The following is a 144179-nucleotide window of genomic DNA, read 5'->3' as shown; positions in this document are numbered from 1 at the left end:
CTGCCGAAAAATCAATATATGCGACATATACCAACAGCCCACGACTATTCCACGAATACTCAATAGCTGTCACAAGAATAGAAATATTATGTATCGTCCCAGAACATACTCTAAATCCAGATTGAATCTTGGGTAGGATCTGATTGAAATAGATTTATTGATTCAGTTCTTCGAACAATAGTTTAGCAGGTATATCCAGCATAGCCAGCATTCTGTAGTTTGCTAGATCATTTCAAACTCCTTTTTTATACACCGGGAGAATAATGCTATTTCCCCAGGATTCAGTTATCTCTCCATTTACTCCTATCCATTTATATAAGATATCCAATACTGCTGCCCATTTTTCAGATGAAAGTCGCAGCAGCGCATTACACGTACTGTCAGGACCTCCTGCCCGTGACATAGGAAGTGTTCTAATCTGATTTATTAGAGATTCTAATGTGTAGGATCACTGTCAGACTGTAATTTCTAAAGGTTCACTGGACTCCATATGAACCTCCGCTCCTAATGTATTTTTTACATGCGCTATCCAATCTCCTTCTGCTACACTATTAATCGGCAGCGTTTTCTTTTTGCTATTATTAATAGTGATCCACAGTTCTTGATTCTTCTTCTTTTTAGCCTGATGTGCTAATTTGTTCCAAATCTCTTCTCTTTTCTTCTTTAAGTAATACCTTAGCCAATGTCTATATCATTTTTCTACAGTGGCTATATTGTTTTTTGGAACTATATTTTTTACATATTGCTTTTCCTTTATAGTTGCTCTAAGCATTTGTTTTGCAGTATGTATAGTTATATCATACCTATTTGCTTTCCCATGAGTTAAATTCCACTGCTCACTATTTGATCAGAATTTACGTTTGATTGTCATAGCAGATTTGATTGCTTTAAGAACCTGGTCAAACTTGCTAATCATAGTACTGTGATGCTCAATATAATCTGTTTGACAATCAAAAAGAAATTTAGTAAGTTGTCTCTCTGCTATAATGTTTCCTTTTACTAATTTAGATGGATTTCATACTATTCTATTACCTGCATTATTAGTGCCAATATCACCATTTTGCTGACATCTATCTGTTTTTCTTATAGTGTACGTATCCAGCAGCAGGAAGAGAGGTAGATGGTCACTTTCCTCTCTGCTGCCAATGGACATATCTAATACTAGAGAGTGGGCACTACCATGTAGTCTAAAGTACTCAGGCTATTTCCGCATACACGTGTCATGCTATTATCACTATCACCACAAGTGTTCCCATTTAACACTTGCAGTTGATGTTCATCAGACATCTTCATCCATGCCTTCCCAACCTTGTTGGATGCTTCATGGGTTATGGGTTATTTCTTTTTTTCCAATTCTTGTTCATCAATGTGGTTTTCAGCTATGTTACTATCACCTTCAAGTTCACTTACTATTTCAATTATGGTATTAGTACTGGTATCTTTGTACTTTTTCCTTTTATTCGTACTGATTTCATATATTAAGAGTGAATGTATTGCTAACTTATCATCAATAGCCTCAAATTTTTCTACTAGTGTTACCAACACATTTTCTAAGGCTTGAAATAATTCTTCAGTATAAAACTAGAAATATCGGGTACTTCTACACTGCTACCGCATCCACAATTATCCATTGTACATTTCGTTTTTATGTCAGCAGGAATGTTACCTATTGCTAATCTCATTTGCCTCACTATAATCTGTCCCGTTACCGGGTCTATTTCAAATCGCTCCCCACATTTCAATGGTCCATGATTTTCCTTCACTTGATGTCTTTGACTATCTGAGACATTCTCTATTCAAGCTATCCTGTTTTTGAATGTTTATACTACCTATCTTTGCATTTAGGTCACCTACTGTCACTATAGGTATATCTATATTGATGGTTCTAAGTATTTCATCTACTGTTTTTATGCTGACTTTATTGTATACTCCATTCGGAGGATTATATACATTAATTATTACCATGGAGGAGAATTTCTTAATTTTACCTTCAACCTTGACTGCTAATATCATACTAGAAGATTGTTCCAATTTAATGCCTATCCATGGATGTTTGATAGAGATCAAGAGGCCGCCTTTTGGACGGCCTCTAGCTCCTTGTACCATTTTATATATAAATGTGGTTCTGCCATCAATATCACAGTCACTGGTTAGCCATATTTCCTGAAGTGCCGCTACACTAAACTTACCAATATTGGCCAACAGCCCACTATCACTAGTGTAGTGGGAATTCCCACGGGTGTTCCACGATATAATAACATCACGTTCATCAGGAGCAACTTTCAAAATGTGGTTTAAATACTATTGGCAACCATTGCCAGTACCCATCTGGGTTTTTGGAGTTCTTTCTCGCCTCCGGAGCCCTCGATCTTTGTGCTGTAGGGGGATGAGTTGTCTCCACATTCTTAACTCTGCATTCATTATTGGATACTTTTCCTTCGTGGCTCATATTCTGGGGTTCTACTTGTTTTAGTTTACTGACTACATATTTGTTTAGACTCATCGTAGTTTCACTACAATAGTAGCCAATTTTCTTAAACATTTTCCCATGACTAAGTAAATAATCATGTATAGCTTTATCTGTAAACCATATTTTGGAGATGATTTTAGTGTTAGAGACCATCTGGTCCACTATCTTAAAATCACCAGATGTTATCATTCGCAAAGGTACTATGGATGCACATAAATTAAGTATTTTTTGCCTATTTAGAACAATTACATTCCCAGGATCAATTTATTCTATTTATATTGCACGTATCTCCTGCGCTGACTGACTCTTTTTGCTCTCATTAGATTGTTCTTGGTTCTTACTGTCTTTAATAGTCTCAGATGACAACTTATTCTCGACATTTCGGGGGCTATCAAACAAAATATGCATGTCAGACAATATTTCATCACTCCTTAACATATCTTTCTTTTCTTTCTTTTTGCATTTATTTATTTTCTTGCCTGTATCTTGCCAAGATTCGCTGATTTTCATTGGGGCTGCAGCAGTAACACCCATTAAGAAGGGTCTGATGTAATTCGACTTAAGTTAATTCAATTGTTTCACTTTTATATCAGCAGCTTTCTTACAATCATATTTTGCATGGATCAAAGCATTACGGGCTCCTTTATAATTAGGTTCTTTATACATAGATATCGCTTTACACTCCACAATATTATCACTAGGTGGTATCTCAAATTATGTGGGCATGATCTGGTTGATCATGTGAATCTTATTTAAATCAACAATGCAGCCATTTGGTTTTCTGGCTAGAGTTTTCACTTTTGCTGTTTTGCCTTTCATTTTTCCCAACATTCTTTGTCTTAGCTGTTGTTTCCTTTTTGAATTTACTTTTATCTCTTTTTTACACTTTTGCGTATTCACTACATTTTCTGTGATTGTACAATCCATATTTCTTTTTTTCCAATTCTTGTTCATCAATGTGGTTTTCAGCTATGTTACTATCACCTTCAAGTTCACTTACTATTTCAATTATGGTATTAGTACTGGTATCTTTGTACTTTTTCCTTTTATTCGTACTGATTTCATACATTAAGAGTGAATGTATTGCTAACTTATCATCAATAGCCTTAAATTTTTTCTACTAGTGTTACCAACACATTTTCTAAGGCTTGAAATAATTCTTCAGTATAAAACTAGAATTATCGGGTACTTCTACACTGCTACCGCATCCACAATTATCCATTGTACATTTCGTTTTTATGTCAGCAGGAATGTTACCTATTGCTAATCTCATTTGCCTCACTATAATCTGTCCCGTTACCGGGTCTATTTCAAATCGCTCCCCACATTTCAATGGTCCATGATTTTCCTTCACTTGATGTCTTTGACTATCTGAGACATTCTCTATTCTAGACTCATCCATTATGCTAGTTAACACATCATCGTCCAGTATAGTTAGCTCAAGGTTACTACATTCCTTGACCAAGTCTGCTTCTATCACATGCCCTTCTAAGCCTTTTTCTATAGGCATGTCTTTAATACTAACATCCTTGGTCTCAGGACAACAAAACGTTTGGGAGATAGGTTTACCACCTATACAGGGAAAAGCTATTGCTAATTCCTCCATAATTTCAACGGCACTCTCCTCTGCCTCACGGACAGTTTACCAGTTGTAGATTCGCCCAATTTCTCACTCTTTGATTCAACTTTATTAAAAAAATGTTGTCATCTTGGTTAGTTTGCAATCTGACAATAAACCAGACCCACCTATTACCTTGCGCTTACACACACAATTTATTTTGCCTGGAATATAGCATCTTTTCTCATTTTGTTCCACAATACAATCTCTAACTTAGCTCAAATTTGTCATGTTGCCAGTTTCTTTGCTTATGTGACCGTAGATCCATATATAGACTAACGTGGTGATCTATTGCTCAAAATGTTTTTAAGTGAACTTTCTGTTATCAGGCAGGATTGCCACCTTATATCATACACTGTGCAACATAAACTTCAAATTAATCTAAATCAACAGATTAAAACCAAGTTCTCATATGAGAAAATTACTCTTTTACTCCGTGAGATCTTACCTTTGCCAATGATTGTTCTCACACATACAGACTTACTTAAACACTGCATTAAAAAGAAACACCAAACAGCAAACAGACAACAGACACTTAAAACACTTACATGTGCGTGCACAGGTGCGCGTGCACCCGTGTCCAATAGGAGTTCTGAGAAGCAAAGGGGGCGGGGTGTACCAGATGTCACACACCGACTGAAGAGAACTACAATAAGATGAAAAAGAAAAAGAAGTTGCGTAAGTGGCGTCGCCACAATGCTAAATAGTCTGTTACAAAGTCACTATCAGAGCACTAGTAGCACTAGTAATGAGCATGTGAATTGTTCTTTAAAAACGGGCATAATTACTTGCTGCAGTGTTCCAAACAGCTCCAACGTTTGCCGCGTGTGCTCACAAAAGTCCTTCTCCTTGCCGACTTGTGTTCAATAATGTTCCTTTTTGCCTTGCAGCTCTGTGTTACATTACAATGGGTCTGTTCAGCCTCCTGTGCAGACAACAGACAATTACAACACTTACAGGTGCACCATGTCCTTGATGAATATGGGGTACCCGTAAGTGCAGCTGTGCGTAGGATACAGGAAAAAGACTATTTGATCCAATCGTTGGTGGAAAGAAACTCCACGCATCTGATCCCTTAAGAACCGAGGATTAGACAGTATGCGGCAAAGCCCTCGTAGGACAAGGCTGCAGTGTTGTGCAATGCAGGGGTCAGAACGCATAGTGCGAGCATGCAGCACAGCCATCAACCAACAGCAACTGCAAAGTAAAAGTGGTGAACTGCCCTACCTCGCGCTTACTTCCATTTCAATGCGATTCTCATCCTGCACGATCTATACGCAACCATTAGGCTGTCCCTCTCCCGAGTAGTTGTACTAGTTTTCTGTGTCTCTGCAACTTTTTGTCTACATTTCTCTTGCATCTCCTGCATTTCTCCCTTCTAGGTGAATGTAATGGCCTCTATCACTTTCTCTAAATTCCCGTAAATGTTCTGCATTTTTTTTCCAGCTATGTGAATGGATTGGCCGCTCTCATTTTTCTCTGCATTTCTCCCGCATTCTTCGCATTTCTCCTCTAGGAGACTGTTCCTCGGTGACCTTGCACACAGCTTGCTGTGTCCACTAGGCCTTTCTCCTGTTCTCTAGGTTCCCACTTAACCTGTGATCACTACTGTTGCACATTCCTTGCTGTGTCAACTAGGCCTTTCTCCTCTTCTCTAGGTTCCCGCTTACTCTGTGATCACTACTGATGCACATTCCTTGCTGTATCCACTAGGCCTTTCTCTTCTTCTCTAGGTTCCCACTTCTCTGTGATCACTACTGTTGCACTCCAGGCCTTTTCCTGTTAGTTCAAGCTGAGCCTGGTCGGCTCCCACCGATGTTCAAAACACTGCCTGTGCTGCCCTTGTGTACTTGTCTCCATCTGCGCTCTGTTGTTGCCCTTTGTTGCCCGTTGTTCCCTCTGTTTACCACACTTTTATCCCAATCCCCTCCTTGTGCACCCTTTGGAGGGCAGCTCTGTGCAATGTTTCTGACTCTTCTCCTCCCGCGCCTGCCCTTTCTCTTTTCTCTATTACACCCACAATGGTGCTCTCTATTTCCCCCATCTTCTTTAACTGATTTCTATCCACTATCCTACTCTTCTCACTAAAACTGGAAGGAAGAAACTCAAGCAGAACACCCTGGTCTTCAATTCAGGTCTTCCCATCACTCACACCTATGTCAGTACCTCCCCCAGCAGACTCTCACTGACATCCTCTTTGTCGTTCCTACTCCCGACCTATGGACCCCTCATATGGTTACACTTCTCTCGCCTTCCTCCTCTTCTCCCATTAATGGTGGCACCAGGTGGGAGGTCCTCTTGACCTACTTCCAGTCCTCCAGAGTCATTATTAATGTTTACCTAAATGGCGCAATCATGGTCCAGGGCTCTCAGCCCAATCTCCTACTATTTGATATGCACCTACCTCGCCTCATCAACTTCCTTCCTTCTCCTGCTATTCTTTCTACCACGTCTCTGACTCCTCTGCCACCTCCTTCTTCTACTGCTCAGGCTCCTATGCCATATACTGCCTCCCTGTCCCCCCAGTCACCTCCATCCTTCACCTCTCAGGCTTCCTTGACATGTACCTCCCCTCTGGCTCCCTTGCCAGCTATCTTTCCCCTGTCTCCCTTGCCACTTCCCCACGCCACCTCTCTGGAGCCCTTGCCCTCCACTACATCTCTTGCGCCTCTGCCGCCTCCTACTTCCACCTCTCTGGCTCGTCTGTCAATTCTGATGGGTACTCCTCTCCCCTGTACACCTCCCTGGAAGTCTTTCAAATGTGGCAATCTGCTCCATGTGGCTACTCTCAACTCTCGCTCTGCGGTCAAACACTCCACTGACATCTGCTACGTCCTTGAACTCCTGGGCCTAGATGTTCTGCTCTTACCGAGACATGGTTCAAGACCAGCTCTGTCACAAGTTTTGACCCTGAGGCCTACAAGATCCTCTCTGAGCCCAGGCCCATAGGCCAGGAGGGGGAGTGGCCCTGATCTTTCCTGAGTGGATGCCTGCTTTCATAATCCCCACTCAGACCTATTCCTCCTTTGAATGCCTGGTCTGCAGGCTTTCTATCTCTCCTGGCCTCTTTCTGACCTTGGCCACCATCTAATAAATAACTGAATAACTGAATGTGTAAGGGTGCGATCATCCTCTGTCTTTGCTGTCAAACTCTTGGCTACCAAAAAACATTCACTCGATTTCAGGTCACTTGTCATTGGGAAGGCATTAAATAGCTGATTCCCCCCCCCCCAAACATGTATAAGTGCTCCTGTTTGTGCGACGGGAGACCAGCATAGCATGCTCTCCACCCACAATACCCAGAATTCTCATAAATACTACTAACATAACTTAACATACAACTTTTTAAGAGCTGGTGGGGTACTGAATTCAGCACCAGCCATTCACAACTCATAAAAGGAATTTATGAGGCAAACAGCCAAACTGCCAAACATGAAATCTGTTATTCTCTTCTGCCACAGAAGGTCTGTACTCTGCATCCGGCAAACAAGGTGAGCATCTGTGAACTTACTGCACCAAAAGGAGGGCGCCTGATGAGCCCTTTGCCAAAGTTAAATTCTGATGACCAGTCTGTAGCCGTGAACAAAAACTGGGAGAAACCACTCAGTAAACCAGACACTCACAAAATGCTCTTATGAAGAGCTGCTGTGCTTGGTAGAAATATATTTTCTTTGCTGCTATGCTTATCAACATTTTCTTCCTGAATTAATCATGAATTAATCAATGTTTGAAGAATTATCCTCCATGCTTCTGGGAAAATACCAAAACTTTTTTAAATAGAAAGGCAAAAAGCATTCTCAATGAATTCCACCTTCAGGGCTGAGCTCTTAGCTGGCGGATCTTGGTATCTGAGGATGCGTAGTGCGCGGTGCGGAGTTGCTGCGAGGATAATTCTTCAAGCACAGCAGCTTCTTCATGAGAGCATTTTGTGAGCGTCTGGTTTACTGACTAGTTTCATCCAGTTTTTGTTTATTTGTATTTGGATCCCTGTGTCACAGGATCCTCTATAGCAGGCAGCTCCTTCGTTTACTCCAGTTATATTCATTGGAATATATAGTAACCCATTGAATCTATATTAATTTCTGGTTGTGCCCTCCTTCCCCAGACATTCTGTACCTGTGCTCACAACGTTCAGAATAAATACCTCTAACCAGTCATACAGTATAAGATAGCGACTGTCACAAGGACACACGTATGTATAACAGGTGCTGTGTGAGCTCCCAGGCTGGTGGTGCTTTGACAGCAACGTCAGACCTGTGAGGTCATGAGCACCAGCATCGACAGCCAACATTTCTTAGCGTGCTGGTTATTGTTATTGATGTTATTTTTCAAGGGCTGATAACGCCCTGGAAACCGTTGTACTTCATGCATGGGTTAATTAAGGAAAGGCTCCACATTTGATGTACAGTACAGACAGCTGCACTGCTGTGAAATACAGCAAAATATACACAGCCATTGTGCTCCCCTCCCCCACTGATAACATGCCATTGTGATGTAAACAGAATGGTTGATGTCCACCATCTTTGAGATGGGAGTGAGTCATTTCCAGCGGACGGAGGCTCCATCTTGAGATTGGTCTTTGCAAACTCACATGCGCAGTTCCATTTTTATCTACGTGCGTGATGATGTTTCTTTTTTTGAGTCTAGGAGACTGACAATATGCAAACAAATACACAGGTGGTGGGCATGTCTCACAGTGTATTGTATGGGGGATAGCAAAAAGCCTCTTGGCAAAGATTACTAAATGATGATGAAAATGTATCAACTGCACAGTTAGTTGCTTTACGTTTCTAAATCTGGAAATGACCATGCAGATTTGACACCCCATTAATTCCAATGCTGGAGAGGAGACGCTGCACGCTATAATATACTAACTCTTCAGAATCCACAATTTGGGTTGTCATGGTGATTAGCTCTACCATAGAAAATGATCTGGCCATACAGCCCACAGTGAAGACTGCACTTTATCTATAAGCAATACTGCTGGAAATGTATAATGCCATCATATTCTTAGCTTTGTTGTATTCTAGTGTGCAAGCAGATACCAGTGGCCAATGCATTTTTGATCAAAGGGTCATTCTTCAGGGCGAAATCTACATCATAAAGTACAGAAAAAGGAAATGTATGTTTGCAACAAAATCACAGAAAACAACAGGAGATTGTACTCATGCGATGTTGGAAAAATATCTACACTTTACCTAGCCTGCAAAACACAAAAAACAACAGATAAAAACAATGCGAGACCTGTAGTAAACGAAAATGAGAGTAAAAAACAGTGTTAACATTTCAACATAAATCTAAAAAGCAAGATATTGTACGGTATAGTTCTCCCATTACCTTATCGATCTCAAACTATTGCATGCAATCAGCAAAGTCCTAAACAATCCACTCTTCCTATAGTGCGGCTCTATGGGAAGCATTCACATGAATAAAGCTTGTCATGAAGTAATACGCCAATCAAAATATAACTGGCTGTGATAACCAACTTCTCGGGTGCCAGTGGTCCAAGGGTGAATATCGGTTTCTAAACCATCAATTGATGAACCCCCAACATCTCTAATACACCAGAAGGGATCCAAACAAATTAGAATAACAAGCAAATTATAAACCTCCTTGTCAATTTTGGTAAGGTGGTGGACAGAACCGCAAGCTTATCTCCGAAAGGTTGAGGATCGTTGATTAGTTGCAACAACGCGAACATATAACTATTAACCAATGATAAAAGGGACTGTCCATTCAGGGTTGTATAAACAATATCTACTTTATTTATATCACAACAGACAGTCTAACAACACTACGAAATATAACCCACCCTTTAAGGGAATGCAGAGGGCAAACAGTTTCAAAGAAGGAAAAGGGGTGCACTGTGGATATTGGCAGGAGTTTGGTCGGTATGGTTAATCCCACAACAGTTTAAGGTTCCTTGGCTTCAGCACAAAGGGAACAATGAGTCTTAATATTTATCTAGGGGCTTTTTGGGAAGGTCCAGGGGGGCAGTACCACAATGTACCAGTGCTGTAGGTGTTCTCGGTACTCAACAGGGTAGAGTCGGCTTCAGGGCATTTAGCAGGCTTATGTGACATTTTGAGATGGCAGTCAGCTGCGGTTAAACCAGGTGGCAAGACGGTTCAGTGAGCAAAGCTGGATGATGTAAGAGGATTCAATTCAACACTACAGCTAAGTCAACACCTAGTCTAGAATACTGAATGAAAACCCTTTTTGATATATCTTTATGTCCAGTTCATGCGTTCTGGATGACTACCCCTATATAACACCCCTCTCTTTGAATCCCCCTGACCCCACTGAGCCAAGAAGTAGTTCTGTTTTGCAAGTTAAAAGGTTTATTTGATAATTTAAACAATAGATATATATATCACACTTTATAATAATTTAATAATTGAATATCACACTGAATCTGAGCAGTAATCAATAATGGATAGTCTGGCACTAGCGCACTTGTGAATAGGAACAGAAGAATAAGGTGGTAGAGAATGCTTTATATAAGTTCAGATGGATGTAATGTTGAATGAAAATGCAATACAGAAAATACTCAATATGATTTCAACAAAACAATGTAATCACTTTTCTCTGGCAATCCCCTCCCCCCTTTATGCAATGCAAGGAAATGGAAGGAAAGCACACAGTTCTCAGAAATGCAATCAAATGTAATTCAGTTCACCCCAGCAAGCTTAGACTACAGAAGTTTGAAACACAGGCCCCAAAATGCTTTTATATGTGATAGCAATATACTGGAAAATGTGCTAAAATGATTTTAATTCCCTCTGGAGTTTCAGGGTGAGTGGTATATAGTTAATATTAGTCCAGGCTCACTCTAGCAATGATTCAGGGATGGTTCTTAAGAGGCAAACGAATTTTTAGCAAGGAAAGCAAGGAATCTGCTGTTTTCACACGTGGAGAAATTTGCAAATCGCGGCAAATTCGCGAGTGCGTTTTTCGCGATTGCGGCAAAGGTACAGAGGAAAGTTACTGCAAGTCTCTAAGACAAACGGTCACGAAGATATGAGCGATATGGTAAAGGTCGTTTTTCAGATTTGAAATTTTAAAGTTCAAAGTGACAAGTGACAGCTAGCAGCTAGAAATGACAGGTGACAGTTAGGAGGCAGTTCTACTCAGATTAAAATAGATTGAATTATATTATTTTAACTAAGAGATTGGTTCTGCACAGTTCTGCTAGGTACTCACAATATATTTAGAAATAGAATGGGCCTCGCCACGGATCTGGTCAGGTTTTCTTCACTCGCCACGGACGGTCTCTGCGCACAGCGTCTGGGTCAGCTCTCTAGTTCTGCGAACAGCGGTCTGGGTCTCTGGTTCTGATCAGGTCTGTGGGTCCGGATACAGCGGTCTCCGGTTCAGCTGGTCTCTCTCTGGATACAACACTGCTCTCTGGCAAATGGCAAGAGTTCTTGCAAAGAATTCAAACAGCTCGCATGGCTGTGATAATGGCAATGATTTGAGGCCTGCTAAAGAGGGATTTAGCTTGTAGTTGACCTCTCTGCTACAAATTCTGAAGTAAAGTCTTGGTCTCTGAAGGTGGATAGATTGAAGTGTCTATGTTGGCTCTCTGGAGGTTGATGGAGGTAAAGTATGGATTTTCCCGGCAGAGCGTCCGGCAGCAGATGGAATTGACTGTCCCTATCTGTCCTGACTGTCTACTTTTATATGTTTTGAAAATGGGTGGAAAGGCTAGCTTCCTAGGCCCTACCCCTCTCCACTTGTCATTGGCCACTTCATCCTCTTCCCCCTGATTGGGGGAATGAAATGAAGTGTCATCATGATGAGGTCTGTTTATGGTACAGAGAACCCACCCCTGTCAAATTACACACAATCTATATTTTGACCCAAAAGACATATTTGCACAGGTACACATTTGTTTAAAATTACATGCACCCATCACATATCACAGGAGGTATACCCTGTCCAAATCTGCTCTTCCTGAGAGCTTGCATTGGGAAATGGCAACATATTTCACTTTTTGGTCAGGTTACCAATATCAGATTCTTACTCAAATTTACCCAAATGTGTGCAAGGCATGCAGGCATTAATTGATGAAGTATCAGACTTTTCACATGCAGACATTTTAAGTAATACCCTCTTAACTGCTAGTTTGCCCCCAGAACATCACACAAATTGGAGTTTGGGCTTGAATTGAAGGTACATTTTTTAAATGAAGGCTCTCAAAGTTACACATTTCTGTCATTTGATTACAAAGAGTTATCAGTGTTTCTGTAGAATATATATTTTGCTTTCAATTCAGTTCTCAGAGTGTTGGAGTACGCCTCCAAGACTTGGGTGGGTCAGTCACATGTGTCTTCTGGCAGGCAGGCCTTTGTTGACAGGAAACAGTCAAAATCAACATATCCTATTCAATTGCAAGAGCCTATTGTGTGGTCTCCAGGAGGCTCCCAGCCAGTCTGCCTTCTATCAATCAAGAGGTCATGTGAGATTCTAACTCCTGGTGTGAATCTCTGGAGGTGAGAGGGTTTCCCAGGCTGCAGGCCTCTGGGAACAGCAGGTGGCTAATTTTTAATTAAAATGCAGCCTTTGAAGTCAGCTGAGTCAAATCCCTTTGTCAGCAACTGCACTCAGTTCTCCTGTCAGAGTTTAGACCGCTAGCGCCGCCTTGAGGATTTTGTTGGTACTGCATGCAATTTTGGGATCTTTCTTGGATTAATGCATTCTAAACGGGAATGGTTCTTACATGGTAGTAAATCCTTGCTTAACATTGTTTTGATGGGGCTCCTTACATTAAGATGGTTATGTGGAACCCCACAAAAGGGTTGAATCTTTAAAGTGGTCCAATGAGTCACGATTTCAGCAACTTTTTGACATCAGTAACAGTGGATTTTGTTAACAAAGATCTTTCTTTACTCTGGTGGGTGGCAAGTTAGGTAACCATTTTGGTGTGCGCACAAACTGCGTGGTTCTCCTGGATTCTGGCGCACTTGTGGGCTTTTTGGCCATCTTGGATTTTCTAAGCCCACAGCACCAAATGTTGCAGCATGATAGCTCAAACGTGGGTCAGGACACCCAACAATGATCGGCTGCAAGCTGGCCTAGAGGGTGGCTCTGGGTCAGAAATCGTTGTCTCAGTGCTGATCTGGAGTTCGGAAGCAGTGGTCTAGGCATCTCAGCTGTCTCTAAGCAACGGTGGCTCCAATGCTGTCCTTTAAGGCAGACGACCCACAACTGTGGAGTGTGTGGAGCTTCCTAGCTGCTTTGCCCTTGGTTGTCGGTTCAGAGACCTTCTGGCACTTACTCTCCAGGAAGATTTCTGCAGAGCCTAGCAGGGCACGCTGTGTGCTCACCGGGTACCGATTCTGGGGTGGCTGGAGGGTCCTCTGATTTCTGTATCTCCCTCTGTTCCCTGGGAGATGTTAAGGGGAGAGATCTTGCTTCCCTCTTTGGATATCCATGCTTTCCTTCATGGGCAGAAGATGTAAAGCAGAGTGTACCTTCAACCAGGGTCCAAGGATGAGGTCTTCTTTCTTACTTCTTGTGAAGTCTTCAGATGATCTCCTTAAAGAGGGACTCCAGCCCTTTTTCAAAGCCAAATGGGCCATAATGATGGGTGATGGATAAGCCTACCTTAGTGAACCAATCCTGGGGTCCCTACCAACAATTTTCTATATGCGTGAGGTCATAACCAGAGTGCTTTGCAACAGGAAAAGGTAAAGGGGTTAAAACAGGAAAGGATGTCCCAGAATCAATATGGTGGAAACCTCCTCTCAACAGGAAGAGCTTTGCACACACTCCCTTGTGATACTAAGTCCCACCCATCTTCCTGTCTGTTGTTGAGCAAAGAGTCTCTCTGGTTCATTTATCAGTCTGTGGTTCCTGATTAAAGTGGCACGTCGCCCTTGAAGCTGTGTCGAGACCAAACTCTCGGGCTCCTGCAAACCACATTCTCGTACCTTATGAATTGGGTCCAGACATGACAGTTCACTGTCATTGATAGTGAGGGTGGAAGCTGGCTTAAGGTTGACACAGTTACACATGAAAAGTTGTTGGGTTTCCTCTCTCCTTTGTTAACCTCTTTAGCCAGGCCTCAGGAGGGCCTGTTTGAAATACCCTCTATTGTTATGTCAATCGCTGCCACCAACTGCAGAGCCGAACAAAAGAGCAGAGCAGTTCCATGGAGCCTTTTACCATTAATCAGGCTGACCATGGCATGGGGAAGGTTGTGCCTCCCCCTTCTTGGAGATGACATTGTGTACTCCTGGCTGTCAGATTCCAACTAAATATGTCATGGGTAGACGGTGCCTGCAGGTGGTGTCCAGCCCGGAGTACATGGGTCTATGCTTTTGTCATGGTGTGAGCGTAGGAAAATGTGTGTGGATTAGCCTTACACATTTTCGTGAGGTTGGTCTAGCATCATTCAATGTAATTTCAAAAAGCCCAGGCGAGTGCACGTCCACCATGCAGATGGTCGAATTCCTCACACTGGTAAAACTAAAAAAACAGTAAGCCTGGTGACTTTCCCATACCGCGTAGTAAACAGGATACAATGGATAATCACAGGCGCACCACGCTCACCCGTGTATGCATGGTCATTATGTCGAGATAACTAACAACTTTAATACACTGTAGATGCGATAAATGTCACCTAGTCATGGTGTCACAATGTCACATTCTAGACATACACTGCAAATACAATAAACGGTGCCTCATTCTGACATCACAATCTCACAACACACTGTTTATGCTTAGTGTGTCACATAGCCTGTATGTTCAGAGAACAGAGCGTATAGTACAGGAGTAATGGGGGAGAAAAAGAGCTGAAGGGGATCAAATAATACATGTCATTCGTTTGATCAAAAACAAATGCATTCTGAAAAGGGAAAACTGAAATCAGACATCCTTATAACCAATTGAAACATTGTGAATACTGTGTAACATATGTAAAAACAAATCCTGATGTAACCGAATGCTTACAGGAGATAAGGAATAGTCTCCTCAAGAATTCAGTCATCTAAGAAAACATCTCTGCCCACTGATAAACAGGCACACATTATGACCAATGGTAACTAGAGAGTAACATAGATGTTCACATAATCCCATGAACCCATCTGTCCAAGGGTGCTGCCAAAAGATTAGAATTAGAACATTATTGACATAAGCTATGAAAAGCAGTGTCTGTTCTCCACTTTACAGAAAAGCCTCGCTTTCCACAAATAAGATCACATTTATCATTGTCGATACCGAGATGTCCCAAATGTTATCAGTTCTTACCCGTAAAACATTCCACTCACTCTCACAGTCTGGTAAGAATCCCACTGGTGATCTGTGTCACATTACTTACCCAGAATTCATATCAGAAGAAGCAGTGCAAATTCAGCTCTTCGTCCATTCATTCAGGCGCAAGAGTGAACCCAGAAGGCTTCCCTCTGTTCCAAACATCTGTTGACTTTTCTTCGGAATTCTTTATTGCTGATAACTTCTAAAACTAGGAATCTCATTTGCACCATAGAATACCCACCTTCCTTGTAGTGTTGTGTCACTGAAGAATTCATATTACCAGTCCATATACAAGATCTATGTTCATTCCACTGGACACTTACTTTTCTTGCCCTCTGAGCAACATAATAAAACCCTCATGGACACCGGTAAACAATACATCACGTTTTCAGACTCACATGTTGCATAGCGCCTTAAAGAAATCTTTCCACCAGTCCTTGTGTGAAACGTGACATGCCCTTTGACTATGATATGGCATTTCCCACAGTTAAGACAAGGGTACATCCCTACACCTGTTTGGGCATGTGTTATTCTAGTATAGCTGTCAGTGCCGACAAGCACATCTTGTATATTTTGATTCCGTTTGTAAGCAAATACAGGAGGACAGGTTAATAACTTCTTTGCCCTCTCATTGGTAGTGAGTATGCCCCAATGTTTAAGGTTACTACTTCTGATCTTCTGCCCTTGTGGTTTGTGTATGTAACAATGACGTCATCGTGTTATGCATTGTTTTACCCATAGCTGCTACCTATAAAAGCTCATGTTCAAGGTAACCTCTGTACTTAAACTTATCAAAAATGTTAACAAACTCTTCTCGACATTGTTGAGTAACACTAACAATTCTCTTTATCCTTAACCACATCCAATATGGGAGTCTTCTTAATGTGTGTGTGTGGGGGGAATGCAAATTCATCCGATGGAGAAGGCTATTCCTACCAGTTTCCTTGGTGTACAATGTGGTGACTACACTGCCTTCCTGTACTAGAATCTTGACACCCAAAAAATGCCACGAGGAGTGCCAATGTCCGCACTGAATTGAATCCGTGGCTCGATAGCATTGATGTAATGTAGGAATTCCTGTAGAGCACCTAATGTGCCATGCCACATTGCAAACATGTATCTGCCCCAGAATGTGTACAATACCAGATGATTGAGTATGTGTCGACTTTAAAATCTATACATAAAATAGTTAGCATAAACTTGGGCCATTTGCGCTGTGTTTTAAGAGGGCTTGCACCCTGAAATGTTTTGAATTTTAATATATTTTGAAGCAAGTTGAGTATTAGCCTGTATTACAAAGTAATCCTACCATGCCATTGTTACAAGACTGTAGAAGACATGAAGACAGTAGGTTGGCCATAAACCCTGTGTTAAGGTGGAGAAACATTGGTATACGCGCCGGGGCGCATGCTGAAATACGGTTGAAGCAGCAGATCTGAATTAAGGTGGAACCTTTAGAAATGAGATTCTCTGGTTGAACACCAGTGTGTTGCTAATCCCTCAGCTACAGAACAAAATCTCGATTATTTTCCTGGTTTCCATCAGTGAGATCATTATGAGTCGGGCTGGGGGGATGCGAAAAATGGGCTGTATTTCAAATACCGCCTGCATGATGATGGCCTCTAAGTTATTTGCCTTAACCGAGATTCAGCAAAATATTGCATGCAATGACTAGGAGTTGGAAATCTGCATGCAATTTCCAAAAATGTTTATCTCTGCTCAAAACGTAAGAAACCACCTCCACCAGCATGTCAAATACATATTGCTGCTTAGGCAAATGGATGCACCAGTACTTTCCCTTCACTTGCGGAACAAAAGTATGCGGGGCCGGACCCTCCAAAAGGGGTGAAAGACTGGGCATCTCGGATGACAACCTTCTCACAATCTTAGCTGATTAATGCATTGAAGGGTCTCCAATGACCCTTCTGTGCATTGTTTCACATGGGACAGAAGCAATATGTTCTGCACCTACACCATGTCTATTCCGAGCAACCAAAGATACATTAAAATTATTTTCCCAGAGTGCCAAACCATGACTAGAAGATCTTCAAAAATCCTGGACAAGACTATTTCCAAAAATCTACATGTTATTAAGTCGGTTAGGACCTAATTGTGTGAAGACCCTAATTATTTCCTGAATGCTCTAACAGTACTTACTGCATGCAGAGATCTCCTGGATGAACTCAGCGGGCATCATAATGAGGTCCTCTGGAGGCTGGTAATCTAGTATGAACTGGAACGAAATGGTAAAAAAAATGACTTGCAACTAGACAGTTTAAAGTTTAAATGCAACAAGAATAGCTCTGGTCATCCTAGAAGGAACCACTGAACTACCACTGAACCACCCGAAATACAGCCAGTCGTAAATGGTGCAAATCCTCCAGAACCAACAGCACCCAAGTCTGCTCGGTCACTTATACATATTTGATTTTATGGTAACACACCAAAATAAAGAATTCTTGACTTGAAGAGCAAGAAGAACAGGCATGAAAGGGAAGAAGGAGGATGAATTATATATGGGATAAAGTACCCCCTACCGTATGTTGTAAGGATGTTGCAAGTCACAGAGGAGTTTCATTACCAAATAGAGGAATGAGGCTGAAGGCCAAGTTCCTTTTTAAGGTCATGGAACTCCATGGTAACTTGATATATGCACTGTAAGGGGTATTTTATTCCACCTGATACATGGCCACACACTGCCATTCCCTTTAATAACTCCTCTCTTGCATAGTGTCATGTAGGAATTTGCTGATCCTTATAATCAATACAGAATCTTTTTGAATTTTAAAACATAAAAAATGTAGCTCCTAATGTGTTGCAGAAAAATAGTTCAAGCATTTTAATAAAATGAATCCTTTTTTTTCATGTTGTGCTTTACAATAATTAATATTATGCAGCTTCTTGCTCACATGTATTAAACTCCAGCAGTGCACGAATTAAACATTCTACCATAAACAGTTCCTTGTCAATGAATGGTTGTAAAGTGACACATAAACTTTACTGCAAACAAAGAACTTGAAAAGCCTTTCACGGCTCTAATTAAGTGCTGCAGTGACAGCTGGAATTGTCTGCTGGCCCAAGCAGCAGGAATTGTAATTGTTAGACGCAATCTGAATGGCTCTTGCCCGGGGTCCATACACCACGCAGAATCCCTCGAATCTTCATCCCCGGCAGGGGGGGGGGTGTGCCAGCCCCTCAGCCAATGAGGAGGCTCGAAATGGGGCAATCCCTGCTCCGAGCCTCCACACGGCTGGAGGCTGCAATCCACCCCCGCCGGGGATTCAGGTAAGTGTTTTCATTCTTCCTCCCCCCTCCCCTGCAAACAATCCCCTCCACGCCCTCCCAATCCGACTTACCTTTTTTCTCCTTTTTTCGGTAGAGAACGCGCTGGGAACACTTCTGTCCCCAGCGCATCCGCTCCCAATGGCTGCCATGGAAAGGGAAAACGGACTCTGTTTTACCTTTTCCGGCAGCCATTTTCTTTGAAAATGACTTTCTTTTTCTTTTCCGAAACACTGTAGCGTTTCAGAATAGAAAAAGAATGCTAGTAGTACCCAGGTCTTCCGGGCCAGGGTACTAACATCAATAAACCCCTCGCTGCGTGGGCATTACCGATTCAGGTAATGCCCTGGGGCCTTCGTTAAGGCACTTGCTTCGCTGGGGCCTGTAACTATGGGCCTATTAAGACAATTAATTCTCATTTAAACATATTATTTTTACTTAGTCCAATAAAAGGTATCAAAAATTGATTTTTACAAATGTGATGTGCTGCACTAACATGGTGTCACGCCTTTTTTGTGTTTAAACTACCATAACTTAACAGACTTTTTGCAAAATCAAAACTTGCCTGAAGATAGAGCAGCTGGGATTTTGACCAAACTGCTTTGCTGGTGATACTGATGCCTTTAAAACAAGTACAGTAGAGCGACAGAAGCAGCTCTAGTGTTTGAGGAAAAATAGAAGAGGGTGTCGTAGAAAAAGTCCCAGTGACTCGAAGGTTGCCATCAAAGGCCTGTACGCAATTGCAGCCACTTGCCTGCGGGCCAATCACGTGGGAAGTGTTGACATCAAGCCTCCTTCATGTGCCCATTCTCTGCTGCCAGTTATAGTAAAGAAAGAAGCCATAACTTTGAGCCTGGCAAGCAAAGAGATCAAATGTCCGCAAAAGCATGGTTCTGTCACGCTGAGGGCTGCAGGCAGCTGAATGCAGACACAATGCTTGCAGCCTCGGCGTGCACTTTGTAGAAACGCTGTCATTTGGATGCACGCCTGTCCTCGTCTGCTGAGGGACGATAGGGAAGCAGGAGACGCTGCTAGCAAAGACCATTTAATTTGCGATAACAGCGTGAGACAGCAAAGTAAGAAAGTATCTGAAATTAAGTTGTGTAAACTCCAGAACATTGGGTCTTCCGGTTTTGTTAACGCCAGAACATTGCCTCTTCCGGTTTCGCTTCCATCATTTCTATAGATTCACACAGCTAAGTTACACCGCCCTCCTCCCGTTCTAGCAGTCAGCTTGATACAATGGTGGGACCCTGAGGTAAGGACGCCCTAGAAGTGGGGCATTCACAGACACACCAGAGGCAAAGGACCTCTCATTACCGGAACGACTGCACACGCAGAAAGACTGTGCGTGCACAGGGCCTTGGGATGTAGGGGTTTGTTTGTAAGAGCCGCGTACACCTGGGCGCTGAATATCTAATAATGTAGATTATCGAATCAAGTTGATTATGGTTTATAGTGAAAGGTCGAATTTGAAAAGGTCGAATGACAAAATCTCGAACAAAAAAAATCTCGAAAGAAAGTCGCATTTTTTTTAATACGTTTTTTATTCGAAATGGGGGGGTTCCCCCCAACCTCCCTTTTTTTTTTTTTTTACCCTTTTTTTTTTATCCCCGGACCGCAAAATAAATATATAATTTTAAAAAAAGGAATTCGACTTTTTTTTTTCGACCTTATTTTTTCGAGATTTTTGTCTTTCGAACTTTTGTATTCGAGATTTTGACTGACCACCGTTGAGAATATCAAGCAAAGAAGTGAGAGGTCTTATCACTTCGGTTTCATGTAGTGCTGGCTCATTAACACACAAAAGTTGCCACTGTTTCAATGGTTTACCTGCACGTTTTTAAATGACAATGCATATTACAAGCTTTAAATTACAAAGGAGAAACCCTGATCAAATATGTTAAAGTCACACCAATTAGAATGCTGGCACTTACATACATACTTGTCGTGATGTCGGAGAGAATGAAGCTAGACGCGTTCCCATTTTGCATAAAAGGCTTCTAAAACATTTATTTTTCAGCACACAGATGCTGTGCATCACTGACCAGTACTTCATTCATGTTTGTATCCAGAATCCCAGCTCAACCCTTGACTCCATGGTCTTGAGGAATAGCTGCAAAGGAAAGGAAATAAAGATAGGCCACTCCACAACTTGCTGTCTTTTTTTAAACTAACCATCTACTTCATCCTTTTCAGGCTGGTTTTCGCCCTGGTATGGGCACTGAGTCTGTTCTGGTGTCCCCCCCCCTTGATGATATTGCTTTGCTTCAGGGCAGCGGAGTGATCGTTGTTCTTATTCTTCTAGATCTCTCCGCAGCCTTTGACACCATTGACCATCACAGACTCCTCCACTGTCTTCATGAAGCTGGAATCTCTGGCACCCCTTTGCATTTAGCAGCCTTCACCTGTGCCATGGCAGTGCATTCCCCTATAGTTACATATATCCAAAGCATATACCAGAGGACTCTAAATATCCACAAAAGGTACTGGTTGGGCCCGCAATGGCGCTACAACACTACCCACATCGCTGCCCTCAGACTCAGTGAATTGGGTTTCTGAAGAACAGGTTTCAGTTCCTGTTCATGCCTGGGGTGCCCTCATATACGCACCAAATTATGCCACTTGGCAGTGTTGTTCTGCATGTTGCACAAGATGGTTATACAGCACAATGGGACCTTGTGATTCTAGAAGGGAGAAGGTCAGGGTGCAATTAACGTATTCATAGGGAACTTTCCACAGGCGATGATGGATCACTCAAAATGGTGCCAGGAGAAGAAATGACATAATGCACAGTTCCTTGAATGTGTCGCTTTAACAACATCTCAGTTGCATGTTCCTCTTCGTGAAGCCCACACGTTATTCTTCATGGCAATCCCTAGCTCTTTGGCAATAACCATGCCCAACTCTAACCAACCCCAGTGTTCATACCTCAGAACTGCATCCCTGCCATTGTCCCAGTAATCATGCTCCAATTGATATGTAGAAGCAGCATCTGTCCCTAGCAGGTTGTGTTACTATGACCTAGTGGATCATTATCCAATAATACTTGGCATTTCACCCTTTCAGTAGGATTTATTAACAGAAAGTCCACCGTTACTATGAGCCAACACCCTTTTCCTGCCGAGAAAGAGCCACCAGGGCTCAGCATGTGACAAACGCCAAAAACCCAAGAACAATCAGCACCAGATGTGAAACTAAACTAAACATGTGTGTAATCATTGAATATATGGTGGAAGGCTTGATTTCAAAGCTAACTCATTGGGAAACAACTGGATTATGTAACACTGAAGAAAAGCTGTGAATCTCTATCTTTGCCTGCAGCATGCTCCCCTCTCCACATGCCCTTGGCCTCACACATGGTGCCATCCTAGACTCACTCTGCTCATTGGGCCTTCATACTGTACCTCTCCTCCCACTCCACCTAGCTGCCAACTAGCCAACTCGGAGCAACTCGAGACTCAGAACAAGATATAAGGTTAACAAAAGGTTTTATGGGTATTTACAAAAATGGACCAAAATAAGTAAAGAAAAAGCAAATGTTCCAAAACAACAGAATGGTTTCTTCTTAAGTAGAACAGTCAAATCTTAACCCAGTTCTCCTCATTGGACAGATAATAAATGGATGGTCACACACTGTCCTGGAGCTTCAAAGAGTCCTCCAAACCTCTTTCTTGCCTCTTGGTCTGACACATTTTGATTGCCTGGTTCTTCTTCTCTCTGGTCTGAAGAACCTGTTTGTCTGTTCCTCGTCGTTGACTATGAGAAGACAAGTTGACTCTAGGTCTCTAGGTCCACATGTACCCAGATTCCGGACCTTTGGGAGGCAGTTGATAAACAGGGTAATATATGGTAAAGACCAAAAGCTTCCACCGTGAGTCTAGCAACCTTGGCTGGCCTAATAGCTCACTCTCCACATCCTCACAACTTCTCAATCACAGGGCTCTGACCTTATCCCACAGGACCTGGCTTTTGATTTCCTTCTTGAAAGACCACCATGTTCTCATACCTGAGTGAGTTTCTCCTGCACCTACTGGCCTCTCTATTAGAGACTGTCTCACCTCTTGAAACACCTCGACATTTTGTCACAAACTCTTTTTCCTTACCTCCTCTCCTTTCTTCACCTTCTCATCTCTCTCATCACCTCCTACACTTTGGTCTCCCCCTTTTATCACACATCCTCTCTTCTCTTTACCTCCTCAACACTGTTCACCTCCTCTTCTCTCTTATGTGGCCTCTCTCCTTCCACCTCTTTCCAGCTGCAGCAACCCCCAGGACTCGCCAACTTCTGCCACCCACGGTACTCCTACCTTCTCCTTTCATTGTTAAGGGCCTGGCCCCTCCAGCTGGACTACAGCATTTCTGAGTGGTTACACTTGTCATCCCTCATTTGAGTTGGAAATTGATTGGAGTAATCTCTCCATGTTACTAACTTCACTTGATTGTGATTGGCTTCTAAAGAGGTTCACTGCACCACAGACCAAGCTAATGTCAGGCCTGGTCACCATTTTGATTTTCAAATGCATGCTTGGGATGTTGCTGAGTGGTTTGCCCTTGGTCAATATCCCACAGGTTGTATGGCACTACACTGCTTCAGGACTGGGCACCTCTGGCACTTCAACAGCAGGGTGGCCTATGCTAGTAAGGTTGTCCAATGCCTTTCCTACTTTCAGCAACCAACCAGGGAGACCATATCTGACAGGGCCAGAGGATCAGCGTCTAACACAGAACATGGATATAACCCTTAAAAGGGCAGAGTTATGGGCTATTCTGCATTTGTGCTATCACTATCCTTGGTATGTCAACCTAAGGAATTGGAAGGACCTCTTGTGTATCAAAACCCCCCAAAAGACTTCAAAAATATGTTTAAACTCCATATATGTTCATGAGAGTAATTGAATTGTTGTGACTAAATAATTGTTCAACGAAATAAAGTTCAATTCCTGATTCTCAGGTTCATAAAATTCTTGTTTAATCCAAAAATACAGGCAAACATAGACATCCAATGCATTTTGGTCCTTCGACCATCTTCAGAGACTACAATGTACAAAATAATCAATAAACATCATTGGTACTCCAACAAAAATTAAATTTTTTTACCCATAAATATTAACAACGAAAAGTAATTAAAAGAAATTCCCCTACCTAACTGTTAATTGTATATTTTTACATCCGTATCCACAACTAAAAAATATGTCTACCATAATTAACATAATTTCAAGAAATACGTGCTCTGAACAGTAAACCAAAACCAAAGCCAAAACAATCCTTTGTAAAAAATGTAAGCATACCTGAAGTATCATATGCATTTCCATGACACCAATTGTTTGCCATAGTTATGAGAATTATCTCAAAGTCCTATGACATAAAATACATCCTATTAGTTTTATGCATTCCTGAATATTATCATATTCTGAGACAAAGATTCCTCAAAGATCTAGAGTATTACCCCTTTGGGATATGTAGAGTGTGGTCTGCGTAGATCAGCAATAAAAAACGATTTCAGTAAATGCCCTCGTTTTTATTTCTGAAAATGGCCACCGCCGCAATAACGTGATGATGTCACAAGCATGGTGATGTCATCCTATGCGGCACACAGCCATGCTTACATCAATCCTTTGCCAACAATTGTTTTCAATTGTGCGCAACCATATTTACAGTGTTCTTTATCAACTATGTGAAGTACTGCTGTTAACAAACTCAGCAATTATATGTTTTCAAGTTTCAACTTTCATATGCTCTATGATATTGACATAATAATTTGTTGTGGCTTATACCTGAACTCGCACAACATTATTCAATAAAATTATTCATTCATTATTGTATTGTAAGAATGCTGAGATTAAATACTCACACTAACATATATGAAGTTTAAAAAGATTTTTTGAATTTTTGTTTGCATGTTTGATACATAAGAGGTCCTTCTAATTCCTTGGGTTGACCTACCTAAGGACAGTGATAGCATTGTCTTTCTGTTACACAGTGCAAGTGGACATCTTTGGCAACAGGACCACATATCTTCTTAAGAAAGTGTGTACATATTGAAAATTGTTACATTAGCAGGCGGTGCCCGCTCAAACAGAGTTTTCTTTCATAGATACCATTTTTTTCACAACACGGGCGGTGGCGCACAGTAAAGTGGAGAATGTCGTATGATGAAATAGGGAGTCTAACAGATAAGAAAGCAGAAATAGTGGGTTTTACAGAAGAAGAAGCTGATGCGATTTAGAATCTCATCAGGGAAACCTGCATAAGAACCAGTACCATAGATCCTACCACCAAAATAAAAACCTTGAAGAGATTGATACATAGAGAGATAACAAGATAACTACATGCAGCAACACTGACAAAATATTACAAGGTACAACACATTCCAAGAGGTTTACGTATGCCTTGAAGGTCAACAGTATGCGAAGAAAATAGGGAATTTGTTAGTAAATCGAACCAAATATTTAACAAGTGTTCTCTGGTTTTGATCCTCTTAACTATCCAAAAAACGTCTAAAGAATTAGATAATTTGGTGAAAGACATATCTGACATCAAATTAGAATTGACAAGTGCCTTAACATCCACAGCTTCTGGCCCCCATAGTCCGTGATTGAACTGACTGCAGCACATTTTGTAAATTGGGGGCCATCGAATTCGACTCTCTCTCAACGAGAATCAGCGAAGACGCTGGCACCCCTTGAGAATCATGCAAACTCTGCCTACTAGTTGCTTCTATAACCATTACCTCCATAAAATTATCAGTGCCCAAACTCTTTTTTGACTTGAGCTTTGCTTTAATTGCACACTTGCCTGTTCTTTTTATGTATGGTATGTTTTTTGTTTTCCTAAGCTGTTTACGGGGGGCTGCTCTCTGATTTATAGTTGGTGAAAGAGATCTGCCCCCCAGAAATATAACTGCAATAGTCAAAGTACTCATTGCTATGGTCTTCACATTAGAAATATACAATCCTGTGGCATCAGTAACAGATAAATGATCCCCGCAGGTCAAATCCACCTCCACAGGTGTAGTAGAAGAAAAAGAAGGGCGACAATCAGATTCATTCGTAACAGCGTCACTACTAATATTAAAGTCTACATCACTACTGATATTAGAGGCCACATTCGAAGCTTGAGACACACAAAGCATACCCCCAGGCATTATGCGCGAAACTACCGAACATGAACTATCCCTCATTATAACACCTGTGGTAATCTCCTGTCTAATGGAGGCTCTGTCCCCCTGTTGTATGGAAGCCTCTTTAATCACCTGATCGCCAGGCACACTTACCTGCCCGTAATTTGATTAAAATTCTTTAGCTGTTGTATGCTATTTGATATTTTCAAATTTAAACAAAAGCTATTCTTTCAATACTGCATGAGACTTGGTTTCAGTTTTTATCACTTTATACAACGAAACCAACACACATATAACTTGGTTAATCTCAGCCAGAGCTTCCGAGATTGACAAGTCATTGCCACCATTTAAATGTTTGAAGGCCGCCAATAATCTCCTACGCGGCGCAAACACTGGAGATTAATTAAATTATGAAAAAGACGAATCTGAGTCTCACGCTAAACACGGATAAAAGTCTGGTGTATTCACCATATTAGTTGAATTTTCAATCCCACAAGTTACAGTAGGTACACTTTCTATGCCAGAGGTAGCCTCCACGTCGAGGGTCCACTGGTTGTAAAAAGGATTTTTTGGTAAAAGAAAAAAAAAGTGAGTAATTTTTATCATATATTTGAGACGAGGCTGGACACGAAAACAGTCCTTTCGATGCAAAATATGTTGTGCCCAATGTTGACTCCAGTCTATTAACGTCTTTACCTAAAGTACCAATCCCAACAAGCCCTCCATGGGCGAGGCGGGTAGTGGGAGAGATATCGCAAGTAGCATCTCTTGGTTGGAAATCGGGGGCAAAATAAATGAGTCTTGATTCAAGCAACCCCACTCCGTAGTTTGTACATAAATAAAAGTGCGTATGAAAATTTGAGCTAATCACAGCCTTCACAAATTAGCGCTCTAACTTGAGCTTATAAAAGTAGTTGTAGCCTAAAAGTGAGTAACTATTACACACAGCTACACCAAATGTGTGAAACAAAGATACACGGAAGAAAGGGCTATGAGTCGGAATCACGACCCACACTCCCACACTACCAGAATACAAAGATGTCCCACTGAGCAAAAACTTACACATTTACCAGTTAATTCAGTGACGGTGTTCCAAACACAGAGGCTGGGAAGAAAGGGCTATGAGTTAACACTGTGACCCACACTTGCACACTCCCACAGAGTAAAATAGTCTGCTAGGCAGAAAGTTAAAATATGCACGTTTACTCAACGGCAGTAACAATTTCAATGTGGATTTCTCACCATAGGAGATAAATTAGCAGCAGTTTGGCACTGAAACCTCACACTGTAAACCAAACATGAAACACACTGAGCCACACACTGCGCTGCACTCTGCACCAGTGTAGTGCTTTTATGGAATTGCTCCTCTTTTCTGATGAAAAGTGTAGAGAGACTGTGAATACAGTAGATGCTCCAGAGAACAAATGGCTCCTGCCAGTACTGCCTAACGAAATACACTGAGCCACACACTGCACCTCACCGCACCGGTGTGGTGTGTTTATGGAATTACTCCTCCTTTCTGAATAAAAATGTAGAGAGACTGTGAATAGCGTAGATGCTCTAGAGAACAAGAGGCTTCTGCCAGTGCTGCCAAACGAAACACACTGAGGCACACACCAGGGAAAGGATTATGTGTATTCCCCCCAGACAGGCTGGCCTTGCTACTGCTAGCAGGACTGTAACCTTGGGATTTGCATCTCTTTGTTCCTTTGTAAGGGCAGGTAATACCATCCCAGAGAGGCAGCCACTCCCCCTGAAGCTGTCCTGGAAACAGGAATCAAAGGGCAAACCTGTTCACAAAAGGAGTAGTCTCACACCAGGGTGCTGCATTTCTAAAGGCCTTTGATTCTATTGAGAAGGGTAGTGGGTGGGTTTAGTGTAAACAGAGGGAGTTCTTTACAGCTGGAGGAAGGTTCCATTGTCTTGTTTCACTCTGCTTCTATCTTCCTTTCCTGTCCCCTTCACTTCCTTTAGCACAAAGCACTTTGGATGTCAGAGGGCAAAGGCCACTTCTTCCAAGCACAGGGTTTGGACCCTTAATCGAATCACCTGTGGACCTTTGCCTTTAAAAACATGGTTGCCCATTCCTTCTTTGATTGATTTTTGGACAAACATTAAAGAAATAATTTATTGGACCTTTGTTAGGAGAGTTGATCTTTCAAAAGTCCACTTCCAGTGAGATGAAGACCGATTGTCCAAGGCAGATAGAATCTATGTCCCCTAACCATTCCCAGGGACCACTGGGGGTGAACTGCTGCAGTGGCAAGATCTCACCATGCAGATGGACCCCTGGAGTAGTGTGCCAGCCTCTCCAATGTTTGGGAGCCCTGTATTGGGACTCATAGCACTCTGAGAGCCAAGGCAGCCAGAATTACATTGCATCAAACCAGTTGAACTGCTTTCAAATCTTGTTCAAAGCATCTTGAAATACAGGACGGCCGGTGTTGCCTTTGGCACTCAATTGAAATCTTCAGACCAGCATGCTTGCATCTCGAACAAGTTTGAGGCTGTATTGTGCCTGGCAGAGCCCATAACAGAACTGACTCAAACCAACTGCTTATCGCCAGACCCTCAACTCGCACAGCTAGAGGGTCACTTGTCGACTTGAACCAGCAGTTACAAAACCTCAACCCGACTCAACTTCCAACTGCCACTTTGCTGAACTGCATACTAGATCAACAGAATCACTGATTCGAACCGTCGCTGACCCTTGACTCGAACCACAGGAGTGACACTCGATGACACTACTCAAAGGTTACAACACAACTCGAACTTGCTTAACCCCATACCGATCCTACTGGATCCTCCAACTTGCATCGCTCAAATGCCGCCATCGAACCACTCTGAGCCACTGTATTTGCCTTGGCTTGACGCCAGCTCACCACTTGGATCAAAACGATTCACTGCACCTGAACTAGGCAGGAAGCGCTTGCAAAACAGCTCGAAACCTGGTTTTGGTCCCCAAAGACTGGTTAGGTCAATTTAATCCATTTTGCACCCAATAACCTATGCTTTTAACCTATCCTTTTAAGGAACATTTTGGCTTTTACTTTGCTTATTCTATATTCTTTCAATCAATCAATCAATCAATCAATCAATTCCTTAATTTTGGCATGACTGCCATAAAAAGTACACAGTACACAATAAAACAACTGCAATCATAAACATCAAACATCTTAAAACAGTGAACAACAAAGTCCTTAGCCTTCCAACCTTCCCATGCACATAGGTGGGCTAAAAACATATCTAGCCCCTAACATTCTCTTATAAAAAAACAAATCTTAAAAAGGATGAAACCGCTAGCACCGATACAGGTGAAGTGCCACCTTTTAAAGCTCGAAGAGCAGACAACATTGTGGGTGGGTCTAACTGACTCCAAAACGGGATGAGCCAACGCACCCTTGACTGGCAATGTGCCCGACAGAAGAGATGCACCTCATCTTTTCGCCCTCTGACACAAAAAGGACATAAGATTGTGGAACGAGACCTATTTTTTCACTTGACGGACATCTAAGCCAATGGGAGCATGCCCAAAGAAGTTTGCAAACCAGCTTTTTCATTTCACAGACCATTGAAGGTCCAAATATGCTTCCAGCTCCCAGACGTCATTGAGCTGTAGATAAGCCCTAGCTTTTTTTCCCCGACAGGCAATTGTCAATCATCCTAAGCCACGCCCACTCTCAATATTTGTTCTTGACCACCACTATATAAGCTGCCTAAGCTTGTCGGGTCACCCCATAAATTCCCTAGCCCAATGTTAAAAGCATAATTCTTAAATGCCTAAACCAAGACAGCTTTATGCCGCCTGATAATGATAGCAGCTCCTTCAAACCTTCCCTAAATAGGGATAAAACTTTATTATTCCAGATCAACAGTCAGTATAAGACTGGCTGTATCATAATGGCATATCGGATTTCTATAAAACGAAATTCGCATGCCACAGACTTTGGTGGGGCACTCAAGGGTAAACCAAGCAAAGATTAGATTTCAGAAATCTAATTTCAGCTATGTGAATAGAGGTACAATCATTTGCACCCCACAGCACAGCCTCAAAGCTTTCCCCCCAGGATTATCTGAGCTTGGTAGATCTTAACGGGTACAGTAAGAACTTCACCATCTAGGTGTGTTACTAGATTCCTAATAAACCCACACTGGTGCAGATGCGATAGCAAGCTCTTCTCTACCTGGTTATACCATTTCAGTTTGTTCAAAAAGATCAACCCGAGGTACGTGGAGGAATCCACAGAATCCAACAGCTGGTCGTTTAAATGAAAATGTGCCCGTACTTGGGGCTTTTTCCCAACACAAGCACACTGCATGATTTTTCGTTTTAGAAAAGTTAATGCAGAGGCCTTATGCAACACACAGTTTATTAAAAACATGAAGCTGGTTCTGCAGACCCACCAGGGATTTTGACAGGAAAACTGCATCATCCAAGATCAACAATAGGCTCCATTTTATGTTTCCCAGGCTTGTGGCATCCCTAGCAGCTTCTAAAAATGCAGGCACTATGCTATTAATATATAATTGAAATAACAATGGGGCCGCAACGCAGCCCTGCCTTACTCTGATGCCAATAGGTACTGTGGGGAAAGCTGAGTTTAGTTGCTTTTTTCAGGAAAAGATTAATACCATCAGAAATAGCGTGATTGCCTGCCCTGTAGACATTGAGGCTAGTTCAGAAATAACTGGCTCTTTACATTTGCCCGGGCCATGCCCTAAATTTACCTTTTCCCCCTTTGGGACTGATGAAATCATTGGCCTTTTAGGGAAGCTTAAACCGCTAAGATCCGATCCCAGCCTGAGTGGCTAAACAGCATGCTACTGCAGTTAGCATATCTATACAAACTATCTCAGGGTTGCGTTCCCCAAGAGATAAAGAAATCATATCTCACACTATTGCTCAAAAAACCGACACTGGACCATAAAGTCCTTTTCAATTACCGTCCAATAGCCGGCCTGTTACGTCCTGTTAAGATCCTAGAGAAAATTGTGGCCAGCCAATTGCAGAGCTATGTGGACGAGTGTAGAATTGTCAACTGTTTCTATTAGGGTTTCAGACCAGGCCATAGCACTGAGACAGCCCTTGTGACAGTCTGGGGCGACTTGCGGGGGGCTGCCGACAAAGGGGATGTCAGCATGCTTGTCATGCTGGACCTGTCAGCGGCCTTCGACACAGTTGACTTTGAGACTCTCATTGCAAGGCTGTCTTCAGTGGCACAGGTCTCGGATGAAGCTCTAAAATGGTTTGTGTCATTTTGACTGACCGCACCAGCAGGTGAAAATGGGGGGCCTATCTCTCCAATGCTATACCCGTGGAATGTGGGGTACCTCAAGGGTCCTCACTCTCACCACTGCTATTTAATATCTATATCCAGACACTGTTGAATATCTTCTCTGAATTTTGTCTGTCGTACCACTGTTATGCAGATGACACCCAACTCTATGTGTGACTGAAGCAACCAAGGGAAGCAATAGATTTGGTTTTGTCGTGCGTCAATAAGATCAAAAGCTGGATGCTGGATTCAATCCATCGAAGATGGAAGTCATCGTCTTTGACCCCAAGAGACTGTTAAGAAATACTATCTAGAGCATCCCCTGATCTTCATTATTTGGTGTTCCCACTAAATATTCAGCAGTGAAGAACTTGGGCTGCATTTGGCAATCAAGCATGGATTGCAATGCTCGTGTTAGACAAATGGTCAAATCGGTATACTACCAATTGAGACTTATAAAACCTGTTGTGTTGCTCATTGCCGCGAAGGACCAGTCAATGGTAGTAGGCACACTTACCAATGCTAGGCTGGATTACTCTAATGCCCTTCTTATGGGAGCTCAAAAATGTCAGATTAAAAGACTACAGGTTGCCCAAAATTCCACCATTAGGCCAATATTCTCATTCTCTAGAAGAACAATACCGGAAGAATCTACACTGGATCCCAGTTCAGCAAAGAGTTGTGTTCAAGGTGCTTTGCTTGGTATTCAAATGTATTCATGGAATGGCATCTGCCTACTTGAATACAAAAATACAGTGGTACTGTCCACAGCGATATCTGCGCTCAAAGGACCAGAATCTTTTGCAGGTCCCATCAGCAAGAACAACTAGCTGGCGCGGTAGGCGGTTGTCTTCCTTTGGCCCTCGAGGCTGGAATTCTCTCCAATTGGATCTTCGAATGATTGAATCTTTGACTGTCTTCCGGAAACGTTAAAAAACCTATCTTTTTCCAAAAATGCCCGCCCACTACGACAGACTTTGAGCTAGTCCGGTGCAGCATTGACTGAATCAGTTTACATCTGTGCCTAGATGCAGTTTCTGCCTGGTTCCCTTGGGATCAAAATCAAGCTCTCCAAATGGCCCCCACTGTATCCCAGAGCGTGAGCTCTGCTTGGAGTCGCACGCAAGGCCCTCGACAGCTCACGCAGACGTGCCAGGTCAGCGGGAAATCCACACAAGTCCAGGAAAAGTACAGCATGAATCAAAAAAAGGGGTTTTGCGTGCAATAATTCCCTTTTTTTCCAGGCAAATAATTCCATGAATCACCCCCTAAGTGTATAAAAGTGGAGGGCACACATCATCCGCTGACTTTTTCAAGATGGTTGATGCTACCAAAGCCTCCAAATTCCAAGTTTTTGATGATGTCAGCCATTAAAAACAATTTTTTCCCCTGTTACTCAAATTGATTATTACCGTCTCACGTGTTGATTTTACTACGGATTCTCTTTTTTAAGGTGCCTAACTTTTATATTTTGTCAGCAACGTTATTTGACAATCTCTCAGGTGATTTTTTCGGTTTCAAGATCCATTTTCTGAAAGATAATCTCATTCGTCCTGAGCACTTTCTTCCTTTAGTCAAGGCCAATTTAACGACAGATAGCCCTGTGACTTCACCTCGCAATGCATATGTTAACAAGTCTACCTCTTTTTTTTTGAACTTTTGTCCAGGTGAACATTCATGGGTGCACGCGTAGCTGCCTGACAACAGATCCATGACTAAAAAGCCAAATATGCGTTGGTGGCCGCAAACATATCGCCTTCACCGCTCATCCTCTTCCATTTCTGATACTTGTCGAATGAGCTTGTCTCTTTTCCCTTGCACACTCTAATTACGTTGATTGATCAGCCTGTCCTGTGACAGATTATCAGATTTTTCTCTAAACCGCTATACTTTGAAGCAATACTGCGCATCCTTATCTAAATGTTGCTGGTGTGCTGGGCTTCCAGAGGGACTATCATGGGTGCAGCGGTGCTGAAATTCAGGAGCCTTAGAGCAAAACTCTGAGGGTTTGTAGATATTTATTTTATTTATTTATATTTATATAGCGCGCAAGAAGCCCAGGGGCATTGAGGCGCTGTTACTTGCAATATCTTATTGCTATTATTCTTTCCAGCATTGGTTGCACATTCTATTGTGTTCCCTGTCATGGGTGAGACACCGGTTGTAGCACGGGCCCCTGAAGCGGGGACACAAGTGCAAGAGGAAGGGGAGGAGCGAAGGAGGAAGTGGCAGTTATGAATAAAGTTGACTATTGAGTAGATGTGTCTTGGTGTCATCCTTACCAGGGTTGTAGTTGAATGACCATGGCCAATATTCCCTACATTACATATATGTACCATTCAGGGCAACCTAGGGGTAGCTCACTTATAAAGTGCTGCAAATTCCAATTTCTGGGATCAATTAATTACAAATGGAAGGAAGAATTAGTGCGCTGCAGGCAACTTGCTGACCTTTGTATGTAGATGTGTTTTGCCTTCCTCTTTGAATTTACTTTTAGATCTCCCATAATGCAATGTAACTACATGGCCACGATAATAATATTTGACCCTACCCTACATTGCATGCGGAATATTAACAATGCTGGTATGTGCCAGCCAAGTATTATGGGACAATTTTATACAGTTGGCTGTTTCTTTGGACTTCCTACTTCTCATCTCGCCCCCCTTAAATCTATCTACCACTCTGCCGTCCGTACCCACTGTCTCCTCTCCTCCCGTGACTCAATCTCTGCTTCCCTTTCACTCCCAACTTAAATTCCATTTTCTCTGCCTAGTCTTTAAATCTCTCCACGGTCTTGCTCCCCCTTATCTCTCCTCCCTCCTCTCTTTCTACATTCCCCCGGTCCCTTTGTTCAGCTGACCACTTCCTTCTCACTGTTCCTCCATCCCCTTGTGCCACATCTCGTTTCCGCTCCTTCCAACTCCTAGCCCCCCTGCACTGGAACTCCTTACCTCTCTCACTCCGCTCTATTTCTACCTTTCCTCATTCCGCACATCCCTTAAATCTCTCATTCTCCATTCCCCGCCATGAAGAAACCCCTCCCACTTCTTGCTCCCCCTTGCCTCATCACCTTGATCATCTCCCTCCCCTCCTCCCCCCATTCTCACCCTTCACCCCATTCGTTTCCCTCCTCCTCCTCTTCCCCACCCCTCCCTCTCCCTCTCAGTTCTACTGCACTACTCTCCTCTTCCAATCAGTTTAATTGCTCTACTTACTGTTAGGTTGGTCTGATTCACAATTGTAAATTGCTTCTACTGGTACTGTTATAATGTTAATTGTTTTATGTATCCTGTTGTTAAAATGTGCAGCGCTTTGGAGTAAAGCGCTATATAAACTAAATAAATACAAATACAAAATACAAATTACTCTCTTACTAACCTATTCAGCTGTCCGCCACCCTACTCTACCCCACACTACCAGACCTGACTCTATGCTAGCCCCCACTCTAGTCCAGCCCCCCCCCACTACTCACCTGGCTCTCAAATTGCTCTCTTTCAGAAATACCTGCTTAGTTGCACCCCCGAGGGTGCCTCCACCACAGCTCACTTGCATTCCCCAAAAACGGACCTCAACCTTTTATCACTGGAATGTTTCTGCCTTCCCTGTCTGTGGCAAATATAAGGACTCCTTAGGCATCACGCTACCCTCTCTAAATTCCCCGACCATCCCACATGGCTCTGGTACCTTGGCTGCTACTTGGTCATTGCGTCCATGCCCATTTCATCCATGGCAACTTGCTCGAGGCAGAATTGCTCGCAATTGTTTGTAACACATTTCCTTCACATATAACACATATTTTGGAGGGATGGGTTTAGGTATTTAATAAGGGTGAGGCGTTGTGGGGGAAGGAGGGTTGCGAGGGGGCTCCCCCCACAGTTAATTTGCGAAGAAATGAGCTACAAAAAATGCGAACCAATCTCCCTAGAGAAAACGCCCATAAACAAACAACGTATGTTGGCAAGTGAGCTGTTATTCTGACAGGGCATGATCTGCACAGACCCCAGGCTTTCACCAGGGGCATGTGTCATCTCCAGGTCGCCTGTGGCCGAACATATGCATTACTGCGTGTGCATGTCCATATTTGGCAACACCACAATTGGTGCTGTATTTGGGTTGGATTGGCCCAGATTCGGAAACACGCAAAATGGTTTCCTAGGCAAACAACTCCCATGCCATTGCTATACTCCACCCTCAATTATCAGCTGTTCCCTGTGCTTAGAGATGGACTGCTGAGCTCAGAAGAGCTTTTCTCCGGTTTCTCTTTGTTTTGGATTGAGGTTAATTAACGAGGGATAGCTGCAGACCCAGCAGTGAGTGGGAGATTATTGGTTGACTGGTTACACAATTGTTTTGCCTTGAAACACATTGTGTATAGGCACATTATAAACACCCAACAAATAAAAACACAGACAGCTGCAGGTTGTGTGAAATCATAACTTCATAAAGGAGAGCGTGATGCATTTACGTTCAGAAATGATATTATATTTAAAGGCTAAAAGTATTTTGCAAGCTGGTAAATATAGGCTTTCCTGATTGAGGACATGGGAAATAGAAGAAGCTTTATTATACTCGCATTGCTTAACATGTGTCCTGTAACAAATTATATATGTTCAGGTTGGTTTATTATGGGCTTGTGGACACTTCATGACATCTCTATAAAATACTGCTTTTTTCTGTGTTTTTTACATTTGGCATCCATGACTCAACCACCAGCACTGCCGAATTGACGCCCTGCCCCCACACCTCACCTGCCCTTCCTCTTAGTGGAAACCGGGATTTTTTCCCGCCATTTCCAGACCTTGCCAGAATTGGACATATGCAGGAATGTGGCACTGGAGTTGAGTTCTAGGTTATCAAATGAAGTGGAAGCAGAGATCGTTCTGCAAAAGACACAGATTTCCGAGAGGGAGCTGAGTGCTCAAATCTCTAGGCAATTTCTCAGACACAAGCCAGTGGAGTTGTCCTCCATCCACTGAGCAAGTTGCTGAGTCTGTAGATTGCTAGGCAACTATAATTCCCGGCCTGGGCATCAACTCCCCCATGGTCTGCTTCCGATTCCTGCAAGCAGCGTACTGGCGAGCCTGAATCCTGATGCTTTGCCAATGCGCCATAGAACCGGAAATAACTTAGAATTCAATGTAGTTATAAGTTTTGAAATATTTATGTTCCTGTGTGGGTGCCCACAAAGGCGCCTTAAAGGCTTGCTTACAGGGAGGGCTGAGAAGCCATGTCATCCATCTATTCATTGGCACCTTTTTTTATCCAAAGTGAGACTTTCCTTCTTTTACAGTGACATTAGGAAAACTGCCTTATAGAGGAGCAGCTGAATGCCTCTGCAGGAAGTCCCACCTCCATCCTGCCTATATGTTGGAAACCAGAGATCGTGACATGCACAACACCAGTGATGGTGCCTATTCCACAAAGAGCCTTTGAGAAAAGGTATCCATTGAGAAAACCCTATGTGATGTACCCCCGAAGAACTGACTCCTTGAAGAAATCCCAGAAGGATTATGAAGATGAATGAAAGAGAAGATTAGTGAAGTCACAAGAAGCAAGCGTGAAACACAAGAGAAGAGTGACTGGACGAGAGGATGTAGAGTCCATATAGAATCTGATGATGAAATAAAGAATCGAGTAAACTTTCATATGCTGGAGAAAGATTGCATGTGTGAAGAGCACTGCAGAAAATGCAAGCTGTTCAATAACTGTACAGATGCAACAACGCAAGTACACTAAGTAAACCTGGAGACTAACTATACGTAATGAATAGACTGCAGGCAGTGCCGCCATTATATAGAATCTGGGCATTCGATGTCACAATTTTAGTAAGCTCAAACCTACGGAGAAGGAAAGATTAATAGCTATGAGTGTGTCGCAGCAAAAAAGCAGCTGAAGATTGAGGAAAGATCGAGAAGGGTGTCTGGCCAGGTGTCAAAGGCTGCAGCAGCCAGGAACTGGTTATCTATCCTTGTAGAACAGTGAACGGGAGAAGCAGAACCATCCTTTATTAAGGTGCAAGGAAGAGACACCATGAGTCCAAAGCTTTATTAATTTAATACTATTAAATGCGAGAAAAGGAGCAGAAGCACGGCCTCCTGTCACATTGTTTAGATGGAAATAGAAACTAGGCATGCAGCACCAGACTTAAGTTAAGACCGTGCTCACACTCCCGTGTATTCTCAGGAGCAAGAATACTTTGCAAGGCCAAGTACAAAGACAATCTGGATGGCAGAAGACAGGAGTGATGATAGGTGTCAGGCTAATTGGGTGGGGAGATGTGGTCAAGTCCACCCACTGACACTTGGGGTACCAGCTTGCGTGCTGCTAGTGAGCCAAATGTTCCAGAAGGGCACGAGCGCTCCAACCAATTGTAAAAGGCCATATAACAAAGGCCCTTATAGTTTGAGAGCCAATCATGTACCGTGTACCTAATACTGATGAAACTGACTTGCACTAGTGGTGGGCATAAGTTGTCAACCTGACTGTATAGATCCAATCACAATGCCAACCCATATAGAAAGTATACTTAGATGTTCCCCTTGAACCAACCACAATACCCCATAGGTTTTCTTAGTTTGCCACGTAGTATGATGTCACGTATGACGAGTTTTTACTATAAAAGTGTCATTTTTATGAAATATGTTGAGAGATATGCTGTGCGACATCTGTTGATGTTCATTGTAAATCCCTGTTTTAGACCAGTGAAAATAAAACAGTTAGATGAGACATTTTGCCAACTTTCTTAGTCGGTCTTATTATTTGGTGTAAGAGTTATTCTGCATCCCCATCCCTGTATGACATGTTACCGAATTTAAGGACCTTGAAGGGTTCACTTGGTAGCATGTCGGATGGTTTTATAGAAGACCTATCAACCTGTTGACTTCATAGCTTTGGATGATCAGATATCCTCTGCCATCTAGCAGGAAGATTGCGGGGTTTCGTGTGGAAAGCGGCCAAATAGAACTCTTGCAAAAAAATCGAGATGATGGGCAGGGTCCCTCTTTGACAAGATCCCTACTTGGTTTCCACAGGTGCTTTGTGGACGAAAGGCGAAAGTGAATGATTCGAGGAGGATACGATACCGAGGGTTTTCAAGCTAAATGAGCCAATGGTGAGTAGACTGAGGGGAATGGCAAACTAAGGGTATGGGGTTGTAGTAATTTCAAAGGAACGAGAGTAACAGGACATTTTGTGTAAAGAGAGAGAGATAAAAGTGGCCAAGATTCCTAACCCAAGGGGTTTTAGAAGAGGTTGTCGTATACTCTGATAAGAGTCAGTAGGCTACGTATGGACAGGTCCACATAAGAAGACAATCTAAACTCTGTGATCAGGGTATTGATAGGGGCAACAGAAGAAAGGTTATCACCAAGGCTTTTATATGCAAAGAGTCGACTAGTCTGTCTGTTTATATATATATGTGTTGAATTAAGGTGTCGAGGAGTGACATAAACAGTTGTGTGAGAACTGAGACAAAGTCAAGAAGTTATATTGTCTATCTAGGGACATGGTTGATACCTACCCAGAGGTAGACTGAGAAGTAGAGGTTTTGAGCGGTGATTGGTTGGAACGCTCATATTTGTTTATTGTGAAGGGGATTTATAAAAAGTCTGGTAAGTATTGACAGTCAATTGACATTCGTCACAATGAGAGACAGAACTCCTCTGATGCATTTATGTACGACATTGCCAAAGCACATGGCCAAGCTCAAACAGTACAGTGCAGAATGGGTGAAAGGCACAGCAGATAAAATGTTCATGCCATGGCCACAAGGGGGATCATTGTCAAAAGCGGTATTGCAACACATGACCACATACTTGCACGGTGCATAAACGGGGAAGACATTGCAGAAAAGTTTAGCTATTTTAGAGCTTTGGAAGATGTACCAGCAGGAATGAGAGCATCCACCCCCCGAGGAATGTATGCGTAGCCAGTACAGGGAGGCAGGTGTTGAGCCTTCTGCTCCCCTTACCTCATCAGAAGAAAAAGGCGATACTACAGAAGACATAGGATTGTATCCGTTAAAGGAATTGAAAGTGGCAACAAGGTATATTAACCCGATATACGAACCACCTGTATATAGCAGTGACGATAGCCCAGAGGAGACTAAGAGAAAAGAGGAGATCTTTAAGATCTTGCAAAATAAGGAAAAGAAAAGTGAGAAATCAAATATATTGACAGAAATAGAATGAGGGGTTAAGAGATGTAAAAGAGAGAATGATAAAGCTGACGATGTAATGTTCTTGCAGAGTGAATGGATGGAAGGACAGATATTACTCAAGCTAGATGGGAAAAGCATTGAGGAAGTAAGTCAAAAGGAAGATCAGGACGAACATGATAGAACAGACAGGGAACGAGAAAAAAGATTGAAGGAAGATGAGCATAAAAGAAAAAGCAGACAGCGACGAGAACTGATGTATCAGGAGGAGCAACAGAAGAAAGAAGAAAGGTCAGAGAAGCAAAGAATGACAACAGGCAGAGAGCAATAGAAGAATGGGAAAGGCAAGAAAGGAAGAGGGAAGAGGAGGAAGCGTAAAAATAAAGGGATACAAGAATGCAGAGACGAAAATAAGATGAAGAAAGCAGAGCAGTAGTAAGAATAGAAGAGATAAGAAAAGAAGAGGAGGGAGTTAGATGGGAAGCAAAGAAGCAAAGGGAATTAGATAAAGAACTCGAATGAAAGAGAAGATAGCGAGTGCGTGATATTGACCACATTCAAAAGGAGTTAATGGAACCAAGTCCAGTAATACATGGGGGCAGTATAGGAGAATTCCTTCCATTAAAGGGAGTGACGGCCATCTATAGCTGCCACAAAAGAGAACTTTGATATTGTTCCCTTGTCCACCCCACCCCCTTTCCACACACAGGTGTCTGTCCTGATACATTCTGGTTTCATCATCACCGTCTTGTGGCCAATGCTGGATTTTACTTTTATGGACTTCATTGATTCACGGTGCGTCACCCTTTCTCAACTCTCATGCTGGACTTTCTTTGCATCTTGTACTCATGTTGGCCCTGAATCATGCTGTTCCCATCTTTATCTTGTATCCTGGCTTGCAACATTATGTGTTACTACTGACTTCTGCCATTGTATTCGCTCCCCCCTCTTGCTTCTCTGCACTTTTTGATTGCCTACTCTCTGTTCTCTCCTCCTCTCACCTCTCCCTTTTCCTATCTCCTCCCCTCCTCCCCTTACTTTCTTCTTGATTGCTTACTCTATCAGAATTGTCCCTGGACCTAGTATGATAGCAACCTCGTCTGTCGCTGCCCCATCCTCTTACTGTTCCCCTCCCTCCAGCACTATCTGAAATGTTGTCAGGCCTAGTACAATAGTCGCTTGTTTTGTTCCTCCCCTCCCTTTCTGCACCCCTCTCCCTCACCTTTTGTGTTCTCTGGCTCTACCACAAATGTCATCAGTACTAGTATGGTAGTCGCCTGTCTGTTTCCATTTCCTTCCCACTCTCCCCATCCCTTCCTTATCTATGGGGGTCATTACGACCTGGGCGCAAAGGGATACCGGGCACCGGTAATGTCACCGGTGCCAGTAATCCCTTTGCGCCCTATTCCGAGGTCCCTTTGCGGGTCTCTCCCTTAACGCCTGGTTTTACCAGGCGTTGTGGACGGGACCCGCAAAGGGATACCGGGGTCAATAACAATACCGCAATTTGCGGTACCGTTATTGACGCCTTCCCATTGAGCCATATGGGGGCTCAAATGGGAATGGGGAATGGCTTTTCAAATGGGGACTTACTGGTCCCAAAAAGGTCGGGATAGACCGGTAAGTCCCCATACCACCAAGTCGGTGGCGGTACCGGTATTGGTGCTAGTCATGCCGCTAATAGCGCCATGACTAGCACCAACCTCGGAATGAGGGCCTATGTCTTAGCTCTTGCATCTGAAATGTCGTCAGGCCGAGTACGATAGTTAATTTCACATCCTTAGTGTTCAAGGCCTGTAAGAATGTTGTTGTATTTTCCCTTGTTCCCTCCCTTGCCTTGAAGCGCTTTGAAACACATTGTGTATAGGCGCTATATAAATAAACTATCATATCATATCATATAGGAAGTATCGAGACAGGATCGATAAGGCCTATGAAGAGTTAAGGGAAGGTGGCAAATCGGGAAGCCGAGGGAAGGGAGACCAAACCCTAGTCGTCCAACCGAGACTGACTTTAGACAAGGATGAAGGGGATGAGAGTCACACTAGTTGTGGACTGGATATGTCAGATGAGGTACATGTGCCCCTGAGGGAAACCTGCAGACAGACACGGAAGTAAAATGGTCTGACCTAGAGCAACCGAAGGATTGGATGCCAGATCCAATAGCATATTCAAAGCATCCCAGAGGACAATCGTATAGTGTGAAGGGAAACTCAACACCATATATGAGCAGGGTCAGATCGTTGGCAGGAAGGAGGCAGTCAGGCACCATTGTCCCTACTATGGATAGGCAAACAATGGGAACCGATTGTGGGTTAGGGTTTACGCAGTTTCCCTTATTGGAAAAAGGAGAAGCAAGACCACAGATGGATAAGGATCATTTGAGGTGCAAACTACCGAGTTTAACAGCGGGTGCAGGAAAATGGATTTATGAGTTAGAGAAAATGAAAGGAGGAAATAACCTGGCAAGAGGGACATTAAGGGTCTCCTAGCAGCCATTCTAGGGGAAAGAGCTGATGACATTGGAAGAGACCAGGCTATTCTAGTGTGACAGCACAGAACACAGTGTACGATGGAGCGCTGTTTAATAATTGCAGAGCAGATGTCTGGAAGTCTCTCATGGTACAGTATCTTTACACATCAGACATGGGTGCAATCATGACACGTAAGATGAAAGAAGACGAGGATCCTCTTGCTTATATTCCGGATATTCAAGAACGTTGGACCCTTGAAACTCGCAATCCTTGGGGAAAAATGGTGGCAGTATTTTACCACATTTGATGTCAAGGGTTGCTGGGGCAAGTACAGAGGCAACTCAAGAAGCAAGTGGGAATGGAAGCAAAGCCATGGGCCGAAATACAGTTGACGATAGTGCATCACTGTCGGCTGTTGCAGGAGAAAAATAAGAAGAGAGAAAATGCTAGAAAACTCGAGGAAGCCAAGTTAGTTCAGAAGAAATTGTCAAAGTATGCCATAGAAAGGGCCGTATTGACAAGCGGAGAAGGGCTGGAAATACAGCAAGCAGTGGGTACATCACAGGTGAATAAACATCGCCCGATGAAGCAAGTAGGGAATGGGTTTATACCACAAGGAAGAGGCATGGAACAGAGAGGTTGGGGTGGTTTCCAGAATAATCAAGGTGGGTTTCAGAACACACAGAATGATAATTAGAATGCGCAAAGAGGGTTCAACCAAGGAGGACTAATTAGAAGGGCTCCTCCTATATGTTGGATTTGTGGGATGATGGGGCACATTGCACGCATATGCGGGAGACAAGGGAATGTACAGAATAGTCAATTCTCAAGAGAGGGGACAGCTCATCCTCCAGCATATAGCTCACAACTTAGGGAAGAGTTCCGCCAAGATCAGGCACAAGTGCCGCAGATGCAACAGACACATCAACCGCAATCCACCACAAGGGAGTCGCAGCATGCACCCATGCAGATACAGCAGAATGCAAACACAGGACAATTGCTGATCCCTAGAATAGGGGGTGTCACTGTGGTGGGAGGAAATCATTTTACTGGTACAAGGATATGTATCCACAATAGGACAGCTCACAGGGCAAGTTGATGTGTTCAGTACTATTGTTGACACCAGACCCCCAAGAGGAACCAAGGGTTGATGTGACGATAGGAGGCACATCTTTTTCTTTCCTAGTAGACAATGGGGCTACTCGCTCATGTGTACCGGAAGGGAAAAATCCAATGTCTGGGATTGCCATGAATGCCCAGGGATTCTCTGGAGCTACGAGTCGAGTTCCTTTCACTGATGAACTACCAGTCTCTATAGGAGCGTGTGGCATGTCTGTTCCATTATTGTACTCAGAGCAGACACCAGTTAACATTTTGTGACGTGATTTGTAACAAAACTCAATATGATGATTTCTTTTACTGATGAAGGGATAGCGAGTTCCAATCCTGGAATACATTTCATGAAAGTGGGCAAATTTATATTGGCTTTCACAGGGCAAGTGGCTCTGCTAGGCGTTCCAATGGAACCAGAGGTCTTTCTTTATGGGCTGAGCATTCTGTTGACATGGCTACCTGGTTTAGTGGGAAGAAATATGAGGATACTGGATGAATTCTAATTTGGACCACAGATATCTATGGATGAAGACAGGGGACATACACTCCCTCTAGAATTAGATGAAGCCATAGTACGAGGGGAAATGGTGATGCTGTAAGGAATGGATGATGAGGGTAAACCATGGAGAACAGTGATAGCTATTGAAGAATGATGCAGGTTGACTGACATTTCTGATGGTGACATGTTTAGAGATGACCCAGCAGATGATGAATTACTTTTCTCTATGAGCAATACATATTCGATTAAAATAGACAAAAGGGAGATTACACAGCGAATGGCTATAATGCCTCAGAGTCCAGCATATTTTGAAAAGAATTGGAGAAGGTGCCAAGTGTCTTATGGACTACAGGCCCTTATGACATAGGCCTATTAAAGGAGTTGGGGAAGTTAAGATAAAGCTGAAGCCAGGGGCGATTTTACCTTGAGCAAGACAGTGCCCTATGTCTCGAGAGGCTGATGAGGGCATTTTCAAGACTATATCAGCACTAATGGAAAAAGGTATTCTTGTACCATCAAATTCATTGTGCAAAACCACTGTGTATCAAGTGAAAAAAGCAAAGGGAGGGTCATGGACATTTATACAAGATATGAGACCGATTAACCAGATTGTAAAGGCAGAGTTTCTAATCCAGCGATGATTCTATGCAGTATCCCAGTGGAAGCTCGATATTTTACGGTGATCGATTTAAAAAATGTGTTTTTCTCAATCCTGTTGCTTATGGACTCACACTTCATTCATGTTTTGCCAAACCTGTCTTAAACATACTAGACTGCCTTAAGGGTACTGTGAGTCCCCATCAATATTTAATAGGGTCCTACAGTTGGACCCTATTGGACCTAGGCAATATTGATTTTAAAAGTGTTGTGATTCAGTAAGTAGACGATATTCTAATGCGTTGCACTACAGAAGATGAGTGCAGGCAAGACTCGATTCTGTGGATGACTATCCTAGCAGATAGACAAAGAGAAGTTACAGTACTGTCAAGAAGAGGTATTACACATAGGCCAGTTGATTTCACATGAAGGAAAGAAGGTGACACCTGAGAGAGCTGAGGCAATCATGAAAGCCGCAAAACCGCAAAACCGCATCTTTTGGCTCAATTTCAAGAAAAAAAAACAAGGCCTACGAACGCCTGGATTCAAACCTAAACACACATTTTATCTAGAAGTGCTGAAACAAAAACTCCAAATGAGAATGCAAATTCGATCATGCTCTAAACAAAATAATCCTCAAAATAACTTTGACAAAAAGCACGTAATCTAGACCAGGGGTGTTGCTATGTCTGGAAAACACCAGGGGCTACACTGATGTTGGAAGTGTCGGGACTGGGGGCTAGCTAGCCTTTTGGTTGTAGCTCCTGAGATTCTATCCGGGGCTACAACCACAAGATCAGGGGCTATAGCCCCCTGACCCTCCCCACCCCTAGCAACGCCTCTGATCCAGACATATAAGAACTGGCTGAAATTGCAAAAGGCAATTATGACTCAGCAGGATGCCGAAACCATGTTGGCAAAACTCACAAACAAAAATACCAGCGAGTTTTGGAGTACCATTAACCAACTTGAGGGCTCCCAACATGCTATTCAGTAGAACATGGTCTTGGAACAAGAGTGGATTATTCATTATAACCAGCTGTTTAGTAAAAAGGGCAACATAAAAGAAACAACACTTCCCAATTTGACACATTCAGACCTCAGATTTGAGAAGAGTGATATCTTGAATATCATCAGAAATCTAAGCTCATCGCAAGCCCCGGGGCCTGATGGGCTGACAAATTTTACCCTAAAAGGAAATGCTGAACAGTGGGTTGGCTTTTGTTACTCCCTATTCACTAAGATCGCTGCTACTTGTTCCACCCGACATCGTGGAAAAGTGCAATTATTGTTCCTGTATTTAAAAAAGGAAATAGAGCCAATCCAAAGGACTACCGACCAATTGCACTTCTTGATGTGCTGGGAAAAATGTATGCAACCATCCTCCAACATCAACTAACGGAATGGAGCCTTATGACCAATCACATAGACACAAGACAAACTGGCTTTGTAAAAGGGGTTGGATGCTGCTTAAATCTCCTCATTGTGAACATCATGAAAATGGAAATACTACGAACTGGTGGAAGGAGCTATCTCGCTGTCATTGATCTCTCTCACGCGTTCGATAGTATCGACCGTGAGATTCTATGGTTTAAATTAGTCAGCTGGAACGGCCCCTGAAGGTTACTTATGGCCATCAGGGAGCTTCACACGAACACAAATATCTGAATCAGGCTGGATCGGTCGGGTAAACTATCCTCATCAATATCCACCCACTGTGGAGTAAAACAAGGATGTCCTTTGGCCTCCATTATTTTCAACCTCTTCTTGTCCGGCATTGACCAGACTCTTGATAGTGCAGCTTCATTTCCACCCAATATTAATGGATTCCATATAAGCCGTCTACTCTATGCAGATGACCTAATCTTGCTAGATGTGACCCCTATAGGTCTGCAAAGAAAACTGCGCTAGAATAATACGTCCAGACCAACGGACTAATTATTAAACCTTTTAAATCGGAAATCCTGGTCTTGGAAGACTTAAGACGTAACAATAAAAGGCGGCTAAGTAGATTTTGATGGCATCTTCAAAAAGTACACTTGCAAACCACATCTAGCACCAGATATTTGGGCATGTTGATTAATTCAAACTTGAATGAAATGACGCCCCTTGGGTTGCGAGTATAAAAAAAAAATGCTGTCAACTAGCAAATCAAGCAACAATTCTAAACAAAAAATATGGTTGGTATTCATTGCTACCAGTTCTTACCTTTTGTGAACAAAAGGCCATCCCTGCACTTATACATGGAGCAGAAAGTGCCCTAGGCAGCTCATACCAACTCTGGAATACCCCTGAAAATATTTTCTGGTCAAAGGTCCTACGTTTGCGTAGAGCAACACTGACAGCATGCATTCGGTATGAACTTAGCTTAACTTCAATACATGCCAGAATATGCTGGAACATGCTAACCTTGTACCAGAAAATTACAATCAAGGACATTCTTCCGCAGTTCAATATTTTGCAAAATGCAGAAAATGGAGATGAACAGTGTGTACTAACATTATGGGGTGATCGATGCAAAATGATCTTAAATGAGCTGGATACTTGCATTGAAACCCTACACACCAACCTACACGCCAGTTTTCTGCCTTCTACATCCTGGGGAGCTCGAGGTCTTCCTAAAGTTCCCACCCTTCCATCTGCTTTAAGTTTACTGATCTGCTGGGCTCGCTGACGCGTTCGGCACCAGGTAGGTGCACTGCCATTGTCCCTGCAGCACCATAAACGAAAAAGAAGCTTTTAAAAAGAAAAACGAACTTTCAGAAAAAAAACATTTTTTTCACTTTGCAAACCATTTTAATTTCGGAAATTACACTGTGCAAATTGGCAGTGTGTTCTAACCTTCCACTTCTTATATTTGCACTGATTCATTTCAGTGACATGGATTTTTCCTGCTGCCTCACAGTGTGTTTGAGGTTTCCATCATGGCTGCCTAGCGTCCTTGTTTGCATGAGGCTGTGTATCTAAAGTGCTTCCCTCCATCGTCTGCAGTGATTGGCTGTTGGCTTTGTTTATAAGCCAATCGAGGGTCGGGCAGGCTGTATCCGGCCCCCCTCTCCATGGCCCATTGATTTTCCCTGCTTTCTGCCTTCTACATCCCACAGAGCTCGAGGTCTTCCTGAAGCTCACAACCTTCCATCTGCTTTAAGTTTCCTGATCTGGGGGGCCCACAGACGCATTCTGCACGAGGTAGGTGCACTGCCATTGTCCCTGCAGCACCAGAAACGAAAAAGAAGCTTTTAAAAAGAAAAAAGAAATTTCAGAAAAAAAGTGTTTTTTCACTTTGCAAACCATTTTAATTTCGGAAATTACACTGCAAATTGGAAGTGTGTTTTAACCTTCTGCTGCTTATATTTGCACTGACTCATTTCAATTACATAGATTTTTCCTCTTGCCTCACAGTGTGTTTGAGGTTTTCCATCATGGCTGCCTAGCCTCCTTGTGTGCATGAGGCTGTGTATCTAAAGTGCGTCCCTCCATCGTCTGCAGTGACTGGCTGTTCGCTTTGTTTTCAATCCAAACGGGGGTCGGACAGGCTGTATCCGGCCCTTGTTTCAAAGGTCTACTTTCTAAGGTCCCTGTCAGCTTCTCTGTCTGCTTTACACGCTGCAACATGAGATTCTGCAACAGCCAAACCCTCACTGTCACTAAGGCTGCTACCCCTGGACTATTGGACTGCCATGACTCTCTTACCATATTCTGTTTGGGTTAGTTCCCTCCTTGATTTACCTGTACTTCCTTCTCGGATTGTACTCAACTCTCCCTGTCATGTACTCATTTGAAGCGTTATCTATACTCACCTCTACCATCTGACTACCACTCTAAATTCCTTAACTACTGTTTCCCATTTAACTTTAAAGTCAAACTGAGTGTATTTTTGCATTTACTTGAAAGTCAGACTTGGGTGTATTTCTGCATCTAACTTTTGGCCATTGATTGTAACCTGCTAGCCCAGTGACTGTTCAATACTGCTTTACTTGCTAAACCCTCCCTCTGCCTCTTCTCGTTTCCACTCATGGCGCTTTCTGTTTCTCCAATCTAGTCCAACTGCTTCTCTATCAACTATCCTTTCCTTCTCACTAAGTCTGGAAAAAAGAAATTTAGAAAGGATATCTTGGCCTCCAAACCTGGTTTCCCTATCACTGATACCTATACCAGCGCATCTTCCAGACAGACCCTCACTGACATCCTCTGTGTTGTTCCTTCGCTGGATCTATGGACCCCCGATCTGCGCTTTGCCCTGTCTCCTCCTCTCCCATTAATGGTGGCACTCGCTGGGATGTCCTCATGGCTTATTTCGACTCCTGCAGAGTCATCCTTAATGTCTACCTAAATGGCACTGTCATGGTCCAAGGTCCTCAGGCCAATCTCCTCCTCTTCGATAGGCATTTCCCTCGCCTCATCAACTTCCTCTCATCTCCAGCTGTCCCCTCCTCTCACTCCCTGGCTACCTTGCCCACTTTTTCCTCCTCCTCTTCCACTCTTCAGGCTACCTCCACAACTCCGCAGGGCGTACCTCTGATTTGTACCCCCCCCGGAAGGTCTTTAAGGCCCGCAACCTTCTTCATCTTGCCACTCTCAACTCTCGCTCTGCTGTCAAACCCTCCTCTGCCACCTCCTTGAAGAACTGGCCCTTGATGTCCTCGGTCTTATGGAGACATGGTTCATGGCCAGCTCTATCACAAGCTTTGACACTCCCTGAGGGCTACAATATCCTCTCCGGAACCCAGATTCACTCAACCTGGAGGGGGCGTAGCCCTGATCTTTCCTGAGTGGATTCCTGCTACTGTCATTGCCATTCAGATTTACTCCTCTTTTGAATGCCTTGTATGCAGGCTCTCAATCTTTCCTAGCCACTCTCTTACTGTTGGTACTCTCTACTGCCCCCCAGGCAAATCACCTCTTTCCTCTCTGAGTGGGCTGACTCCTCCTCCTCCCTCCTGGCCTCAACCACTCAACTCCTCCTCTTTGGTGACCTCAACATTCACCTCGATTCTCCCTGTCCCTCATCTCTGCTCTTTCGTAACCTCTACGATTCCCTCTCCCTCTCTATCCTCCCCTCTGGCCCGACGCACTCTGCAGGACACACACTGGATGTCTTGATCTACCCTGGCCTCCCCCTCTCTATTCTTCTGACCACTCCTCTCTCCTGGAGTGACCACTGCCTTCTCTCACTCTCTATCCCCCAAGCCAACCCCACCCTATCACTGCCACTTACTTTCTCGGATACCCGACCTATGAAGCGTGTGTCAGCTAAGGCTTTTGCTGCCACCTTCTCTCCCCCTCCTCATTCTCTGGCTGACTCATACCCCAACACAGCACTGTCCCTTCTCTACTCTTCTATCTCTGATACTCTTGATGCTCTTGACCCTGTCATGAGGATCCGCTTGAAGTCCAAAAGCCAAGTGCAATTCCTGGTACGACTCCGACCTAGCTACACTTAAACATAAGTGTAGGGCGGCTGAGAGGAAATGGAGGTCTTCTTGCTCATCCTCTGAAAAACTGGCCCGTTGCCTGCTCCAAAGGCAATACCGACTCTCTGTCCGCACTAAGAAGAGAGCCCACATTCAAGCCCATGTCTCTGCAGCATCCAACAACTCGGTCGAACTCTTTAAAATCTGCAAGGAGCTTGCCAACCCTGCAGCAGTCTCCGCCCCATCTCTTGCCTCCCAGGCTCTCTGCATTGCCCTTGCCTTGCACTTTATCTCTAAAACCCAGGACATCCTGTCCACCCTCTCCTCCCCTCCCCCTCCTATTCTCTCTCAGTCTGTGCATGCAGACCCCACTTTACCCCCCACCGTCTTTCTCTACCTTTCCTATTTTCTCCCCTGACGAGGTTGCTAGACAAGTCCGCTCTATGAAAGCCTCGTCCAAACAGGCTCATCCCTGTTCCTCCAAAACTATCAACAACCCCATTGACACCCACGCTCCAGCCCTTCCTGATTTTTAAAACCACTCCTTTGCCTCAGGATACTTCCCCACCCCTAGGAAGAACTCCTTGTGCATCCTCTTCTCAAGAAACCCACAGCTGATCCTTCCTGTCTGGCTAACTATCGGCCAATTTCCATTACCCCCTTTCTGGGCAAACCCCTGGAAAAGCTGGCCATCTCTAAGCTTAACCTTCATTCAGATTCTCAAGCTCTTAGCTCCTCTACCTCTAACTCCCTCTGGGTCAATTGTTTTTCAAAGAAATGAGCTGGGGGTAGATCTCTATCTTCGGCTGGGGCCTCCCTCGAGAACAGCTTCCTTGCCACTCTAAAACTTGAGGAGAACCATCTCTGGTTCCGGAAGCACCTCAAGACCTTCCTCTTTGCTTTTGCCTTCGCTCCCCTTCTCCCCTGCTGATCTGCTCTCTCTTGGCACTGTGCACCTGGCCACCCTCTGTCCCCTGGGCCCAGGTACCTGCTCACCCCGCCATCTTCATGCACTGCCTCCTGGCCACCCCTTGCACTGGAGACTGTATCTGTACCCATACACCCAGCCCCATTTTTCTTCTTTTTCTGCACTTATCAGACTTACCCAGTCTGCTTCCTTAAACACAACACTTGCCACTTTCTGGCTGCACTACCAATGTTTATTGCCTCAATTTTCTATTTATTTTTATTTATTATGATTTATCTGTGCTCTTCTGCTTTGCACTTTCCACTCTCCCCCGTCTATGCACTTTTCCCCTTTCCCATGCACTTGTGCATTCTCAATGTCACTGGGCCTAGAAAGATCGTTCTTATGTTGTGCTGTGTTCTCACCTGTTCCCCTCCCTTCCCTAGTTGCGTTCTGAAACACGTGTGTATGAGCGCGATACGAATAAAATATCATATAATATCATATCATAACCCAAATCATGTAAAAAAATTGTTGTAGAAAAGTGATTGGATCGCAACTGAAGAACAAAGCCGGCATCACAACATCATGAAAGACATTCCCAGTGCAAAAAGATCAGTCAATGAAACCCAAATCTATCTGAAACAATTTCCTGATCATCATTGCTGAAATCTCTACATTAAATTTTGTTTGAACTTGTTTAAAACAAAAGAGCGCGAAGGTCTGTGGGTAAAAAGTGATGTAACTCCTAAAACCTGTAGACTGTGCCGATTACATGACGAAACATTAAAACCTCTTACTATATTCTGCAAAGACTTGCATATGGAGAGAACTCGGTGCTTGGGGGGAAATCGTTTTGAAAACCAAGACCAAGCTTAACTGCTGATGATTGGTGGCAAGTTCTATTTGGCGAAACAGATAGAAAATTAACATTGGCTATAACATTCTTTTTGGAAGCATCGAACAAGTGGCTAACAGAGGAATAATGAGGCCCCAATCATTCAGAACTATGTTGTTTTGACTTTTGCTTAGTCTTGCCCTCTCTATTCGCCTTTGTTGAATATTTGAGTATCTACTCTCATTGCCTCCTTGGAACTAATCTGCTCTCTTTACTGCTGTATGAGTTGTTATTGTATGCAAAGCTGAAGTCTGAAGTGTGGTGTTGTAAACATAAGTTATTTGTTTCTGTTGACATCATATTTTAAAGGTTTGAAATAAATTATAAAAACATTAAATGAAGAAATAACACACACAGTAGAGGAAATGCAACTGTTGGGGCTCTGTAATTATGTTAGAGCCTGGGTGTTTAATTATAGTTTGTACACAAGACCCCTTTTACAGGTTTTAAAGAAAGCACAGGTGAACAGGGAAATCATAGTGTCAGAACTTGCTTCTTCCAGGCACAGAGGCAGCACAAACACAGCTAAAACGCCTCCCTCCCCGTTAGGTCGCAGTACCTGGAGATAAACAGCACAGGCAACCTTGACCCTTCGGGAAAAGAGGGTTAGGGTCCATTGGTTGGATAGGTAAGGAAGTTAGGAACACCGGAAAAGGGTTTAGGTAGAGGTTCTGGATGGGAAGGGGGAATGTCAGGGTCACATGCTCCTCGGCTCCTGTTCCATGAATTCGCCGCCCATGCACTCCTGCTCTCACCACTCACCCCTTCACTGAATGCTTGAGTTCACCTCGGGCTTTTGTACTGGAGCCCCTCACCAGGACATCACATGTAAACACATTAACTTAGGTACAGCTTAGATTAGCCCCCACATTGCAGCATGCGGGATTCCAAACCTGCATTACTTCATGCAGCATCTATAGCAATTGCCCAACTTCCCACCCAAACCTGCATTCACTTCATGCAGTACCAATGGGAATTGCCCCAAAGCAATAATGTACTTAGCTTCGGTTTCTGCCTAAGTCCACAGCTTTTCTGGCCTTTTCGTGTTGATTGGCCACGAACTTCTCCTGGATTTCCAGTCTCTCTGCAAGAGCAAAATTAGAGTCAATACCAGTGCGCGCTGTGCGCGTGATTGGTTAGTGGCTTTTGAGTACCCTGCACGGCGAGAATCGCCGCTCCGGAGTCATGCGACTATACTTTTGATCACATTAAAACATGCGGGCATTGTTAGTTCGAGTCTCATGCGTGGTTAGGGATGTTATAACTCTTAGCGTTCCCTTCAAGAGTTTTGCGCTCTGGCTCGCTGTGGGCTGGTGGGTTTCTGCGCCGCTTCTACTGCGTGGCCCCCCCTCGGGTATTACTGGTGAGAAGCGCAAGGTAAGTATTTGTACTTATCTCTGACTTGTACGCGGGGCCTGGGGTTTGCAGGCGTCGGGCGGAATCGCCCCGCGTAAGCTTGCCGCCGGAGCTCCTGAGAACACGTCTTTCCAGGACGCCGGCCAGGAATTCGAGCAGCTCCCCACGGGCGCGGCTCGTGCATGTGCGCTGATGCGGGCGCGGTCGGGGGCGTGGCAATCTTCCCCTGAGCAGGCCCAAGCGGCGAGCGGCCTGCTGGGAAATGTAGTTCCCGGGCTGTTCTCCATCCCTGGACCACAGTCCTACAAAAAGGGTGGAGAACACGCCTGGAGTACTTGGTGGAGTGCTTTGTGGTTGCTTGTCTGCCCCCCAGGCTAACCATAAGGGCATTTACCCCCAGACCTGCCCCAGCCCTGACAGTATTCCCCCTCCCTCCAGCAGGCCCTGGTTTATGAGGGTGCCGCAGATGAAACTGGCGGAGGATTCGAGGAGCATGGACATTTTCAGCGGGCTCCCAAGATCTTTCCTCGGGACCATACCCCACCCAATCCACCAAATAACATAGTTTCTTGTGTCGAATACTAGAATCCAGGATAGTGTTGACCTCAAACTCGGGGTGGCCGTCTACCATAATGGGTGGAGGTTTTCTAGTTCTCATGAAGGCAGGGGCCGGTTTCACCAAGGCAATATGGAACACTGGGTGTATCTTCATGTGCGGGGGAAGTGTCAACTTGACAGCCACTGAACCAACCAGCGCCTCGATTGGAAACGGCCCTATGAAGCGAGGGATGAATTTGCGTGAGCCTTGTAGATGAATGTTTCGTGTAGAGAGCCATACCTTATCCCCGACGTGGTACATGGGACCGGTTCACCTTTTCTTTTCAGCGTGATGCTTGTAGGCTTGCTTGGCTGCGACCAGATTGCGTTGGACCGATTGCCAGATTTCTTTTAGCCTTTTCTGCTTTTCCACTACTGCAGGCACTTCGGGTATGTTATCTTGGGGTACTGGTTGAAAACGAGGGTGATAACCATACAGGCTGTAGAATGGTGTTGTTTTAGTAGAGGAATGCACTGCATTATTGTATGCGAGTTCGGCGAGCCAGATGACGTCCGCCAAATCATTCTCTTTTCCTTGGGTGAGACATCTAAGATATTGTTCTAGAGTCTGGTTCAGTTTCTCTGTCTGACCATCAGTTTCCGGGTGATAGCCAGTGGACAAACGTACGTCAATCCCAACTGATTTGCAGAACGCTTGCCAGAACCTTGATGTAAATTGCGGTCCTCGGTCTGAGACGATGCCGTATGGTAATCCATGCAGACGAATTAGATGTTGCGAAAACAGGGTGGCCAGTGTGCTTGCTGATGGGGTTCCTTTGCAGGGTATGAAGTGCGCCATCTTGGTAAGATAGTCTACCACAACAAAAACTGCCGTAAACCCTTTATCGACACAGTATGCCATGGGGTAGGTGGCGTAGGTAATGGTTGTAGGGGTCCAGTTGGCTTTTGGTGATCGGATTTGTTTCTGAGACACACTTCACATGCGGTTAAATATTGCTGGACGTCCTTACAAATAGTTGGCCACCAAAAATGACGTTTCACCAGTTCTATGGTCTTTGCTGTTCCAGGATGGCCTACAAACGGGGAGTCGTGGCACCATTGTATTGCTTGTTGATGTAGTGGTGCTGTAGGTAGAAATAATGTGGTTTTGTAAAACGGTAGTCCTTCTTTCACCGACTGGTCTCCGCCTTGCATTTCCCATTGAGCCAGTTGCTGAGCAGACATGGCTGCCCTAATATTGTCAAACATAGAATCCACAGTTACACTCCCAATGACGCGATCCGGATCCACCATAGGTCTGGGCTCTTCTTTTCCTGTCTCAGATGGGTCGAAGCTTGGTTCGGGGATTCTTGAAAGTATATCTGCTTTTCGATTTTCTGCTCCTGGGTGGTAAGATATCACAAAATCATATTCCGAGAACTGCATCGCCCATCTGAATTGCCTGGGACTCAGGGCTTTGGCTGATTTTAAGAACTGTAAATTACGGTGGTCGCTGTAAATAGTCACGGTGTGTTGGGCCCCCAAAAGATAGTGACGCCACTCATCGAACGCTGTTTTTACTGCCAACAGTTCCTTGTCGGCTATGGCGTAATTTTGCTCCGCTGGGAGTAACATCCGTGAGTAGTAGGCGACTGGATGTAATTGCCCGTTTTCGTCCCTCTGTGATAAGATCGCCCCCACTGCATAGCTAGAGGCGTCGGTCTCGATGACGTATGGTTTGGTCGGGTCTGGGTGCTTTAGTACTGGAGCGGTGACAAACGCTCTCTTTAGAGCCTCAAACCCCGCCACAGCTTTCTCCTCCCACGAGAACGGGACACCTTTCCGAAGAAGCCTGGTAATGGGTTGCACCTTTTTCGCAAAGCCATCTATAAAGCGATGGTAAAAGTTAGCAAAGCCAAGAACAGATTGGATGTCTTTGACTGATTTCGGGGGAGGCCAGTCTATGATGGACTGCACTTTTTTCTTGTCCATAGTGACCCCCTGTGGTGACAGAATGAACCCAAGGAACTCGACTGTAGTCTGATGGAACTCACATTTCTCGAGCTTAGCATATAGATGATGTTCATGTAGCCTTTGTAGTACCGCTCAGACGTGTTTTCGATGTTCTTCCAAGTTCTGAGAGTAGATCAAGATGTCATCGATGTAGACTATGGTGAACACGTCCAGATACCTACTCAGAACTTCGTCCAGGAAATGCTGGAATGCTGCTGGAGCATTGCACAACCCAAACGGCATGACCTGATATTCATAGAGGCCAAACTTGGTCCGAAAGGCTGTCTTCCATTCATCCCCTTTGCGAACTCTCACTAAATGGTAGGCCCCCCTGAGGTCCAATTTGGTATAGACGGTAGATCCACGTACCTGGTCCAACAGCACAGGTATCAGGGGCAAGGGGCAACGATTCTTGATGGTTATTTTGTTTATTGCCCTGTAGTCTATGCAAGTTCTTAGGTCTCCGGTCTTTTTGGGGACGAAGAATAGGGGGGAAGAAACCGGGGATGTGGAGTGCCTGATGAAACCATTGGCCAAGTTGGATTCTATGTAGTCTTTCAAATACCTGTTTTCGGCTTCGGTGAGGGCGTATATCCGACTGCAGTGTAGCGCTGCACCTGCTTCAAGGTCAATCCGGCAATCAAAGGGCCGGTGCGGGGGCAAGGTTTCGGCTGCTGCCTTGCTAAAAACATCCCTGTACCCCTCGTACTCTGCTGGCAAACCTGCAACCACACTGCTTCCCACGTAATGGGTCAAAGGCTTTGGTGGGGTTATTTGACAGTGTGTTTGACAATAACTGGAGTTGAACTGGACTGTGCCGGCATTCCAGTCGACGGATGGATTGTGGAGCCTCAACCAAATGAGCCCCAGGATGAAGCCAAACTGTGGAGCTGCGATGATGTCAAAACTGAGGACTTCCTGATGTATTGTACTGCATTCCAACAACAAAGGTATTGTCTGCTGAGTGACTGGCCCAGAGACTAAAGGCGAACCGTCTACTGATTTCACTTCTTCAGGAACTGTCTTCGTATTTACCGGGAGGCCCAACCTCTTGGCCACCTGCACATCCACGAAGTTTCCTGTGGCACCGGAATCTACCATCAAGGTCACCGGAACACATTTTCCCTGCCATTGCAGACATCCTTCTAAGGTCACATGGGTTATCAGATTAGTGCGCACGTTTGCCAGCATGTGTTGGGTGTTTTTCGTTTTGCTCGCTCCTGCCACCCTCATGGGCGAGCTAGCACGTTTCCCGAAGCCCCCCCCTTGGGTGGTTTGTTGGGACATTCCCGTACGAAATGGCCGGCTTTTCCGCAATATAGACATAATTTGTCCTTTCTCCTCTTCTCCCTTTCTTCCTTGGAAAGAGGTCCCCGAATGGAACCTATTTGCATTGGTTCATCAGCCCCCTTGTCTGACACCCGAATGGGCTTCTGTTGGTCCAATCTCACCATCGGTTTGTTTTCCCAACGACGTCGATCCTGTCGCCGGTCATTCTGTCTCTGATCTAATCGAAGAACGAGATTGATCATAGTTGAACAATCTTCAGGCTGGGGGTCCACCTGAGCTACCAGATCCTTGAGCTCCTCCCTAAGACCCTGATAGAACAAAGCCATCCTTTTCTCCTGCGGCCAATCCGTTTCCATAGCCAGTCGATTAAATGTGGTAACGTAAGTGACTAGATCTTTCTTTCCTTGTCTTAGAGTTATCAACTCCTTATCCTTAAGCAATGAAGCGGCCCTACGAATGAATATCCTACCAAACTCCTCCAGGAAGGTTTCCCAGCTGTAGAGCAAGGCATCATCCTTGCGGACTAGCGGCGTGGCCCATTAAGCGGCATCCCCGGTGAGATAGGAAATCAAGAATGCCGTACGAGCCTGAGCTGTCCGGAACACAACAGGTTTAGTTAAAAAATGCAACTGACACTGCATAATGAACTGATTAAAGTTCTGAGGGTCTCCATGGTATCGTTCCGGAGCTGCCAAGGGTAGTGATGGTTCAGTAGCTACCTGTACCTGTGTGGAAATCGAAATAATATTGTACCTCCTATCGCATTGTTTGATTGTATGTTGGCCTACGCCAAGTTGTCTAAAAACATCGTGTACATAGATTCCGCGGTCTTGACCTTAATGTATTGTGTAAATCGCCATCTTGGATTTAGCCGCCATTTTAGGTTCTCTTGTAGTGCGGAAGTCACCCTGAACAACAAAATGGAGGCCGAATGACATTTCGAGTGGGATTCTGGCCGTTGTGATCTCCGCACACGTGAATAAATAATATGTCCGCAGGCCACTTGTTAGGGTCGCGAACTGAGACCTTGTCCTCTCCCTGACCTATGTGTAAATGAAGAACTGTATCAGCGGAACTGATCAAAATGCATACATTATTTGAAAGACCTGGCTACGAACCCTAGGTATGGTTCTGAGAATGGTTAACTCACGAGGGGGTTGGCCAGAGCTGGATAAAAAGTATAAAAACCTGAGTATCCCAATGTTCGCTCTCTCACACTAACACGGCGAACTACCGTTGATGGTTCGTCCTGTTACTCTGAGGGCCGAATAGCTATCCGTATGTCAATTGACTTTTGGTAATTGTTGTATCTTTGAATAAAGCGCTTTGTATGTCCTTTGTAACCTGTGTTGGTGTGTTTCCTTTGGGCTTCCCGGCCTCATATCAATTTTTCTGTTTCCACAGTTGGCGCCCGAACAGGGACCCTCAAGATTGATGCCAGATCATTGAAGGTTGACGCAGACTATCGAACCGGGATCGGACGGTGTGATTCTGCGGGCCCGACCGATCGAGACGCGATACCCCGGCAGCGTTGCACAATCCGATCCTTGGACGATAGTCGTGTGGTCTGACATGGCATCTTGACGAGGGTCCAATTTTAAGGCGGGCAGATTTGCCGAAACCACCAAACACAAGGTAAAATTCGTTAGGTAAGTTCTTTGGTAAACCGTAAGGTCCTCCTTAGGTTTGGCCAGGTGCAGTCGTGACCCGGCTCTTAATTTAACCCTGACACTTTGAATTTGGCGTATTGTATCTGCAGACACAATTATTGGACCAGGTAACACCATTTTTTTGTGAAATGCCTGGGAAATTGTCTAGCTGTTTTAAGGCTCTGTTCCGCAGCGATCGACAATCTTTGGAATTTAGCCGTCCGGCACCACAGGAGGGGTCGCCGGCGTGTACTATGTACTGTAAGTATGGCATTGGAAGTATCGTATTTAATGATATTTGGCACAGACAGACCAGACATGCCTCCGAATTTCAGTGGCCAATCAACGGTAGTTTTGAGATCCCCCGTATTGAATACTTAGAATCGATCTTGTTAAAGAAAAAGGCTAGGCCAGCAGCCTTTGATGTGTTACAAAATTGGAAGAAAGAAGCATTGCAGCAGCTTAAAAGTAGGGATAAACATGCACGTCGTCATAAAACAAACGCTGAAAAAGCATTATTATATGATAAAGAAAAGAGGTCAGAATTAGTTAAAAATATGGATAGAGCCTTTTCACTCGGAGTCCAAAAAATTTACCCCTCTAAAGATTTCCATGTTTCTGAGGAATTTATTGAGAAATTATTAAATGAACGCAGGCCCGATTCCTCAGCGCCACCTCCGTATGCCCCTATTTTAGGTGCTCTGCCTATTCCTGTTGTCGCACCTGTTATTCCTGTTCCCCCTGTACAGCCCATTGTTCCTAGTCCTTTGGTTGTTGTTCTTCCGCCTATCGCACCGCCCCTTCCCGCTGCACCGATAGTTGCACCTTTGTTGAATTTACCTATACCTCCGCTCCCGAGTGGCCCCGTATTGATTGAAGTTGATCCAGGTGCAGGGTCGAAGGTTGTGACTCGTAGTACTGTTTCTGCAGATAGGAAACAGGAATTGTTTGCATGGGCTAAGCATTGCATGGAGAAAGGTGATCAAGCTAATGTTTTTTCTACATTATCTAATTTGAATAGTTTTCCCGAGAAAAATGTCTTTATCGAAGGTTTGGGGACTCATTTGTGTGTGATGTGGGGTAGGTTACAAAATACGGATCTTCCACAAGGGGTGAGAGATCTGAATGCTTTGGCACTTTCAAGGGACACAGAGCAGAAAGTATATGGGCATGTTGAAAGATTGTTTGAGTTTAGGAAAGACTTTGAAAAATCACGAGATGAGGATGATGAGGACGATAGAATATATGTACAGAAACGGTTCCTTCCGTGCCGAAGAACGGCACCTGAGGAAGTACGAATTTGTACCAAAGATGCGGTTCAATGGATCTCGGATTCATCGATACCGCCAGACGAAGTGTATGACACATATAGTCAGTATACAGTAGAAATGCAAAGAAAGGTAATTCAGGTGATGGTACAGCACCTGCAAGAGGAATGTATAAGGAAGAGGGTTAGTTGCCCCATAGAATTATTGGGGATTTGTAAAAGGGCTTTTTCGCCCGACACTTCTACAGCTCCCTTAGCACTCGACCTGGCTCTATTGCTTAGTAAGCGGCCGGAGGTACCTATATCTCAGTTGCCTACGAGAGAGGTTCCTCCGACCTTTGTCCCAAAAGTTGAGATCCCTGCCAACGCTGGGACTGGTGCCCCCGCTGTGGATATCCCTGCACATTATGTATCACAATTTGTTCACGTCCCGTTTTCACGACAGGAAGTGAACACAATTAGACAATCAGTTCCCGATATTAGGAAAAACCCGACGGGGTTTTACAAAGAAATAGAGTCCGTCCTACAGTCCTCTGTGTTCACCTTGAGTGACATTGACTTATTATTCCCTGTACTCCTACCCGTAGATGTATGGAAACAGGTTCGGACAATAAATGATGTGCCGGGGTTGGGAGATACGTGGGCAAATATGATTAGAATTGATGGAGAAAGACCAGCTGGTGAGAAACCGCCACAGGTAATACTTACTTTACCTGAAAGGATTGTCGCTAAACTAAAAACTATATTTCCAGAGAAGAGGATTATTTGGGACAAGCTTACGGCCTGTGTCCAAGGGAAAACTGAAGGCGCCACCGAATTTTTTAATAGATTCGAGCAGGTATTTTCTGACTTCAGTGGACAGGATTTAGGTGCAGAGTCGGGAAAAAGGTTGTTTGTGGACAAATTTGTACGTGGATTGTTACCTGACATCCAGTCACAAATTATGTCCTCAGAGAGCGCTTGGCAGGCAAAATCTCAATCTGAGGTTTTGCACATGGCTCAGTATTATGAGAACCGTGTTAATAATGAAACGGAGAAAATCGAAAAGAGAAAGGGTGATTTGAAAACCAAAGTATTATTGCAGCAAATTGTTAGAAACCCCAGAGGAGGTACGACACAGACTAGAGGTCAGTATGTTCCAAAAGGTAATGCTCCTCTAAGTACTGTGAATGTTAATCAATGTGCCTATTGTCGCCAGGAAGGTCATTGGCGAGCACAGTGCCCTGTCCTTCGCCAGAGGTCAAACAATGCGTTTGGAGGTATGGGTAGACGACCTAGGGGCCGCCCTGGAGCAGGGGGCCCTGACAGAGGTCAACTTTTACAAGACTCTCAGCAACCTTTTTCACTGGAAAATCAGACCTCGAGTATGGACTCAAGAAACATATTTGATCACCCTTCTTCTGCTTACCTTTCCGAAGAGCTTCCTTCTGACGAAGCTCCGTATTATTAGGATTGCCCGAAGCAGGGTTTGGAACCTTTGCCTATTCCCGTTAATCAAAAAGGCCCCTATGTTGAATTATTAGTGCGGAATAGGAAACACCAGTTTTTGATTGACACTGGAGCACAGAAGTGCTCCATTAATCATTCTCGGGTTCCAAACATCCCACTGTCAGGGCAAACAAATGTTTCCGTAGGGTTTTCTGGTGTACCAACTGTTTGTCCGGTTTCTGCGCCGGTATCTGTTTCTTTGGGTCCCTTTACGGACCATTGTCCCTTTCTTCTCACTTCTAACTGTGGAGAGAATTTGCTGGGGTTGAATTTGTTAAAGAAATTGAATGCAGTAATTCATTGTTCTTCGGGTGGAGTACGGCTAACGGTTTCACCACAGCAACTTCCTAATTCTCAATTCTTGATTCGACCTTTACCTCCCGAGTTTAGCATTGTCCCGGAATGTTTGTGGGCGGTGGACGACAATGATGTCGGAGTGTTACAGATCGAGCCCGTTAAAATAGTCCTGAAACATGGGGTGAAACTGCCAAGCATCCCGCAGTGTAAAATATCAGCTGAAGGCGAACGTGCTTTGAAATGCATTGTCTCCGATTTTGTTCATCGTGGGGTGATCGAAGAGATTACAGGTAGTTTGTGTAACAGTCTGATCTTACCCATATATAAGAAAGGCGACAATGCAATTCCATACCGGTTTATAATTGATCTCCGTGCTATTAACCGAGTGGTCGCCCCACAATTTCCAATTGTGCCTGATGTGACGACGATATTAACAATGATCCCTGCTACGGCTACGCATTTCAGCGTTGTGGATCTGAAAAACGCCGTCTTTAGTATCCCGATACATAAAGAAAGCAGATATCTGTTCGCGTTCACCTTGGGGGGACGCTCATTTACATTTACAAGGGCACCTCAAGGGTATACTGAAAGTCCTAGTATTTATAGTAGAGCCTTGAAAGAGCAGCTCGACATCCTTGAATTGCCACCTACTTGCACGCTGCTTCAATATGTTGACGATTTGCTTTTGGCTGCTGATTCTGAGAATGCCTGTAAAGAAGGCACTATACTGTTGCTAATTCATCTAGCTAAAAATGGTCACAAAGCTTTGCTTAAAAAATTTCAATATTGTTGTCAGGAGGTTGCCTATCTAGGCTACCTCCTGTCAAAGGAGGGGAGAAGATTGACACCTGAAAGAATAAAACACATTTCTGGCATGTCTGTTCCAAATACGCAGAAGGAAGTCAGAGCCCTGCTAGGTATGGCTTCCTACTGTAGGTTGTGGATCCCGAATTTCGCACTAGTGGTAAAACCGATGTTGGCTTTGACGAAGAAGGGCATTTCTCTGCCACTGCCATGGGAATCGGAACATCAACGATCATTTGAGCTTCTCAAAACCGCGCTATGTTCGGCACCGGGACAAGGCCTTTGTGTTGTTTGTGCATGAATGTGATGGATGTGCTTTGGCTGTGTTAACACAGGAACACAGAGGGAAGAATAGGCCGTGCGGCTACTACTCCTCCGCCCTTGATCCTGTCGCATGCGCTTTGCCAAGATGTTTGCGCGCCGTTGCTGCTGCTGCCGCGTCTGTAAAACAGAGTGAGGGAATGGTTTTAGGCCATGATTTGATTTTGATGGTACCTCACTCTGTTGATATTTTATTGAACAAAACCCAAACGCAACACCTCACCTCAGCACGGTTAACAAGGTATGAACTAATTCTGTTTGCCCCTCATATTCAAATTAAGAGGTGTTGTGTTCTCAATCCGGCTGAACTCTTACCCTTCCCGCAAAACACTGTTTGCGGTGACGAAGAAACACATGACTGCCTGTATACCACCGAGCAAGAAACGAAGGGCAGGATAGATCTCATAGATACTCCTTTGGATAATGCAGAAGGGGAGCTGTTTTGCGATGGCTCCTGCTTCAAACTCTCGGATGGTACATCTACAGCTGCTTATGCAGTTACTACATTGAGCAAAGTTGTTGAAACTAAGAGGATTTCGCATAACTCCGCGCAGGCCGCAGAGATTATAGCGTTGACCTGAGATTGTGAACTTTCCCAAGGGCGAAGAGTAAATATATATACTGATAGTCAGTACGCATTTGGGGTGGCTCACAACTTCGGAAAGCTTTGGTCAGAAAGAGGGTTCCTGACCTCACATGGGACCAAGATTCAGCATGGCCCATTGATAGTGCAATTACTTTCGGCACTCTCACTCCCTAAACGGTTAGCGATCATGAAATGTGCAGCACATCGCAAGGTCATAGATGATGTGGGCAGAGGGAACGCTTTTGCGGATTTGATAGCCAGACAAACCGCCACAGACCTTAGCACGGACATGTATACCTCGAGGGAAATGAGAGATGTTTGCATAATGGATGAAGGTATTGGGTCTGTGCGAGATATTCAGACTGATGCCACGATGGAAGAATCTAGAAAGTGGGCTGAAGGAAAGGGGAAACTGGATGACGAAGGGTGTTGGGTGGATACATCCGAAGGGAAATGGTTGCTTCCTGATTCTTATGTATTGGCAATGTTACGATGGCACACGGTCCTACGCATGTGTGTGCCCAGCAGATCACGAGAATGTTAGAACAGGTCTGGATGAATGACAATATTCTGGACACTGCAAAGAGGCATGTCCAGAACTGTATGATCTGCCTACAGCACAATGTGGGTAAAGGGACAGTGACTCCAAGGGGACGTTTTGGGCCCCCTTCTGTCCCCTTTGAGGTTATACATTTTGATTTTATTGAAATGGAGCGATGTAATAATTTAAAATATGTTCTTGTAATCATTTGTGCCTTTAGTAAATGGGTCAAGGCTTTCCCCGTCAAAGATGCTACCGCCATGACCACTGCAAAGATTATGGTAAAAGAATTCTTTCCTCGATTTGGGCTCCTGAGGATAATTTGGTCGGACAATGGTCCTCACTTTATCGCAGCAGTAATTTTGCAAATATGTGCAGCCCTAGGTATTGAGAAACGATTTCATTCAGCTAGGCATCCTCAAAGTGCTGGGTTGGTAGAAAGACACAACGGTATTTTGAAGAATAAACTTGCAAAAACATGTGCCGATACCAAACTAAAATGGCCAGATGCTTTGCCTATTGTGTTATTAGCTATGCATACCACACCTCAGACTAGAACTTGGCTTTCTCCATTTGAAGTAGTAATGGGGAGACCTGCTAACATTTGGGGTCTCCCAAAGCCTAAAGCCCTGAGGGAGGTGGAAAATGTATTGCTTGTAGAATACTGTAACCAGTTAACTAAAAACCTGTATTTCATCTACCACCAGGTGCATGCTGCTTTACCTGTACGGTTCACGTGCCCAGGACACGATATACAGCCCGGAAGTTGGGTTTTAGTGAAGGCCTACGAGAGGTCTTCCTGTCTCGCGCCTCGCTGGCGGGGACCCCATCAGGTATTATTGGTCACCAGGACAGCAGTGCGGGTGGCTGGGAAGAAGAACTGGATTCATGCGACGCACGTCAAGAAACTTCCTCACCCGACGCCACACGCTACAGAAGAAGCAGAACCCCTCGCTGATGCTACAGTCTCTGATCCTGGAGTAGCAAACAGCGCTGTGAGTGCGTCGGAGAAGTTCTCTGAGCCTGAGGAGCTTGGGGAACAGTCCATTTCGTCTCCGCACTCTCCAGGAAAATCACTTCCGGAAAACACTGTTTCGAGCTCTGCGACTTCCGTCGCCACCGACACGTCGCTTCCCCCAGGAAGTGACGATACTTTGCTTTCGGACCACACAATTTTGGGTACCATCAGGTACAACCTTCGACCACGGAAATTTAACCACGGCACGAGTGTCGTGCATCTGGAAAGGAAGTGATTGGAAAATTGCCTTGTTTTGTTGAGCAAAAAAGGGATTCTGCTGGCTAGGGTTGGGAAGGACTAAGAAATCACACGACCGTAATGTCGCCAGCAACGAACATTGGGGTCGTCGATTGAGAAACTACGATGCCTGCCACCTTCACCGCTGCTCCCCGCACTGGACTTTTAGATAAGGGGGTGACCAAATCGAACGATGAACAATGTGCCTGGGCCCCGAAAACGTACTGTTGTGTTTTGATAATGATTATTGTTATTTTTGCAACCGCTGCTGTAGGACTTTGGTATTTCGAAGAAATCTATCCTTTGAAACCTTTATTGCCGACCAAGATCGTACCAACTGTTCTGACTCCCTCTGTACACCTTCACACTCTGTCCCCTAGAGACTCCCAACATAGACAAAAGTATTATAATAACACTCTGATGATAGTAATGAATGCTACTCATGCCATTTTTAATAAGAGTAATTGTTGGATTTGTACTCATTTACCGCAACATGGGAACAAGGGACTGGGATGGTATATACATCCTCTACCTTTAACGACTTCTTGCTATGCCTCTCTTAGAGCACTATTCTTTGGCCGGTGGAATGATAGCATCTCAGGGAACTTTGATGGAACTAATTTAAATGATTTTGAGAAACGTGAATTGACTCCCCTGGGATGCTCGCGTTTCGCAAATAGAAGTAAACCTAACGTCGCTTCTATTAGGCCGTCTGACAAACTATCTCTTCCTTTTCAAACTCTGATTTCCTTTAAAATGGCTCCGATAGGCAATAAGGACGCTGTACCTCCTTCTTATTCTGTAAATCATAGTCCTGACTGTGTACAAAGAAACGGCACTAGGCTAATGGGAGATTTTGAAGCTTGTAAAAATATTGCAAATTTGACTGGGGAAAACAGGCCTCTGTTTGTAGGGGGGCCTGTTTATTTTGTTTGTGGTAGTTTAGCATTTCCCTGGTTGCCCAAGGATTGGCAGGGAACCTGTTATTTAGGAATATTGTTACCCGGGGTATTCGTAGCAAGTACGTTAGAGATTTCTAAGGCTCGCCGCGGCGAGACGACAACGGAGATACCCCTGGGCAAGTATTGGGGGACATAGCGAAATCAGTTGTGCCCTTTTGGGGACAAATAGCAAACTCGGAGAACATTAGGGGATTAGCAAGGGTACTGGAGAGAACGATCAACCGGACCACGGACATACTCTACAATATGACCTTAGAGCAAAAGGCAATAAGATTGGTGGCACTTCAAAATAGGATGGCATTAGATGTCATTTTGGCAGAACGAGGTGGAGTATGCAAATTAGTGGGGTCCGCTTGTTGTGTTTTCATACCAGACTCCTCGCCAACAATTTTTAAAGCAATTCAGAACTTACATACTCTCAGTTCTGAAGTCCATATCCCTGTAGGAGACTGGAACCTTAGTACTTGGTTTTGGGATTCTTTGCGATCTTGGGGTTGGAAGGTGCTTTCCGTTATTCTGGTTATTTTAGGGATTCTGTTATTTCTTTGTTGTTGTTTTCAATGCCTCCCAAGTATGTGTGGAATGTTAGGGGGGTGTTGTGCTCAAGCAGTGAGCACAATAGGGCATACAATATATACCCCAGGTACAGCATCTAAAGAATTCATGGTACAAGAGACTTTTATGAACGACCTTATGGCTATAGACATTACAGACAATGATGCAGAATCTATGGATGATAATACATGGAGTTATTTTCGAAAGTATTAGGGATGATGTTTAGCACTTGGCATAGGCCAAAAGGAGGGTCTGTGGAAATCGAAATAATATTGTACCTCCTATCGCATTGTTTGAATGTATGTTGGCCTACGCCAAGTTGTCTAAAAACATTGTGTACATAGATTCCGCGGCAAGGTCTTGACCTTAATGTATTGTGTAAATCGCCATCTTGGATTTAGCCGCCATTTTAGGTTCTCTTGTAGTGTGGAAGTCACCCTGAACAACAAAATGGAGGCCGAATGACATTTCGAGTGGGATTCTGGCCGTTGTGACCTCCGCACACGTGAATAAATAATATGTCCGCAGGCCACTTGTTAGGGTCGCGAACTGAGACCTTGTCCTCTCCCTGACCTATGTGTAAATGAACAACTGTATCAGCGGAACTGATCAAAATGCATACATTATGGGATTGACCTGGCTACGAACCCTAGGTTTGGTTCAGAGAATGGTTAACTCACGAGGGGGTTGGCCAGAGCTGGATAAAAAGCATAAAAACCCAAGTATCCCAATGTTCGCTCTTTCACACTAACACGGCGAACTACCGTTGATGGTTGGTCCTGTTACTCTGAGGGCCGAATAGCTATCCGTATGTCAATTGACTTTTGGTAATTGTTGTATCTTTGAATAAAGCGCTTTGTATGTCCTTTGTGACCTGTGTTGGTGTGTTTCCTTTGGGCTTCCCGGCCTCATATCAATTTTTCTGTTTCCACACCTGTACCGGGACTGGTGGGGGGGCTCTGGGTAAGGGAGTGGCCTGGGCCTGGTTTTGCACCGTTAAGGTATGTATCTGCCCCGCCAGGGTCTGATAATCCTGCCTAGTTGCCGCCAGCTCCGCCTTTAGTTCTTGGAGTAGCGTTACCACGTCCGCCATGGTTGTGCTGCCTGGGCGCCTAAACAATACTTGGGCTCGCAATTCTGTCAGAACTTGCTTCTTCCAGGCGCAGAGGCAGCACAAACGCAGCTAAAACGCCTCCCTCCCCGTTAGGTCGCAGTACCTGGAGATAGACAGCACAGGCAACCTTGAGGAAGTTAGGAACACCGGAAAAGGGTTTAGGTAGAGGTTCTGGATGGGAAGGGGGAATGCCAGGGTCACATGCTCCTCGGCTCCTGTTCCATGAATTCACCACCCATGCACTCCTGCTCTCACCACTCACTCCTTCACTGAATGCTTGAGTTCACCTCGGGCTTTTGTACTGGAGCCCCTCACCAGGACATCACATGTAAACACATTAAATTAGGTACAGCTTAGATTAGCCCCCACATTGCAGCATGCAGGATTCCAAACCTGCATTACTTCATGCAGCAGCTATAGCAATTGCCCAACTTCCCACCCAAACCTGCATTCACTTCATGCAGTACCAATGGGAATTGCCCCAAAGCAATAATGTACTTAGCTTCGGTTTCTGCCTGAGTCCACAGCTTTTCTGGCCTTTTCATGTTGATTGGCCACAAACTTCTCCTGGATTTCCAGTCTCTCGGCAAGAGCAAAATTGGAGTAAATACCAGTGCGCGCTGTGCGCGTGATTGGTTAGTGGCTTTTGAGTACCCTGCACGGCGAGAATCGCCGCTCCGGAGTCATGCGACTATACTTTTGATCACATTAAAACATGCAGGCATTGTTAGTTCGAGTCTCATGCATGGTTAGGGACGTTATAACTCTTAGCGTTCCCTTCAAGAGTTTTGCGCTCCGGCTCGCTGTGGGCTGGTGGGTTTCTGCGCCGCTTCTACTGCGTGGCCCCCCCCTCGGGTAGTACTGGTGAGAAGCGCAAGGTAAGTATTTGTACTTATCTCTGACTTGTACGCGGGGCCTGGGGTTTGCAGGCGTCAGGCGGAATCGCCCCGCGTAAGCTTGCCTCCGGAGCTCCTGAGAACACATCTTTCGAGGACGCCGGTCAGGATTGCGAGCGGCTCCCCACGGGCGCGGCTCGCGCATGTGCGCTGATGCGGGCGCGGTCGGGGGCGTGGCAATCTTCCCCGAGCAGGCCCAAGCGGCGAGCGGCCTGCTGGGAAATGTAGTTCCCGGGCTGTTCTCCATCCCTGGACCACGGTCCTACAAAAAGGGTGGAGAACACGCCTGGAGTACTTGGTGGAGTGCTTTCTGGTTGCTTGTCTGCCCTCCAGGCTAACCATAAGGGCATTTACCCCCAGACCTGCCCCAGCCCTGACACATAGAATGGACTGTGGAGATGGAGGAAGGATTTGAAGAGCTGAAGAAAGAAATCTGCACAGCTCCTGTTTTAGGAATTCCCAATTATGCTGAGGAGTTTTTCTTATTTTCACATATGAATGGGACAGTTATGACAGCAGTGCTTACACAGAGGACAACAATAGGGTACAAACCTCTGGCATATTACAGTAGGATTTTAGACCTGGTTATGAAAGGGCATTTTCCTTGAGAACAGTCATTGGCCGCCGCCGCGTTCGCAATTGAGAAATCTACAAGTATTGTAATAGGTTGTTCTATGACACTTTTTGTGGAGCATGCATTGTTTGCCATTTTTAAAGAAACTCAAAGGTACATTGACATCCCACAGAGCTACCTACGACTGGGCGGCACTCCAGTGAAACATGCATCCTTATTGGACAGGCTTATTAAAGCACTACAGCTCCCAGCAGTCATAGCAATAGTTAAATGCGCAATGCATACAAATCAATTTGTCTCTTGCAGGAATGAAGCCGCAGACGAGGAGGCCAAAGGGTTGCAAGTTCTTCAGATATATCAAGTTTTGATACTCCTAGTATAAGAAAAGGAGTGACTATGACTATGCTAATGTGAGAAGGGTTTAATCAGTTGCCAAAAACCCAGTTAATGGAGATTCAAGGTAACACACCGCAGGAAGAGCAGCAATTATGGAAACAACGGGGGTGTTTTCTATCCCCCACAGAAGCACTATGGCAACAAGACAGCACTGGAAAGCCAGTGATGCCAGTAGCACTGTTAAAGGTACCGCTTGAACAGCTGCACTACCCTGTGCATGTAACTAGGGAAAGTCTTGCTGCAACTATTGCAGAAGACTGTTTTTTTCCAAATTGGTTAGAAAACGTTGCATTTTATGTAGTAATCTACATCGTCGGTCAAAAGTTCACAGCTGGGCATTACACTGCAAACCATTAGGGGAGTAATTCCTTGACCGAACAGTCCTTTCAGAATTTACATATTTATTATGTTGAAATGATGCAGGTGTGTAATGGATACAAGTATCTGATTGTGGTGGTTTGTCCCTTCTCTAAGTGGGCCGAAGCAGGTCCCTGTACACACCCTGATGCCACTTGCACAGCAATGTTTTTAGTATGTGAAGTCTTTCCAAGATGGAGAGTGTGTGAAGTGCTGAGATCCGATAGATGGCCACATTTTGTCAATGAAGTGTTTGAACAGATAGGACTATTGCTGAGCATTAATCACAGGTTTTCTTCTACTTATCACCCGCAAGTGAACACGCTTTGTGAGAGACTCAATGGCCTCCTTAAGGAAAGGATTGCCAAACTTAAATTGTCTTTGAAAAGGGGTGGCTACATTGCCTGCCCTTAGCTTTATATGCCCTAAGCAATCAACCCTGTTCGGACCACCAGCTCATACCCCATGAGCTAGTGATAGGGAGGCAAATGAGAACGCCTGTGACTCCTCCATTGAGGAGTAGAGGTGATGCCCAGAGTAGAGCAAAAATGTTAGGAAATGAATCAAAATGAATATTTGATATGTATAACGTCTAGTATCTCTCTCATTTCAGATCAACTCAAGCAGCAGGGGGTCTCAGAACACAGAGGAAAACCATCTAGCAGCCGGATCTTCAGAATTATTATCACCACCCAGAATTTTTGTTAATGATGCAGTGTTAATTAGAAACTCCACTGGGAAGTGGCACGAACCAAGGTTTGAGGGCCCATTCATTGTAGAAAAGGTTACCCCCTCAGCAGTAAATGTTCAAGGTAGACAAGCTTGGATACATCTCAACAACGTCATGCTGTACACCAGCGAGGCCGTTGCAAACCCAACATATGATTCAGAAGCAAGTCAAGAAGAAGAATTTCAGGGTGGGCAGACTTGATCGATGATGAAGAAGAAGAACGATAAGGTTACTGATTAAGTAAATGCAAATTTGCATTTAGACTGTGGCTCCCCTTCGACACTCCTTATAGATGTTATAGCAGGCGTGAAACTCTTTGCTTGGGTCACATGAATCTTTGAAAATTGGACTTTAGGGAAATGCTGATGTATTGGAAAAATGCTTAACTTAGATTTTGAGTTTGATAACTGGAAACGTGAGCAATACCCTGATTCTTCGTTCACTGAGTATTTATTTAACTAACTCTATGGTCCTCCCAGAGAGTGATGTGCATCGCCTTGTGCTTGCTGTTTTTGTATTTATCCTTTGAGCTTATCCTCACCTTGTTAGAAGAGATGTGGACATCCACACTTTTTTACAGAATCCTAAGAATGGCTCAGTGATCAGAAGGTTTCTTGTAGCAATAGTGGATGAGTTACTATGGTTGCCTAATCAACTAGAGTTGTCTGAGTAAAATGTATTTTTTTCTTAAAAGGTAGTAAAAATGAGAAATGTTGAAGGTGGTACAATTTCAGAGAGTGAGCAAGCCCAACCAATTCCAGGGTGGCAAGAATGGTGGGGATTAATATGTTGGTTTATGATATATGTATGTGCCACCATCCTTTGTGTCTTTCTGTTTCTTCTGTTAAGCATTCCCATTTATATTAACGTTCCTGTTAAGATAGAGGCTACTATGATTCCTCCTACTACAAGTACTGCTCTTGATTCCTTTAAGTCTATTAAGGTAGAAACTCCTGTGGTTCTCTCCAAGCAGACAACTCTTCTTGAGGTACTTCATGATCATTTGTGCAAGCACTGATGTAGTAGTAATAAGAAACAAGAGAAATGCAGAGGAAGATAATGAAGGAATAAACACATATCTAGATAGTACAGCACACTTGGGTAATAACATGTGGTATCAGCACATGAAGAAAGTGGTAGAAAGAACATCTAAGGAGAGTTGTTATGTCTGTGCTCTCATGCCCTATGCCATATATGCAACACAAACTTTCATTTCCAGTGAAATCCCAGAGTATGATGCTAGATACCTCGTTCATCTTGCAGCATGTATGAAAAGAGGACAATTTCAAGGAAGTTTGGCCACTTTGCGATGGAGATCGAAATGGTCATTTCCATTTCAGGACGATTATATCAAGACTCCACAGATGGAAAGGAACCTGCATGGAAAAGCAAGATGCTTACCTATCCTGAGAAGGGACATGAAGAGGCAGTAGTTGCAGAAATGAAAGAAACTGAATTGCCTTGATAAAACATAAGTAGCTGGATGGGCTGGATGTTGGGAACACACCCAGTCCTATTTTATGGACAAGTGAAATCCATGAAAGGATGCGAAGAAGGACTGATGTCCTGCACAGCTCATCTATTGAAGTCAGAATATTTGCCAGAAGTACAGAGAGTGAACGATGCTTGTTTAAAGTCGTGGGCTACACATGGCAGACTGTTGACATGGGTAGTAGATGAATCAGGCCCAATGATGGTGCATCCATTGATAAATGCGAAATTAGGTTTTCAAAGAAGGGGAAAGAATTATGTGGGAAGACTTACAGGCTGCAATACTACAGTTGACATTATTAGAATGGGAGCAGGGACATCCGTCCTGATGGATCAATATTGGGTGTGTGTGTTGAGAGCCTACATGAAGTTACCCAAGGACTGGGGAGGGACATGTTCCTTAGTACATATCAATGTTCCAGCATTAGTGATTCTTAAAAGTGACCTCAACATTGGTGAATTTACGAAAGCAAATGCCCATTTGAGTAGGAAAAGATCACTTGGATTTCTCTATCGGACAAAGAGGGAGAATTATTGCTCAACTAAATCAATAAAAGCCTTTGATTCTATTCCATATTAGCACAGGTTATTCAGCCAGACTTCAGCAATACTATCGACCATCTTTAAACCAGGGAGCCAGAAGATGGCCAATGTGAAATGGTTGCAAATCACTCGCTGTGAGCTCCTGCAGACTATCAACACTACCATAAAGGTACTCAGTGCTATTAAAGAAGAATTGAGGGCCATAAGGTTCATGACCCTCCAAAACACATATGTCCTTGATATGATCACAGCAATGGATGGAGGAGTTTGTGCCAAAATCGGGCCATCATGTTGCACATTCATAGCTTCTCATGATGACGAGAATGGGACCTTGACAGAGGCCGTAACATTATTGACAGACTTGCATAGCAAGATGGAAGATGAAGTAGAACACATTGCAGGTGACAGCTGGTTTGCATCGACGTTCTCATGGATTCCACAGTGGATGGCGAATATCTTCAGGTTCCTTGGAGCAATATTGGTGATGATTGTGTTTGGATTCGGTGTGATCAGGATAATTATCACCTAGTGCAAGAAGACAGCAAAGAAGGCAGTAGGAATGAAGATCATGATCAATGTCGAATGTGGGTTTGCACCGAAGGAGTTGATGGATGGCGAGATCCGAAAATACGTAGAGGCTAACATCGTAGCACCTGAGAGAACAACGTTCCTGCATCCAAGTGATCCTCTTCCCCACCCCTCCCTCTCCCTCTCAGTTCTACTGCACTACTCTCCTCTTCCAATTAGTTTAATTGCTCTACTTACTGTTAGGTTGGTCTGATTCACAATTGTAAATTGCTTCTACTGGTACTGTTATAATGTTAATTGTTTTATGTATCCTGTTGTTAAAATGTGCAGCGCTTTGGAGTAAAGCGCTATATAAACTAAATAAATACAAATACAAATTCAAAATACAAAATTCATCTCTTACTAACCTATTCAGCTGTCCGCCACCCTACTCTACCCCACACTACCAGACCTGAATCTATGCTAGCCCCCACTCTAGTCCAGCCCCCCCACTTCTCACCTGGCTCTCAAATTGCTCTCTTTCAGAAATACCTGCTTAGTTGCACCCCCGAGGGTGCTCCACCACAGCTCACTTGCATTCCCAAAAAACGGACCTCAACCTTTTATCACTGGAATGTTTCTGCCTTCCCTGTCTGTGGCAAATATAAAGACTCCTTAGGCATCACGCTACCCTCTCTAAATTCCCCGACCATCCCACATGGCTCTGGTACCTTGGCTGCTACTTGGTCATTGCGTCCATGCCCATTTCATCCATGGCAACTTGCTCGAGGCAGAATTGCTCGCAATTGTTTGTAACACATTTCCTTCACATATAACACATATTTTGGAGGGATGGGTTTAGGTATTTAATAAGGGTGAGGCGTTGTGGGGGAAGGGGGGTTGCGAGGGGGCTCCCCCCACAGTTAATTTGCGAAGAAATGAGCTACAAAAAATGCGAACCAATCTCCCTAGAGAAAACGCCCATAAACAAACAACGTATGTTGGCAAGTGAGCTGTTATTCTGACAGGGCATGATCTGCACAGACCCCAGGCTTTCACCAGGGGCATGTGTCATCTCCAGGTCGCCTGTGGCCGAACATATGCATTACTGCGTGTGCATGTCCATATTTGGCAAGACCACAATTGGTGCTGTATTTGGGTTGGATTGGCCCAGATTCGGAAACACGCAAAATGGTTTCCTAGGCAAACAACTCCCATGCCATTGCTATACTCCACCCTCAATTATCAGCTGTTCCCTGTGCTTAGAGATGGACTGCTGAGCTCAGAAGAGCTTTGCTCCGGTTTCTCTTTGTTTTGGATTGAGGTTAATTAACGAGGGATAGCTGCAGACCCAGCAGTGAGTGGGAGATTATTGGTTGACTGGTTACACAATTGTTTCGCCTTGAAACACATTGTGTATAGGCACATTATAAACACCCAACAAATAAAAACACATACAGCTGCAGGTAGTGTGAAATCATAACTTCATAAAGGAGAGCGTGATGCATTTACGTTCAGAACTGATATTATATTTAAAGGCTAAAAGTATTTTGCAAGCTGGTAAATATAGGCTTTCCTGATTGAGGACATGGGAAATAGAAGAAGCTTTATTATACTCGCATTGCTTAACATGTGTCCTGTAACAAATTATATATGTTCAGGTTGGTTTATTATGGGCTTGTGGACACTTCATGACATCTCTATAAAATGCTGCTTTTTTCTGTGTTTTTTACATTTGGCATCCATGACTCAACCACCAGCACTGCCGAATTGACGCCCTGCCCCCACACCTCACCTGCCCTTCCTCTTTGTGGAATCCGGGATTTTTTCCCGCCATTTCCAGACCTTGCCAGAATTGGACATATGCAGGAATGTGGCACTGGAGTTGAGTTCTAGGTTATCAAATGAAGTGGAAGCAGAGATCGTTCTGCAAAAGACACAGATTTCCGAGAGGGAGCTGAGTGCTCAAATCTCTAGGCAATTTCTCAGACACAAACCAGTGGAGTTGTCCTCCATCCACTGAGCAAGTTGCTGAGTCTGTAGATTGCTAGGCAACTATAATTCCCGGCCTGGGCATCAACTCCCCCATGGTCTGCTTCCGATTCCTGCAAGCAGCGTACTGGCGAGCCTGAATCCTGATGCTTTGCCAATGCGCCATAGAACCGGAAATAACTTAGAATTCAATGTAGTTATAAGTTTTGAAATGTTTATGTTCCTGTGTGGGTGCCCACAAAGGCGCCTTAAAGGCTTGCTTACAGGGAGGGCTGAGAAGCCATGTCATCCATCTATTCATTGGCACCTTTTTTTATCCAAAGTGAGACTTTCCTTCTTTTACAGTGACATTAGGAAGACTGCCTTATAGAGGAGCAGCTGAATGCCTCTGCAGGAAGTCCCACCTCCATCCTGCCTATATGTTGGAAACCAGAGATCGTGACATGCACAACACCAGTGATGGTGCCTATTCCACAAAGAGCCTTTGAGAAAAGTTATCCATTGAGAAAACCCTATGTGATGTACCCCCGAAGAACTGACTCCTTGAAGAAATCCCAGAAGGATTATGAAGATGAATGAAAGAGAAGATTAGTGAAGTCACAAGAAGCAAGCGTGAAACACAAGAGAAGAGTGACTGGACGAGAGGATGTAGAGTCCATATAGAATCTGATGATGAAATAAAGAATCAAGTAAACTTTCATATGCTGGAGAAAGATTGCATGTGTGAAGAGCATTGCAGAAAATGCAAGCTGTTCAATAACTGTACAGATGCAGCAACGCAAGTACACTAAGTAAACCTGGAGACTAACTATACGTAATGAATAGACTGCAGGCAGTGCCGCCATTATATAGAATCTGGGCATTCGATGTCACAATTTTAGTAAGCTCAAACCTACGGAGAAGGAAAGATTAAAGCAGCTGAAGATTGAGGAAAGATCGAGAAGGGTGTCTGGCCTGGTGTCAAAGGCTGCAGCAGCCAGGAACTGGTTATCTATCCTTGTAGAACAGTGAACGGGAGAAGCAGAACCATCCTTTATTAAGGTGCAAGGAAGAGACACCATGAGTCCAAAGCTTTATTAATTTAATACTATTAAATGCGAGAAAAGGAGCAGAAGCACGGCCTCCTGTCACATTGTTTAGATGGAAATAGAAACTGGGCATGCAGCACCAGACTTAAGTTAAGACCGTGCTCACACTCCCGTGTATTCTCAGGAGCAAGAATACTTTGCAAGGCCAAGTACAAAGACAATCTGGATGGCAGAGGACAGGAGTGTTGATAGGTGTCAGGCTAATTGGGTGGGGAGATGTGGTCAAGTCCACCCACTGACACTTGGGGTACCAGCTTGCGTGCTGCTAGTGAGCCAAATGTTCCAGAAGGGCACGAGCGCTCCAACCAATTGTAAAAGGCCATATAACAAAGGCCCTTATAGTTTGAGAGCCAATCATGTACCGTGTACCTAATACTGATGAAACTGACTTGCACTAGTGGTGGGCATAAGTTGTCAACCTGACTGTATAGATCCAATCACAATGCCAACCCATATAGAAAGTATACTTAGATGTTCCCCTTGAACCAACCACAATACCCCATAGGTTTTCTTAGTTTGCCACGTAGTATGATGTCACGTATGACGAGTGTTTACTATAAAAGTGTCATTTTTATGAAATATGTTGAGAGATATGCTGTGCGACATCTGTTGATGTTCATTGTAAATCCCTGTTTTAGACCAGTGAAAATAAAACAGTTAGATGAGACATTTTGCCAACTTTCTTAGTCGGTCTTATTATTTGGTGTAAGAGTTATTCTGCATCCCCATCCCTGTATGACATGTTACCGAATTTAAGGACCTTGAAGGGTTCACTTGGTAGCATGTCGGATGGTTTTATAGAAGACCTATCAACCTGTTGACTTCATAGCTTTGGATGATCAGATATCCTCTGCCATCTAGCAGGAAGATTGCGGGGTTTCGTGTGGAGAGCGGCTATATAGAACTCTTGCAAAAAAATCGAGATTATGGGCAGGGTCCCTCTTTGACAAGATCTCTACTTGGTTTCCACAGGTGCTTTGTGGACGAAAGGCGAAAGTGAATGATTTGAGGAGGATACGATACCGAGGGTTTTCAAGCTAAATGAACCAATGGTGAGTAGACTGAGGGGAATGGCAAACTAAGGGTATGGGGTTGTAGTAATTTCAAAGGAACGAGAGTAACAGGAGTAACAGGACATTTTGTGTAAAGAGAGAGAGATAAAAGTGGCCAAGATTCCTAACCCAAGGGGTTTTAGAAGAGGTTGTCGTATACTCTGATAAGAGTCAGTAGGCTACGTATGGACAGGTCCACATAAGAAGACAATCTAAACTCTGTGATCAGGGTATTGATAGGGGCAACAGAAGAAAGGTTATCACCAAGGCTTTTATATGCAAAGAGTCGACTAGTCTGTCTGTTTATATATATATGTGTTGAATTAAGGTGTCGAGGAGTGACATAAACAGTTGTGTGAGAACTGAGACAAAGTCAAGAAGTTATATTGTCTATCTAGGGACATGGTTGATACCTACCCAGAGGTAGACTGAGAAGTAGAGGTTTTGAGCGGTGATTGGTTGGAACGCTCATATTTGTTTATTGTGAAGGGGATTTATAAAAAGTCTGGTAAGTATTGACAGTCAATTGACATTCGTCACAATGAGAGACAGAACTCCTCTGATGCATTTATGTACGACATTGCCAAATCACATGGCCAAGCTCAAACAGTACAGTGCAGAATGGGTGAAAGGCACAGCAGATAAAATGTTCATGCCATGGCCACAAGGGGGATCATTGTCAAAAGCGGTATTGCAACACATGACCACATACTTGCACGGTGCATAAACGGGGAAGACATTGCAGAAAAGTTTAGCTATTTTAGAGCTTTGGAAGATGTACCAGCAGGAATGAGAGCATCCACCCCCCAAGGAATGTATGCGTAGCCAGTACAGGGAGGCAGGTGTTGAGCCTTCTGCTCCCCTTACCTCATCAGAAGAAAAAGGCGATACTACAGAAGACATAGGATTGTATCCGTTAAAGGAATTGAAAGTGGCAACAAGGTATATTAACCCGATATACGAACCACCTGTATATAGCAGTGACGATAGCCCAGAGGAGACTAAGAGAAAAGAGGAGATCTTTAAGATCTTGCAAAATAAGGAAAAGAAAAGTGAGAAATCAAATATATTGACAGAAATAGAATGAGGGGTTAAGAGATGTAAAAGAGAGAATGATAAAGCTGACGATGTAATGTTCTTGCAGAGTGAATGGATGGAAGGACAGATATTACTCAAGCTAGATGGGAAAAGCATTGAGGAAGTAAGTCAAAAGGAAGATCAGGATGAACATGATAGAACAGACAGGGAACGAGAAAAAAGATTGAAGGAAGATGAGCATAAAAGAAAAAGCAGACAGCGACGAGAACTGATGTATCAGGAGGAGCAACAGAAGAAAGAAGAAAGGTCAGAGAAGCAAAGAATGACAACAGGCAGAGAGCAATAGAAGAATGGGAAAGGCAAGAAAGGAAGAGGGAAGAGGAGGAAGCGTAAAAATAAAGGGATACAAGAATGCAGAGACGAAAATAAGATGAAGAAAGCAGAGCAGTAGTAAGAATAGAAGAGATAAGAAAAGAAGAGGAGGGAGTTAGATGGGAAGCAAAGAAGCAAAGGGAATTAGATAAAGAACTCGAATGAAAGAGAAGATAGCGAGTGCGTGATATTGACCACATTCAAAAGGAGTTAATGGAACCAAGTCCAGTAATACATGGGGGCAGTATAGAAGAATTCCTTCCATTAAAGGGAGTGACGGCCATCTATAGCTGCCACAAAAGAGAACTTTGATATTGTTCCCTTGTCCACCCCACCCCCTTTCCACACACAGGTGTCTGTCCTGATACATTCTGGTTTCATCATCACCGTCTTGTGGCCAATGCTGGATTTTACTTTTATGGACTTCATTGATTCACGGTGCGTCACCCTTTCTCAACTCTCATGCTGGACTTTCTTTGCATCTTGTACTCATGTTGGCCCTGAATCATGCTGTTCCCATCTTTATCTTGTATCCTGGCTTGCAACATTATGTGTTACTACTGACTTCTGCCATTGTATTCGCTCCCCCCTCTTGCTTCTCTGCACTTTTTGATTGCTTACTCTCTGTTCTCTCCTCCTCTCACCTCTCCCTTTTCCTATCTCCTCCCCTCAACCCCTTACTTTCTTCTATGTGCTTACTCTATCAGAATTGTCCCTGGACCTAGTATGATAGCAACCTCGTCTGTCGCTGCCCCATCCTCTTACTGTTCCCCTCCCTCCAGCACTTTCTGAAATGTTGTCAGGCCTAGTACAATAGTCGCTTGTTTTGTTCCTCCCCTCCCTTTCTGCACCCCTCTCCCTCACCTTTTGTGTTCTCTGGCTCTACCACAAATGTCATCAGTACTAGTACGGTAGTCGCCTGTCTGTTTCCATTTCCTTCCCACTCTCCCCATCCCTTCCTTATCTATGGGGGTCATTACGACCTGGGCGCAAAGGGATACCGGGCACCGGTAATGTCACTGGTGCCAGTAATCCCTTTGCGCCCTATTCCGAGGTCCCTTTGCGGGTTTCTCCCTTAACGCCTGGTTTTACCAGGCGTTGTGGACGGGACCCGCAAAGGGATACCGGGGTCAATAACAATACCGCAATTTGCGGTACCGTTATTGACGCCTTCCCATTGAGCCATATGGGGGCTCAAATGGGAATGGGGAATGGCTTTTCAAATGGGGACTTACTGGTCCCACAAAGGTCGGGATAGACCGGTAAGTCCCCATACCACCAAGTCGGTGGCGGTACCGGTATTGGTGCTAGTCATGCCGCTAATAGCGCCATGACTAGCACTAACCTCGGAATGAGGGCCTATGTCTTAGCTCTTGCACTATCTGAAATGTCGTCAGGCCGAGTACGATAGTTAATTTCACATCCTTAGTGTTCAAGGCCTGTAAGAATGTTGTTGTATTTTCCCTTGTTCCCTCCCTTGCCTTGAAGCGCTTTGAAACACATTGTGTATAGGCGCTATATAAATAAACTATCATATCATATCATATAGGAAGTATCGAGACAGGATCGATAAGGCCTATGAAGAGTTAAGGGAAGGTGGCAAATCGGGAAGCCGAGGGAAGGGAGACCAAACCCTAGTCGTCCAACCGAGACTGACTTTAGACAAGGATGAAGGGGATGAGAGTCACACTAGTTGTGGACTGGATATGCCAGATGAGGTACATGTGCCCCTGAGGGAAACCTGCAGACAGACATGGAAGTAAAATGGTCTGACCTAGAGCAACCGAAGGATTGGATGCCAGATCCAATAGCATATTCAAAGCATCCCAGAGGACAATCGTATAGTGTGAAGGGAAACTCAACACCATATATGAGCAGGGTCAGATCGTTGGCAGGAAGGAGGCAGTCAGGCACCATTGTCCCTACTATGGATAGGCAAACAATGGGAACCGATTGTGGGTTAGGGTTTACACAGTTTCCCTTATTGGAAAAAGGAGAATCAAGACCACAGATGGGTAAGGATCATTTGAGGTGCAAACTACCGAGTTTAACAGCGGGTGCAGGAAAATGGATTTATGAGTTAGAGAAAATGAAAGGAGGAAATAACCTGGCAAGAGGGGACATTAAGGGTCTCCTAGCAGCCATTCTAGGGGAAAGAGCTGATGACATTGGAAGAGACCAGGCTATTCTAGTGTGACAGCACAGAACACTGTGTACGATGGAGCGCTGTTTAATAATTGCAGAGCAGATGTCTGGACGGCTCTCATGGTACAGTATCTTTACACATCAGACATGGGTGCAATCATGACACGTAAGATGAAAGAAGACGAGGATCCTCTTGCTTACATTCCGGATATTCAAGAACGTTGGACCCTTGAAACTCGCAATCCTTGGGGAAAAATGGTGGCAGTATTTTACCACATTTGATGTCAAGGGTTGCTGGGGCAAGTACAGAGGCAACTCAAGAAGCAAGTGGGAATGGAAGCAAAGCCATGGGCCGAAATACAGTTGACGATAGTGCATCACTGTCGGCTGTTGCAGGAGAAAAATAAGAAGAGAGAAAATGCTAGAAAACTCGAGGAAGCCAAGTTAGTTCAGAAGAAATTGTCAAAGTATGCCATAGAAAGGGCCGTATTGACAAGCGGAGAAGGGCTGGAAATACAACAAGCAGTGGGTACATCACAGGTGAATAAACATCGCCCGATGAAGCAAGTAGGGAATGGGTTTATACCACAAGGAAGAGGCATGGAAAAGAGAGGTTGGGGTGGTTTCCAGAATAATCAAGGTGGGTTTCAGAGCACACAGAATGATAATTAGAATGCGCAAAGAGGGTTCAACCAAGGAGGACTAATTAGAAGGGATCCTCCTATATGTTGGATTTGTGGGATGATGGGGCACATTGCACGCATATGCGGGAGACAAGGGAATGTACAGAATAGCCAATTCTCAAGAGAGGGGACAGCTTATCCTCCAGCATATAGCTCACAACTTAGGGAAGAGTTCCGCCAAGATCAGGCACAAGTGCCGCAGATGCAACAGACACATCAACCGCAATCCACCACAAGGGAGTCGCAGCATGCACCCATGCAGATACAGCAGAATGCAAACACAGGACAATTGCTGATCCCTAGAATAGGGGGTGTCACTGTGGTGGGAGGAAATCATTTTACTGGTACAAGGATATGTATCCACAATAGGACAGCTCACAGGGCAAGTTGATGTGTTCAGTACTATTGTTGACACCAGACCCCCAAGAGGAACCAAGGGTTGATGTGACGATAGGAGGCACATCTTTTTCTTTCCTAGTAGACAATGGGGCTACTCGCTCATGTGTACCGGAAGGGAAAAATCCAATGTCTGGGATTGCCATGAATGCCCAGGGATTCTCTGGAGCTACGAGTCGAGTTCCTTTCACTGATGAACTACCAGTCCCTATAGGAGCGTGTGGCATGTCTGTTCCATTATTGTACTCAGAGCAGACACCAGTTAACATTTTGTGACGTGATTTGTAACAAAACTCAATATGATGATTTATTTTACTGATGAAGGGATAGCGAGTTCCAATCCTGGAATACATTTCATGAAAGTGGCCAAATTTATATTGGCTTTCACAGGGCAAGTGGCTCTGCTAGGCGTTCCAATGGAACCAGAGGTTTTTCTTTATGGGCTGAGCATTCTGTTGACATGGCTACCTGGTTTAGTGGGAAGAAATATGAGGATACTGGATGAATTCTAATTTGGACCACAGATATCTATGGATGAAGACAGGGGACATACACTCCCTCTAGAATTAGATGAAGCCATAGTACGAGGGGAAATGGTGATGCTGTAAGGAATGGATGATGAGGGTAAACCATGGAGAACAGTGATAGCTATTGAAGAATGATGCAGGTTGACTGACATTTCTGATGGTGACATGTTTAGAGATGACCCAGCAGATGATGAATTACTTTTCTCTATGAGAAATACATATTCGATTAAAATAGACAAAAGGGAGATTACACAGCGAATGGCTATAATGCCTCAGAGGCCAGCATATTTTGAAAAGAATTGGAGAAGGTGCCAAGTGTCTTATGGACTACAGGCCCTTATGACATAGGCCTATTAAAGGAGTTGGGGAAGTTAAGATAAAGCTGAAGCCAGGGGCGATTTTACCTTGAGCAAGACAGTGCCCTATGTCTCGAGAGGCTGATGAGGGCATTTTCAAGACTATATCAGCACTAATGGAAAAAGGTATTCTTGTACCATCAAAATCATTGTGCAAAACCACTGTGTATCAAGTGAAAAAAGCAAAGGGAGGGTCAAGATATGAGACCGATTAACCAGATTGTAAAGGCAGAGTTTCTAATCCAGCGATGATTCTATGCAGTATCCCAGTGGAAGCTCGATATTTTACGGTGATCGATTTAAAAAATGTGTTTTTCTCAATCCTGTTGCTTATGGACTCACACTTCATTCATGTTTTGCCAAACCTGTCTTAAACATACTAAACTGCCTTAAGGGTACTGTGAGTCCCCATCAATATTTAATAGGGTCCTACAGTTGGACCCTATTGGACCTAGGCAATATTGATTTTAAAAGTGTTGTGATTCAGTAAGTAGACGATATTCTAATGCGTTGCACTACAGAAGATGAGTGCAGGCAAGACTCGATTCTGTGGATGACTATCCTAGCAGACAAGGGATATAAGGTAGACAAAGAGAAGTTACAGTACTGTCAAGAAGAGGTATTACACATAGGCCAGTTGATTTCACATGAAGGAAAGAAGGTGACACCTGAGAGAGCTGAGGCAATCATGAAAGCCGCAAAACCGCAAAAACGCATCTTTTGGCTCAATTTCAAGAAAAAAAAACAAGGCCTACGAACGCCTGGATTCAAACCTAAACACACATTTTATCTAGAAGTGCTGAAACAAAAACTCCAAATGAGAATGCAAATTCGATCATGCTCTAAACAAAATAATCCTCAAAATAACTTTGACAAAAAGCACGTAATCTAGACCAGGGGTGTTGCTATGTCTGGAAAACACCAGGGGCTACACTGATGTTGGAAGTGTCGGGACTGGGGGCTAGCTAGCCTTTTGGTTGTAGCTCCTGAGATTCTATCCGGGGCTACAACCACAAGATCAGGGGCTATAGCCCCCTGACCCTCCCCACCCCTAGCAACGCCTCTGATCCAGACATATAAGAACTGGCTGAAATTGCAAAAGGCAATTATGACTCAGCGGGATGCCGAAACCATGTTGGCAAAACTCACAAACAAAAATACCAGCGAGTTTTGGAGTACCATTAACCAACTTGAGGGCTCCCAACATGCTATTCAGTCGAACATGGTCTCGGAACAAGAGTGGATTATTCATTATAACCAGCTGTTTAGTAAAAAGGGCAACATAAAAGAAACAACACTTCCCAATTTGACACATTCGGACCTCAGATTTGAGAAGAGTGATATCTTGAATATCATCAGAAATCTAAGCTCATCGCAAGCCCCGGGGCCTGATGGGCTGACAAATTTTACCCTAAAAGGCAATGCTGAACAGTGGGTTGGCTTTTGTTACTCCCTATTCACTAAGATCGCTGCTACTTGTTCCACCCGACATCGTGGAAAAGTGCAATTATTGTTCCTGTATTTAAAAAAGGAAATAGAGCCAATCCAAAGGACTACCGACCAATTGCACTTCTTGATGTGCTGGGAAAAATGTATGCAACCATCCTCCAACATCAACTAACGGAATGGAGCCTTATGACCAATCACATAGACACAAGACAAACTGGCTTTGTAAAAGGGGTTGGATGCTGCTTAAATCTCCTCATTGTGAACATCATGAAAATGGAAATACTACGAACTGGTGGAAGGAGCTATCTCGCTGTCATTGATCTCTCTCACGCGTTCGATAGTATCGACCGTGAGATTCTATGGTTTAAATTAGTCAGCTGGAACGGCCCCTGAAGGTTACTTATGGCCATCAGGGAGCTTCACACGAACACAAATATCTGAATCAGGCTGGATCGGTCGGGTAAACTATCCTCATCAATATCCACCCACTGTGGAGTAAAACAAGGATGTCCTTTGGCCTCCATTATTTTCAACCTCTTCTTGTCCGGCATTGACCAGACTCTTGATAGTGCAGCTTCATTTCCACCCAATATTAATGGATTCCATATAAGCCGTCTACTCTATGCAGATGACCTAATCTTGCTAGATGTGACCCCTATAGGTCTGCAAAGAAAACTGCGCTAGAATAATATGTCCAGACCAACGGACTAATTATTAAACCTTTTAAATCGGAAATCCTGGTCTTGGAAGACTTAAGACGTAACAATAAAAGGCGGCTAAGTAGATTTTGATGGCATCTTCAAAAAGTACACTTGCAAACCACATCTAGCACCAGATATTTGGGCATGTTGATTAATTCAAACTTGAATGAAATGACGCCCCTTGGGTTGCGAGTATAAAAAAAAAATGCTGTCAACTAGCAAATCAAGCAACAATTCTAAACAAAAAATATGGTTGGTATTCATTGCTACCAGTTCTTACCTTTTATGAACAAAAGGCCATCCCTGCACTTATACATGGAGCAGAAAGTGCCCTAGGCAGCTCATACCAACTCTGGAATACCCCTGAAAATATTTTCTGGTCAAAGGTCCTACGTTTGCGTAGAGCAACACTGACAGCATGCATTCGGTATGAACTTAGCTTAACTTCAATACATGCCAGAATATGCTGGAACATGCTAACCTTGTACCAGAAAATTACAATCAAGGACATTCTTCCGCAGTTTAATATTTTGCAAAATGCAGAAAATGGAGATGAACAGTGTGTACTAACATTATGGGGTGATCGATGCAAAATGATCTTAAATGAGCTGGATACTTGCATTGAAACCCTACACACCAACCTACACGCCAGTTTTCTGCCTTCTACATCCTGGGGAGCTCGAGGTCTTCCTAAAGTTCCCACCCTTCCATCTGCTTTAAGTTTACTGATCTGCTGGGCTCGCTGACGCGTTCGGCACCAGGTAGGTGCACTGCCATTGTCCCTGCAGCACCATAAACGAAAAAGAAGCTTTTAAAAAGAAAAACGAACTTTCAGAAAAAAAACATTTTTTTCACTTTGCAAACCATTTTAATTTCGGAAATTACACTGTGCAAATTGGCAGTGTGTTCTAACCTTCCACTTCTTATATTTGCACTGACTCATTTCAGTGACATGGATTTTTCCTGCTGCCTCACAGTGTGTTTGAGGTTTCCATCATGGCTGCCTAGCGTCCTTGTTTGCATGAGGCTGTGTATCTAAAGTGCTTCCCTCCATCGTCTGCAGTGATTAGCTGTTGGCTTTGTTTATAAGCCAATCGAGGGTCGGGCAGGCTGTATCCGGCCCCCCTCTCCATGGCCCATTGATTTTCCCTGCTTTCTGCCTTCTACATCCCACAGAGCTCGAGGTCTTCCTGAAGCTCACAACCTTCCATCTGCTTTAAGTTTCCTGATCTGCGGGGCCCACAGACGCATTCTGCACCAGGTAGGTGCACTGCCATTGTCCCTGCAGCACCAGAAACGAAAAAGAAGCTTTTAAAAAGAAAAAAGAAATTTCAGAAAAAAAGTGTTTTTTCACTTTGCAAACCATTTTAATTTCGGAAATTACACTGCAAATTGGAAGTGTGTTTTAACCTTCTGCTGCTTATATTTGCACTGACTCATTTCAATTACATGGATTTTTCCTCTTGCCTCACAGTGTGTTTGAGGTTTTCCATCATGGCTGCCTAGCCTCCTTGTGTGCATGAGGCTGTGTATCTAAAGTGCGTCCCTCCATCGTCTGCAGTGACTGGCTGTCCGCTTTGTTTTCAATCCAAACGGGGGTCGGACAGGCTGTATCCGGCCCTTGTTTCAAAGGTCTACTTTCTAAGGTCCCTGTCAGCTTCTCTGTCTGCTTTACACGCTGCAACATGAGATTCTGCAACAGCCAAACCCTCACTGTCACTAAGGCTGCTACCCCTGGACTATTGGACTGCCATGACTCTCTTACCATATTCTGTTTGGGTTAGTTCCCTCCTTGATTTACCTGTACTTCCTTCTCGGATTGTACTCAACTCTCCCTGTCATGTACTCATTTGAAGCGTTATCTATACTCACCTCTACCATCTGACTACCACTCTAAATTCCTTAACTACTGTTTCCCATTTAACTTTAAAGTCAAACTGAGTGTATTTTTGCATTTACTTGAAAGTCAGACTTGGGTGTATTTCTGCATCTAACTTTTGGCCATTGATTGTAACCTGCTAGCCCAGTGACTGTTCAATACTGCTTTACTTGCTAAACCCTCCCTCTGCCTCTTCTCGTTTCCACTCATGGCGCTTTCTGTTTCTCCAATCTAGTCCAACTGCTTCTCTATCAACTATCCTTTCCTTCTCACTAAGTCTGGAAAAAAGAAATTTAAAAAGGATATCTTGGCCTCCAAACCTGGTTTCCCTATCACTGATACCTATACCAGCGCATCTTCCAGACAGACCCTCACTGACATCCTCTGTGTTGTTCCTTCGCTGGATCTATGGACCCCCGATCTGCGCTTTGCCCTGTCTCCTCCTCTCCCATTAATGGTGGCACTCGCTGGGATGTCCTCATGGCTTATTTCGACTCCTGCAGAGTCATCCTTAATGTCTACCTAAATGGCACTGTCATGGTCCAAGGTCCTCAGGCCAATCTCCTCCTCTTCGATAGGCATTTCCCTCGCCTCATCAACTTCCTCTCATCTCCAGCTGTCCCCTCCTCTCACTCCCTGGCTACCTTGCCCACTTTTTCCTCCTCCTCTTCCACTCTTCAGGCTACCTCCACAACTCCGCAGGGCGTACCTCTGATTTGTACCCCTCCCCGGAAGGTCTTTAAGGCCCGCAACCTTCTTCATCTTGCCACTCTCAACTCTCGCTCTGCTGTCAAACCCTCCTCTGCCACCTCCTTGAAGAACTGGCCCTTGATGTCCTCGGTCTTATGGAGACATGGTTCATGGCCAGCTCTATCACAAGCTTTGACACTCCCTGAGGGCTACAATATCCTCTCCGGAACCCAGATTCACTCAACCTGGAGGGGGCGTAGCCCTGATCTTTCCTGAGTGGATTCCTGCTACTGTCATTGCCATTCAGATTTACTCCTCTTTTGAATGCCTTGTATGCAGGCTCTCAATCTTTCCTAGCCACTCTCTTACTGTTGGTACTCTCTACTGCCCCCCAGGCAAATCACCTCTTTCCTCTCTGAGTGGGCTGACTCCTCCTCCTCCCTCCTGGCCTCAACCACTCAACTCCTCCTCTTTGGTGACCTCAACATTCACCTCGATTCTCCCTGTCCCTCATCTCTGCTCTTTCGTAACCTCTACGATTCCCTCTCCCTCTCTATCCTCCCCTCTGGCCCGACGCACTCTGCAGGACACACACTGGATGTCTTGATCTACCCTGGCCTCCCCCTCTCTATTCTTCTGACCACTCCTCTCTCCTGGAGTGACCCCTGCCTTCTCTCACTCTCTATCCCCCAAGCCAACCCCACCCTATCACTGCCACTTACTTTCTCGGATACCCGACCTATGAAGCGTGTGTCAGCTAAGGCTTTTGCTGCCACCTTCTCTCCCCCTCCTCATTCTCTGGCTGACTCATACCCCAACACAGCACTGTCCCTTCTCTACTCTTCTATCTCTGATACTCTTGATGCTCTTGACCCTGTCATGAGGATCCGCTTGAAGTCCAAAAGCCAAGTGCAATTCCTGGTACGACTCCGACCTAGCTACACTTAAACATAAGTGTAGGGCGGCTGAGAGGAAATGGAGGTCTTCTTGCTCATCCTCTGAAAAACTGGCCCGTTGCCTGCTCCAAAGGCAATACCGACTCTCTGTCCGCACTAGGAAGAGAGCCCACATTCAAGCCCATGTCTCTGCAGCATCCAACAACTCGGTCGAACTCTTTAAAATCTGCAAGGAGCTTGCCAACCCTGCAGCAGTCTCCGCCCCATCTCTTGCCTCCCAGGCTCTCTGCATTGCCCTTGCCTTGCACTTTATCTCTAAAACCCAGGACATCCTGTCTACCCTCTCCTCCCCTCCCCCTCCTATTCTCTCTCAGTCTGTGCATGCAGACCCCACTTTACCCCCCACCGTCTTTCTCTACCTTTCCTATTTTCTCCCCTGACGAGGTTGCTAGACAAGTCCGCTCTATGAAAGCCTCGTCCAAACAGGCTCATCCCTGTTCCTCCAAAACTATCAACAACCCCATTGACACCCACGCTCCAGCCCTTCCTGATTTTTAAAACCACTCCTTTGCCTCAGGATACTTCCCCACCCCTAGGAAGAACTCCTTGTGCATCCTCTTCTCAAGAAACCCACAGCTGATCCTTCCTGTCTGGCTAACTATCGGCCAATTTCCATTACCCCCTTTCTGGGCAAACCCCTGGAAAAGCTGGCCATCTCTAAGCTTAACCTTCATTCAGATTCTCAAGCTCTTAGCTCCTCTACCTCTAACTCCCTCTGGGTCAATTGTTTTTCAAAGAAATGAGCTGGGGGTAGATCTCTATCTTCGGCTGGGGCCTCCCTCGAGAACAGCTTCCTTGCCACTCTAAAACTTGAGGAGAACCATCTCTGGTTCCGGAAGCACCTCAAGACCTTCCTCTTTGCTTTTGCCTTCGCTCCCCTTCTCCCCTGCTGATCTGCTCTCTCTTGGCACTGTGCACCTGGCCACCCTCTGTCCCCTGGGCCCAGGTACCTGCTCACCCCGCCATCTTCATGCACTGCCTCCTGGCCACCCCTTGCACTGGAGACTGTATCTGTACCCATACACCCAGCCCCATTTTTCTTCTTTTTCTGCACTTATCAGACTTACCCAGTCTGCTTCCTTAAACACAACACTTGCCACTTTCCGGCTGCACTACCAATGTTTATTGCCTCAATTTTCTATTTATTTTTTATTTATTATGATTTATCTGTGCTCTTCTGCTTTGCACTTTCCACTCTCCCCCGTCCATGCACTTTTCCCCTTTCCCATGCACTTGTGCATTCTCAATGTCACTGGGCCTAGAAAGATCGTTCTTATGTTGTGCTGTGTTCTCACCTGTTCCCCTCCCTTCCCTAGTTGCGTTCTGAAACACGTGTGTATGAGCGCGATACGAATAAAATATCATATAATATCATATCATAACCCAAATCATGTAAAAAAATTGTTGTAGAAAAGTGATTGGATCGCAACTGAAGAACAAAGCCGGCATCACAACATCATGAAAGACATTCCCAGTGCAAAAAGATCAGTCAATGAAACCCAAATCTATCTGAAACAATTTCCTGATCATCATTGCTGAAATCTCTACATTAAATTTTGTTTGAACTTGTTTAAAACAAAAGAGCGCGAAGGTCTGTGGGTAAAAAGTGATGTAACTCCTAAAACCTGTAGACTGTGCCGATTACATGACGAAACATTAAAACCTCTTACTATATTCTGCAAAGACTTGCATATGGAGAGAACTCGGTGCTTGGGGGGAAATCGTTTTGAAAACCAAGACCAAGCTTAACTGCTGATGATTGGTGGCAAGTTCTATTTGGCGAAACAGATAGAAAATTAACATTGGCTATAACATTCTTTTTGGAAGCATCGAACAAGTGGCTAACAGAGGAATAATGAGGCCCCAATCATTCAGAACTATGTTGTTTTGACTTTTGCTTAGTCTTGCCCTCTCTATTCGCCTTTGTTGAATATTTGAGTATCTACTCTCATTGCCTCCTTGGAACTAATCTGCTCTCTTTACTGCTGTATGAGTTGTTATTGTATGTAAAGCTGAAGTCTGAAGCGTGGTGTTGTAAACATAAGTTATTTGTTTCTGTTGACATCATATTTTAAAGGTTTGAAATAAATTATAAAAACATTAAATAAAGAAATAACACACACAGTAGAGGAAATGCAACTGTTGGGGCTCTGTAATTATGTTAGAGCCTGGGTGTTTAATTATAGTTTGTACACAAGACCCCTTTTACAGGTTTTAAAGAAAGCACAGGTGAACAGGGAAATCATAGTGTCAGAACTTGCTTCTTCCAGGCACAGAGGCAGCACAAACACAGCTAAAACGCCTCCCTCCCCGTTAGGTCGCAGTACCTGGAGATAAACAGCACAGGCAACCTTGACCCTTCGGGAAAAGAGGGTTAGGGTCCATTGGTTGGATAGGTAAGGAAGTTAGGAACACCGGAAAAGGGTTTAGGTAGAGGTTCTGGATGGGAAGGGGGAATGTCAGGGTCACATGCTCCTCGGCTCCTGTTCCATGAATTCGCCGCCCATGCACTCCTGCTCTCACCACTCACCCCTTCACTGAATGCTTGAGTTCACCTCGGGCTTTTGTACTGGAGCCCCTCACCAGGACATCACATGTAAACACATTAACTTAGGTACAGCTTAGATTAGCCCCCACATTGCAGCATGCGGGATTCCAAACCTGCATTACTTCATGCAGCATCTATAGCAATTGCCCAACTTCCCACCCAAACCTGCATTCACTTCATGCAGTACCAATGGGAATTGCCCCAAAGCAATAATGTACTTAGCTTCGGTTTCTGCCTAAGTCCACAGCTTTTCTGGCCTTTTCGTGTTGATTGGCCACGAACTTCTCCTGGATTTCCAGTCTCTCTGCAAGAGCAAAATTAGAGTCAATACCAGTGCGCGCTGTGCGCGTGATTGGTTAGTGGCTTTTGAGTACCCTGCACGGCGAGAATCGCCGCTCCGGAGTCATGCGACTATACTTTTGATCACATTAAAACATGCGGGCATTGTTAGTTCGAGTCTCATGCGTGGTTAGGGATGTTATAACTCTTAGCGTTCCCTTCAAGAGTTTTGCGCTCTGGCTCGCTGTGGGCTGGTGGGTTTCTGCGCCGCTTCTACTGCGTGGCCCCCCCTCGGGTATTACTGGTGAGAAGCGCAAGGTAAGTATTTGTACTTATCTCTGACTTGTACGCGGGGCCTGGGGTTTGCAGGCGTCGGGCGGAATCGCCCCGCGTAAGCTTGCCGCCGGAGCTCCTGAGAACACGTCTTTCCAGGACGCCGGCCAGGAATTCGAGCAGCTCCCCACGGGCGCGGCTCATGCATGTGCGCTGATGCGGGCGCGGTCGGGGGCGTGGCAATCTTCCCCTGAGCAGGCCCAAGCGGCGAGCGGCCTGCTGGGAAATGTAGTTCCCGGGCTGTTCTCCATCCCTGGACCACGGTCCTACAAAAAGGGTGGAGAACACGCCTGGAGTACTTGGTGGAGTGCTTTGTGGTTGCTTGTCTGCCCCCCAGGCTAACCATAAGGGCATTTACCCCCAGACCTGCCCCAGCCCTGACAGTATTCCCCCTCCCTCCAGCAGGCCCTGGTTTATGAGGGTGCCGCAGATGAAACTGGCGGAGGATTCGAGGAGCATGGACATTTTCAGCGGGCTCCCAAGATCTTTCCTCGGGACCATACCCCACCCAATCCACCAAATAACATAGTTTCTTGTGTCGAATACTAGAATCCAGGATAGTGTTGACCTCAAACTCGGGGTGGCCGTCTACCATAATGGGTGGAGGTTTTCTAGTTCTCATGAAGGCAGGGGCCGGTTTCACCAAGGCAATATGGAACACTGGGTGTATCTTCATGTGCGGGGGAAGTGTCAACTTGACAGCCACTGAACCAACCAGCGCCTCGATTGGAAACGGCCCTATGAAGCGAGGGATGAATTTGCGTGAGCCTTGTAGATGAATGTTTCGTGTAGAGAGCCATACCTTATCCCCGACGTGGTACATGGGACCGGTTCACCTTTTCTTTTCAGCGTGATGCTTGTAGGCTTGCTTGGCTGCGACCAGATTGCGTTGGACCGATTGCCAGATTTCTTTTAGCCTTTTCTGCTTTTCCACTACTGCAGGCACTTCGGGTATGTTATCTTGGGGTACTGGTTGAAAACGAGGGTGATAACCATACAGGCTGTAGAATGGTGTTGTTTTAGTAGAGGAATGCACTGCATTATTGTATGCGAGTTCGGCGAGCCAGATGACGTCCGCCAAATCATTCTCTTTTCCTTGGGTGAGACATCTAAGATATTGTTCTAGAGTCTGGTTCAGTTTCTCTGTCTGACCATCAGTTTCCGGGTGATAGCCAGTGGACAAACGTACGTCAATCCCAACTGATTTGCAGAACGCTTGCCAGAACCTTGATGTAAATTGCGGTCCTCGGTCTGAGACGATGCCGTATGGTAATCCATGCAGACGAATTAGATGTTGCGAAAACAGGGTGGCCAGTGTGCTTGCTGATGGGGTTCCTTTGCAGGGTATGAAGTGCGCCATCTTGGTAAGATAGTCTACCACAACAAAAACTGCCGTAAACCCTTTACTCTGAGGTAGTTCAACTATCAAATCCATCGACACAGTATGCCATGGGGTAGGTGGCGTAGGTAATGGTTGTAGGGGTCCAGTTGGCTTTTGGTGATCGGATTTGTTTCTGAGACACACTTCACATGCGGTTAAATATTGCTGGACGTCCTTACAAATAGTTGGCCACCAAAAATGACGTTTCACCAGTTCTATGGTCTTTGCTGTTCCAGGATGGCCTACAAACGGGGAGTCGTGGCACCATTGTATTGCTTGTTGATGTAGTGGTGCTGTAGGTAGAAATAATGTGGTTTTGTAAAACGGTAGTCCTTCTTTCACCGACTGGTCTCCGCCTTGCATTTCCCATTGAGCCAGTTGCTGAGCAGACATGGCTGCCCTAATATTGTCAAACATAGAATCCACAGTTACACTCCCAATGACGCGATCCGGATCCACCATAGGTCTGGGCTCTTCTTTTCCTGTCTCAGATGGGTCGAAGCTTGGTTCGGGGATTCTTGAAAGTATATCTGCTTTTCGATTTTCTGCTCCTGGGTGGTAAGATATCACAAAATCATATTCCGAGAACTGCATCGCCCATCTGAATTGCCTGGGACTGAGGGCTCTGGCTGATTTTAAGAACTGTAAATTACGGTGGTCGCTGTAAATAGTCACGGTGTGTTGGGCCCCCAAAAGATAGTGACGCCACTCATCGAACGCTGTTTTTACTGCCAACAGTTCCTTGTCGGCTATGGCGTAATTTTGCTCCGCTGGGAGTAACATCCGTGAGTAGTAGGCGACTGGATGTAATTGCCCGTTTTCGTCCCTCTGTGATAAGATCGCCCCCACTGCATAGCTAGAGGCGTCGGTCTCGATGACGTATGGTTTGGTCGGGTCTGGGTGCTTTAGTACTGGAGCGGTGACAAACGCTCTCTTTAGAGCCTCAAACCCCGCCACAGATTTCTCCTCCCACGAGAACGGGACACCTTTCCGAAGAAGCCTGGTAATGGGTTGCACCTTTTTCGCAAAGCCATCTATAAAGCGATGGTAAAAGTTAGCAAAGCCAAGAACAGATTGGATGTCTTTGACTGATTTCGGGGGAGGCCAGTCTATGATGGACTGCACTTTTTTCTTGTCCATAGTGACCCCCTGTGGTGACAGAATGAACCCAAGGAACTCGACTGTAGTCTGATGGAACTCACATTTCTCGAGCTTAGCATATAGATGATGTTCATGTAGCCTTTGTAGTACCGCTCAGACGTGTTTTCGATGTTCTTCCAAGTTCTGAGAGTAGATCAAGATGTCATCGATGTAGACTATGGTGAACACGTCCAGATACCTACTCAGAACTTCGTCCAGGAAATGCTGGAATGCTGCTGGAGCATTGCACAACCCAAACGGCATGACCTGATATTCATAGAGGCCAAACTTGGTCCGAAAGGCTGTCTTCCATTCATCCCCTTTGCGAACTCTCACTAAATGGTAGGCCCCCCTGAGGTCCAATTTGGTATAGACGGTAGATCCACGTACCTGGTCCAACAGCACAGGTATCAGGGGCAAGGGGCAACGATTCTTGATGGTTATTTTGTTTATTGCCCTGTAGTCTATGCAAGTTCTTAGGTCTCCGGTCTTTTTGGGGACGAAGAATAGGGGGGAAGAAACCGGGGATGTGGAGTGCCTGATGAAACCATTGGCCAAGTTGGATTCTATGTAGTCTTTCAAATACCTGTTTTCGGCTTCGGTGAGGGCGTATATCCGACTGCAGTGTAGCGCTGCACCTGCTTCAAGGTCAATCTGGCAATCAAAGGGCCGGTGCGGGGGCAAGGTTTCGGCTGCTGCCTTGCTAAAAACATCCCTGTACCCCTCGTACTCTGCTGGCAAACCTGCAACCACACTGCTTCCCACGTAATGGGTCAAAGGCTTTGGTGGGGTTATTTGACAGTGTGTTTGACAATAACTGGAGTTGAACTGGACTGTGCCGGCATTCCAGTCGACGGATGGATTGTGGAGCCTCAACCAAATGAGCCCCAGGATGAAGCCAAACTGTGGAGCTGCGATGATGTCAAAACTGAGGACTTCCTGATGACTGCATTCCAACAACAAAGGTATTGTCTGCTGAGTGACTGGCCCAGAGACTAAAGGCGAACCGTCTACTGATTTCACTTCTTCAGGAACTGTCTTCGTATTTACCGGGAGGCCCAACCTCTTGGCCACCTGCACATCCACGAAGTTTCCTGTGGCACCGGAATCTACCATCAAGGTCACCGGAACACATTTTCCCTGCCATTGCAGACATCCTTCTAAGGTCACATGGGTTATCAGATTAGTGCGCACGTTTGCCAGCATGTGTTGGGTGTTTTTCGTTTTGCTCGGTCCTGCCACCCTCATGGGCGAGCTAGCGCGTTTCCCGAAGCCCCCCCCTTGGGTGGTTTGTTGGGACATTCCCGTACGAAATGGCCGGCTTTTCCGCAATATAGACATAATTTGTCCTTTCTCCTCTTCTCCCTTTCTTCCTTGGAAAGAGGTCCCCGAATGGAACCTATTTGCATTGGTTCATCAGCCCCCTTGTCTGACACCCGAATGGGCTTCTGTTGGTCCAATCTCGCCATCGGTTTGTTTTCCCAACGACGTCGATCCTGTCGCCGGTCATTCTGTCTCTGATCTAATCGAAGAACGAGATTGATCATAGTTGAACAATCTTCAGGCTGGGGGTCCACCTGAGCTACCAGATCCTTGAGCTCCTCCCTAAGACCCTGATAGAACAAAGCCATCCTTTTCTCCTGCGGCCAATCCGTTTCCATAGCCAGTCGATTAAATGTGGTAACGTAAGTGACTAGATCTTTCTTTCCTTGTCTTAGAGTTATCAACTCCTTATCCTTAAGCAATGAAGCGGCCCTACGAATGAATATCCTACCAAACTCCTCCAGGAAGGTTTCCCAGCTGTAGAGCAAGGCATCATCCTTGCGGACTAGCGGCGTGGCCCATTAAGCGGCATCCCCGGTGAGATAGGAAATCAAGAATGCCGTACGAGCCTGAGCTGTCCGGAACACAACAGGTTTAGTTAAAAAATGCAACTGACACTGCATAATGAACTGATTAAAGTTCTGAGGGTCTCCATGGTATCGTTCCGGAGCTGCCAAGGGTAGTGATGGTTCAGTAGCTACCTGTACCTGTGTGGAAATCGAAATAATATTGTACCTCCTATCGCATTGTTTGATTGTATGTTGGCCTACGCCAAGTTGTCTAAAAACATCGTGTACATAGATTCCGCGGTCTTGACCTTAATGTATTGTGTAAATCGCCATCTTGGATTTAGCCGTCATTTTAGGTTCTCTTGTAGTGTGGAAGTCACCCTGAACAACAAAATGGAGGCCGAATGACATTTCGAGTGGGATTCTGGCCGTTGTGATCTCCGCACACGTGAATAAATAATATGTCCGCAGGCCACTTGTTAGGGTCGCGAACTGAGACCTTGTCCTCTCCCTGACCTATGTGTAAATGAACAACTGTATCAGCGGAACTGATCAAAATGCATACATTATGGGATTGACCTGGCTACGAACCCTAGGTATGGTTCTGAGAATGGTTAACTCACGAGGGGGTTGGCCAGAGCTGGATAAAAAGTATAAAAACCTGAGTATCCCAATGTTCGCTCTCTCACACTAACACGGCGAACTACCGTTGATGGTTCGTCCTGTTACTCTGAGGGCCGAATAGCTATCCGTATGTCAATTGACTTTTGGTAATTGTTGTATCTTTGAATAAAGCGCTTTGTATGTCCTTTGTAACCTGTGTTGGTGTGTTTCCTTTGGGCTTCCCGGCCTCATATCAATTTTTCTGTTTCCACAGTTGGCGCCCGAACAGGGACCCTCAAGATTGATGCCGGATCATTGAAGGTTGACGCAGACTATCGAACCGGGATCGGACGGTGTGATTCTGCGGGCCCGACCGATCGAGACGCGATACCCCGGCAGCGTTGCACAATCCGATCCTTGGACGATAGTCGTGTGGTCTGACATGGCATCTTGACGAGGGTCCAATTTTAAGGCGGGCAGATTTGCCGAAACCACCAAACACAAGGTAAAATTCGTTAGGTAAGTTCTTTGGTAAACCGTAAGGTCCTCCTTAGGTTTGGCCAGGTGCAGTCGTGACCCGGCTCTTAATTTAACCCTGACACTTTGAATTTGGCGTATTGTATCTGCAGACACAATTATTGGACCAGGTAACACCATTTTTTTGTGAAATGCCTGGGAAATTGTCTAGCTGTTTTAAGGCTCTGTTCCTCAGCGATCGACAATCTTTGGAATTTAGCCGTCCGGCACCACAGGAGGGGTCGCCGGCGTGTACTATGTACTGTAAGTATGGCATTGGAAGTATCGTATTTAATGATATTTGGCACAGACAGACCAGACATGCCTCCGAATTTCAGTGGCCAATCAACGGTAGTTTTGAGATCCCCCGTATTGAATACTTAGAATCGATCTTGTTAAAGAAAAAGGCTAGGCCAGCAGCCTTTGATGTGTTACAAAATTGGAAGAAAGAAGCATTGCAGCAGCTTAAAAGTAGGGATAAACATGCACGTCGTCATAAAACAAACGCTGAAAAAGCATTATTATATGATAAAGAAAAGAGGTCAGAATTAGTTAAAAATATGGATAGAGCCTTTTCACTCGGAGTCCAAAAAATTTACCCCTCTAAAGATTTCCATGTTTCTGAGGAATTTATTGAGAAATTATTAAATGAACGCAGGCCCGATTCCTCAGCGCCACCTCCGTATGCCCCTATTTTAGGTGCTCTGCCTATTCCTGTTGTCGCACCTGTTATTCCTGTTCCCCCTGTACAGCCCATTGTTCCTAGTCCTTTGGTTGTTGTTCTTCCGCCTATCGCACCGCCCCTTCCCGCTGCACCAATAGTTGCACCTTTGTTGAATTTACCTATACCTCCGCTCCCGAGTGGCCCCGTATTGATTGAAGTTGATCCAGGTGCAGGGTCGAAGGTTGTGATTCGTAGTACTGTTTCTGCAGATAGGAAACAGGAATTGTTTGCATGGGCTAAGCATTGCATGGAGAAAGGTGATCAAGCTAATGTTTTTTCTACATTATCTAATTTGAATAGTTTTCCCGAGAAAAATGTCTTTATCGAAGGTTTGGGGACTCATTTGTGTGTGATGTGGGGTAGGTTACAAAATACGGATCTTCCACAAGGGGTGAGAGATCTGAATGCTTTGGCACTTTCAAGGGACACAGAGCAGAAAGTATATGGGCATGTTGAAAGATTGTTTGAGTTTAGGAAAGACTTTGAAAAATCACGAGATGAGGATGATGAGGACGATAGAATATATGTACAGAAACGGTTCCTTCCGTGCCGAAGAACGGCACCTGAGGAAGTACGAATTTGTACCAAAGATGCGGTTCAATGGATCTCGGATTCATCGATACCGCCAGACGAAGTGTATGACACATATAGTCAGTATACAGTAGAAATGCAAAGAAAGGTAATTCAGGTGATGGTACAGCACCTGCAAGAGGAATGTATAAGGAAGAGGGTTAGTTGCCCCATAGAATTATTGGGGATTTGTAAAAGGGCTTTTTCGCCCGACACTTCTACAGCTGCCTTAGCGCTCGACCTGGCTCTATTGCTTAGTAAGCGGCCGGAGGTACCTATATCTCAGTTGCCTACGAGAGAGGTTCCTCCGACCTTTGTCCCAAAAGTTGAGATCCCTGCCAACGCTGGGACTGGTGCCCCCGCTGTGGATATCCCTGCACATTATGTTTCACAATTTGTTCACGTCCCGTTTTCACGACAGGAAGTGAACACAATTAGACAATCAGTTCCCGATATTAGGAAAAACCCGACGGGGTTTTACAAAGAAATAGAGTCCGTCCTACAGTCCTCTGTGTTCACCTTGAGTGACATTGACTTATTATTCCCTGTACTCCTACCCGTAGATGTATGGAAACAGGTTCGGACAATAAATGATGTGCCGGGGTTGGGAGATACGTGGGCAAATATGATTAGAATTGATGGAGAAAGACCAGCTGGTGAGAAACCGCCACAGGTAATACTTACTTTACCTGAAAGGATTGTCGCTAAACTAAAAACTATAATTCCACAGAAGAGGATTATTTGGGACAAGCTTACGGCCTGTGTCCAAGGGAAAACTGAAGGCGCCACCGAATTTTTTAATAGATTCGAGCAGGTATTTTCTGACTTCAGTGGACAGGATTTAGGTGCAGAGTCGGGAAAAAGGTTGTTTGTGGACAAATTTGTATGTGGATTGTTACCTGACATCCAGTCACAAATTATGTCCTCAGAGAGCGCTTGGCAGGCAAAATCTCAATCTGAGGTTTTGCACATGGCTCAGTATTATGAGAACCGTGTTAATAATGAAACGGAGAAAATCGAAAAGAGAAAGGGTGATTTGAAAACCAAAGTATTATTGCAGCAAATTGTTAGAAACCCCAGAGGAGGTACGACACAGACTAGAGGTCAGTATGTTCCAAAAGGTAATGCTCCTCTAAGTACTGTGAATGTTAATCAATGTGCCTATTGTCGCCAGGAAGGTCATTGGCGAGCCCAGTGCCCTGTCCTTCGCCAGAGGTCAAACAATGCGTTTGGAGGTATGGGTAGACGACCTAGTGGCCGCCCTGGAGCAGGGGGCCCTGACAGAGGTCAACTTTTACAAGACTCTCAGCAACCTTTTTCACTGGAAAATCAGACCTCGAGTATGGACTCAAGAAACATATTTGATCACCCTTCTGCTACTTACCTTTCCGAAGAGCTTCCTTCTGACGAAGCTCCGTATTATTAGGATTGCCCGAAGCAGGGTTTGGAACCTTTGCCTATTCCCGTTAATCAAAAAGGCCCCTATGTTGAATTATTAGTGCGGAATAGGAAACACCAGTTTTTGATTGACACTGGAGCACAGAAGTGCTCCATTAATCATTCTCGGGTTCCAAACATCCCACTGTCAGGGCAAACAAATGTTTCCGTAGGGTTTTCCGGTGTACCAACTGTTTGTCCGGTTTCTGCGCCGGTATCTGTTTCTTTGGGTCCCTTTACGGACCATTGTCCCTTTCTTCTCACTTCTAACTGTGGAGAGAATTTGCTGGGGTTGAATTTGTTAAAGAAATTGAATGCAGTAATTCATTGTTCTTCGGGTGGAGTACGGCTAACGGTTTCACCACAGCAACTTCCTAATTCTCAATTCTTGATTCGACCTTTACCTCCCGAGTTTAGCATTGTCCCGGAATGTTTGTGGGCGGTGGACGACAATGATGTCGGAGTGTTACAGATCGAGCCCGTTAAAATAGTCCTGAAACATGGGGTGAAACTGCCAAGCATCCCGCAGTGTAAAATATCAGCTGAAGGCGAACGTGCTTTGAAATGCATTGTCTCCGATTTTGTTCATCGTGGGGTGATCGAAGAGATTACAGGTAGTTTGTGTAACAGTCCGATCTTACCCATATATAAGAAAGGCGACAATGCAATTCCATACCGGTTTATAATTGATCTCCGTGCTATTAACCGAGTGGTCGCCCCACAATTTCCAATTGTGCCTGATGTGACGACGATATTAACAATGATCCCTGCTACGGCTACGCATTTCAGCGTTGTGGATCTGAAAAACGCCTTCTTTAGTATCCCGATACATAAAGAAAGCAGATATCTGTTCGCGTTCACCTTGGGGGGACGCTCATTTACATTTACAAGGGCACCTCAAGGGTATACTGAAAGTCCTAGTATTTATAGTAGAGCCTTGAAAGAGCAGCTCGACATCCTTGAATTGCCACCTACTTGCACGCTGCTTCAATATGTTGACGATTTGCTTTTGGCTGCTGATTCTGAGAATGCCTGTAAAGAAGGCACTATACTGTTGCTAATTCATCTAGCTAAAAATGGTCACAAAGCTTTGCTTAAAAAATTTCAATATTGTTGTCAGGAGGTTGCCTATCTAGGCTACCTCCTGTCAAAGGAGGGGAGAAGATTGACACCTGAAAGAATAAAACACATTTCTGGCATGTCTGTTCCAAATACGCAGAAGGAAGTCAGAGCCCTGCTAGGTATGGCTTCCTACTGTAGGTTGTGGATCCCGAATTTCGCACTAGTGGTAAAACCGATGTTGGCTTTGACGAAGAAGGGCATTTCTCTGCCACTGCCATGGGAATCGGAACATCAACGATCATTTGAGCTTCTCAAAACCGCGCTATGTTCGGCACCGGGACAAGGCCTTTGTGTTGTTTGTGCATGAATGTGATGGATGTGCTTTGGCTGTGTTAACACAGGAACACAGAGGGAAGAATAGGCCGTGCGGCTACTACTCCTCCGCCCTTGATCCTGTCGCATGCGCTTTGCCAAGATGTTTGCGCGCCGTTGCTGCTGCTGCCGCGTCTGTAAAACAGAGTGAGGGAATGGTCTTAGGCCATGATTTGATTTTGATGGTACCTCACTCTGTTGATATTTTATTGAACAAAACCCAAACGCAACACCTCACCTCAGCACGGTTAACAAGGTATGAACTAATTCTGTTTGCCCCTCATATTCAAATTAAGAGGTGTTGTGTTCTCAATCCGGCTGAACTCTTACCCTTCCCGCAAAACACTGTTTGCGGTGACGAAGAAACACATGACTGCCTGTATACCACCGAGCAAGAAACGAAGGGCAGGATAGATCTCATAGATACTCCTTTGGATAATGCAGAAGGGGAGCTGTTTTGCGATGGCTCCTGCTTCAAACTCTCGGATGGTACATCTACAGCTGCTTATGCAGTTACTACATTGAGCAAAGTTGTTGAAACTAAGAGGATTTCGCATAACTCCGCGCAGGCCGCAGAGATTATAGCGTTGACCCGAGATTGTGAACTTTCCCAAGGGCGAAGAGTAAATATATATACTGATAGTCAGTACGCATTTGGGGTGGCTCACAACTTCGGAAAGCTTTGGTCAGAAAGAGGGTTCCTGACCTCACATGGGACCAAGATTCAGCATGGCCCATTGATAGTGCAATTACTTTCGGCACTCTCACTCCCTAAACGGTTAGCGATCATGAAATGTGCAGCACATCGCAAGGTCATAGATGATGTGGGCAGAGGGAACGCTTTTGCGGATTTGATAGCCAGACAAACCGCCACAGACCTTAGCACGGACATGTATACCTCGAGGGAAATGAGAGATGTTTGCATAATGGATGAAGGTATTGGGTCTGTGCGAGATATTCAGACAGATGCCACGATGGAAGAATCTAGAAAGTGGGCTGAAGGAAAGGGGAAACTGGATGACGAAGGGTGTTGGGTGGATACATCCGAAGGGAAATGGTTGCTTCCTGATTCTTATGTATTGGCAATGTTACGATGGCACACGGTCCTACGCATGTGTGTGCCCAGCAGATCACGAGAATGTTAGAACAGGTCTGGATGAATGACAAGATTCTGGACACTGCAAAGAGGCATGTCCAGAACTGTATGATCTGCCTACAGCACAATGTGGGTAAGGGGACAGTGACTCCAAGGGGACGTTTTGGGCCCCCTTCTGTCCCCTTTGAGGTTACACATTTTGATTTTATTGAAATGGAGCGATGTAATAATTTAAAATATGTTCTTGTAATCATTTGTGCCTTTAGTAAATGGGTCGAGGCTTTCCCCGTCAAAGATGCTACCGCCATGACCACTGCAAAGATTATGGTAAAAGAATTCTTTCCTCGATTTGGGCTCCCGAGGATAATTTGGTCGGACAATGGTCCTCACTTTATCGCAGCAGTAATTTTGCAAATATGTGCAGCCCTAGGTATTGAGAAACGATTTCATTCAGCTAGGCATCCTCAAAGTGCTGGGTTGGTAGAAAGACACAACGGTATTTTGAAGAATAAACTTGCAAAAACATGTGCCGATACCAAACTAAAATGGCCAGATGCTTTGCCTATTGTGTTATTAGCTATGCATACCACACCTCAGACTAGAACTTGGCTTTCTCCATTTGAAGTAGTAATGGGGAGACCTGCTAACATTTGGGGTCTCCCAAAGCCTAAAGCCCTGAGGGAGGTGGAAAATGTATTGCGTGTAGAATACTGTAACCAGTTAACTAAAAACCTGTATTTCATCTACCACCAGGTGCATGCTGCTTTACCTGTACGGTTCACGGGCCCAGGACACGATATACAGCCCGGAAGTTGGGTTTTAGTGAAGGCCTACGAGAGGTCTTCCTGTCTCGCGCCTCGCTGGCGGGGACCCCATCAGGTATTATTGGTCACCAGGACAGCAGTGCGGGTGGCTGGGAAGAAGAACTGGATTCATGCGACGCACGTCAAGAAACTTCCTCACCCGACGCCACACGCTACAGAAGAAGCAGAACCCCTCGCTGATGCTACAGTCTCTGATCCTGGAGTAGCAAACAGCGCTGTGAGTGCGTCAGAGAAGTTCTCTGAGCCTGAGGAGCTTGGGGAACAGTCCATTTCGTCTCCGCACTCTCCTGGAAAATCACTTCCGGAAAACACTGTTTCGAGCTCTGCGACTTCCGTCGCCACCGACACGTCGCTTCCCCCAGGAAGTGACGATACTTTGCTTTCGGACCACACAATTTTGGGTACCATCAGGTACAACCTTCGACCACGGAAATTTAACTACGGCACGAGTGTCGTGCATCTGGAAAGGAAGTGATTGGAAAATTGTCTTGTTTTGTTGAGCAAAAAATGGATTCTGCTGGCTAGGGTTGGGAAGGACTAAGAAATCACACGACTGTAATGTCGCCAGCAACGAACATTGGGGTCGTCGATTGAGAAACTACGATGCCTGCCACCTTCACCGCTGCTCCCCGCACTGGACTTTTAGATAAGGGGGTGACCAAATCGAACGATGAACAATGTGCCTGGGCCCCGAAAACGTACTGTTGTGTTTTGATAATGATTATTGTTATTTTTGCAACCGCTGCTGTAGGACTTTGGTATTTCGAAGAAATCTATCCTTTGAAACCTTTATTGCCGACCAAGATCGTACCAACTGTTCTGACTCCCTCTGTACACCTTCACACTCTGTCCCCTAGAGACTCCCAACATAGACAAAAGTATTATAATAACACTCTGATGATAGTAATGAATGCTACTCATGCCATTTTTAATAAGAGTAATTGTTGGATTTGTACTCATTTACCGCAACATGGGAACAAGGGACTGGGATGGTATATACATCCTCTACCTTTAACGACTTCTTGCTATGCCTCTCTTAGAGCACTATTCTTTGGCCGGTGGAATGATAGCATCTCAGGGAACTTTGATGGAACTAATTTAAATGATTTTGAGAAACGTGAATTGACTCCCCTGGGATGCTCGCGTTTCGCAAATAGAAGTAAACCTAACGTCGCTTCTATTAGGCCGTCTGACAAACTATCTCTTCCTTTTCAAACTCTGATTTCCTTTAAAATGGCTCCAATAGGCAATAAGGACGCTGTACCTCCTTCTTATTCTGTAAATCATAGTCCTGACTCGGTTCCCTTCTGTGTACAAAGAAACGGCACTAGGCCAATGGGAGATTTTGAAGCTTGTAAAAATATTGTAAATTTGACTGGGGAAAACAGGCCTCTGTTTGTAGGGGGGCCTGTTTATTTTGTTTGTGGTAGTTTAGCATTTCCCTGGTTGCCCAAGGATTGGCAGGGAACCTGTTATTTAGGAATATTGTTACCCGGGGTATTCGTAGCAAGTACGTTAGAGATTTCTAAGGCTCGCCGCGGCGAGACGACAACGGAGATACCCCTGGGCAAGTATTGGGGGACATAGCGAAATCAGTTGTGCCCTTTTGGGGACAAATAGCAAACTCGGAGAACATTAGGGGATTAGCAAGGGTACTGGAGAGAACGATCAACCGGACCACGGACATACTCTACAATATGACCTTAGAGCAAAAGGCAATAAGATTGGTGGCACTTCAAAATAGGATGGCATTAGATGTCATTTTGGCAGAACGAGGTGGAGTATGCAAATTAGTGGGGTCCGCTTGTTGTGTTTTCATACCAGACTCCTCGCCAACAATTTTTAAAGCAATTCAGAACTTACATACTCTCAGTTCTGAAGTCCATATCCCTGTAGGAGACTGGAACCTTAGTACTTGGTTTTGGGATTCTTTGCGATCTTGGGGTTGGAAGGTGCTTTCCGTTATTCTGGTTATTTTAGGGATTCTGTTATTTCTTTGTTGTTGTTTTCAATGCCTCCCAAGTATGTGTGGAATGTTAGGGGGGTGTTGTGCTCAAGCAGTGAGCACAATAGGGCATACAATATATACCCCAGGTACAGCATCTAAAGAATTCATGGTACAAGAGACTTTTATGAACGACCTTATGGCTATAGACATTACAGACAATGATGCAGAATCTATGGATGATAATACATGGAGTTATTTTCGAAAGTATTAGGGATGATGTTTAGCACTTGGCATAGGCCAAAAGGAGGGTCTGTGGAAATCGAAATAATATTGTACCTCCTATCGCATTGTTTGAATGTATGTTGGCCTACGCCAAGTTGTCTAAAAACATTGTGTACATAGATTCCGCGGCAAGGTCTTGACCTTAATGTATTGTGTAAATCGCCATCTTGGATTTAGCCGCCATTTTAGGTTCTCTTGTAGTGTGGAAGTCACCCTGAACAACAAAATGGAGGCCGAATGACATTTCGAGTGGGATTCTGGCCGTTGTGACCTCCGCACACGTGAATAAATAATATGTCCGCAGGCCACTTGTTAGGGTCGCGAACTGAGACCTTGTCCTCTCCCTGACCTATGTGTAAATGAACAACTGTATCAGCGGAACTGATCAAAATGCATACATTATGGGATTGACCTGGCTACGAACCCTAGGTTTGGTTCAGAGAATGGTTAACTCACGAGGGGGTTGGCCAGAGCTGGATAAAAAGCATAAAAACCCAAGTATCCCAATGTTCGCTCTCTCACACTAACCCGGCGAACTACCGTTGATGGTTGGTCCTGTTACTCTGAGGGCCGAATAGCTATCCGTATGTCAATTGACTTTTGGTAATTGTTGTATCTTTGAATAAAGCGCTTTGTATGTCCTTTGTAACCTGTGTTGGTGTGTTTCCTTTGGGCTTCCCGGCCTCATATCAATTTTTCTGTTTCCACACCTGTACCGGGACTGGTGGGGGGGCTCTGGGTAAGGGAGTGGCCTGGGCCTGGTTTTGCACCGTTAAGGTATGTATCTGCCCCGCCAGGGTCTGATAATCCTGCCTAGTTGCCGCCAGCTCCGCCTTTAGTTCTTGGAGTAGCGTTACCACGTCCGCCATGGTTGTGCTGCCTGGGCGCCTAAACAATACTTGGGCTCGCAATTCTGTCAGAACTTGCTTCCTCCAGGCGCAGAGGCAGCACAAACGCAGCTAAAACGCCTCCCTCCCCGTTAGGTCGCAGTACCTGGAGATAGACAGCACAGGCAACCTTGACCCTTCGGGGAAAGAGGGTTAGGGTCCGTTGGTTGGATAGGTAAGGAAGTTAGGAACACCGGAAAAGGGTTTAGGTAGAGGTTCTGGATGGGAAGGGGGAATGTCAGGGTCACATGCTCCTCGGCTCCTGTTCCATGAATTCGCCGCCCATGCACTCCTGCTCTCACCACTCACTCCTTCACTGAATGCTTGAGTTCACCTCGGGCTTTTGTACTGGAGCCCCTCACCAGGACATCACATGTAAACACATTAAATTAGGTACAGCTTAGATTAGCCCCCACATTGCAGCATGCGGGATTCCAAACCTGCATTACTTCATGCAGCATCTATAGCAATTGCCCAACTTCCCACCCAAACCTGCATTCACTTCATGCAGTACCAATGGGAATTGCCCCAAAGCAATAATGTACTTAGCTTCGGTTTCTGCCTGAGTCCACAGCTTTTCTGGCCTTTTCATGTTGATTGGCCACAAACTTCTCCTGGATTTCCAGTCTCTCGGCAAGAGCAAAATTGGAGTAAATACCAGTGCGCGCTGTGCGCGTGATTGGTTAGTGGCTTTTGAGTACCCTGCACGGCGAGAATCGCCGCTCCGGAGTCATGCGACTATACTTTTGATCACATTAAAACATGCAGGCATTGTTAGTTCGAGTCTCATGCATGGTTAGGGACGTTATAACTCTTAGCGTTCCCTTCAAGAGTTTTGCGCTCCGGCTCGCTGTGGGCTGGTGGGTTTCTGCGCCGCTTCTACTGCGTGGCCCCCCCCCTCGGGTAGTACTGGTGAGAAGCGCAAGGTAAGTATTTGTACTTATCTCTGACTTGTACGCGGGGCCTGGGGTTTGCAGGCGTCAGGCGGAATCGCCCCGCGTAAGCTTGCCTCCGGAGCTCCTGAGAACACATCTTTCCAGGACGCCGGTCAGGAATGCGAGCGGCTCCCCACGGGCGCTGCTCGCGCATGTGCGCTGATGCGGGCGCGGTCGGGGGCGTGGCAATCTTCCCCCGAGCAGGCCCAAGCGGCGAGCGGCCTGCTGGGAAATGTAGTTCCCGGGCTGTTCTCCATCCCTGGACCACGGTCCTACAAAAAGGGTGGAGAACACGCCTGGAGTACTTGGTGGAGTGCTTTCTGGTTGCTTGTCTGCCCTCCAGGCTAACCATAAGGGCATTTACCCCCAGACCTGCCCCAGCCCTGACACATAGAATGGACTGTGGAGATGGAGGAAGGATTTGAAGAGCTGAAGAAAGAAATCTGCACAGCTCCTGTTTTAGGAATTCCCAATTATGCTGAGGAGTTTTTCTTATTTTCACATATGAATGGGACAGTTATGACAGCAGTGCTTACACAGAGGACAACATTAGGGTACAAACCTCTGGCATATTACAGTAGGATTTTAGACCTGGTTATGAAAGGGCATTTTCCTTGAGAACAGTCATTGGCCTATTGTAATAGGTTGTTCTATGACACTTTTTGTGGAGCATGCATTGTTTGCCATTTTAAAGAAACTCAAAGGTACATTGACATCCCACAGAGCTTCTGCACATAAAGTCATGATCTCAAACGCTGCAATCAAAACTATTAGATGTAAAATAGTGAATCCTGCCACATTTGTAGCCGAGCCAGTGACAGAGGGCGAGCATGTGCATGACTGTGTAAACTATATTGAATATTGTGATGATATACCACGTGTGAAGGAAAACACCCTGTCAGTGGGGGAGAGCCTCTTTATTGATGGTTCTTCAAAAATTGATCAAATGAGTGGATAAAAGGCATTCAAGCGCAGCTGTAGTTAGGCATAGAGAAAAGAGAGGATTTGAGGTTGTAGTGAGCATAAGGCTACCATCTCTTTTTTCAACACAAGCAGCAGACCTAGTGGTGCCTATTGTCGTGCTCAAGAAACACAAAGGACAGGAAGTGATGGTGTATAGTGACTTCGCCTATGTGACATCAACCGTGCACACTGGGCTAGCACCTTGGAAAAGGAGAGGCTACCTACGACTGGGCGGCACTCCAGTGAAACATGCATCCTTATTGGACAGGCTTATTAAAGCACTACAGCTCCCAGCAGTCATAGCAATAGTTAAATGCGCAATGCATACAAATCAAACAGATTTTGTCTCTTGCAGGAATGAAGCCGCAGACGAGGAGGCCAAAGGGTTGCAAGTTCTTCAGATATATCAAGTTTTGATACTCCTAGTATAAGAAAAGGAGTGACTATGACTATGCTAATGTGAGAAGGGTTTAATCAGTTGCCAAAAACCCAGTTAATGGAGATTCAAGGTAACACACCGCAGGAAGAGCAGCAATTATGGAAACAACGGGGGTGTTTTCTATCCCCCACAGAAGCACTATGGCAACAAGACAGCACTGGAAAGCCAGTGATGCCAGTAGCACTGTTAAAGGTACCGCTTGAACAGCTGCACTACCCTGTGCATGTAACTAGGGAAAGTCTTGCTGCAACTATTGCAGAAGACTGTTTTTTTCTAAATTGGTTAGAAAACGTTGCATTTTATGTAGTAATCTACATCGTCGGTCAAAAGTTCACAGCTGGGCATTACACTGCAAACCATTAGGGGAGTAATTCCTTGACCGAACAGTCCTTTCAGAATTTACATATTTATTATGTTGAAATGCTGCAGGTGTGTAATGGATACAAGTATCTGATTGTGGTGGTTTGTCCCTTCTCTAAGTGGGCCGAAGCAGGTCCCTGTACACACCCTGATGCCACTTGCACAGCAATGTTTTTAGTATGTGAAGTCTTTCCAAGATGGAGAGTGTGTGAAGTGCTGAGATCCGATAGATGGCCACATTTTGTCAATGAAGTGTTTGAACAGATAGGACTATTGCTGAGCATTAATCACAGGTTTTCTTCTACTTATCACCCGCAAGTGAACACGCTTTGTGAGAGACTCAATGGCCTCCTTAAGGAAAGGATTGCCAAACTTAAATTGTCTTTGAAAAGGGGTAGCTACATTGCCTGCCCTTAGCTTTATATGCCCTAAGCAATCAACCCTGTTCGGACCACCAGCTCATACCCCATGAGCTAGTGATAGGGAGGCAAATGAGAACGCCTTTGACTCCTCCATTGAGGAGTAGAGGTGATGCCCAGAGTAGAGCAAAAATGTTAGGAAATGAATCAAAATGAATATTTGATATGTATAACGTCTAGTATCTCTCTCATTTCAGATCAACTCAAGCAGCAGGGGGTCTCAGAACACAGAGGAAAACCATCTAGCAGCCGGATCTTCAGAATTATTATCACCACCCAGAATTTTTGTTAATGATGCAGTGTTAATTAGAAACTCCACTAGGAAGTGGCACGAACCAAGGTTTGAGGGCCCATTCATTGTAGAAAAGGTTACCCCCTCAGCAGTAAATGTTCAAGGTAGACAAGCTTGGATACATCTCAACAACGTCATGCTGTACACCAGCGAGGCCGTTGCAAACCCAACATATGATTCAGAAGCAAGTCAAGAAGAAGAATTTCAGGGTGGGCAGACTTGATCGATGATGAAGAAGAAGAACGATAAGGTTACTGATTAAGTAAATGCAAATTTGCATTTAGACTGTGGCTCCCCTTCGACACTCCTTATAGATGTTATAGCAGGCGTGAAACTCTTTGCTTGGGTCACATGAATCTTTGAAAATTGGACTTTAGGGAAATGCTGATGTATTGGAAAAATGCTTAACTTATATTTTGAGTTTGATAACTGGAAACGTGAGCAATACCCTGATTCTTCGTTCACTGAGTATTTATTTAACTAACTCTATGGTCCTCCCAGAGAGTGATGTGCATCGCCTTGTGCTTGCTGTTTTTGTATTTATGCTTTGAGCTTATCCTTCCCTTGTTAGAAGAGATGTGGACATCCACACTTTTTTACAGAATCCTAAGAATGGCTCAGTGATCAGAAGGTTGCTTGTAGCAATAGTGGATGAGTTACTATGGTTGCCTAATCAACTAGAGTTGTCTGAGTAAAATGTATTTTTTTCTTAAAAGGTAGTAAAAATGAGAAATGTTGAAGGTGGTACAATTTCAGAAAGTGAGCAAGCCCAACCAATTCCAGGGTGGCAAGAATGGTGGGGATTAATATGTTGGTTTATGATATATGTATGTGCCACCATCCTTTGTGTCTTTCTGTTTCTTCTGTTAAGCATTCCCATTTATATTAACGTTCCTGTTAAGATAGAGGCTACTATGATTCCTCCTACTACAAGTACTGCTCTTGATTCCTTTAAGTCTATTAAGGTAGAAACTCCTGTGGTTCTCTCCAAGCAGACAACTCTTCTTGAGGTACTTCATGATCATTTGTGCAAGCACTGATGTAGTAGTAATAAGAAACAAGAGAAATGCAGAGGAAGATAATGAAGGAATAAACACATATCTAGATAGTACAGCACACTTGGGTAATAACATGTGGTATCAGCACATGAAGAAAGTGGTAGAAAGAACATCTAAGGAGAGTTGTTATGTCTGTGCTCTCATGCCCTATGCCATATATGCAACACAAACTTTCATTTCCAGTGAAATCCCAGAGTATGATGCTAGATACCTCGTTCATCTTGCAGCATGTATGAAAAGAGGACAATTTCAAGGAAGTTTGGCCACTTTGCGATGGAGATCGAAATGGTCATTTCCATTTCAGGACGATTATATCAAGACTCCACAGATGGAAAGGAACCTGCATGGAAAAGCAAGATGCTTACCTATCCTGAGAAGGGACATGAAGAGGCAGTAGTTGCAGAAATGAAAGAAACTGAATTGCCTTGATAAAACATAAGTAGCTGGATGGGCTGGATGTTGGGAACACACCCAGTCCTATTTTATGGACAAGTGAAATCCATGAAAGGATGCGAAGAAGGACTGATGTCCTGCACAGCTCATCTATTGAAGTCAGAATATTTGCCAGAAGTACAGAGAGTGAACGATGCTTGTTTAAAGTCGTGGGCTACACATGGCAGACTGTTGACATGGGTAGTAGATGAATCAGGCCCAATGATGGTGCATCCATTGATAAATGCGAAATTAGGTTTTCAAAGAAGGGGAAAGAATTATGTGGGAAGACTTACAGGCTGCAATACTACAGTTGACATTATTAGAATGGGAGCAGGGACATCCGTCCTGATGGATCAATATTGGGTGTGTGTGTTGAGAGCCTACATGAAGTTACCCAAGGACTGGGGAGGGACATGTTCCTTAGTACATATCAATGTTCCAGCATTAGTGATTCTTAAAAGTGACCTCAACATTGGTGAATTTACGAAAGCAAATGCCCATTTGAGTAGGAAAAGATCACTTGGATTTCTCTATCGGACAAAGAGGGAGAATTATTGCTCAACTAAATCAATAAAAGCCTTTGATTCTATTCCATATTAGCACAGGTTATTCAGCCAGACTTCAGCAATACTATCGACCATCTTTAAACCAGGGAGCCAGAAGATGGCCAATGTGAAATGGTTGCAAATCACTCGCTGTGAGCTCCTGCAGACTATCAACACTACCATAAAGGTACTCAGTGCTATTAAAGAAGAATTGAGGGCCATAAGGTTCATGACCCTCCAAAACACATATGTCCTTGATATGATCACAGCAATGGATGGAGGAGTTTGTGCCAAAATCGGGCCATCATGTTGCACATTCATAGCTTCTCATGATGACGAGAATGGGACCTTGACAGAGGCCGTAACATTATTGACAGACTTGCATAGCAAGATGGAAGATGAAGTAGAACACATTGCAGGTGACAGCTGGTTTGCATCGACGTTCTCATGGATTCCACAGTGGATGGCGAATATCTTCAGGTTCCTTGGAGCAATATTGGTGATGATTGTGTTTGGATTCGGTGTGATCAGGATAATTATCACCTAGTGCAAGAAGACAGCAAAGAAGGCAGTAGGAATGAAGATCATGATCAATGTCGAAGGTGGGTTTGCACCGAAGGAGTTGATGGATGGCGAGATCCGAAAATACGTAGAGGCTAACATCGTAGCACCTGAGAGAACAACGTTCCTGCATCCAAGAGATCACAATGAATATGTGAAATGATGGATCTATTGTAATCTGAGTGGAGAATACAGACATAAGATCTGGAGTGTAGATGAACATGTAAAATCAGCAGGATCCTTGAAAGGAGTGATAAAGATCTGGACTCCGAAGAAATATTTCTTCAAGAGAAAAAAATCAAGATGTGGGGAATAATGAAGGTGTGGTTAGGGGGGGAGTGTAGAGGCGCAGCTGAATGCCTCTGCAGGAAGTCCCGCCCCATCCTGCCTATATGTTGGAAACCAGAGATCGCGACATGCACAACACCAGTGATGGTGCCTATTCCACAAAGCATCTTTGAGAAAAGGTATCCATTGAGAAAACACTATGTGATGTACCCCCGAAGAACTGATAATCTCCTGGAAGAAATCCCTGAAGCAATATGAATATAAAAGAAAGAGAAGATTAGTGACGCCACAGGAAGCAAGCGTGATGCACTAGAGAAGAGTCACTGGACGAGAGGATGTATAGTCCATATAGAATCTGATGATGAAATAAAGAAACGAGCAAACTTTCATTTGCAGGATGAAGATTGCATGTGTGAAGAGCACTGCAGAAAAGGCAAGCTGTTCAATAGCTGTACAGATGTACAGATACAGCAAGGCAAGTACACTAAGTAATCTTGAAGGCTAGCTATACGTAGTGAATAGACTGCAGGCGGTGCTGCCATTATACACAATCTAGACATTCAATGTCACAATTTTAGTAAGCTCATACCCACAGAGAAAGAAGGATTAATAGCTATGAGTGGGTTGCAGCAAGAAAGCAGCTGAAGATTGAGGAAAGAGTGAGAAGGTTGTCTGGCCTGTTGTGAAAGGCTGGAGGAGGCAAAAATTGGTTATCTATCCTTGAAGAACAATGAACGCTAGAAGCTGAACCATCCCTTATTAAGTGCCAAGTTTTATTCATGTAATACTATTAAATGCTAGAAAAGGATCCGAAGCACAGTCTCCTGTCACATGGGTTAGATGGACATAGAAACTGGGCATGCAGCACCAGACTTAAGATAAGAACTTGCTCATACTTCTGTGTATTCTCAGGAGCAAGGATACTTTCCAAGGCCAAGTACAAAAACAATATGAGTGGCAGAGAGCAGGAGTGATGATACATGTCAGCCTAATTGGGTGGGGAGATGTGGTCAAGTCCACCCACTGACACATGGGGTACCATCTTGCGTGCTGCTAGCAAGTCAAATGTTCCTGAAGGGTATGAGCGTGCCAACCAATTGTGAAAGGCCATATAACAAAGGGCCTTATAGTTTGAGAGCCAATAATATACAGTGTACCTAATACTGATGAAGATGACTTGCACTAGGGGTGGAGAAAAGTTGTCCACCTGACTGTAGAGATCCAATCACAATCCCAACCATTATAGAAAGTATACTTAGATGGTCCCCTTGAACCAACAACAATACCCCATAGATTTTCTTAGTTTGCCACATAGTATGATGTCACGTATGACGAGTTTTTACTATAAAAGTGTAATTTTTTATGAAATACTTTGAGAGATAGGCTGTGCGACGTCCATTGATGTCGGTTGTAACTCCCTGTTTTAGAGCATTGAAAATACCGAGTTTAAGGACCTTGAAGGGTTCAGTCTTCTTTTTTTCAAACCATGACAGGGCTTTGGCCTCATAATGTTCACATAAATAAATCACCAGGCAGCCCAGAAGTGAACCACTTGCTGCCCCCATAAAGGAAAATACTTTTTAACAAGTGATGTAAGTACCATCCGTCACGTTCACAAAGTTATTGCCAGGGCCCATTTAACTCTAATGCTTAGCTTTGAAAACAAGAGAAATAAACATGCATTGGGGGTCAGGGAAGAATTTTTTTTAATATTTGGTTAATTGTAGTTGCGATAATTATATTTGCTCTTTTAATGCACATTAATAATGTCTCAATTGCAAAGAAAGTCCTTCTTCGTAAACACAAGATCTCAAAACAGTTTTGCCCAGGATCACAAAGCACTACAGAGCAATGCTTGCCAAAACTGGTTGCTTTGTTCCACCTGGGTTACTCTCCACACATTGCCCCTCGTGCACCCCATCTCCAATTCTTATTAGACAGACTAAAGGGAAACTCAAAAGTAGAATGCAGTACGCACTTTCGCTGAGTGACCAATATGATGATGTGTGCACCTGTAATGGCATATCATACTCAACTAAGGGACTGTTAACTATTGAGGCAAATGCACTTTTCTACACTATTAAAAATATTTTTAAAAGCTAAGTAAATATTAACTGTGCTTCTGTTTCTGATTCTGAGTCAATTGTCCTCAATGTGGTGGGTCTACACATTCTTTTTAGGGTGGTAGGTGGGGCTATACAAATTACTCAAACATACCCGTAGATAGTACAGTGAGTAGAGCGTGTGCTTTGACACCTCTGCAGAGCCTACTGATGCAGGTTCGCATCCCGGCAGGGCCAAATTCAGCCTTTCATCCTTTTGAGGTCGATGTATAAGCACCACACACTGTGGTTAATAAAAGCAGCACTCAGATGCCTGACGGTTTGTAGTGCTATATAAATGCAAATTATTATTATGTTTAATATTATTATTTTATACACATTGTTTGAGGAGGCATGGGGTTGTGGGACTTGCACATGTGACCCTGGAGCCCACTGTGCAAAGGTGGAATCTATGTGCAGTTGTCTTGTTTGGTGGGGAAAGGAGGCCAATCCAGCATCATGAAAGTAAAATAGGAGTCACAATGCTACTATATAATGTGGGTGCAACATTTTCAAAGTCATTTACATTATGATTGCTTGCATATATTGGAAGTGATTCTTAGTGGAAATTATGTACCCTGGCAATACCGGCATATTTTGTGGTGCAGCATCATGAAAGTGATTTTGAGGGGCAATATTTTGGCTGCAGCATTAACAAAGTGGTTTGCACAGGCAATACTGACATAAATTGTGGGAACCACTTTATAAATGTTCATTTACAGTGGCAATATAGGTGTACATTGTGGGTGATAGTGGCATATGTTGTGGACACAGCTTCTTCAGAATGATTTACAGTACCAATGCCAGGATATATCTTGAAATTGATGTACAATGGCAATGATGGCATATATTGTGGACACAGCATGACAATGATGTACAATGCTCCTGTGTACTGTTTGTGACCTGCCATCTATTGTATTTTTGCCATGTGACCCTAGAGGACCAATGATTAATTGTATAGATGTGTACCCCATTTTTCTCTAAAATGCACTATTTTGACCTATTATTTCAAAATGTGTTGGGGGGCGGGTAACCCCCCTCCAACCACTATAGTATTATTTAGTGGTAGCACTAAATGCTCGGTCACTCATACTAACATAGGGGGATATTATTGCCTGTCCACACAAAATGTCAATAGTCACAACTGACCCTGAATCCTTTGCAATGCTGAGGCCCCCGTGAGAGCAGCCCATCACCAAACACCAAAAGCCGCCTCTGCACTGCCACCTGGTCCAAGTATGAGACTTTGTCCCATGCCCCAACTGGACCTCAGAGAAACATCCAAGGAAAAGGAAAATGACTGCTATACAATTAGGGCCTGATTCGTAAAGGGGTTTTATAATGTCGCAATCCCGTAAGAAGACGCTCTGTGAATTACGACCCTAATATCTAATTGCTGGCCACTCCCACCCACCATCTAAGGGCTTTTTATCAGTTTCAACTGGTCATGGACAGATTGGAGGGAACAAACATGTGTTACATCTGGACTTGTAAAAGTAACTGAGATTGGCAGATGCCACTGCCAGGTATGATAACGCCATAGCAAAAGCAGACAGGCAATACACAGATGGAAAAAGTCAAAAGGCTAAATCAGTATGAACCCTTATGGCCCTTTTGAATGAGGTAGTGCATCGTTAGATGGATGGGGATGCAGAATAACTCTCACACCAAATAACAAGTCCGACTCAGGAAGTTGGCAAAGTATTCTGTTTTATTCTCATTTGTCTAAAACAGGGAGTACAACGGATATCAACGGACGTCGCACAGCATAATCTCGAAGCATCACATAAAAAAACATCCTTATATACCAAAGATTCATCCTTCCTGACGTCATATTACATGGCAAACTAAGAAAACGTACTTGGGATTGTGGTTGGCTTAAGGGGAACATCTAGATATACTTTCTACAAGGGATTGGATTGTGATTTGATCTAAATAGTCAGGTGGACAACTTATGCCCACCCCTAGTGCAAGTCATCTTCAACATTTGTTAGATACACAGTACATCATTGGTTCTCAAACTATAGGGCTCTTCAATACATGGCCCTCTATAATTGGCTGACATGCTTGTACCCTTCTGGAATATTTGACTCGCTAGCAGCACGCAAGCTGGTACCCCAGGTGTCAGTGGGTGGACTTGGCCATGCCTTCCCACCCAATCAGCTCATCATGCATCATCACTCATGCTGTCTGCCATTTGAATTGTCTTTGAACTTGGCCGTGTAAGGTATCACTTCTCCTGAGAAAATAAGGGACTGCAAGCACGTTCATATCTTCAAGTCTTGGTGCTGCTTGCCCAGTTTCTATTTCCATCTATCCCATGTGACAGAAGACCGTGTTTAGCTCCTTTTTTGTATTTAATTATATTAAATTAATTAACCTTGCCACCCATAGTGTCTTTCCTTCGCACCTTAACAGGGGCTCATCTCACTTCTCACGTCCTCTGTATCTTCAAAGATAGATAACCAGTTCTTGGCTGCCCCAGTCCTTGACACTGGGCCAGACAGCCTTCTCTTTCCTTCCTCAATTTTCAGCTGCTTTCTCTGCTGTACCTCACTTTCAGCCCTTCTCTTCATGGGTCCTGGCTTACTAAAGTTGCGACATCGAATATCCAGATTCTATATAATGGTGGGACTACCTGCAGTCTATTCACTACATATAGCCAGCCTTTACGATTACTTAGACTACTTGCGTAACATCGCCTGTACAATTATGAAATGGCTTGCATTTTCTTCAGTGCTCTTCACATGTGCAATCTTCATTCAGCACATAAAAGGTTACTCGATTCCTTATTTCGTCATCAGATTCTATACAGTCTATGCAGTCTCTTCTTTGGCCATTCTTCTTGGTGTGTCATCTTCACTTTGTGTGACGACACAAATATTTTCTTTCATTCATCTTCATACGTCTTCAGGGATCTCCTCCAGGAGACCTTCAGTTCTCTCTGGATTCATCAGATAAGGTTTTCTCAATGGATGCCTTGTCTCGAAGGCTTTTTGTTATATAGGCATCATTAGTGGTGTCGCAATTTTCGGTTCCTAACATATAGGCAAAATGGGGCCAAGACTTCTGGTAGAGGCATTCAGCTCCTCCTCTACAAGTATACGAGGATGTGGAGAAGCAGTAGCACTGTGCACTTCTGCACAGGGAATGTAAACAATAGTTTGTTCAAATTGTTTCATAAAGAAGTACAATGTGAGATATGTGACTCAGAATAGGATAGAATGGATACTGGTGTGGACATGCTGTTTCAAACTCATACAATTTGAGTCAGCAACTGTACATGAAAAGGTGTGTTCCTGTTTACTTAGTAGTAAGTGAAAATGTCGTTTTAAAAAATATATATATGTTAAAAGCCTGATTTAGAAAGACCACTCTGTGACTGCACAGAGCAGTCTTTCTAATTCTGTCATGCCCCTTTCGAACACAAGTGCGCGCAGGGCTGACAGGCACGGCTGAGAAGAGCACGGAACAACAGAAGTGAGGTAAGTGTGTGTATGTGTGAGTGTCTCTGTTTGCGTGTCTGTGTTTATTTTTTGGGGTCGTGTTTGGAGTGTGCGGGGGCGTGGCTGAGGAGAAGGGGTGTATGTATTGAGTATGTGTTAGTGAGGGGAGGGATTAGGGACTGTTATGGGGGAGAGGGTGTAGGAATATTGGGGAGTTACAGGGGTGAAACCCCCCAATTTAAGAGGTGGCTGGGTCGGGTAGAGGTTGAAAAGTGATATTGAGAGAATATTAAATGTCAAACAAAACCGTTTTCTTTTGTTTGTTTATTGGACTTTAATATTTCAAAATATCACATAGAACCGTTTACTGTTCCTATTGCTCCTTCCTCCGATGCACCACTCATTAAGCCACTTCCCTCTCCTGGCTACTTATCACATCATTGTTTTCTGAACCTCTGTTCCCATGAATACTGCACCACCTTTGCTTTTCAGTGTACACATCCCTGCCTATGTTTAGCCTTTCTTAAGTCATCATGAGCTAGTTCAGGCTACAACCCCTCCACCCCCCTCCCCCCCAAGACGATTAACCTTCTCTTTCCCATCGTGTCCTGGCATTCATAGTCCATTTGGGTACCACCCAATGCTTCTCCCCCCCCCCCCACTGCCGCAAACCTACTGTGCCCTTGACAGACAAAATGGCACCTCTGCCCACAGAGTACATTGGCGTACACTGTAATAGCGTTCTGTGCATCAGCAAATTAGCAGTGTTCTGTACGTTTAGAATACCATCATGGTTTTTTGGGGCACTGAGTGACAGAACCTCGAAGAGAAGAGAGTATGGTATAATTTGGCAATGCACCCTATTGGACAGGTAGACAGTGTAGAATGAAGAGAATGATTTGCAGTCGTGGAGATGGGGTGGGGTGCAAGGTCACTTCCTCTTAGGGCCCTCCTCCCCGAGTGTCCCCCTGCCACCCACTGTGTCATAAAAAATAGAAGTCATTGTGATTTCAGACACTACTAGCTCCAAGCTAGAAGTGAGGCGAGAATTGCTGGGCGACTGAGATCAGAAAGAGGATACCAAACAACTTGTGGGAAGCACTTCCTGCAGGCCTGGAGGCCCAGGTCATGTCTCTGCCCGCAGGTCAGAAACAGGCTCGGACTGGCCTGTAGGGCAACGGGTCAATGCCCGAACATAAAACTCAAAATGCAGGCATGGCCAGTTTTCTGGGTCAAAGTGGTCCAATTTATTGTCCATTGTGGGTCAGTTTGATGAGTTAGATTTGACCAGTGTTGCTGAATAAATATTCTTTAAAATGCACAATTTGCATCACATGTTACCAACAAACTCCCCCTGCAGTACTAATCAAACAGTCTGTTACAAAAGGAATGAATTGCTGTTTGAAATTGTGGGCCACTTTTTCATTGGTGACCGGAACAATTTTATGCCCCAGACCGACCCTGGTCAGGAAAGGTACGTTTAAACAAAACAGAAAATGCGTGTGTGTTTGCATGTATCTGCATATGCATGAATGCCAGGGGATGAGGACTGATTAATGAATGTGTGTGAATGCAGGGGCAGCGATCTCCATGGAGGGGCCAAGGCAGGGCATGGGGAGAGTGCGGCAGAGAGTCAGGCACACTAGTATGGACATGTATTTTTTTTAATGTGGCATTAGCATCTCATTATTGGTGGCAATATGGGGAAAGCCAATATGATGAGTGTTCTTGGGTTAGCTAACTGTCCAACCTTGCTTCAGCCAGTATGTACCTGTTTTTTTACAGTCACACTGCATTTTTATTGGCTTTATGGGCAAAGCCAAAGCTAGGAAGGAAGCGTTTGCTCTGAGTGGCCTGGCATTATGGGCAAAGGTATTTTTAACTGAAAGAAGTGAAACTGAACGTTCGAACATGGGAGATTGTCATAATGCGCCCAGCAACAGCATGGCCATGTTTTTTTCGAAGTGGCAGGCCATTATTACTGGCATAGCCAAAGTGAGTGCTCTTATGTGGGGATACTGTCATAGCTACAGCCAGCATGGACATGTTTCCTTGATGTGGCGTGTCGTTATTCGTAGCATTAAGAGCACAGATAAAGTGAGTGTTCATGCGTGGGGATACTGGCACATACGAGAAACAGCCAGCATGAAAATGTCTTCCTACAGTGGCGAAATATGGGCATATAGTGTGTGCAAAAACATCATTTCAATGGGAAGGAAAATGCTCCTTTCTGCTGCTTTTAAACCAATTTTGAATAGTGTGTTTTTTATCCACTTTTTCACAAAAAGTGTGATGTAAAATGCACCATTTCAACCAATTATCTAAAGCAAATTCTCGAGGTGAGAACCCTCCTAAAGCCTATTTGGTTGCTTGGGGCACATTTGGACCACTCGGTCTCTTACACAAATTCATGGAATATAAGTATTCCCTTCCAATGAACAATTCACGAGCAGCCACTGAATGCTGGTGCTCCCTCAGGAAACACTCTTCCTTAACCCCTTCACACCCAAAGCTGCCTCTGTCAGGGCCCTTTATACCATGCAACTTGGAACATACCTGAGGTGCAAGGATACAATCTCTCCATCTTCTCCATCTGCTGTGATCTCTCAGAAGCACCTGGGAGGCGGAGAAGGTAACATACATGCAATTGCATTTTTTCAGGCAAGCCATGATCACAATACTCTTTCCTCCAACATTACTACTGCTGACCTCATGTATGCGGATTGAATGCTCCATGCTCCATACTAAATGCACTAAATGATTAGGAAAAGCATGCCATATTTCTGGTACATGTCAGTCTAGTTGTGTCATGGCTTACACTCTCTGGCACCTTTGGCATCTTTGCTCCCCTGCCATAGTCCTTCTGGTCCTGCTGATACTTCGGGTGTTTCATAGGGTGTCTAGGTTTCTTACAAGGGGTTGCGGCTGATAAGGTCAAACCACAGAGATTCATGGATTGGCAGCCATCATAGGGTCAGCTGTGCTGGAAGAGGCCTATGCCGGATGTCAGCAGCTCAATGAATCACAATTGGATATTTCACAATTCAAGACAGCAGAAACAAATTCCATATCAGATATGGCAGGGTGATTCCTCTTGGCGTCATTTAAAGACCATTACTCACAATCAATAGTTTGTGTCAGTGCCTGTGGGCAGATATTATGCTGTCTTACTGTGTTCTCTTGGGCTCTCAATCTGCTGCTCTTTTCTCCTGTTCTTGCTGTGATTCTGCTGTGTTTTCCTTTTCCTCTAGTTCTCCTGAAGTTAAGCACTGTGCTTCCTGCTTCAATGCTTTCCTTCTTCCCAATCCTGTACTCCTAAGTGGGCTTATTCTCTTTGTTCAGCTGAGCAGGAGAGAACAGTCACCGGTAGCCCTGAGGAAACTGCAGGCCAAGTGAAGCCCTGCCTGGCCCTGCGGGCCTCCGTGAGTGTAATCTTGTTGATTTAGTGTTCGCGCTCTGAGCGCGTTGTTGTGCCTGCTCCCCCCTCCCACTTCCTGGTCCTCCTCTCCCTTCCCGCCTCCCTGCTCGCCCACACCCCCCTCCCCTTCCTCTCCTCCCTCTGCCTTATAACTGCTCCCTCCTGGGCAGCCCCCCTGCCCGGCAGCCCCCGGCTAAGGGCCCCTTAGGCAAAGGGTGGCTCCTACGGCTGCGGCTCCCTTTGTGTCTGCAGGTGTCCGCAGGGGACGCCAGGCGCCTTCCGCCACTCCATCTTGTGAGCTCTACCTGCTCCCCTGGCCCACCCCCCCCTACCTGTTCACTCCTTCGCAGGGTGTCCACACACTTTATTGTGCTCTGAAACTGTGGTAAACTAGGGTTTTTCTCCCCTTGCAGGATTCTCAAACTTAGGTGGCCTCTCCACCGGTACCTTACACACATTACTGTGTTCTGAAATAGTGGTAAACTAGGATTTTTCTCCCCTTGCAGGATTCTCAAACTTAGGTGGCCTCTCCACCGGCACTTTACACGCATCAGTGTGTTCACGGCGTTCTGAAATTGTGGTTAACTAAGGCTGCCACTCTCTTCCTGTCCGCTTGCGCTCATCCTGTCTCCCCCCCACTCCCTCCTATTCCATGGTGCTCTCTGTTTCTCCTATCTTTTCTAACTGCTTCTCCATTGACTATCCTGCTCTCCTCACTAAATCAGGTAGGAAAAAGTTTAAAAAAGAGATCCTGGTCTCCAATCCAGGCCTCCCTATCGCTGACACCTACACTAATGCCTCCTCCAAGGAAACTCTCACCGACATCCTCTTTTTCGTGCCTTCACCTGACCTATGGACCCTTCATATGGTCTCTGTGCTCTCTCCTTTTTCCTCTTCTCCCATTAATGGTGGCACCCGTTGGGACGTCCTCTTGGCCTCCTTCCACTCCTCTAAGGCCATCATTAATGTCTACCCTAATGGGACTGTCTTGGTCCAAGGCCCTCAGGCCAACCTTCACCTCTTTGATAGACGCTTCCCGCGCCTCATCAACTTCCTTTCCTCTCCTGCTGTCCCCCCTCCTCTGTCCTCTACTACCTTGCCTCTACCCTCCCTTCCCGCCCCCTCACGTGCACCTTCTTCACCTCCGTAGGGCGTACATCTGATCTGTACCCCTCCCTGGAAGTCCTTCAAAGATGGCAACCTTCTCCACATTGCTACTCTTAACTCTCGCTCTGCAGTCAAACATTCCTCTGATATCTGCCACCTTCTTGAGGAACTGGACCTTGACGTACTCGGTCTCTCCGAGACATGGTTCACGGCCAGCTCTGTCACCAGCTTTGATACACTCCTACCTGACGGTTACAAGATCCTCTCCGTGCCCAGGCCAAACCCTGCTGTGGGGGGTGTGGCCCTTATCTTCCCTGAGTGGATTCCTGCCACTGTTACTCCCATGCAGACCTACTCCTCTTTTGAATGTCTTGTCTGCCGACTCTCTCTCTCTCCTAGCCATTCCCTTACCATGGCCACTATCTATCGGCCACCTGGTCAAATTTCCTTCTTCCTCTCCGAGTGGGCGGACCTCTCCTCCTCACTCCTGTCCTCAACCACTCAACTCCTCTTTCTTGGAGACTTCAACATCCACCTGGATGCCTCCTGTCCCCCCTCTGGACTCTTTCGCGACCTCTGCGACTCTCTCTCACTCTCTATTCTCTCGTCTGGGCCAACTCATTCTGCAGGGCACACTCTCGATGCTCTGATCTCTTCTGACCTTCCCCTCTCTGTCCCTCTCTCCACTCCTCTCTCCTGGAGTGATCACTTTCTCCTCCCACCTCACCCTCCCTACCCCACAGGCAAAGCCACCCTTATCACTGCCACCTTCGTTCTCAGTCATCCGACCCATGAAGCGTGTGTCAGTTGAGGCTTTCGCTGCCACCTTCTCGCCCCCTCCTCTCCCTTCGGCTGACTCCCACCCTGACACAGCCCTCTCCACTCTCCACTCTGCTATATCTGATACTCTTGATATCCTTGCCCCTGTCATGAGAATCCGCCTGAAGCCCAAAGCCAAATGTAACTCCTGGTATGACTCGGATCTCGTCACCCTTAAACGCAAGTGCAGGGTGGCAGAGAGGAAATGGCGTGCTTCATGTTCATCCTCTGACAAACTGGCCTGTCACCTGCTCCAAAGGCAATACCGGCTCTCCGTTCTCACCAAGAAGAGAGCCCTTATCCAATCCCGCATCTCTGCGGCATCTAATAATTCGGCCGAACTCTTTAAAATCTGGAAGGAGCTGGCAAACCCTGCTGCAGTCTCTACCTCTCCTGTCCCCTCCCAGGCCCTCTGCACGGCACAGGCCGCTCACTTCATCTCTAAAACTCAGGACATCCTGTCCTCACTCTCCTCCTCTCACCTCCTCTCACCTCCCCCCTCTATTCTCTGCTCTACCTCTGGCCCCTCTGCAGCCAACCCTCCTCTCTCCTTCTCTGACCCCTCTTGCCCTGCTAACTATCACCCAATCTCTATCACTCCCTTCCTGGGCAAGCTCCTGGAGAAACTGGCCATCTCCCAACTTAATCTCCATGCTGAATCTTTTGGTAGTCTTCATGACCATCAGTCTGGCTTCAGAGCCGCCAGAAGCATGGAAACTGCTCTCCTGAACATCCATGAGGACCTGCTCTCGAATCCTGACTCTAACACTCCATGTGTTCTCATTTTGCTTGATCTCTCTTCTGCCTTTGACACCGTCAACCATACCATCCTGCTCAACCGTCTCCGTGATAACCTGGGTATCACTGGTCAGGCTCTGGCGTGGGTGTCCTCTTTCCTCTCCAATCGACCCTCCCAGGTCCAACTGGGGTCTTTCCTCTCTGACATCTTTATCTCTACCTGTGGTGTCCCCCAGGGATCTAACCTCTCTCCTTGGCTGTATAACCAGTATCTGGCACTCCTCGCCCACCGCATCGCCGCTCTCTGCCCCTACATTCAGTGCTATGCAGATGATAACGAGCTCATTTTCAGGCTACCCTCGGCCTCCTCTTCTCCTTCCCTCATCTCTGACTGTCTTTCTGCTATCCAGGAATGGTGTGCCGCCAACGACCTCTGCCTTAATGGCAGTAAGACTGAGATTCTACTCATTGGCACACCCACTCCCTCCTTCCCTGCAGCTCTCTGGCCGGCCTCTCTTGGCCCTCTTCCTGCTCCTACCTGTAAGGCAAAAAACCTTGGGTTCATCTTCGACTCCACACTCTCCTTCTCTCCTCACATATCCGATGTCTCTAAGAAGTCACACTACCAGCTCCACCTCCTCCGAGGTATCCATCCTTTCCTCTCCTTCCCCCAGAAGCTCACTGTCTCTAGAGCCCTGGTTCTCTCTAAGCTGGACTACTGTAACAGCCTCTATCTAAATCTACCCGCCTCTACTCTCCGCCCTTTGCAACTCATCCAGAACAGGACTGCGAGACTTGTCCTTGGCCTCAAGCCCAGGGACCGTATCTCTCCAGGACTGAAATCACTACACTGGCTCCCAGTGACTGAGAGGATCAAGTTCAAAACCCTCTGCATTGTCCACAAGGCCTTCTGGGGCCTTGGGCCAAAATACCTTCAACTCTCTCTTCCTAAATATCTTCCTTCTCGAGCTCTTCGCTCATCCGCCTCCAACTCCCTCAGGGTTAGCCGCTTCTCCAAACAACGAGTTGGGGGCAGATCTCTCTCCGCTGCAGGGGCCTCCCTCTGGAACAGCCTTCCTGCCTCCCTGAATCTCGAGGAGAACCATCTCCTGTTCCGGAAGCACCTCAAAACCTTCCTCTTTGCCTCCGCCTTCTCTCCTCCTCTCCCCTGCTAAACTTACTGAAACTGCACTGAATCTGCAACTGGGCCACTTACCGCTCTCGGTCCTTGGCCCAGCCACTCTCCCCTGCACTGCCTCCCTGGCAACCCCCTGCACTGCGGGACTGTGTCTGTATCCCTACAGCCCCCCTTCCCAGCACTTTTCTGCACTTATCTTGCACCGCTGGACTGTGTCTGTATCCCTACAGCCCCCCTTCCCAGCACTTTTCTGCACTTATTTCGCACTTGCCACTAGCTGGCCCTTGTTATTTATCCTGTATGCTCTTAACCCTGTACTGCACTCTCCCCTTTCCACCTCCCCTTTGCACTTTTCCCCTCCGCTCTACCCTTGCACTTGCGCGATCTGAATGACACCTGGCCTAGTAGGATCGTTGTCTGTCTCCCCTTGTCCCCCCACCTCGTCGCTCCTTGAAACACTTGTGTATAGGCGCGTTACAAATGCCATATCATATCATATCATTCCTGCCATCCCTTCCTTGAGTCCTTTTTCTTCATTAGTCTTCCGCGGAGCAGTGTCCTTTCCCATATACTTGTCTACAGTCTGCTGTCTTTCACTGAATTTGTAACCAGCCATTCTACCGCAACGTTTGAGGTTTTTCCCTGAGTTCTATGTGATCATCTCGCTGGGGAAAAGGCAGCCAAGGAAGCACCCATGAAAGCCTTCCCCAATATATTTTAGGATTGATATTAAGTACTAATATAACCTACAGTCTTAGAATATTTGGGGAAAGTACTTGATTTTCTTCAGAGCACAAATTTGGGGAAATGTTGCCGCCTGGCCACCTTTTCCTTGGCACATTTATCACTCTTGCTTTTTTAAGCCCACCACAACTTTATTGGCGTTTTGTAAACATGCCCCAATGAGCCACCCACAAGGCTGTCAGGACTATACTGCATTGATGATCCATAATAAGGGTGAAACAAGGTATGTAGTTGTCTGTCAGCCTTCAGAAATGCCTGTCTTGGGTTGATAAAGCTATGAATAAAGTAGCACTGCCCTGCAAGACCAAGACAATTTCCTGGAGCAGAAGGCTTGCATTTGAATACCCACAATGCCTTGCTGATGTCACTGTGAACTGGTGGTGAACATCCAGCAATGGCTACTAGGGTGCATTGTGACACGTGTGGCATGGCTCAAATGGATTATCCTCCTTTCATGTTTCAGGTGAAAGTTTTTTTTCCAATCATATATACAGTTTACTCTGGTGTCTCATGTGCCCTGGAGGATGTTGCTCTTGTCGTCATGTCAGCAAGTCTTGCTTCAGTTTGCTCTGGCATCGCATTTGCCCTGGACAAAGTTGCTCCTGTCCTCTTTTCAGCAAGTCTTGCTTCAGTTTGCTCTGGTGTCTCATGTGCCCTGGACAAAGTTGCTCTGGTCCTCGGGTCAGCAAGTTGTGCTGCTGTTTGTTGTTGTGTTTCAGAAGCTCTTGATATTGATTTTCGCTTTGTATCAGAGAGAGCGTTTCCAAGTGATGTTCATTTTTTGTACAGAATGTTTCAGTCAATCAATGGCTTCAGCACATTTGAGAAAATGTCCAAGAAAAATTGATTGATTGTGCTCTCTACTCATAAATGAACTTAAGTAAAGTGTATTCTTACCGTTTCCCATATTTGGAGTAGCGTGATAAAAACATTTGAATTGTATTCAGTAGTAATACATTTCAAAGGAATAACCAACACATCGAACATTTTGCTTTAGACACTTTTCCAAATGTTGCCTCCTTCTAGTACTCACTGCAGTGAATCGGGTGAGCATCAGTAAATCAGGGTTTCTACTGAGTGCAGTTTTTGCATACACATAGACTACAATCTTGCCCCAGACAAATGTGGAATCCATGCTAATTTTGGTAGCAGTGGGTTGAACAGTGTGGATTTACATAGCTAGACAAACATACACACACACACACACATCCAAAACATGCTTTGCATATAAATTTTTTTGCATCCAAACATAGACTACAATCTTGCCCCAGACAAAAGAGGAATCCATGCAAAATTTGATAGACGTGGGTTCAACAGTGTGGATTTGTATAGCCGGACAAAAACACACACACACATCCATACATTCAGCTTTTTATATTGGGTTTTAGGGGGTGTGCTGGGAGGGTGGAGAAGTGGTATTGCATGGAACTGTAGAGGTTATATACTATGCACTGAGAACACTTTAGATTTTAAAATGTTGTCTATGTAATTATTGTGTTATTGCTGTCAACTTTGTTTCATAGGGTGACTGATTTTGTTTGCCTGTTTTTTATGAATCTGATAATCTTTCAGTAACAAACAGAAACTGACTGTTGCCCTCCGTCATGTTTGCTGTGCATTACTCTAGATTCCTGAATGAGAAGGCCACCTCCTGTCCCAAGGTCATATCAACTTTGGCTTGAATCTGACCAAAACATTAGTGAAGCGGAGGTGCTGGAATATAGATTACAGATATATAAACCATGGCACCAGTCATATGTGCCCAATTAGCTTTAGAACCAACTGTGGTGAACCAGAAGAAGGGCTTGGACTACAGTGAGTCATGTTAAAGAGGTTTTATTTTATTAAAAAGAATAACCCTGAACGTGCCCTATAGCTATGAGGGAGTTTCCTTGCCTAGCAAAACAAAAGCTAAGGGTGCACATCAAGTCCAAAGTAAAAAGTCTTCAGTCTGAATCCTAAACAACTAACTGGCCCTACCACTTTAGGAAACACCTAACTAAAAGGAAAAAGGCGAGGCTTGCACATTATCCTCGGTAGGGCTTCTGCCTGGCCAAAGCTCTGTTAGATTTGTTTACACTTTTCAAAGTTCCCTTTTCACTGCAGGATATTCTTCCCAGTCTTTGTATCAGTTATGGCTTTCAATTTCTCCTTTTATTAAAAAAAAAAGATCTCTTTTTGCAAAGATTTCCATTCCTCCAGGATTGCTTGGTAATAAACACTTTCCCCTTCGAGGCGTTGGGACTCTCTCAAAGTCCTGAAGTCCTCAGATAGGTTGTTTTCTTTCACCAAAGTTTTTCCACATAGGGCTATTCACCCTGGCTTGTCACACTTTTATTCCTTCCATAGCTTTCTCAGCTATAATTGAAAGTGTTCATGTACCTTTCTTTTTCCCATACATAGGTTATTCATGCACTCAGGTTTATTTGGTTCCTATGACCTTGATATCTCCCACAAAGGTTATTCACAATGTTCACATCCCTCTCAAGTCCCCTTTCATAGGGTGTTTGTATACAGACTCCTGTCACCTGAATAGCTCTCACAGCCGTTATTCACGATGTCTGTAGCACTCTCAATCCCTCTTGCACACAGTATTTGTATGTTCATGTTTGTCAGGCTCCGGTAACCTGGATATCTTTGATAGCAATCAATCACAATGTTTCTCTCTCAATCCCCTTCGCATAGGATGTTTGTATATTCAAATTTCTCTGTCTATCCTTGGACTCACTTTCCTGTTCGCTCTGTGGACAGGCCCCCGATTTTGTCCAGGGGCCGACGTGAGGTCCATGGAGATCAGACACACCTGCTGATTGGATGGCGATTGAATGGCGAAAAGCGTGAGGTGCGTCAGATTTTTGGAGATGCCTGTCATGTTGCATATGTTACTGGTGTCCGCGGACATCGTGCTGGGGTAAAAGTCTGGAAAACACATTTGGGGTTATTTTGTGGTGGGAAGAGGGGCTGGGAAGGGTGGAGAGTGGAAAAAAGATTATATGGGGCTATTTTTGTAGGTGCAAAAAAGTCGGGCAGGTGTCGTAGTTGTCCGCGGGCCGTAGTAGTTTGTGGACAGCGCGGTGAACAGGCAGTTTGGAAATGACATTTGGCATTATTTGATGGCGGAAAGAGGGTGCAGAAATGGTAGGGATGTGGAATCAAGGTAACATGGAGCTGTTTTTATAGGTGAAAGAAGGGTATGGAAATGCTGAAGAGTCTGCAGTCAATTCTGGTGTCAGCAGACATAATTTCGATTGCAAGGGGTCAGGTTGAGTTTTATTACTTGATGGTGTATGGTACATACTTCTTACATAGTTAATTGAATTGTGGTGGTTGAGGCCAGTGGGCAGATTTTGGGGGACATGGCCGCAGTCCATGGCCCCAAGAACATGTCCACTGGCCACAACCACCACAGTAGTAATATGTGTATAGTAATTGCTATTGTTGCTTAGTTTTATAGCGTTATGAAGCTGGAATCTCTGGTTTATTTTCTGTGGAAAAAAATAGTACCATGTGTTAAGCAGGATAGTTTAAAAGCTGTATTTGTATACAATTTTACTTATGCATTTATTTAGACCCTCATAAACACTACACTTAAGTACTATGTATGGTACAACATTAGTGTATGAAAGACCTTGCAGGACAAAACCGCAGTGTTGAATGACGCAGGTTTGCAGGATACTCTGTCCGACCGACACGCAGCACCTTTGCTACGTCAACCCTACCGAGCCTATAAAATCTGAGGTTCAGACCCTCTGCGGCGAAGCCCTCGCAGGTCAAGGCCGCACTGTTGAACGACGCAGCTGTTTGGCGACGAAGGGCTCTGCGGCATAGATAGTGAGTGTGGGCGACTCACCCTCCTATCCACGACCGCCAAGTAAGAAGTTGTGGGGGAGTTAGCTTGCTCTGCGCTTCTTAACCATTCGACTGTGCCTCTTCCGTGACTTTGCTCCACCTACCCTGCGACCTACTCCTCTGCCCCTGGCCTGGTGCACCCCACCCATTAAGTCCTCCATGTGTTCTCCTCTCCCACCCATCCTTGAGTTTTCCCTTGCCCCTTTCATCCCTTTCCTCCCCTGCGTCCTCTCCCTGCTTAGTTCCCCCGCAGTTCCTCATTGCGTGCTCTCTGTGCTGCTTCCATCCTTGCCTGTTTGCGTGGCGCAGCCTCAGTCTGCGTGGTCCCTCATAATCCTTAATCGTGTATGCATCCACGCCCTTCCACTCTTGGCTACGCTTGCTTCTACACGTGCTCTGTCCGCATGGTCCCTCGCAATCCCTGTTCGCGTGCGTGCCGTGCCCCTTCCATCCTTGGCCACACTCATGCCCATGTGTCCTCAGCCTGCAATGTCCCTCACATTCGTTGATTGATCGCGTGTGCTTCCGTGCCCCTTCCATCCTTGACTACGCTTGTGCCACGTGTCCTTAGTCTGCGTGGTGCCTCGCAACTCTTGATAGCGTATCCTTCCACGCCCCTTCCATCTGTGGTAATGCTTGCACCTGTGCATCCTTAGCCCGTGTGGTCCCTCGCAATCCTTGATAGCGTGTGCTTCTGTGACCCTTCCAACCTGGGCAACACTCAGGCCCGCGTGCCCTAAGCCTGCATGGTCCCTCGCAAACCTTGATAGCGTATGCTTCTGTACCCCTTCCATCCTTGGCTATGCTTGTGCCAGTGCGTCCTCAACCTGTGTGGGATCTTACAATCCTTGATCGCGTGTGCTACCGCGCCCCATCCATCCTTGGCTATGCTCGCGCGCGCGTGTCATGGCCCACAAGGTCCCTCGCAATCCTTGATCGTGTGTGCTTCTGTGCCCCTTCCATCCTTGGCTACGCTCAGTCATCCCAGCCCATGTGGTCCCTCGCAATCCTTGATTGTGTGTGCCTCTGTGCCCCTCACTTCCTTGGCTACGCTCGTGCCCACGCATTCTCAGCCTGCATGGTCCCAGGTAATCCTTGATTGCGTGTGCTTCCGTGCCCTCACTAGCACCCACATGCCCTCTGCACATCCTTGCCCCCCCTGCAGGCCCCCTCCACCCGCCCCTTTCCCTCCCTGACCCTGTTGCTACGCTCTGCTGCTCTGTTTTTCTTCTTCTGGGCCCCTTGCTTATTGCACTGTTCCTGTTTTTGTTTTGCTTTCTTGACTACTGTTATGTGTACTGCCTTCCTCCATTTGTTCCCTCATTCCTCTCTTTAGGTTCCCTTTGAACACTGCTTATTTATCTAGTCCTAGCTCTGCCTGGTTGTTCCCTGCTGTGTCTTTCTCTTTCAGGTGCACTGATTCTAGCCATATACAGTACTGTCTACTTCTGTATGCTTTCTCACACTTCTCCTTAGGTTCCCTTGATCTTTGTTTTCCAGCCCTTTCTCTGCCTGGGTGTTCCCCTGATGTGTCCTTTTTCCTTTAGATCCCCTCACTCTTACTCTGTTAACTGGTTTATTTTTCACTTCTATTTGATTACTCTTCTCTTTGTCCCCTCGAGCCCTTTGCCTAATCAGCATATTATTTATTACTTGTTCTTGTCTCGTTCTGTCTCGTTTGCTTGCAGCATCCCCTTTTGTCCTCCCCCAGTGTCTCTGCCCATTTCCATTTTCCCTCTCCTTGGCACCCCCACTCTACCTCTCTCCTCTTTCCCCCACCTCTGCATTATTTATGGTGCTCTGTGTTTCTCCTATTTTCTCTAACTGCTTTTCTATTGACTATCCTGATCTTCTCACTAAGTCTGGTAGGAAGAAGTTAAAAAAGGATATCCTGGTCTCCAACCAGGCCTCCCTATCGCTGAAGCCTATACCAGCGCTTCCTCCAGACAGACCCTCACCAACATCCTCTTTGTTGTTCCTTCGCCAGACCTATGGACTTCTCATATGGTCTCTATGCTCTCTCCTTTTTCTTCCTCTCCCATTAATGGTGGCACCCGGTGTGAGGTGCTCCTGGCCGCCTTTCACTCCTCTAAGGTCCTCATGAATGTTTATCTGAATGGCACCGTCTTGGTCCAAAGCCCTCAGGCCAACCTCCTTCTCTTTGATAGACGCTTCCCGCACCGTATCAATTTCCTTTCCTCTCCTGCTGTCCCTTTTCCACCTTCTTCGGCCCCCTTGCCTCCTCCCTCTGCCATCTCTATGGCAGCCTCATCCTCCTCCTTGGCTACCTTGCCCTGGCCTCCTTCCTCTTCCGCCCTTCCTCAAGCTCCTTCTACACCTCCGCAGTGATTACCTCTGATCTGTACCCCTCCCCAGAAGTCTTTCAAGGTTGGCCACCTTCTCCACCTTGCCACTCTCAATTCTCGCTTAGCTGTCAAACACTCCTCTGACATCTGCCATCTTCTGGAAGAACTTGATGTTCTTGGTCTCACCAAGACATGATTCACGGCCAGCTCTGTCACGAGCTTCGACACTCCCCACTCTGATGGCTACAAGCACCTTGCCACGCCCAGACCCAACCGTTCCAGTGGGGGTGTAGGATTGATCTTCCCGCAGTGGATTCCTGTCTCTATCATTCCTATGCAGGCCTACTCCTTTGAATGCCTTGTCTGTAGGCTCTCTCTCTCCTGGCCACCCTCTCACTGTTGCTACTTTCTACCGGCCACCTGGTCAGATAACCTTCTTTCTCTCCAAGTGGGTGGACCTCTCCTCTTCCCTCCTGGCCTCGACCACTCAACTCCTCCTCCTTGGAGCCTCATCATCCACCTTTATGCTTCCTGTCCCTCCTCTGGACTCTTTCGTGAACTCTGTACCTCTCTCTATTCTTTGCTCTGGCCCGATTCACTCTGCAGGGCACACTCTGGATGTTCTGATCTCCTCAGACCTCCCCTCTCTAACCCTCTTACAACTCCTCTCTCCTGGAGTGACCACTTTCTCCTCTCATCTCATCTCTCTCTCTCTACCCCTCAGGCAGAGCCAACCCCCACACTGCCACCCACCTTCTCGGTCATTCAACCCATGAAGCGTTTGTCAGTTGAGGCTTTTGCCGCCAATTTCTCTCCTCCTCCTACACCTCTGGCTGACTCACATCCTAACACAGCCCTTTCCAAGCTCCACTCTTCTATCTCTGATACTCTTGATGTACTTGCCCCTGTCATGAGGATCCACTTGAAGCCCAAAGCCAAGTGCAACTCCTGGTACGACTCAGACCTTGTCACCCTTAAATGCAAGTGTAGGGTGGCTGAGAAGAAATGGCTGGCTTCCAGTGCATCCTCTGACAAACTAGTCTGCCACCTGCTCCAAAGGCAATACTGACCCTCTGTCCTCACCAAGAAGAGAGCGCACATCCAAGCCAGCATTTCTGCGGCATCTAACAACTAGGCCAAGATCTTTCAAATCTGCAAGGTGCTGGCCAATCTTGCTGCAGTCTCTACCTCTCCTGTCCCCTCCCTGGCCTTCTGTATGGCCCTGGCTACTCATTTCATCTCTAAAACCAAGGACATCCTGTCCACCCTCTCCTCCTCTCCACCTTCTCCCTCTACTTTCCCCTCTACATACGGCCTCCCTGCAGCCACCTAATCTCCTCCCTGCTCTGCCTTTTCTCTGTTCACCCCTGACAAGGTTTCTAGGACAAGTCCGATCTATGAAAGTCTTGTCAAAACAGGTTCTTCCGTGTTCTTCCAAAACCATTGGGGACCACATTGACACCCTCGATCCAGCCTTGGACGACTACTTAAACCACTCTTACACCACTGGAACCCCCCCCCCCCCACCTGAAGCACTCTCTTGTGCACCCTCTTCTCAAGAAACCCTCAACCAACCCTTCCTGTCCGGCTAACTATCACCTGATCTCCATTACACCTTTCCTGTGAAAACTCTTGGAAAAGCTGGCCATCTCCCAGCTGAATTTTCACACTGAATCTGGTGGTTGTCTCCATGACCATCAATCTGGCTTCAGAGCAGCCGGAGGCAGCACAGGAACTGCTCTCCTGAACATCCGTGAAGACCTGCTCTCTAACCGTGGTGCTAATCACCTCTCTGTCCTCATCTTACTTTATCTCTCTTCTGCTTTCAACATGGTCAACCATGACATCCTGCTCAACTGGCTCCGTGATAACCAGGGTATCACTGATCAGGCCCTGGCCTGGCTGACCTCTTTCCTCTCAGACTGACCCTCTCCGGTCCAACTTGGTTCCTTCCTCTCTGCTATCTCACTCTCTACCTGTGGTGTTCCCCAGGGGTCTAATCTTTCTCCCTGGCTGTTCAACCAATATCTGGCACCTCTCGCCCACTGCCTTGCTGCTCTCTGCTCCAACTTTCAGTGCTATGCGGACAACACTCAGCTTGCTTTTAGGCTCCCCTCAGCTGCCTCTTCTCCCTCTCTCATCCTGGATTGTCTCTCCAAAATCCAGGAGTGGTGTGCCGCCAATGATTTCTAACTCAATGCCAAGAAGACAGAGAACCCCCTCATCTGCACACCTGCACCTTACTTTCCTGTCATTCTCTGGCTGGCCACTCTTGGCCCTCTTCCTGCTCCCACCTGTGAGGCTAAGAACCTAGGGGTCATCTTCGACTCCACACTCTCCTTCTTTCCTCACATCTCTGACGTCTCTAAGAAGTCAAACTACCAGCTGCACCCCCTCATAGGTATTCTTCCTTTCGTCACCTTCCTCCAGAAGCTCACTGTCTCCAGAGCTCTGCTTCTCTCTAGGCTGGACTACTGCAACAGCCTCTTTTTAAATCTTCCTGCCTCTACTCTCCATCCTCTACAACATATCCATTACAGGACTGCAAGAATTGTCCTTGGCCTCAAGCCCAGGGATCGTATCTCTCCAGCCCTGAAATCTCTCCATTGGCTCCCAGTGGCTGCAAGGATCAAGTTCAAGACCCTCTGTATTGTCCACAAGGCCTTCTGGGGCCTGAGACCACAATACCTCCAACTCTCTCTTAGGAAATATCTTCCTACTTGAGCTCTTCGCTCCTCCACCTCCAACTCCTTGAGGGTCAGTCGCTTCTCCAAGCAATGAGTTGGGGGAAAATCTCTTTCCTCGGCTGATGTCTCCCTCTGGAACAGCCTTCCTGCCTCTCTAAAACCTAAGCAGAACCATCTCTGGTTCCGGAAGCACCTCAAGACCTTCCTCTTTGCTTCTGCCTTCTCTCGTCCTCTCCCCTGCTGATCTCCTGTCTGATACTGCACTGGTCACTTGGTTACCCTCTGAATTCAGGCCCAAGTCCCTGCCCACCCTGTTCCACCCTTGCACTGCCTCCTGGCAAACTTTGCACTTTGGTCCGTATCTGCAACCCTACAGTCCCATTAACTGCACGTATTGGATACCTGCTGTCTTCACTTTAACCCTTGCACTTGCTGGCTGCACTACTTGTTTTATCCCATGTTCGGCACTTGCCCATTCCCCCATCGGCACTTTCCCCTCCCCTCTCCCTTACACTTGCGCGATCTCAATGTCATTAGGCCTAGTAAGATCGCTGTCTTTGTCCTCCCTCTGTTTCCCCTCCCTTGCCTCGTTGCGCCTTGAAAAACTTGTGTATAGGTGCGATATAAAGGCCATATGATATCATATCACAATGCTGTTGTTTTGATAATAATCATTGGCAAAAAAATCTATACTGGATTAAAAAAACCTGATTACAGTTACGTGAGTGTAAGGGTGATAGTATGTTTGTTTGAAGTATGTTGTGATTAAGGGAATGCTTGAAGTAGTTAGACACCTGTTCTAACTACATTAGAGGTTAGAAGATGTTTTGTCATATAAGTATTGAGATGGAGTATTTGAAGTGCTTTGGTATGAAGGGTATTTTTCAAGTACTTAGATGCCTCTTGGCATATTCTAAATAGAGTGACTTTCAAAAGTACTATTGTAGTCTTATGGAAATAGTTAGATACCTGCTTGCGTATTCTAACTGTTAATTGTGCTACAGATTAGTTAGATATTAAGTAGGCATTTGTTAAATTTGCTGGTAACCTATGTTTTGAAGTAACTAGGTATCGTTACATTCAAACTTCTTTTTTTTGACATGTGCAGTGTAGTGCCCTGAAGTGGTTGTGGCACCAGTGTGGTACAGTATACATACTGTTGTGAAGGTTTTCTTTCCAAGAGATACTTGGCCGTGTGTAAAGCCTGTAAGCTTACAGTTAGTTTTGGTACCATCTGGACCTTAGAAGCATTAGTTTGACATATTGACTATGTGAGTTTATTTGTATGGTGGAACGATTTTCTGAATTGAAAAAAGGCATAATATGCCATGATTTGCATTCTTCAGAAGCTGGTGAAACGGAATGGATTCAGAATTTGGTATGGATACATATACAAATCGTTCATTAGGGATGTGGTCTTGTGAAACATCATTGCAGAGAGGGCATGTAAGTTAGCACGAGAATGAAATCTGGAAGATTCCATTCATAGGGATGTTTTTGGCTTCCAGTACTTGCAGTAAGTACATTAGGAATCTTCGTGGATCTTCCTGTGTGTTTATGGTACATTTTACCATTCCTGCACTGTAGTGCAATTCTTGCCTTATACCAGAGGCTCTGTAAGTGTTGTCAGGATTATTTGTGGCATTTCTGTGAAGGACAAGCATTTGCAAACACAACTGGTCTGAGCCATTTATGAAAATGTTGTGAACAATTGGTGGCAATTCAAAGAGACGATTAATTGTCACATTAGCATAACAATTTACTCCAGTTTTGCTGCTGAATTTTAATGGACCAGAGAGTTGTTCTTGTGGATCGTTTAATGGGCTTGCAGATCTTTCTGGAGAAGAGACATATTTGTCTTTCTTTTCTGATGGACGTGCAGTTGACTTTGTACTGGACATTTTTGTGGTTGTGATTGATGCAGAAGGAGTTGGTGGTTGTTTTTTTAGTGGTATAGTTGGGAGATCTGCTATAGCTTCTGTTTGTATTACTTGTCTTTTTAAAGGTTTATTTTTTTGAGGTACAGAGTATCTAGATGTGGCGTGTATAGTTCTTAGGCAGAATAATATGCAGTACGCTTGGGAACATCACACGCAATTAAGACTACAATTGTCAGTACAAATTCGCCTTTGGTACTAGCCTGCACTACACAGTAAAGTGGTAGCAATGGCTGAGCAGCCAGGCTTATCTCAAGAGTAAAGTGAGCAGTACCAATAGTTACACAAAGGACAGCAGTTACTATGGTTCAAACAAACACTGACTCAAGTTTTCTGAGTAAAAGAATATACATTTATTTACACATCAGTTGTAAAACAATTCACCAAAGTAAAGCAGTAGAAAAATCACACTCTTAATATACTACACCACACCCACTAGATTCTGTACAGGTTAAGCTCAAAATGAAGTGTGAGCAAAATGGCACTCCAGCAATTTAAAAGGGAAGGAAAGACAAGGTTAGAAAAAAGTTGAGCAGCACCAACAAGTAAGTAAGCAGGGCAAACTAGAAAAATTAACTACAGTGAGGAAATCAAATCAAGAGGCCTGGGCCAAAGTCAATGGACCAAAGTCTTTGCAGAGGATCACACAGTTCAGGGTAGTACGCGGTTAAGTCTTTGCCAAGAGTTCAGAACGAATTTGCTCGGATGAAAAGTTACTTTAAAGAATAGAGAAGCACAAGCCCTCGGATTGGCGAAAGGTTTCAAACACTTTGACCGCGGTCGGACGGAACGAACAACCGGGTTTGAACGGTACCTTAAATGAAGAAGAAGGCTGTAGCTGAGGCAAACATTCCTGGCAAGTCCTGCAGGCTCACAGTTCCTGAAGTGACTGTCAGACTGACACAAAGTAGGAAGACTGGTGGGTCCTGCACTGCCCAGGGAAGAAACCAGCAGCAGAGCAAAGCAACTAATAAAATGTGCGCTCCAACCCAAACCCAAGCAGGGTCTGGTCCTCCTGGCTATCCGGTTCATTGTAGCTGTGCACAGCCAATTCGACCAGAGGAGGGAGGCCTGGCTTTCAGTTTGGCGAACTGGTTGGTCCCACCAGCTCAAGGGGAGAAGATTCCTTGCAGATCTTCCCTGTCGTCGAAGTTCGAAGACTCGGACCCGCAGCAGGGCTTCACCGGGAGGTTCAGTCGTGGTAGAGGTCCTCTTCTGTCAGCTTCTCTTCGGTTCTCTCGAGCCAGTGGAGACTCTGCCTTCTCAGTCCCAGAGACCTGCTTTCTATGCAGTTTTCCCCCATTCACACAGCCTGGCTGTCAATCACACAGCAGGGTGGCTGTCCCGGCGGGACAGTCACAGAGCCAATCATACAGAGTGTGACATGGGTCTCCAAGGAGACCCTGTGCAGGGAGTCTCAAACCCCTCCCTCACATCCTGTCCCCCTCAGACATTCAGGTGCCTAAGGAGGGCTTCTGTGCAGAAGCCCACCAAAGGACGTCGAACAAAGGAACCAAACCTGGTTTGGCACGCAGAGTAAAACACGAGAAAGACCTTTACAAAAAGAAATGGCGAATAAACTCAGCCGGAACCAAACAAAAGTGAATGGGGTCCAGCGGGTTTAAGTTCGAGGCTACTACCTTAGCCTAAAACAGTACCAAGGCTATTTAAATAGACTGTAGTAGGAAAAATAAGGTAGATACCACTGCCACCAGCCAAATCTCAAAGAAAGGGGAATTAAATAATGTTCCATGAGAAACAGACAAAAAGGAATAACGATTAACCCTTTCCAGAACTCTATGTAAGATAGTTTGTACTGGGTCTGTGATTTTTAAAAGACTAATAAAGTCAATGGCAACTTTACATGTTCTGGGAGGCAGTAGTCAGTCCCAGAAAATGGAGTTTAAAGTGGGAAGTCTGAAACAGACAACCCTGTGTCACTGCACTAAACGTGCTGTGTAACACGCAGTAAAAAGATGATGCCTATGGAGTATTTGAAGCTTCACAGTCTATGAACACAAAATTGTTAAACACACACTGTAAAACACACGTAGCTGTGGGGAAATAGGCTTACACTCTTACCAGGTGAAAAACATAAATCCTAGAAATCCAGCAAAGCTGCTGAGGGACTCAGTAGGTAAGGGAAATTAGCCATTCTGGAGAATTCTCCCTAACACTCTCCCCCCACAGACTAAGGGACAGGAAGACCTAATCCCCACCAGGATGGATCTCCTGTTGCAAGTCAGTTAAATGGCCGGCTGAGTACACCAGCAACCTTTTGTAACCCTTGCTAGGAAATATTTTACCAATGGTTTTCATTTGTAGACTATATGACCTAAAACCTGTTGTGGTACATCTCTCTTTTTTAATGTATAGGGTATCTGTGGTAACAGTCCCTCAGATGTGTAACAACCTCTGAACCTACAAAAGGCTTTTTCAAGGGATCCTTAGAAAGGAATACCTTTGATCTGGAGGGGCCTCCATGGTTCCTCACCACCTCTCTCACAAGAGCAGGTTGGGTCCCCGGTATCTTGGTTGGAGGGGATGTGTTCAAGCAAGGTACATGCTGCCACTTCCTCTGAGATCTGACCTTACCTATTTTAGAGGTTTCCCTCCTAATACTAGGATTTACAGTGGAGTCTTCTGTAGAAGCTCCAATAGTCTTAAGGGGTTTAGCCTTAGACCTATTTTTCCTGGTTTTGCACCAGTTTTGAGAATTACCAGTTCTCACAGGCCTACGGAGGGTCCAATTTGTCTATTCACCTCTTCCTCAGAAGCAGGGGGAGTCAAAGACTTTACCATTGGATGGGCAATGATGGAGCTTGGTTGGGGCTCCCATTTCCCTCCTATACTAGCCTCAGATATGCCTGGGTTAGAGGTCAACTTACTAACACAAGGGCATGTAGTGGGGTTCTCTGTGGAGGTTAACACAGGCTCAGAGTGGTCTCTTAAGGTTGACTCTCTACCCAATTTGGTTTGGTTCAGTTTTCTCTCACTGGGAGGCCTGGGGGTACTGGATACTACTCCTAGAGCTTTTAAATCATTACCCAACAGGACTCTCCCAGGAACCTCATTCTGGAAACTGACAGGGATCCTCACTGTCATATTATTACACTGAATGAGAGCTGGCAGAATTTGAACCAACTGGACAGGACCTCCAGAAAATTTAGTGGGACTTTTGGGTGCCTTAGCAACAACCTTGGGCTTCAAAAAGCTATCATCCACTACTGTTCTGCTGGCCCCAGTGTCTCTCCTGGCAGGAGTATCCTGGCCATTTACAAGAACACTGCCATATAATACCTTGTAGAGTTTTCTGGAATGGAGTTGTACACATCCATATTCTGTTTCTTACCCAGACCCATGGACTCTAAGGATACACTTGCCTGAAGACGCAAGGGCGCTTCAGCAAATAGTTGAAAGTGGGCACTAGCCATTTGTACTTCTTCCTCTGGGGAGAAGGCTAAGGAGGCAGTGCTGATCCCTGCAGGTTTACCCTTGCATCTGGGATCTCCTTTCAGATGGTCAGTTGACCGACAAACATGGCATTTACCAAATGCTCTCTGGAATGGGGGTTTCTGCTGACCTCCCTCTGGTTGGGCACACGAGGATTCACTAGCCCTATTTGTTTTCCCATGTGGCTTACCCTGGCTAGGTTGGGGGGCCTCTTCTGGATTGCAGGTATTAAAATTCTCCTTGTTATCTTTATTTGGCTGCTTTCCCTCATCCTTCTTCTGAGCTGCCCCAGAATCCTTGTGAGTAGCCCTGTTGGCAACCCACAAGTCAGCAGCCTTAGCTAACTTCTTGGGATCTATCTCGTTAGAATCAGCCAAGTGCTGTCTGAGCTCAGGAGACCAGGCATTATACATTGACTCCAACATAACAAGATTTCTCATACCTTCATAAGTGTTTACTATGTAACCCTTAACCCAACCATCTAGGTTTTTCAAACATTCACATACCCAGGTAGCCCAAGGGGTACCATCATGATGTTTGAGGGTCCTAAAACTCTTAAGGTACTGGGAAGGGGTCTTACCAAATCTAGCAATTAAAGCTAGCTTCACACACTCATGTTCCATCCTATCCACCTCCCCAACTCCATCACAACATCAGATAGAACAGTGGGCAGCATAGAGAAGAGCCAAGGAAGCAACTGATTCCCTGTAATGTCTTGAATCCCATGGTTATATTCAAACATTGCCAACCAATACAAAATATCAAGCTTAGCCTCATACATACCAACAATTTCTTTAGGCATTCAGGGTCTCTTAGGACTGGACGACCTAGAAGACTCTGGGAGAGAAGCATTTTCCAAAGACAACTTTTTCATTTCTAAGGCATGATTCATCTCCATTTCTCTGAGCTTAAGTTCTTGATGCTTTTGTTCAGTTTGAGCATTTAGACGTTGAAATTCCAATTCAAGCCTCATATTTTCTAGAGCAATGAATTCAGGACTGAGTGTAAGACCTGTAGGGGTCCCAGTGGACAAAGGTTGAGGTTGTTGAGCAGGTAAAGGAGCAGTGAGGCCTACATTGTGAGACACATCTGCCTCATCTAACTCATCAGTAACAGACACATTATCATCCTTATAATTTTCCACATTTGCTGGGGGTTAGGTATTTCAGACCCACTCTCCAGACTTTGTTTCTCTAACAACCTTTCAATCAACTCTGACTTTTTGCCTTTCACAGAGAGATTCCTATCTCTACACAGATTTGTCAGATAATCCACAGTGTAACTAAGGAGGGTCTCCTGACTGTAGCTTTCCATATCAGACATGATTAATATTGCTTTTAAGTGATGTTTAACCTTGTGGTCAGTTGATCCAAGGTAATAGCAGCACTCCAATTGTAATTACTATACTTGATCCTCACCGCTGTACACCAGTGTTAGGCAGAATCGTATGCAGTAACCTTTGGGAACACCACACACAATTAAGACTACAAGTGACAGTACAAATTCACCTTTGGTACAAGCCTGTACTACACAGTAAAGTGGTAGCGACAGCTGAACAACCAGACTTATCTCAAGATTAAAGTGAGCAGTACCAATAGTTACACAAAGGACAGCAGTTACTATGGTTCAAACAAACACTGACTCAAGGTTTCTGAGTAAAAGAATATACATTTATTTACACATCAGTTGTAAAAATATTCACCAAAGTAAAGCAGTAGAAAAGTCACACTCTTAATACACTACACCACACCCACTAGACTGGACAAGTTAAGCTCAAAATGAAGTGTGAGCAAAATGCCACTCCAGCAATTTAAAAGGGAGGGAAAGACAAGGTTAGACAAACGTTGTGCAGCACCAACAAGTAAGTAAGCAGGGCAATCTAGCAAAAGTAACTACAGTGAGGAAATCAAATCAAGAGGCCTGGGCCAAAGTCAATGGAACAAAGTCTTTGCAGAGGATCACACAGTTCAGGTAGTTCGCGGTTAAGTCTTTGCTAAGAGTTCAGAATGAATTTGCTCGGATGAAAAGTCACTTTAAAGAATAGAGAAGGACAAGCCCTTGGTTTGGCGAAAAGTTTCAAACACTTTCACCGCGGTCGGACGGAACGAACAACCTGGTTTGAACAGTACCTTAAATGAAGAAGAAGGCTGTAGCTGAGGCAGACATTCCTGGCAGGTCCTACAGGCTCATGGTTCCTGAAGCGACTGTCGGACTGACACAAAGTAGGAAGAATGTAGGGTCCTGCACTGCCCAGGGAAGAAACCAGCAGCAGAGCAAAGCAACAAACAAAAGGTGCGCTCCTTAAAACCCAAGCAGGGTACGGTCCTCCTGGCTATCCAGTTCACTGTAGCTGTGTACAGCAAATTCAACCAGAGAAGGGAGGCCTGGCTTGCAGTTTGGTCCCATCAGCTCAAGGGGAGTAGATTCCTTGCAAATCTTCCCTGTCGTCGAAGTTTGGAAATTTGGACCTGCAGCAGGGCTTCACCAGGAGGTTCAGTCATGGTAGAGGTCCTCTTCTGTCAGCTTCTCTTTGGTTCTCTTGATCCAGTGGCGACTCTGCCTTCTCAGTCCCAGAGACCTGCTTTTTATGCATTTTTCCTCCATTCACACAGCTGGCTGTCAATCACAAAGCAAGGTGGCTGTCCCGGCGGGACAGTCACCATTGCCAATCATACAGAGTGTGACATGGGTCTTCAAGGAGACCCTGTGCAGGGAGTCTCAAACCCCTCCCTGAAATCCTGTCCCCCACAGACATTCAGGTGCCTAAGGAGAGATTCTGTGCAGAAGCTGCCAAAGGACGGTGAACAAAGGAACCAAACCTGGTTTGGCACGCAGAGTAAAACACGAGAAAGACCTTTACAAAAAGAAATGGCAAATAAACCCAGCCAGAACCAAATAAAAGTAAATGGGGTCCAGCGGGTTTAAGTTTGAGGCTACTTACTTATCCTAAAACAGTACCAAGGCTATTTAAATAGACCGCGGTAGGAAAAATAGGGTTGATACCACTGCCACCATCCAATTCTTAAAGAAAGGGGAATGAAATAATGTTCCATGAGAAACAGACAAACAGGGACAACTATTAACCCTTTCCAGAACAACTCTATGTAAGATAGTTTGTACTGGGTCTATGAATTTAAAAAGACTAATAAAGTCAATTGCAACTTTACATGTTCTGGGAGACAGTAGTCAGTCCCAGAAAATTGAGTTTAAAGTGTGAAGTCTGGAAAAGACAACCCTGTGTCACTGCACTAAAGGTGCTGTGTAACACACAGTAAAAAGATGATGCCTATGGAGTAGGTGAAGCTCCACAGTCCATGAACACAAACATGTTAAACACACACAGTAAAACACATGTAACAGTGGAAAAAAAGGCTCACACTCTTACCAGGTGAAGAAAATAAATCCTAGAAATCCAGCAAAGCTGCTGAGGGACTCAGTAGGTAACGGAAATTACACATTCTGGAGAATTCTCCTTAACAATAGTGCCCATAGCCTGTTGTATTCCAGGATGCATGGAATGTCAGCGTTGAGTTTGTTTGCATCAAAGTTAACTAGGAATAGACCATTGAGTGTACGCAGACGTGAAAGTGCTACGTAACTCATACCTTCTTTAAAGACTCTGCTGCCAAGGTCAATCAATGCTTGATCTAGGGTTAGACCTTGTGATTTGTGAATAGTGACAGCATAGGCAAGAGAAAATGTCTCTCTTTGTACGTACATGTCTTCGAAAAGAAGAAAACATGCTATTGTCAGGGCAATTTTTTTAACTTCTGCAAGTGTGTCAAAGTGGATGTTCACAAACTGAATGTTGGTGTCATGTGGATATGTTTGGAAGCCAACAGCTGTACCAATTGTTCCATTGACTAAACCTTGTTCTACGTCAAGGTTAGGTTTTAGAATTACTCTGCAGTTTAGACACAAAGTCAATATGTTCTCCAATCCAGCTGTTTTGGTGAAACATTTTTCTAAGCTTTTTAGTCGTGCTCTTGCTTGTTGACACAAAGGAAGTGTCATGCTGTGCACTTCTAGTTTGTCTGTGGAGCTGATATGCAGTATGGGGTACATTTTTTTTCAACATTGCCTCCTTGAATTGACTGCAGCTACCAAGGGTTGGCATTAAGGACATACATTTTATATTTTGTTGAGTTAATTGTTCCATGACATCAGGAGCATATGTGTTTTCGTCCACTTAGCTCTTGAATTAGTCTACTATTTAAGATGGATTTTGCATCCTTAGTAAGCAGACCAGTTCTAATTCTTTTTAACATGTTAGCATGGGTGTGGTCTGCAGACTGCTGCATGTTTTGAGTTAGTTTTCTGTAGTGAACATGTTGCCAGAGATTCATATTTCCAATGCTGCTGAGGCTA

The sequence above is a fragment of the Ambystoma mexicanum genome, chromosome 2p (assembly GCF_040938575.1).
Source record: "Ambystoma mexicanum isolate Mex_15411 chromosome 2p, UKY_AmexF1_1, whole genome shotgun sequence".
NCBI classification, from domain to species: Eukaryota; Metazoa; Chordata; class Amphibia; order Caudata; family Ambystomatidae; genus Ambystoma; species Ambystoma mexicanum.
Note: the sequence above shows the minus strand (reverse complement) of the source record.